Source organism: Delphinus delphis, chromosome 3, assembly GCF_949987515.2.
Source record: "Delphinus delphis chromosome 3, mDelDel1.2, whole genome shotgun sequence".
In the NCBI taxonomy this organism is placed as follows: Eukaryota; Metazoa; Chordata; class Mammalia; order Artiodactyla; family Delphinidae; genus Delphinus; species Delphinus delphis.
In genome coordinates, this window is record NC_082685.1 from 79,018,995 (window position 1) to 79,163,173 (window position 144,179).

Here is a 144,179-nt window from a genome sequence, read left to right on the forward strand (position 1 = left end):
CAATCTCAAAATATATGATATTACATACTATATGACTCCATTTGTGTAACGTTCTTGAAATAACAAAATTAGAATGATGGAGAACAGATTACTGGTTGCCAGGGGTTAAGGAGGGAGGGCATAGCTATAAAAGAGTAGCATGAGGCAGCCTTGTGTTGATGCAACTGTTCTGTGTCTTGATTGTGGTGGTGGTTACATTCATCTACACGTATGATAAAATTGCATAGAGCTGTGCACACACACATACACACACACACACATAAGGGCATGTGAAGCTGGTGAAACTGAATAAGCTCTGTGTATTCTACCAATGTCGGTCTCCTGGCTTTGGTATTGAACTATAGCTGTGCAGATGATACAGTTGTAGTAAACTGGGTAAAGGGTATTTAAGACCTCCCCATGTATCTAACTCCAGATATGTCTATTAATCTCTTAAAAATCCAGGTGCGTTCCCCAGCACGGCTGTTAAAGAGCACACATACTTACCCATATTTTTAGAGAAATAAAATGAAGCATAAAATGTCTCACTGGGTGTATAGTTTATGCTACCAAATTTCTGTTATCCCAGAAATTCTTTATTCTCCACAGCTCTCTATATTTCTTTCCCTTTTATTTGATCTTCACAATAATCACATGAAATATGTAGGGGAAAAAACAGAAGTACAAAAATCTTAGGCTGGTAATATTACAGTTCTTCTGTGAACTGCCAAGATGATCACACATATCCAGGCACAGGTGTCCTCAGTAACCCAGAGACCCCTGGTATCCCTCAAATATTACATCAGAAGGACAAGGACACAGAAATGTGGAGTGACTTGACCACTCCTCCGAAGCACTGTGCTGATGCAAGCATTGTACTGTTTGGTTCATTCCGCCCCCCAGCCTTTTGTTCTTTCACAGTCCTATGAGGTAGGCATTTTATAAAGAATCCAGGTAACTCGTAAACTTCGATGAAGTCTGTAGACGACTGAGCGCAGGGCTAGTCCTGGCCGTGGCACACTTGAGGTGCCTCTGTGCTCAGTGCCTGGAGTCACTCTGTGTGGGTGTGAACTTCAGCTCTGCAAGGGATGAGCTGTGCCGTCCAAGCCAGTTACATGGCCCCTCTGTGCCACGGTTCATTTGTAAATTAAAGGCTATAGAGTGTTTTGAAGATCAAATAAGTTAGTACATGTAAGTCACTTAGACCACGGGTCATCAGTAAGTCATTTAGATCAGGAGCCGTCAAGCTGTGTCCTGTGGGCCACATCTGGCCCCACCCCTGTTCAGGAAAATTAAGTTTCGCTGGAACACAGCCAGACTCGTTCCTTCCGTATTACGTGTAGCTGCCGTCTTACTACAGCAGCAAAGTTGAGCTCCGCTAGCAACAAGACCAGATGGCCCACAAACTGAAAACACTTTCTGTCTGGTCCTTTACAAAAGTTTGCCAACACCTGAGTTGGATGAATGCTTGGCGAAAACTAAGTGCTCAGGTAGTGGTGACTATTGTCACTGTTACTGTTAAAGTTGACCCTGAAGTCTTGGAGAACAGGCTTGCGCCATCCATTGAGGGCTGGCACAGTTCATACTTCAAGTAGTTTATCCTTCAGTCATAATTCTGAAGTCTCTCACTTAGAAAACCTATACAGCTAGCCATGTTTTAGGCCTGTGTCCTGAGGGCAGTAACCTGGTAGAACTGGTTTATACTTTCAGGGAAAACTACAGTCACTCTAATTAATCTAGTATAGCTGACCTGTCAAAAATTCCTGGTTTTTGGCAGAGTTGCAGCATAGCTTTTCCAGGTCAGACAAACAAATGTGTTTGCTAGGAAAGCATGAGGCAATGGACTGATTTTCTCCTATACTAGGTCATGATGGTCATGTTCTCTGGCGCTAGGAAAGGTCATCAAATGAGACATGGCCCTAGAAGGCCCTGCTGTTTCTGGAGGTCAAGTCTAAAGATAATAAGGAGAAACAGCAGAAGCTAATCTGGATTTGCAAAAAATAGAAAATAAAAGTAACACTGACCCCAGTAGAACTCCTGGATGAATTGGGATCAGCCCAAATTATAAAGCTAAAATAGATCCACTTGTCACATAACATGTAGCTCCATCTTTGACAACACAGAGCAGGTTACATCCCTCCCTTGACTAAAATCTTCCACCAACTTCTCCTTTTAGCATAAAGTCAGAATTCTACGATCTTACACTGCTACTTCTCTGACCTCGATCTGCCACCAGTCTCCCCCTTGCTCACTTGGACGCATCACATAAGCTTTCTTTCCTTCCCAGCACGTCCAGAGGCTCCTGCCTGAGCTGTTTGTACTTGCTTTCCTCTCTCTTCTCTCTGCCTGGAACCCTGTGTCCCACGTCTCCACAGGGCTGGTTCCTGCTTACGTTGCGGGTCTCAGCTCAAATGGCACTTCCCCAACCAATTTTCTCTCAAGATCACCCACTCACATTCTCCATTACATCCTCCTGTTCCATTCTTTTTGTAGCCCTCCTCACTAACTGAAATGATCTTAGGTATTTGCTTACTTGATAACTGTCCTTCACCATTAGTATCCAGGCTCTGTGATAGCCTGGAATTTCCCTTGTACATAATCGGTGCTTAACGAATAGTTGTTCAATGAAGAATGAATGAGCCAGCAAGGTTTTTACCTCACAACTTACCAAAAAAGTCTGAGGTAAAAAAATAACTCTCTAGGGAAAATTAATTTAGGTCAAAGAGTAGGGTGTAGTTGGAGTGTAGTAAAGTAGCAGAGACTGTGTCAAGCAGAACTCTTTGGGATGTGCTTTTGAAATGTGATCTACTGATACATGCATCCTGTCTCCTCCCATTTAGGCAGGACTTTCCTGCTTACAAAGTCTATGGAAGTGTGCTTTACCTAGCAATTCCATTCCTCCTTGTTAATCTTCATCAAGCTGCCTTTAAAGCCAGCAGACAAATGGAATGTCCTTGAGTGTGGAGTTCATCTAAATGCCTGCAGGTAATTTTTCCTTTCAAGTAGTTTTTCCTCTGGCATCGTGGTCAAAAGGTCATGTCCCTCTTTCAGTAGAGAACAAAAATCACTTATAAACACTTTTTGTTAATCGTTCCATTTCCAGTTTTTAAAAAAATATGAAAAGTTATTAACACATAAAAGCCCATTCAGGAAAACAATTTTGTATCTGAGAGTAGTTCTCTAATATTTTCACAAAAAGTAAAACCAGATTGTCATATGGAAGAAATGATGTCATTAACCCTTGGAAAGACCTCTAACAGAAGTTCTTTTGTACTACTACCAAAATTAGACAAACATTCCACCCAGAATGAGAGATCTAAACAGCCCCTTAAATTATCTATACTGGCAAAATAAGGCTGCTGTGAGAGCAGGCATCCGTTCTTCAGGAATCTCTCTTAGGACCAAACATGTCTAGTTCGTTTGTCAATAGCACATGGGTGTTATCATTGAAAATGTATTTAAATTTTCATACAAGGTAAAATGTACACAGTTCATACATGTGAAAGGTTCTAGATTAACTTTAGAAATGAAAGAGAGGAGAGTTAAAAATAATTAAAACTACTTGTAAAACTCAGTGCATTTAGATGAAAAAAGCTTAGCCTAGTACAGATCTTATTTTCTAGCCCAGGTATTATTTTTTTAGTTGTGTGGTAAAAAGCTTACTGGTTCATTCACCATTCATGCATTCATTCATTCAACAGTGAGCTATTAAGTTTCTATTATGTACCAGGTGAAATTCTAGATTCTCACGGGACTTATATACTAGTGAAGGCAGACAATTAACAAGAAAGACATTTAATTTCAGATTTAAAACTGGAAGTTTTAAATGTCAAGCAAACTGTCTGAAAGAGTTATATTCTTGACCAAGCTTTAATATTCTTCATGTAAATTATTGGACATCGATCTGGGCAGACTTAGGGAACATTAATTCTAGCAAGAATTCAGAATTTCACATAGACACAGATTTGAGTGAGAATTTCAAAGTGGGACAGATGAGAAGTGTGTCTTGCAGTAGGATTTTATTTTTATTGAATTGAAAGAGGATTGGGCCCAGATTTTACTGAAACAAATTAAATATTGGGCATTTGCTCTAATTATGTAACTAAATGCATTTTGTAAATGGAGGTTATAAAATAAAAAAAAGCTTTTCATCTGTTTGGTGGATTAGAAAGACCAGTCTTTCATGGAGCGATACGTTTTGCTGTTCTCCACGGAGCGCTCCTCTGAGATGGGTGTCTGAGGGGGAGCACACGTGTGTAGGAAAACTCAGGGCCTTACTTGCTGACTGCTGGGTCTCTGCCACGTGCAGAGGGCTTTATAGCCATCACCTCATTTAAACCTCACAGACAGCCCACCAAGACAGGTAAAGGAAATGGACAGAAACAGAGAAGTAATTTGCCCAAGGTTTGCACAGCTAGTAGGTTAGTGGGAGAATCTAGATTCAAATTTAGGTCGGACTCAAGAGTCCGTAAGCCCTCAACCACTTCACTGGGACCTCTCTCAGTTGAGAAATGTGTGGTGAACTTGAATTTGAATCGAGAAAGCGTTATGGGCTGTTTGACTGTTCCCCTAAAGGGAACTGCACAGATCCCCTGGACAAACTCCAGGCATTTGACAGGCTTATTTGGACAATGCCTGACAAAGATATTTGGTCCCAGTACATAGTTTTCACTATGGATCTTCACTGTGGGTTTTGCCTTAAATTTTTGTTTTTCCTACAAATTTATTAATAAACCATATCAAAAGGAAATTCATGACATATTTAAATGCTAAGAGACCAGGGGACAAACTTAGCACTGGAAATAGTGACCTGATTTCACTAGATATTACAGGAAAATTACTGATTTATAGGTCACTGTTTTTTTTCTACCAGAAGTTTTTGACTAAATTAGGTTACAGCCTGCAGGCCCTTCACCTGTCTCTCACATAAATAAAATGTCCCAAGAGTGCCCTCTCAGCCCTACTCACTGCATGGCTGACACAGACATTTCAGCTAGCATAAACTACCTTTTGTTTGTTTGTTTATTTCAGGAGAAACTCCGTTCCCTCAAATGGGTGTGGGAGTGATATGAAGATTTGCTCAAAGCCAAAGGTGAGTGATAAAACATAATAGTCTCTAAAAGGATCTTTCTATGATTCTAGAATTCTTTGATTATAGGATATGGAATAGAAATTAATGAGACATGTTTCACATAAATGAGCAAATCTAGGATTAGAAGTATGTCATAATTTAAAGACAACCCCAAATTTATTCTTAGGCTGCATGAATCCTTCAGGGTCCTTGATTTAGAAAACAAAAACAAAAAACAAAACACATTCTAGTTTAAGGGAAAAATAGTTTTTTTATTAAAGGTTTTAAGTAGTTGTCAGAATCCTGGTGAGGGCCAGAGAATCAACTATGATGCTCTGAGACCAGGAGCTACATGCAGCTTACATAGGAGGATGGTCCTAGGGGATACCTCACTGTCCCTAGGCCTAGACAGCTCATCTCTTGCCCCCAGTGGCGGACCCTAGAGGCTACTGCTAGGACCTCTGGTCATGGTCTCTCAGAGGTGCTGCTTCTCCCTCCACCTGCCATGATGGATTGCGTGAGGTACCTTGCTCACTTCCCCATGGAGTTCTCAGTCAAGTGGGTCTGATTGACAGAACCTGGACCCTATATTTGGACATTCTCCAAATATAACATAAGCCCAAAGATAATGAGTAGCCAAAAAACATGACAAATGCCCACTTCAGTAAAGCAGTATAACCTCAGCTTCCCCTTGGGGCCTGGAGACACTGAGTCATGCCTTTCCAGGGTAGTTAATGCCCCACAGGCCCCACTGTTGACCAATGGCAAGTGAGGAGTGGGAAAGAGCTGAGAGATAAATTCCTTTCCCTTCCCTTCTCCTGATGGGCTGCTTTGAGATGCAATAGCTTATCTGGTCTTACTGAACACATCGCATGAGATGGAGCATTAACTATACTCGTTACCAACCAGGCTGACTGAAGCCTCCCTCACGTTGCCTCTGCCTCACTCCTTTTCCCCTCACTCTTGTTTCCCTGAGATTATACCTCCCTAGAAAGTGGCAGCTCATCAGCTTTTCCCCTAGGCTCTGGTTTCTTGCAACCCAGGCTACAAGAGCATCTCTTGCAGTTGCAGTGTATTCTCACTAGAGTCTTTGCCTGGTCTCTAAGACCAGCTTCAATTATTTTCTCTAGAAAACTAGTAATAGTAGCTCGTGCTGATTTGAAAACCTGCGTTTGCCATAACTGTCACTCATGTTGAAAACTTTTCTACTGTCTCTATTTTTCCTCATGCGCAAACAAAAAAGAAAGAAAGAAAGGAAGAAAAATTCACCGGGAGGTTGGATTGTGAGAGTGGGAGTGGAGGAATTAACTTGTCATTGAGAGTCTCCTAGCTTCTAGTTAACTCTCTTCTAATTCCCTAAACAAGCCATAGTGTCTCATTTCTCTGCGCCCTCCCTCAGGTTATTTTCTCTTCTAAAAAGCTATTTGGGGCTTCCTGGTGGCACGGTGGTTAAGAATCCGCCTGCCAATGCAGGGGACATGGATTCGAGCCCTGGTCCGGGAAGATCCCACATGCCGTGGAGCAACTAAGCCCGTGCACCACAACTACTGAGCCTGAGCTCTAGAGCTCACGTGCCACAACTACTGAGCCCATGTGCCTAGAGCCCGTGCTCTGCAACGAAGAGTAATCCCCGCTCACTGCAGCTAGAGAAAGCCCGCGTGCAGCAACGAAGACCCAACGCAGCCAAAAATAAATAAAATAAATTTATTAAAAAAAAAAACTGTTTGCCTTTTCTTTATTTTTACAGTTAAATGTTTCTTGTCCTTGAAGACTAATCTTGGGTGTCTCCTCTTTAAGGAAACTGTCTTGACCCCTGACCCAAATCTAATTTACATTGAGCTGTGTATTCCTATGGTACCCTGTACATCGCATTTATGTGGGCCATGCTGGACTTCAGCTATTGGTCTTCCCTAAAAGCCTGTCTTTCCTAAAAGATAGTAAGCTTCTTGGGGACAAGGACCATGTCTCATTTGGCTTTGCAGCCCTGGCTTAAATCAATATAACTGGCACATAATGATTACTCAATTTAAAAATAGCTGTTGAATATGTGATTAATATATGTGGAATAACTGGTTGAATAATTCCATTCAGGATCCCTGTGCCATGTTGTGGCAGTGCCTGGAAAAATCCCCCATCTAAGCCCTTGGCTGGGTGGAGGAGTTGTTTCACCCTTGCACCCACCTAAGAGATAGTCAATAATTGCACTGCACTGTTCTACTTGACAAATCCCAGTAATTTCTCCAGGAAAGAAGAAAACCCTATGAAAGGATTTAGTGTTGTATTTTTTCTTGGTTCCTAAGTGAGTGAGTGAGGGTGATAAGAAACAAAATTTCTACTAAAAAAAATAAGTGAAGTGTAATTTCACCTAGAACTTGCCTCATAGGTGACCAGTGTTTTTTGTCATCCACATACCACTTGGCCAGTGGACAAAAATAGCTGTTAAAAAAGGCATTTAATTGTTCCCGTGTTTGGCAGCCCTGTCTAAAGTTAATCCTCGTTTCATATATGTGTCCAAATGTGTTCTAATTTTTTGTGTAGAAGATATCTACTCACTCATTTATTCATGGATCCATTTAACAAATGTTTATTGATGCCTGCAATGGGCTTGTGTTGGGCTAAGGATGCAACAGTGAGCAGAACAAAGCTTATTCCTCATGGAACTTGCATTCTAATAGGGGAGATGTACAAACATTGTAATCCATATTCAGTAATTCTTTCTTTAAATAAATTTTAAACATTATTTATTTACAAATAAATAAGTAAATATAAATTTATTTATATTAAGCACTACTGATGACTAGATGGTAAATATATGGGTGCCCCATGGAGGCTACTCTCTAGATCAAATCAAATGCTGACAACTGTTAATGAAGGAAGGGATCCAAATTTCGGTAGGGGTGGAGGTGGCCAAAGAAGGCTTCCTTGGGAACTGACATTCAAACCGTGTGCAGAAGGATCATGACTAATAAGATAAAGGGAGGGTTAGAGGTTCACTCTAGATTGCACTGCTAACATAGGCAAAGGGATACTTGGCACATTTGGGGATCTGAATGAGGCCCAGGGTAGCTGGAGAACCAGGAGAGAAAGAGTGGGAAACAAGAATGGTGGTCAGGGCCAGATCACACAGGGTTTGTAGATCATTTAAGGAGTCTCATCACACACACCAGGGGATAATAGATTATTGAAGTCTGAATGAGACTGTTGGTAAAAATGAGTTTGTGAACTTCAGAGTTAGTAGTATCTATTCTTTTGGCTTACATTCTAGTATGAGTAGTTGAGTTTTTTAACTGTTTACATCATGTAGAAATTAGTATTAAAAGCTGTTCTAACAATTTTCACTAAAAAGAACTCTTATATTTAGTATAAAATTTGGGAAACTCAATCTATTTAAAAGACTTGAATGTCAGTTGACTATATTTGAGAATCTGAATATGAGAGTAAATGTTTTTACTTTTCTGTCTGGGTTTTAACTGGTATGTGCCTTCATATCCCTACTGCTGGTATATCCTAGCAAGAACATTCTAATTTTTATGCATAAAAGATGAAAATGTTATTCTTTTGCAAAGAATCAAATATAGACTCCCCACTGTTGTTTATTGTTTCTCAGGTGACATCTGGTGGATAAAAACTGAAATGCAGTTCTCTGTAGTTTAGGAAAGGTGAGGTTCTCAAATGTCTTTGGGAGGAAATCATTAAAGAATATGAGCTGAATTGGTTGAAGATTAATTTTGCTTACAATTTTGGCATTATATTTTCTGCATTAAGTAGGCATTATGGTATCAGATGTAATGCAGAGAACACTCCAGTGCTCTGCTGGATTTGGCAGGCTTTGAGTTCTGCTCAAACCTCTGACAGTAAATAGCAAAGTGATTTGCTATTGTTTTTGCTTTTTTAAAGAGCTTCAAAATTAAAGCAAGAGATTAGCTACAGATGGACAAGAATCAGATTGCTATTGGACTTCTCAGTGGCTATACTGGATAAAAGAGACAAGAGAACAATATCTTCAACATTCTGAGGGAAAATTTCTTTCTATCTAGAGTCCACTACCAAATCAGGCTCTCCTTCAGGTATGAGCAAAATAAAAGCATTTTCAGACATGCATGGGTATGAAAGTTATCCTTTTGTGTAAGTCCTCTCTGAAAGAGTTACTAATTTAAAATGTTGTCTTTGTTAAGCACTATGTTTCAGTTTATTTTTAGATATTTTCTTTTTTGCTGTTGCAATTTTGGTCTTTATTTCCATTATGTTTTCTTTTTTAACTTTGAGATGTAATTGACATATCCATGATGTTTTCTAACTGGTTGCTTGTATAGATGAAAGCAATTAAATTTTGCACACTAATTTGATACCCATCCATCTCATAAGTCCTCATACTGTTTGCAACAGATTTTTAATTGAGTTTATTGGGGTTTCCAGGTATACAATTATCTATAAATAGTAATAAATGTACCTCTCTTCCAATGTTTATACCTCTTATATCTTTCTCTTGTCTTATTGCATTGGTTAAACCTCTAGAGTTATGCTAAATAATAGTGGTGACTGTAGACATAATTGTATTAGTGTTAATTTTAATGGGAATACTTCTAATGTTTCCTCATTAAACATAATGCTGGCTTTTAAGAAATATGGATCTTTCCTATTTTATGAAGATTTTTAAAAATTAATTATGGATACTGAAATTTATCAACTGCCTTTCCCGCATATTTGAAGAAAATTGTACATTTTTTCTTTCTTTTAATCTGTTTTATCATTCAGAGTTCACTTGCAGAAAACAGAAAGGGATTTAATACACGGGGTGAACTGCTTATAAATCAGTGGAGAGCTAGAGGTTCAAGCGCTCTAGAAATAACTCCGAAATCCACACTGTAGAACTGGCACACCAAGAGACCTGCTCCCTCTGCCACAGTAGAAAGTCATGCCGCCACCGTTAGCTCCAGGAACACACCATCTTAATGTGATCTGGGAACGAGACGTTGCCACCAGAATTCTTAGCTGCCAGAACACACCTTCTTATCTGTCACCTCTGAATCAGAAAACTAATGCTAGAACTGTCAGCTGCAGAGTTTCACTATGTCTGCTATAATATGTCCCAGCAAAATGTGTGCCTTGCTACTATGTCTTCCCCTATTTAAATGAGTTCTGAAATCGAATTTCACACAAGTGTACCTGATTAGTAAAACATAATTTACATTGAGGAACCTAGCTGCAAAGGAGCCTGGGAAATGAGGGTTCTGAGCTTTCCAGCCTCTGCAGTATACATGGCACACTAAAAAGAGGCTGAAATAGATGCTGAGTGAGCCAACCAACTGTACCCAACCACTTCCTAACATAGGAAATGAAACTGAATCATTCTTATGTTACTGGGAGTGGGGGGAACTAGTTTTCTTTTAATTCTTCTAAGATGCTGCTGGATTCAGTTTGCTGAAACTTGGTAAACATTTTCTGCATCAATATTCATAACTGATTTTTGTCAGTAGCTTGCTTTTCGTGTTATTGCTGTCAGTTTTTGGTAACAAACGTATGCTACTGTTATTAGAATTCGGAAGTTTTCCTCTTTTTGTCTCTGCTCTGGAACAGTTTAAAAAGCATTAGAGTCTGTTTATTCTGTAAAATTTCGTAAAATCAGCCTATGAAGCCCTCAGGGCCTGGTGCTCTTTGGGAGCCTACCATTTTAACAATTTTTTCCTTTTTCTTAGGTTTTTAATGTTTAGATTTTTAATTTGCCAACTTTAGTAAACAGTGTTTTCTTAGAAAAATGATTCATTTCATCTGGATCTTCACATTTACTTGCAGATAATCGAAAAAAATAGTCTCCTGTGATTCTTTTCTTTGTATTTTTATTATGTATATTTGTGCTTTCTTAATTTTAATTCTTGATCAGGTTAGCTAGTGGTTAATCTGTCTTAACTGGTTACATTTATTCATTAGGATTATCATTCCTCTGGTTTTTATTTTATTATTTTTTTCTTTCATATTAATTCATTTCTCCTTTTTTCCATTTTTGATTATTGATTATTTTTTCCCCTATCTTCTTCAGCTAGGTGGTTAGTTCATTTATTTTTATTCTTTCTTATTTATTAAGGTAACTACTGAAACTGCTAATTTTCTGCTGAGGATGGCTTTAGCTGTATTGCTTGGCTATTGGTTTGTAATGTTACCAGTGTTTTCTAATTAAATTGCAATTTTAGTTTTGATATCCTCTTTGACTCAGGATTTAAAAAATTTTATGTGATAGGGTCTTTCTGTCTTCTCAGTTGATTTCTTTCATGACCAGAGAATTATATCTGCATTATTTCTGCTTTTTGACATTTACTGGGGTTTTTGTGGCCTAAATGTATGGTCATCTTTGTGAATATTTCATGAGTGTTATAAAATATAGTCCCTGTTTTCAGTGAATAGAGTTCAGGATATGTCAAGTAGAATTACCTTATAAATCTGTCATCTAGTCTACTCTTTATTGAAAGCCCCTTGTCTGTGACCTTCTCCAGGTAGTCTCCCTGTGGCTTGGCAGCCTTAAAGAAGGAGAGCAATTCTGATATAGGTGTCTGACAGCTACAGTCCCAAGCTCTGCCAAGAAAGTGAACATCCCTGCCTCCCCAGCTAAGAACTAGTCCTTGCAGAAATATTGATAGGCAGGGGAAAGAAATCTGCAAGAACTAGTCATTATGTCTTATTCATTTACACTGACCAATAGCCAAGTCAGGCACACGCTTGGCTTTACATATTTGTACAAAACCAAAACCTTTCCTTTTTTCTTTCTTTCTTTCTCTTTTGATTCCACTGAGGTTTCCACCAAGTACTTCCTGCAGACAGTTGTGTAACACCCTCTGAGCAGTCTTTCAGTGCTGCCTACTTCCATGCCCAAGTCAGAATGGCACTTCCTTGTATTTGCCTGTCCTTGGAAACCTGGTTTGGTGTCTACAGTTTTTCCCTGATAATGGCCTAACGCTTGTTGATTTTCCTTCCAACAATGAGCAAGCCATACAGTGTCTCTGTGCTCCAGATTATGCCAATCACTAGACATTTACTGGTGTTATAAGCACCAGCTAGTGTTAAAATGTTAAGTTTATCTCAGTCTATGTGTAACAAAAATTCAAAAAGCACTGGTTTTAAAAATAGTTCTTTTTCTCACATAAAAGGAAGCCTGGAGGCAGCCAGTACAGCTGCTCAAATTAATACATGATAATTGTAAAAAATCTCAAACATTACAGAAGTCCCAACCATTCAGTAATATTTTCTTTATCATTTTCATTATGTACAATTCCTTAACTTCCACATTTATATACAGAGATCTGTTTTTGATTTAAAATTCTCAAGCAAGAGTATAAATACTTAATTGAAAAGTTATTTTGTTCCTGTGAGCTAGGAGTTCCTGAAAATTTTCCCATAAATCCAAGGGAATATATAGATGATATATGAGTTTAATTTTCTATCTAACTGTAGAAGAATGACCCTGTGATAACTTCTGAAATTAATTTTTTAATGATAGGTTCATGTTCATCAAATGGGTTTGAATTTTCAGGGAAAAGTGCTCTATTGGGACTAAATGGTATAGTCATAAAACTGTCAACCATACTGAAGATTTTTCATTTCCCTGAGTCTGATCTGAAGGATGTAAACCTGGGACTACCTGCAAAAGAATAATCAACATCCATTCAAACACAAGTGATTATCTTCTTTATTTCCTACTGGCCTCCAGGAAAAAAATTATTTTTCAAAAGAAGAAAAATAGACTTGGAGTTTTTTTTTGCTTTAGGAAAATAAGTTTTAACTATTAAGTCAGATCCAGGCTTGATGCTTGGCTCTGCCACATTCTAGCTGTATTATCTTAGAAAGTTTATTGACTAAGATTCTCAAACTTTATTTATTTACAGCAAAGAGTAGCTGTGTGTGTTGTTAAGAGTGTTTGGCACATGATAGGCCATCAAAAGTAAGGATTATTATTTTTAAAGTAAATATTCACATTTTTTCCTTTTATCTAGACCTACCTTTAAATTGTCTTAACAGCTACATTTGGTGTAAAGATTCACTGTTGTTGCTTTGGCTGTTGTTGTTGTTATTGTTCAACAATAAATATTTTTGCCCCATCAGGGAACTGACAATCTGTTGGAGAGTATCTGATTAGGGAACTCTGATATTACCGAGGAACTATAAAAAAAGAGCTGAAAGACTGGGAAGTCTTTACACGACTTTCTCTTTTCAGTTTCTATAAATATAGTTAAGTTTAAACAATTGAACATTTTGTATGGGGATAGTCATTTAAAGGTCAGTGGAAGGAGTTCAATTGTTTTTATTTGAGAATAAAAATTGTGGAGGAAGTTATCACCCCTTACATAAGTAATATTGATTAGCTTTTTTTTTTTCCATTAGGGATATCAAGAGGTATCCTTTTTTTTTTTTAACATCTTTGTTGGAGTATAATTGCTTTACAATGGTGTGTTAGTTTCTGCTTTATAACAAAGTGAATCAGCTATACATATACATATATCCCCATATCTCTTCCCTCTTGCATCTCCCTCCCTCCCACCCTCCCTATCCCACCTTCCCTATCACACCCTTCTAGGTGGTCACAAAGCACCAAGCTGATCTCCTCGTGCTATGTGGCTGCTTCCCACTAGCTATTGATTTTATAGTTGGTAGTGTATATATGTCCATGCCACTCTCTCACTTTGTCCCAGCTTACCCTTCCCCCCATCCATGTCCTCAAGTCCATTCTCTAGTAGGTCTGCATCTTTATTCCCATCCTGCCCCTAGGTTCTTCATAACCATTTTTTTTTTTTAGATTCCATATATATGTGTTAGCATACAGTATTTGCTTTTCTCTTTCTGACTTACTTCACTCTGTATGACAGACTTTAGGTCCATCTACCTCATTACAAATAACTCAGTTTCGTTTCTTTTTATGGCTGAGTAATATTGCATTGTATATATGTGCCACATCTTCTTTATCCGTTCATCTGTCGATGGACACTTAGGTTGTTTCCATGTCCTGGCTATTGTAAATAGAGCTGCAATGAACATTGGGGTACATGACTCTTTTTGAATTATGGTTTTCTCAGGGTATATGCCCGGTAGTGGGATTGCTGGGTCATATGGTAGTTCTATTTTTGGTTTTTTAAGGAACCTCCATACTGTTCTCCATAGTGGCTGTATCAATTTACATTCCCACCAACAGTGCAAGAGGGTTCCCTTATTGATTGGTTTTATTCTGATTTCAGAAGTCAATATGAAGCAACCTTATTCCAGACCTGTCAGTTTGTACTGGTGAATTCTATAGCTCACCATAAAATTATCCATTTGTTAGTGTATTTAAGACAGTAATACAAATATTTTGTTAATAATTAAGCCTATATAAAAGAATAAATCTGGTGCCCAGGCATAAGAGTCTATTTGATTTTGCCTAACTGTCTGGAGCAATTCCACACATTTTCAGCATATTATTATGTAGCTTTGGGATGGATCATAACTGCTCCACCATTGTTCAGTTTGCAATAGTGATCTCTACATAATTATTAAAACAAAATATTTGCCTCTTCTAAGTCCTAGTTTCATGATCTGACTTCAGGGGAACCCAAATTGAAAGCCTTTCTTTTTAAGTTAATTTTTATTGGAGTATAGTTGCTTTACAACGTCGTGTTAGTTTCTACTGTACAGCAAAGTGAATCAGCTATACGTATACATATATCCCCTCTTTTTTGGATTTCCTTCCCATTTAGGTCACCACAGAGCACTGAGTAGAGTTCCCTGTGCTATACAGTAGGTTCTTATTAGTTATCTATTTTATACATAGTATCAATAGTGTATATATATCAATCTCAATCTTCCAATTCCTCCCACCCCCCCTTCCCCCTTGGTATGAATACATTTGTTCTCTACGTCTGTGTCTCTATTTCTGCTTTGCAAATAAGATCATCTATACCATTTCTCTAGATTCCACAGATATGCGTTAATATACGATATTTGTTTTTCTCTTTCTGACTTACTTCACTCTGTATGACAGTCTCTGGGTCCATCCACATCTCTACAAATGACCCAATTTCAATCCTTTTTATGGCTGAGTAATATTCTGTTGTATATGTGTACCACATCTTCGTTATCCATTCCTCTGTTGATGGACATTTAGGTTTGACAGCCTTCTTCCATCTTCCTGTATGGAAGAAGTGTGAGAATTGGAAAGAAAGCGATAACATGATCTCTGTTTGCAGGTAATGTAATAGAATAAAAGGAAACCCTAAGATAATCATTCTAAAAATAAAACCAAAATTAAGAGAATTGATTAAAGTAGCAGCATAAAAAACTAATAAAGAAAAATCAATAGTTTCATATATCCGAAGAATAACTAGCTAGATGATGTCAAGGGAGCGGAAATCGCACTTGTAGTTGCAAGAGAATATTTTCTTTAAACTTAGGAATAAGCTTAAAATGTTTACTCTTCAAAGATGCAAACGTAGACTGGAACAAATGTAAAGGCATCCCTTGTTTATGGGTAGGGCAACTCTACATCATACTTATGTTAATTCTTCCCAAGTTAATAAAGAAATTTAATGTGATTCCATTAAAAATATTGAGATTTTTCTCTTAAAGTAGACTGTTGAGTCTAAAGTTCTTTTGGGAAATGAGTAAGCAGGAAAAGGAAGGGAAACCCAAAAATAAGAACAATGAGAGGAACTAGCCCTGTAAGATATTAAAACACTGTATAATTTCCCTATAAATAAGAAAAGCATGTTCACTGATACATAACTAGATATACAGAACGATAGAATAGGCAAAAAATTCAAAATAGAACAATTATATGTGAAAAGTTAAGTGACACCTCAATCACTGGGGAAATATACTGTTTTAAATAAATATTTTTGGCATAACTAGATAGCCTTTTGGGAAAAAGTAAAATTGAATCCATATCTCATCCTGGATATCAGAATGAAATCCAAATTATCCAGATATCTAAATGTAAAAAGTAAAACTGTACAAGAACACAAGGATTCATTTCTTTATAAACTGGGAGTGAGAAAAGCCTTTCCAACTATGATTACAAATCCAGAAGCATCAAAGAAAATACTAAAACATTGACAAACTTGACTACATAAAAATAGAAAGAACTTTTTCAAAGCAAAAAAAAAAAAAAAGAAAAAGGCACTAAACAAATTAAAAACCTAGAAGAAAATATTTTCAATTTATATGAAAAAATTCTATAACAATCACCTAATTGATAAAGAGCTCTTAAAAACTGGGAAGACCATACACAAATATAAACTCCAAATGGCTTAAAGACTCAAATGTAAGACCAGACATTATAAAACTCTTAGAGGAAAACATAGGAAAAACACTTTTTGACATAAACTACAGCAAGATCTTTTTTGACCCACCTCCTAGAGTAATGGAAATAAAAACAAAAATAAACAAATGGGACTTAATTAAACTTAAAAGCTTTTGCACAGCAAAGGAAACCAAAAACAAGACAAAAAGACAACCCTCAGAATGGGAGAAAATATTTGCAAATGAAACAGACAAAGGATTGATCTCCAAAATATACAAACAGGTCATGGAGCTCAATATCAGAAAAACAAACAATCCAGTTAAAAAATGGGCAGAAGTCCTAAATAGACATTTCACCAAGGAAGACATACAGATGGCCAAGAGGCACATGAAAAGATGCTCAACATCACTAATTATTAGAGAAATGCAAATAAAAACTACAATGAGGTATCACCTCACGCCAGTCAGAATGGCCATTATGAAAAAATCTAGAAACAACAAATGCTGGAAAGGGTGTGGTGAAAAGGGAACCCTCCTGCACTGTTGGTGGGAATGTAAATTGATACAACCACTATGGAAAAAGTATGGAGGTTCCTTAAAAAACTAAAAATAGAACTACCATATGACCCAGCAATCGCACTACTGGGCATATACCCTGAGAAAACCATAATGCAAAAAGAGACATGTACCCCAATGTTCATTGCAGCACTATTTACAATAGCCAGGACAGGGAATCAACCTAAATGTCCATTGACAGATGAATGGATAAAGAAGATGTGGCACATATATACAGTGGAGTGTTACTCAGCCATAAACAGAAACAAAATTGAATTATTTGTAGTGAGGTGGATGGACCTAGAGTCTGTCATACAGAGTGAAGTAAGTCAGAAAGAGAAAAGCAAATACCATATGCTAATGCATATATATGGAATCTAAAAAACAAAAAATGTGGGATGGGGAGGGTGGGAGGGAGGGAGACGCAAGAGGGAAGACATATGGGAACATATGTTTATGTATGACTGATTCACTTTGTTATAAAGCAGAGACTAACACACCATTGTAAAGCAATTATACCCCAATAAAGATGTTAAAAACAAACAAACAAACAAAAAAAACCCAAAAAATGGCACTGATGAGCCTAGTTGCAGGGCAGGAATAAAGAGGTAGACATAGAAAATGGACTTGAGGACATGGGATGGGAGGGCAAAGTGAGAGTAGCATCGACATATATACACTACCGAATGTAAAATAGTTGGCTGGTGGGAAGCAGCAGCATAGCACAGGGAGATCAGCTCAGTGCTTTGAGATGACCTAGAGGGGTGGGATAGGGAGGATGGGAGGGAGGCTCAAGAGGGAGGGGGTATGGGGATATGTGTATGCATAAGGCTGATTCACTTCGTTGTGCAACAGAAACTAGCACAATATTGTGAAGCAATTATACTCCAATAAAGATCTATTAAAAAAAAAAGAAACTGGGAAGAGGAAGACTAAATACCATTGGGGAAAGATGTGAACAGTTTAAAGAAAAAACTGACATTCTTTAACTTACGAAAAAAGGCTTCATTCATAACAAGAGAAAGGTATATTAAAATTACTGAGAGTACCATTTTTCATCTATTCAGATTGCCCAAAATACAAAAACTTGAAGAAATACTGTGATGGCAAATAATAAGGAAACAGGCACCCTCAGGCATTGCTAGTTGGAGTACAAAATGGTACAACTTCTATGGAAAGGAATTTAACAATATCTAACTACATTTCCTTTGCATTTATCACTTGACTCAGCAATTCCACTGAAGATACACTTCCCCAAATATGAAATACTTATCATTACTTGTGATGGGGTTCAGGGCAGGCCACCCCAAAATACGCTACTTTGGCATATTGATTGCTTTGAGTTCAAGTTACTTGAGAAACAGCCAGTGCAAGATGGACTCCCTGACCCTGCCCTCTTTCTGCCTGAAAGCAGGAAATGAATTTCCCATCTGAAAGGCAACCTCTGAGCACCAAGACTTAGGGACATTTTTACCTCCAGGGATAGAAAATTCAGGGTGGAAAAGGCTATGTAAACTAATTCTGCTTAGTTTCTTCACTAGTTAATACCCAAGCCTAAGTGTCTTTGTCAGTTCTTCACAAATTAATTGTTTCTTTGTCTAAAAAGTATAAAAGCTGCCTGCTTTGGTCATTTCTTTGAGTCTCCTATTTCTGTGAACTCCCATATGTATGAAATTAAAATTTGTCTCCTGTTAATCTGTGTCATGTCAATTTAATTATTAGACTCTCAGAAGAACCTAGAAAGGTAGAGGAATATTTTTTCTTCCCCAATACTTGTCACAGCAAAAGATTGGAAATAACCCAAACATCTGTCAATAGATGCCTGGTTGAGTAAAACAGAGTATTATGCATCCATTAAAAAAATGAGGAGGATTTCTGTGAACTTACATCAAGCGAGTTGTAAGATATATTGTTAAGTGAAAAATGTAAGGTGTAGAGTATTATATGTGTGTTATGAGTTGAATTGTGTCCTCTAAAGAGATATGCTGAAGTCCTAATGCCCAGTACCTGTGAATGTGACCTTATGTGGAAACAGGGTCTTTACAGATGTAATAAAGTAAAGATAAGGTCATACGGGATTAGGGAGAGCCCTAATCCAATGACAGGTGTCCTCATAAGAAGAGGGAAATTTCGACACAGAGACACAGACACATAGGAGAGAAGGCCATCCAACCATACAGGCAATGACTAGAGTAATGCTTCCACCAGCCAAGGAATACTACAGGGTGCTAGTGACCACAGGTGCTGGGAGAGAGGCATGGAACAGATAACTCACTCTCAGGAGAGGAAGGAACTCAGGAACCAACTGTGCTGCCACCTTGATTTTGGACTTCTGGCCTCCTGAACTGTGAGAGAATACATTTCTATTGTTTTAAACCACCCAGCTTGTGATACTTTGTTATGGCAGCGCTAGCAAAATAATACAATATGCTACATGTTTTTGTAAGAGAAAAGGAAAAATAAGAACACATATATATATATATACTCATTTTTGCAAAAAGAAATGTAAAAGAGCAAGCCAGAAATTAATAAAAAATGGTCACATATAGAGGATCAGTTGACAAGGCCATGGAGAGGGTGTGTTTGGGGGCAAGATTTCCTTAAATATGTCATATCATTTTGACTTTACATACATTACATATGTTTTACATAGTTTTTAAAAAGGATACCATAAAGAAAAAAAATAGAGGAAACAGTAAAAGTGAAGACAAAAACAATCAAAAGAATCTGACTACCTAAAAATAGATTCTATTACCACCCAGAAAAGAGAAATTTCAGTAAACTCTTGAACACAACACTCTGACTGAATATCCTGTGCGGGACATATTCTAAGGGCAGAAAGAACTACAAAATGATCTTAAACTTCTTTCAGTAGGTTTACTGTTAGTGGTAATTTCAGAATTGTAATTTGAAACTACATAATTGTTGCAAGAAAAAGCAAATAAGTAAATATGTTGATATTCTAAGGAACCAAGATTTTTAGTGTTTAAGAGAAAAGAAATACAAATATAAAAGAAATTAAGGAATGACAAACCTCTGATGTAATGTTAGAATTGGTACAAAATGTAAGAAATGAAACTATACAATGAGAATATATTCTGTAGCTCTGGCCACTGAAAGGGCCCCAAAGTGAGGGCCCAGGCAGCTGCCTAATCTTCATGTTGCAAAGGCCTGCTCTGGTTTTCTGTTTATGAGATTCTTAATCATTTTTTGGAATTTTTCATCCTAATAAAACAGTAAAAATCTTAAAGTGGCCATCTTGCGTGTTGTTACTATTAATATATTCCCTTATAGTATCCAATCCAGTGTTGTCCCTGGCAGAGACCACTCAATTCAAGTAATTGGTTGACTGTTTTCCCTTGAGGCTACCAGATTATTCTAGACTAACAGTTACAGGAACTCAGACAGTGCTGTGACAACAGACCTCATTTTGGGTGAAAGGTAAGTACATAAATTAAAGAGGTCTTACCTTCTCAATACCCGGAAGCTTCCCTCTTCCTTCTAGTGCATGGGGAAAGGAGAGCAGCCCATCTTTTGTCTCCAAATCTACCAACCACCTTGTGCTGCAACCCTCCAGTAAGGAAGAGCAGGTGCCCCTCTCAGACATCAAACTTTCCATCTGTGACCTAGACTCCAAGGTACAGATGCCCTCCACTAGTCCCCAGCTTGAAACATACACACACACACACACCACATGTATCTTCTTTGATCACACATCTTCAAGCTACCACCTCATTTCACTGATCACCTGCATCACAGAATCATCAAAATAGTTGTCTAAAGACATTATTTCCACCCCTCACCTTCATCATCTCCTCAGCTGTCTCAGCCAGGCTCACCACCCCACTGACAGTGCTCTTGTCAGGGTGGCCAGTGGCCTCCTCATTGTCAAATCCAACCATCAGCTGTCTGTTTTCATGTCACTCAACCTTTGGGCAGCAGACCACACAGTTGATCATTCTTGAAACACTTTCTTCCATAGGATTCCGGCTTTCCTCCCTTCTCACAGACCTCTCCTGTCAACTCCTCCTGTCTGTGTCATCTGTGTTGGAGGGCTCTAGGCCTCAGTTCCCAGACTTCAATTTATACTCTCCCTGAGTAATCTCATTCACTTTTTAAGATGTTTTCTACTTGGAGATGAAGACCAAATTCATATATTTAACTCTAGTCTCTTTCCTGGGCTCCATCTGCCTGTTTTAACATCTCTACCAGGATGGTCTCTGGAGTTAGACCAGTTAGGCTTATATCCCAGTTCCTACTTGTATATGGTCTTGTGTTACTTAACATTATCCGTGAAATGAAAATGATAATAGTACCTACTTCACTAGATTGTTTAGAACAGTACTGGCACAAAGTAAGTGCTCGATAAACACCCTGTTTGTTTACTTGTTTGAATTCCCTGATAGAAGTTTGGAGAGAAGGAACTTCGTGTGTGTGTCTAATTCAACAGTTAATTCTCAAGGTCTGGCATATAGTAGTAGCTGGATATTGATTGAATTAATGAATCGATGAATGGGTGAATACGTTCCTTTAAAGGAGGAAAACGCAGTGCATCCACAAATCAGCTGAATTGCCACTGGTTGCCAATGCCTTGACTGCAGGAGTCATCTCTGGCTTTTCCCCACCTTCCCAACACTGTATCTTTGGAGTCTCTCTTCTAAATGGCCAAGTCCTAGGAGTGTGACATCCCTGCGTCTGATATCTGATAGTGTAGGGCATGCTGTGTTTTGTTTGAAAATGTGAAATATATTGTTCAGGCTCATCAATAATGTTTTTTAATTTAGACTCAGTTTCACCAGAACTTAGTAGAAACCTAGAAAGAAGTTCTATTATGTAAAGTATCTCTCTCTATGGATATATAGATATCTATGTATATCATATATCTATATATAACACGAATAAATTTAAGTAGGACAGTGAAAAACAATGAATTTTCCCGGTGGTTAGGGGACAGGGGCCGGGGAGAAAGACTTTTTGCCAAATAAAGAGTAGATAACGTGCAGTGTAATAAAACTGCGCCGCAGAGCACAGCGAAGCCGAGCCCGCCACCCGTCCGCGCTCCGGCCCGCGCTCGGGCCCCGCCCTGATCCCGACCCCGCCCCGCCTTGCACCGCGGCCCACCTCCGCCCCGCACTCCCGCCCCGCCCTGCGCTCCGGCCCCGCCCCACATCTCGGCAGCGTTCTCCCTGCCGGGGGAGCCCTGCCGCCCCGGCAGAGCCAGAATCTCCCCACGCCCGAACCCCTCCACCCCAGGCCTGGGGGGCCGCAGCGCACCGAGCGGCTCGGCGCGGAAAGATGGCCGCCCTGACGACGGTCGTGGTGGCGGCGGCGGCCACAGCTGTAGCGGGGGCTGTGGCCGGGGCGGGCGCGGCCACCGGGACCCGCGTGGGAGCAACGCCTGTGCCGCAACAGGTAAATGGAGGAGGCAGACGTGGGCTGGGAGGCTGCAGGCGCCAGAGGCTGGACGGGGCCCCAGGCTGAACAGGTGTGCTCTGCAGCGCGGCCCCGGGAGGCGGGAGGCGCGGTGTTAGCCTCCCTTTGCTCGGGGCCTGGCGCACGCCAGCGTTTCGCTTTGTTCGCTTGTGCGTTTAACTGCTTTTACGGAGCCGCCTCTCTTGAGGTTTTGGAGTGGAGGAAGATCTGGGTGGAAACGCTGGCTCTGCCTCTTCCTAGCGTGTGATAGGAACATATTTAACCTCTCGGTGACTCAGTTTCTAATCTAAACGTTGGGACTGATAATATGCAGCTTCTCGAGCCGTGCACATTGTCTGGGAAGCCCCTGGTACAATGCTTGGTTGGAGAGAGATTCGGTGCCCAGTGACTGGTGGCTGCTGTATTATTGTATCAGCGCTGGGAACACAAGGAGGAGTCAAACATGGGATGGTCTGAGGCTGATGTGTTTCCAGAGATCTTCTCAGGACCCGTTTCTCTGCAGTGAGGACCAGAGGATCCCCCAAGGAGAATTGTTGGATCCAGTTGCTCAGGTCAAAGAGCACCTCTCCTTCTCTCACAGCCCACACCCCAGAGCATGGGCAGTTCCTGTCTGTTATACCTTCGGAATAAGTCCAGAATCCCACTCTTCTCACCACCTCACATGGTGGTCCACACCATCATTTCTCCCCCAGCAGAAATACTTTCCTAGTTGGTTTCTATTCTTCCACTCTTGCCTTCCTCAAGTTTTATCAACAGTCAGGTGATTGAGTCCAGTAATGACACTTGTCTGCTCAGATCCCTCAGAGTAAAAACAAACGTTTTTACCGTGGTCCACAGGGCCTCTGAGCTGCCCCTACCACCTCCCTGTCGCCTCATCCCCAGTCCCCTGCTCTGAGTCGGCTGCAGCCATACTGGCTTCCTGGTGGTCCTTCAGACAGGTGGAGCACACTCCTCTCTCAGGATTTTTGCAGTTGCTGTTCCCTCTGCTTGGAATCTCTTTCCTCATGGTCTCATGGCCAGCACCATCACCGCCTTCAGATATCTTTGTTCAAATGACATCAGCTCAGTGATTCTTTCCTTGACCTCCCCTTACTGAGTCCCCCTACCCAGCACACCCTGTTGTCTTTTCTGGTTTTGTTTTTCTCCATAGCACTTATTACCATATAATATATTACATATTTTATGCTTACTCTTAAATTTTTCTCCACCCTGCCTGGGAATGTAAACCCTGCCCTCTATGAGGGAAGAAACTTTTGGAAGTTTATTCACTATTGTATTCCCAGTACCAAAAGCTGTGCCTCTTTAGTCCAGGAACATAGTAGATGCTCATTAAATATTTGTGGATTAGTCCAAACCTGAAAGAAGGCTGTTATGAGCTGAGGACAGCTTCTATCATTTTCTTCCTCTAAGGAAATACAGTGTCTTTACCTGTTTCAAGAAATTCAAGAAATTCCACCTCAGACAAATTTTCTCACATCCTCTGTATTTCTTTTTATTATTCTAACTCTGGCCCAGATGTCTCAGGAATAAAATATAAAATACAGAAAAATACATAATAGATATATAATTTTTTCAGATATATTTAAAATACTTTTAAAATCTTTTTTAAAATGTATGGCCCTAGTGTTTTAGTCCTCTTGGTGGCTCTCTCTGGCTTACTTTAGTTGAAAATGATTTGTTCTCCAAATTCTTATAACCATTTTAACCTCCTGGTTTGCATTTCTCACAAGTTGGCTAATACTGTTATTGATGCACACTCTTGCCGACTACAGTGATTCTCAGAGGTTTGCCTTCCTTGGTGTTGGACCAGAATCACCTGTGGAGCTGTTTCAACTGTGACATCGGTTTCTCACATTCAGCAATGTCTGGAGACAGTTTTGGTTGTCACAGCTGCAGGGGGACTGTGGGGTGTTTGTGTGTGCTCCTAGCATCTAGTGGGTACAGGCCAAAGGACAACTCCCCCAAAACAAAAAATTACCTGGTCAAAAATATCAGTAGTGCTGAGGTTGAGACACCCTGCTTTATACCCTCTCACCAGTTTAGGGAAGGCAGAGCCTCATGACTGACAGTCACAGCGGTAGTGAGGTAGAATTTCTCAAGGGTGTTTGGGTTTAAAAAAAAAAAACAATTAGAATCTCTACTGTACCATACTGTGCTTTTTGAGGAGTTTAACTATGTGTTATCCCTCTGTGTATTCCCCCCAACATACCACATACACATACACACAGACACACACACATACACACTATACACTCAAATTCTACATCCTAGCACTGAACTTGGATATTTGTCATAGGATTTCATGAATGAGTATTCCTATTGACTCTAACGGTGAAACCAACTAATGTTTTCCTGAGAAGAGATAATTTTCCTCATGATATTAGAGATGTCTGCCAAAATATCTAAAGTTCCTATAGTAGCCTGCTAGGGCTTCCATAACAAAATACCACAGACTGAATGGCTTAAATGACAGAAGTTTACTTTTTTACCATTTTGCAGGCTGGGAAGTCCAAGATCAAGGTGCTGTCAGGGTTAGTTTCTGGCTTGTAGACAGTCACCATCGTGCTGTGTCCTCACATGTGCATATGCAGAGAGAGAGAGTTTTCTGGTGTCTCTTCCTCTTTTTTTTTTTTTTTTTTTTTGTGGTACGCGGGCCCCTCACTGTTGTGGCCTCTCCCGTGTGGAGCACAGGCTTCGGACGCGCAGGCTCAGCGGCCATGGCTCACAGGCCCAGTCACTCCGCAGCATGTGGGATCCTCCCGGACTGGGGCACGAACCCGCGTCCCCTGCATCGGCAGGCAGACTCTCAACCACTACGCCACCAGGGAAGCCCTCTTCCTGTTTCTATAAGGACACCAGTCCTAATGGATTAGGACTCTATCCTTATGATCCCATTTAACCTTAATTACTTCCTCCAAATCTAGGGCTTCAACCGTGAATTTGGGGGGTGATAATTCAGTCCGTAACTGTTTCCTTAAATTATTTTGGAAAAATTATCTTTGAAGTTTTAGAACTATTTTATATTGTGTTTTATTTTACAACCTCCATAGAGTGTGGAATCCCATAAATTTCTCATTCATTTTGGAAAGAAATAATGTACCCTATCTATGTACTTTAATACTTGTATATTATTTGTTCATAATTCTCCTCAGCCATTGCCTTTCAAGGCCGAAGACCATGAATCTCTTGATTGTCCTCTCAGATGCCCTTTCCCTCTTGATCTTTCCAGCAGCTGAATTATAACTTTTTTGAAGTATCTCTAGCAGTATCACCTAGTGTACATTCTGGTTTTGTACCAAGATAGAACTGTGTCTTCTGTTTGATTTGTTTCTAATGACCTTCCTGTGATGACTTGTATTTTATGGCATTTGGCTGCCTGGAGTGGTCCTTCAGTAATAAGCACATTACTTTTCTGACTTTAAATTATTACTCAAAATGGATTTCCTCTAGAAGATCACACACATGAATAGGGCTGTGTGTGTGTGGTTAGAGTGCAGAATCCCCCTCCCCCCTCAAGGATAGTCACATCCTAATCCCCAGCACCTGTGAATATGTGACCTTACATGATTAAAGGAACTTTGCAGATATGATTAAATTGAGGATCTTTAGATGGGGAGTTTAACTGGGTGGGCCGATATATTCACAAAGGTCCTTGTAAGAGGGAAGCAGGAGGATCAGAACCAGTAGGAGAGGTAACAGTGGAAGCAAGAGGGTGAAGTTATGTGAGGAAGGGGCCATGAGCCAAGGAATAAAAGTGGCCTCTAAAAGCTGAAAAAAAGGTAAGGAAGTAATAGATTCTCCTCTGAATCTCCAGAAAGAACACAGTCCTGCCAACACCTTAATTTTAGACTTGACCTCCAGAATTGTAAGAGAATAAATTTGTGTTGTTAAGTTTGTGGTAAACAAATCTTTGGTAAATTTGTTATAGTAGTGATAGGAAATGAATGCAACCAGAGAAGGCCTAAGAAGGCCTGAGCTCTCACCTTTGGCTGGTCTTGAAACTCTGTGCAACAGGAAGTGAAGGCTAAAGTAGAGTTTTAGACTGCTTGCCCGAGTACTGATGGCATGCTCCAGCATGTACTTAGACCACCTCAGCAAAGACTGGGGACTTAATTTGTTCAAGACATCTAAGAAAATCTTTGACCAACCAATTGTTGACGGACAACTAAGCTAACAAAACAGGGATTTCAGTGCCACACAAACAAAGAATACAGACTTTACCGAATTGGTTCAGAAAAATGACTAAACAAACAGTGACAACAACAAACCTTGGAGAGGGGAAAGAATCTCATTTTCAGAGTTGCCACATTATATTATTTAAAGTGTTGAGTATTTGACAGACAAATTATGAGATGTGCAAAGAAACAAGAAAGTATGGTCCACACACAGAAGAATTAAAAAAAAATAGAACAGTAAAAAGAAACTGTCCCTTAAGATGACCAAATGTTGGACATAATAGACAAAGACTTTAAATCATCTACTTTAAATATGTTCAAAAATCTAAAGGAAACCATTTCTAAAGAAATAAAACAAACTATGAGAATGGTGTCTCACCAAATAGAAAATATCTATAAAGAGAAAAATTATAATAAAAGAATCAAATAGAAATTTTGGAGTTAAAAAATACAAGAACTCAATTCACTAGAGGGGCTCAACACTAGATTTGAGCTGGCAGAAGATAGGTCAGTTCAGATTATCCAGACTGAGGAACAGAAAGAAAAAAAGAATGAAGAAAAATGAACAGAGCCTTAGAGACCTGTGAGATACCATCAAGTGTCACAGCTAATGAGAGTCCCAGAAGGAGAGGAAAGAGAAAACGGGGGAAAAGAATATTTGAAGAAATGATGGGTGAAATATGAATCTGCACATTGTTGGAACTCAGTGAACTCCAAGTAGAATAAACTCAAAGAGATCCATACCTAGACATGTCATAATCAAACTGTAGAAAAGACAAAGACAAAAAGAAAATCTTGAAAGCACCAACAGAGAAGCAACTCAACACATACAAGCGATCCTCAGTAAAAACTGGTTTCTCAACAGAAACCTTGGACTCCAAAGGCATGGAGTGATAGACATAGTCAAAATGCTGAAAGAAAAGGACTCTCAACCAAGAATTCTGTGTCCAGAAAAGTAATTGTCTAAAAATGAAGGAGACTACATCAAACTAAAAAGATTCTGCACAGCAAAGGGAACATCAACAAAATGAAAAGCCAACCTACTGACGAGAGAAAACATTTGCAAGTCATATGAGGAGTTAATATCCAAAGTATATACTTGTACAACTCAATAGCAAAAAAAAAAAAAAAAATCAGATTGGAAAATGGGCAAAGGAACTGAATAGGCATTTTCCTCAAGAAGACATACAGATGACCAACAGGTACATGAAAAGATGCTCAGCATCATTAATCATCAGGGAAATGCAAATCAAAACTGCACATTTTAGAATAGCTGTTATCAAAGGGACAAGAAATAACAAGTATTGGTGAGGATGTGGAGAAAAGTGAACCCTTGTGCACTGTTGGTAGGGATATAAATTGGTTTAGCCTCTCTGGAAAACAGTATGGGGGTTCCTCAAATAATTAAAAATAGAACTACGATATGATCCAGCAATTCCGATTCTGGGTATTTATCTGAAGGAAATGAAAACACTAACTTGAAAAGATACATGCACCCCAGTGTTCACTGTAGCATTATTTACAATAGCCAAGAAATGGAAGCAACCTATGACCACTAATGATGAATGGATAAAGAAAATATGATACACACACACACCACTGGAATACTATTCAACCATAAAAAGAAGGAAATCTTGCCATTTACAAAAATGTGGATGGACCTTGAGGACATTATGTCAAGTGAAATAAGTCAGACAGAGAAAGACAAATACCATATGATCTCACTTAAATGTGGAATCTAAAAAAAAAAAATTAAACTCATAGGTACAAAGAACAGGTTGGTGGTTGTCAGAGGCAGGGGATAGGGGCTGGGCAAAATGGATAAAGGTAGTCAAAAGGTACAAACTTAGTTATAAAATAAATAAGTCCTGGGGATGTAATGTACATCATGGTGACTAGTTAACAGTAGTTGTTAAGAGAGTAGATATAAAAAGTTCTCATCACAAGAAAAACAATTTGTAACTCTGGTAATGGATGCTAACTAGACTTGTGGTGAGCATTTTGCAATATATACAAATATTGAATCATATTGTACATCTGAAACTAATATAATGTTATATGTCAATTATATCTCAATTTAAATATCAAAGGAGATTGGAATTCAAAGGGAGCTTGGAGTTTATCCAATAAAATATTTTCATAAAAATAACTTTAAAAATAAAGTTGAGACTTAAAGATATTAAATAATTTGCCTCGATTTCTGTTATTAGATATACATCTCAGTAGGGGCTCTGTTTCCAGCATAGTGTTTCTGCCAATGAAACATGCTAACTCAAGCTCTAAGTGAGTTGATTTGTTAAAAATATAGATAGTTTTATCCCTTACAGCCTAGTAAAACCCAAAGACTTTATTGTTTGCCAAGTTATTTTTCATAAAAAACATATAAAATGGAAACCTAGGTTACAAAATTTGCTGCCACTAATTATAAGGACATCTTCACTCTATTGTCCCCAAAATATAATGGCAGTAAAATATAATGGATAATGGTAGACTATGGAAAATTGAAAACATATGCACAGGTCCTCTATTGGCTCCCATGTAAATTCTGCTAGAAGTCCGCATCCCTGGAATTCACATAACTAGAACAAGTAAGTGCACTTGACCCTTAAACAGCACGAGGGTTAGAGGCACCAACCCCTGCATAGTCAGAAATCTGTGTATAGCTTTTGACGCCTCAAAAACCTAACTACTAATAGCCTACTGTTGATCTTTTGGTCAGTTAACACATATTTTGTTATACTGTATTGTATACAGTCATATAATTTGACTGTATTATATACAGTCATATAATGACTGTATATAGTTATTATACTGTTGTTACAGTATACATACTGTTGTATACTGTTGTATACATTGTTACAATTAAATAGGCTAGAAAAAGTAAAATGTTACTAAGAGAATCATAAGGAGGCAAAAACACATGAACAGTACTGTACTGTACTTATCGATACTGTAAGTTTACATGATTTGTTTATAAGATGAATTGCCAGTCAGTATCTACATCAGTATTGTCTTATACAAAACACTATAGATGTTGTATGTATTACTAACACTAGACATCAAAAATGAAAACACAATGTGAAGAAGAAATTCATATTTATTTACAAATATAATGGTCCATGCACTGATAATGAAGAGCAGCAATATGATTGCTTTATGGTAGCCTAATATAGTCGATACGTTTGCTTCACAATAGCCTAGCCTATACACCAGTGAATGAATCATTATAAAATTTTTATGGCATACAATATTATCATCATATTCATAATGTAACATGGGGAACATTGTTCCATTTTTTTCAAAAACCACTTACCTGTGATGTTAGGCTGCTAGGCACTTTCTCCAATTAAGAGAGAGAAAAGCATACTGTACGGTAATGTAATTCTTTGAAAGCAAAGTTATAAAACAGTAAGAAAACTAACGCATTATTAATTTTATATGACTGTCACTCACCTTATGCCTATGTCAGGATAGACTAGTATCTACATATATTTCATGCATTCATGACATACCTTTTTCTTAATTTTTTTGATATTTCTAGGCTGTGTGATTCGTCTGTTTTTTTCAAATTGTCACAAATCTCCAAAATTTTTTCCAGTATATTTATTGGAAAAAATCTGTGTATAAGTGCACCTGCTTCAAATCTGTATTTTTCAAGGGTCAACTGTATAGTACTTCTCAGAATTGGAGCATATTTTCCTCAGCTAAACATAATTTCCCCATATGATCAAGATTATATTATACTTGTAAGCTAATGAACAAATTTTTAAAAATTGTATTCTCTACACACATTTCTCAAGTACAATGTAAAAATCTTTAGTGAAAAAAATGGAGAAATTTAGACAATCCCAGATTTTAAAAAACTGAGAGGATTCATTGCCAGCATATCTGCCCTACAAGGAATACTAAAGGAAGTCCTTCGAGCAAAAGTAAAAAGATACTAGGTAATAATTCAAATCCAAGTGAAGAATAATATCGATAAAGAGTACTGGTAAAGGTAAATATAGAGGTAAATATAAAAGTCAGTATAATGTAAAGGTATATAATAATAAAGGTAATGTATGATAATATATTATTATAATAAAGGTACATATAAATATATTTGTAATATATAATAATAAAGACAAATGTAGAGGTAAATATAAATGTCAGGGTTTTTTTTGTTGATAACAAATTTCTTTCATAAAATAGAGAAGGGAACACTTCTCAACTCATTCTATAAGGCCATTGTTACCTTGATACCAAAATTAGACATCACAAGAAAGAAAATAACAGATCAGTATCTCTTATGCATACAAATGCAAAGATTCTCAACAAAACCCTATCAAGCCAAACCTAACAACATAGGGGAGGATTTTACACCATGATTAGTTGGGATTTATTCCAGGTATATGAAAATCAATCAACATAATAGAACATACTAATAGAATAAAGGACAAAAACCATATAATCATCTCAATAGATGCAGAAACAGCAACTGAAAAAATCCAGCACTCTTTCATGATAAAAATATTCGACAAGTTAGCAATAGAAGGAAACTCCTCTGCCTGTTAAAGGCATCTATGAAACACCAACCTCTAACATAATACTTAATGACAAAAGATTGAAGACTTCCCATAAGATCAGGAATAAGACAAGAATATCCACTCTCACCACTTTATTCACTGGAGATTCTAGGCAGGCAACTAGGCAAGAAAAACAAAAAGCATTCAGATTGGAAAAGAAGAAATAAAACTATCCTTATTTGCAGATGACATGATCTTGTATATAAAAAGTCCTAACTAATCCTCCAAAAAAACTATTAGAGCTAATAAACAAGTTCAGCTGTTTGCAGGAACTTGCAGGAAACAAGAGCAATGTACAAAAATCAGTTGTACTTCTATACAGTAGTAATGGACCATTCAAAAATGAAATTAAGAAAATAGTGCCATTTTGGAGTATTACTCAGCAATAAAAAAGAATGAAATATTGCCATTTGCAGCAACACAGATGGACCTAGAGATTATCATACTGAGTGAAGTAAGTCAGACAGAGAAAGACAAATAGTATATGATATCGCTTATATGCGGAATCTAAAAAATAATACAGATCAAGTTTTACAAGACAGAAACAGACTCACAGAAAAAACAAAAACAACAAAAAAAGTATGGTTACCAAAGGGGAAAGAGGGGGAGCAGGGATAAATTAGGAGTATGGGGTTAATGGATACATACCACTATATATAAAATAGATAAAGAACAGAGATTTACTATATAGCACAGGGAACTATATTCAATATCTTGTAATAACCTATAATTGAAAAGAATCTGAAAAAAATGTAAGAATCATTTTGCTGTACATCTAAACTAACACAATACTGTAAATCAACTATACTTCAATTAAAAAATTTAATATTCCATAGTATAACGAAGAATAAAATACATAGGAATGAATTTAGCAAAAGAAGTGCAACACGTTTAAGTTTTTGAAACATATGTTTCGAAAACTCAGAAACATCATTGAGAGAAATTAAAGAAAACCTACCTAAACGAACATTTTGTGTTCATGAATATGAAGACTTAATATTCGTGAGATGGCAGTACTCCCTAAATTGATTTAAAGATTCAATGCAATCCCTATCGGAATCTCAGCTGTCTTTTTTTGTTTTTTTTTTTGCAGAAACTGTCAATCTGATCCTAAAATTCATATGGTAAATTCAAGGGACCCAAAATAGTCAAAACAATCTTGAAAAAGAACAAAGTTGGAGAACTCCCACTTCTTAATTTCAGAATTTACTGTGAAGCTACAGTAATCAAACAGTATGGTACTGGCACAAGGATAGACATACCAGTGAGAGTTAAGAGTAAACCCTTACATTTGTGGGCAATTGATTTTCAACAAGGGTGCTAATATAGTTCAATAAGGAAAGAATAGTCTTTTCAACAGATGGTGTATTCACATAAAAAAGAGTGAAGTTGGACTTCTCTCACACACCACATATAAAAATTAACTCAAAATGGATTAGAAACCTAAATCTGAGAGATAAAACTGTAAAACTCTTAGAAGAAAACTTAGATGTAAGTCCTTATAACCTTTAATTAGGTAATGGTGTCTTCTATATGACATCTAATGCACAAGCAGCTGAAGATAAAATAAATTGGACCCGCAAAATTTAAAACTCTGTGCTTCAAATGACATTATCAAGAAGGTGAAAAGACAGCTCAGAGAATGGGAGAAAATATTTACAAATCATATTTTGATAAGGACATATCTAAAATATATAAATAACTCTTACAACTCAAAAATAAAAACACAACCCAATTTTAAATATAGGGAAGGAGATAAATAGATACTTCTCCAAAGAAATAGCCAATAAGTACATGGGAAGATGCTCAGTATCATTAGTCATTATGGACTAACGAAAAACCACTGTGAGATACCATTTCACATCTATTAGGATGACTGTAATAAAAAAAGATAGACAATAACAAGTATCGGTGAGGATGTGAAGAAACTGGAACCCCCATTGGTGGCTGGTGGAAGTGTAAAATGGTGCAGCCAGTGTGGAAAACAGTTTGGCACTTTTTCGAAACCTTTGTGCTTCAAAAGACATTATCAGGGAAGTGAAAAGGCAACTCAGAATTGGTGAAAATATTTGCAGATCATTTATCTGATAAGGGACTTATAAGAAGGCTCACAGCTTAAAAAAAAAAAACACGAAATTTTTAAATGGGAAAGTAAAAACGAGTTACCTATGATTCAGAAATTCCACTGCTAGGTATATACCCAAGAAAATTGAAAACATATGTTCATACTTAAACTTGTACACAAGTGTTCTTAGTAGCATTATTCATATTGACCAAATAGTGAAAGTAATCCCATTGTCCATTAACTGATGAGTAGATAAACAAAATATGCTGGATCTGTATGGAATATGACTTAGCCATAAAAAGGAATGAAGTACAGATTCATGGTACAGCGTGGATGAATCTTAAAAAACATTATACTAGGGACTTCCCTGGTGGCTCAGTGGTTGAGAGTCTGCCTGCCAACGCAGGGGACACGGGTTCAATCCCTGGTCCAGGAAGATCGCACATGCCATGGAGCAGCTAAGCCTGTGCGTTGCAACTACTGAGCCTGCGCTCTAGAGCCTGCGAGCCACAACTACTGAAGCCCACGTGCCTAGAGCCCGTGCTCCGCAACAAGAGAAGCCACCGCGATGAGAAACCCGTGCACCGCAACAAAGAGTAGCCCCTGCTCACCACAACTAGAGAAAGGCCGAGCAGCAACAACAACCCAACGCAGCCAAAAAAAAAAAAAAATACATTAAATAAATTAAAAAAAAATTTACTAAGTGAAAGAAACCAGACAGAACAGGTTGCGTGTTGTATGATCCTGTTTATATTAATTGTCTAGAATAGGCAAATCCAGAGTTGGAAAATAGATTAATGGCTGCCTAGGGGTATGGGGAGTGACTGCTTAATAAGTACAGGGTTTCTTTTTGGTTATGATGGAAATATTCTGGTACTAGATACTGTTGATAGTTGCACGCCTTTGTGAATATACTAAAAACCACTGAATTGTAAACTTTATGTATACATTTTATGGTATGTGGATTATATCCCAATTTTAGAAGTATTTCCTAAATTCATTACTTTATTCTTGCTTGCTTCTCAAAATTTAAAGGCTTGTTTCCTTTTTTCTTTTTCTCCCACATCCAGGCTGTCAGCAATTCCTCTTGGTTATACCTCCCAGATATATTTAGTCTTCTTACTTTTAATCTTCACCGTCACCCTGGTAGCCCTGAACACCATCTTTCCTTGTCTGTGTTGCTGTGTCACCTGCCTCATAGATTCTCCTGCTTCCAGTCTTTCCTCACCTCCTCCTCCACCTTCCATCAATTTATTCTCCAAAAAATTAGCCAGAAGGATTTCCTTTAAAAATTAAGTGTATATGGGCTTCCCTGGTGGCGCAGTGGTTGAGAGTCCGCCTGCCGATGCAGGGGACACGGGTTCGTGCCCCGGTCCAGGAGGATCCCACATGCCACGGAGCGGCTAGGCCCGTGAGCCTGCGCGTCCGGAGCCTGTGCTCCGCAACGGGAGAGGCCACAACAGTGAGAGGCCTGCGTACCGCAAAAAAAAAAAAAAAAAAAAATTAAGTGTATCGTGGCATTCTCCTACTCTAAACCCTTCAGTAAAATCGAGACTCCCCTAGTGACTTAAAATGCTGGAGTGATGTGCCACTTGCCTACCTCTGTATCCTCATCTCCTACTTTACTCTGCACTTTACTAATCTCGTGTCACAGTTGCCTTTTCTCTGCTTTGACTAGCCAAGGTTTTTCCTGCTCTAGGGCTTTTGCACGTGCTAGTCCCTCTGCCTGGCACACCTTTCCCTATAGTTTTTGGCATGGCTGGCTCCATTCTTCCTTAAACATCATCCCCTCAAATAGACCTTCTGTGGCCATTCTAACTGAAAAAAAATAAAATAAAAAAAAATAGTGCTTTGCCCCATTATTTTCATCTCAACATTTTTTATTTCCTTAATAGCACTTACCATGTTTTTGTTTTTAATTTATTGCTTTTTTACTCTTTTCTTTTTAAGTCTGTTCCCCTCACTAGACTTTAAGTCAAGCGCCATATTATCATGGGCTATCATTGTTTCCCTAGTGTCTAGTGCAGCACCTGTCACATCATAAGTGTTCAATACATATTGGTAAATGACTGATTGAATGAAAGAATTAGATCTTTTTCTGAAAATCCCTGAAGACTTTACATATCTTACTTACTAATTTAGCATTTTAAGATAGATATTCCTTCTTCCACAAAATGTATTTTTAAAAATTAAATAAGATTGGCCCCCAAATTATCCCCTGAGAAACTCCATCATTGATGTTTTTTCTCTGAAAAAAATTCCACCTTCATCTCCTACCATTTTTATTATTGAGGATAAATTTATTTTTGTTTTCTATTCAGAGTGATGGCTGTTTTGGTACTTCAGGTGCAATTCGTCCTTTTCAGCTTCAAAACTGGAAGCAGAAAGTTAGTCGGACTAAGAAAGCAGAATTCATACGTACAGCAGAAAAATTTAAAAATCAGTAAGTATAAAAACATTATCTTCAAATAATATTACTAGCCATTTTATGGTGAACAGCATAAAAATTCTACTCCACCCTATCCAGTCCCACACTAAGTTATGAAATTCTAGTCACTAGTCTTTCAGATGTAAAACAAGAGAAAGGTGAGAAGTGTGAAATAGACAAATGATAATAAGCTATTTAGTATAAAGTTAATTTTAAGTATAGTTATTTAAATTTTATTTATTTATTTTTACCATTTTGAGACAGTGTATATCAACAAAAACAAAAGTTATTTCTTTAGATCACATATATCAAGTAACAGATTACATACATTTTTACGTACCTAGGTGAGCACTCAGTAAATCTTTTTGAGTGAATGAATAATTTTAATGAAACGTCTGTGCTGTACCCTTGAGGTTTTTTTATTGGCCTTTTCATTGGTTTCCCTTCCTTGGTCTCTGCCCTTTCAGATCCATCCTGCACATTATGACTAGAATGATTGAGAAGTTGGCATTTATTTTGAGTTTTAGTGTATATGTATTTTTAAAATAACCAGTGATATTTACTCAGTGTTTAACATTATCAGTAGCACCATATGATATGATGAATATCATGAGTAAAGATAAAAGAATTAGTATTCAGAACACCCAACCCTATCCTATAGTTGGAGGCTTTGTACAAACACTGCTCTGAATTTATACAATATCAGTTTGCTAAGGAACCAAGAGAAAAGGAGTCATTTGTAAGAAATAGTCTCTGGACCAGAATTAGTGGCAGTTGGGTCTGTTTAGAAATTCTACCAATAAAAAGTGTACTGTTCGAATTTTGAAAAGTTAGACCGTACTGTAATCTTGTGAGATTGAATTCTCACTGTATTTGTATAATTCTTATATTTTTAATACTCAGAATTTGATAAAATACAATTTTTTTAAAATTTCCAAAATGCATTACCTTGGATAGAATTGGACTCTAGGTTAAGAATTCTGGTCATGTTTCTCTCTAGATAGGGTAATCCACCAGGCGGTTAATGTCCATATATATAGCAAACCAGTAGATTATGCCAGTATAGATAGATACCTTGTCTATCAGTATGTGTAGGTTTTGTAACTCTGATTAATCTTCCTTCATCTGTTGTAAGGTTTTAGAAAAACTCATTGAAAGAGTATTAGAAAAATCCATTGAAATTGAATCCAACAATTCTCATTGGATGCAAAGGAAAGAACACCATTTGTAATATAATTGTTTTATTTTCAGAATAGGTTATACATTCACATAATTCAAAAATCAGTTCATATCAAAGGGTCTACAGTGGAAGGTCTTTGTTTCAAACACTTCCGTTCCCCTCAGCTAGTAGTTTTAGTTTCTTATGTATCCTTCCAGAGATATTTTATGTACTTATAAGGAAATAAAAAGACATATTCAGATGGTTCCTTTTTTATATAAATGGTAGCATACTGTATACACTGTTCTGCATCTTGTTTTGTTTTTTTAACTTAAGAATATATCCTAGATACCAAGGAGTTATTGATTTTGTCAGGCATGATAATGGCATTATAATTATATATGTCAAGTATCCATAATCTGTAGAAATGCACACTGAAGTATGTTGGGGTGAAACTATATAATGTAGTAGATTTACTTTAGAATACTTAAGCAAAAAAGGAAGAGAAAAGATAAGAAAAGGTAGCTGAACCAAGAAGGAAAAAGGTAAAATTGTTGAGTGAATCAGAGTGATATGAGGTATATATTGTATGAAGCTATCTGAGGGGAGTCAGTTTACCATTCTCTACTTTTGGGTATATCTAACATCTTTGTATAAAACCTTTGTTAAAAAAGAGTGTATCTTGGAGATCTTTTCTTATCAGTACATAGAACACGGTACTACTGCATTGTATTCCACTGTAGGAGTGTACCATCATTTAGTTAACCTGCCCCTTAGTGATAGACATTTAGGTTATAGTAAATCTTATGTTATAACAAATAATGCTGAATTAATTGCAGTTTCCACATAGGTTCACATTATTTTGCACATGTGTGAGTGTATCTTTAGGAACAATTCCTAGAAGTAGAAATGCTGGGTCAAAGGTATATGAATTTGCAAATGTGATGAATATTGCTAAATTGTCCTCCATAGGCAATTTACGATTTCACCAACAATATATGAGAGGACCCATTTCATCACAGTTTTATCATCAGAATATATTATTTAAAGTTGTGATTTTTTTCTCTAGTCTGATAGGTATACAGTGTTACCATGGTATAGTTTTAATATTCATTTCTCATATTATGAGTGAGGTTGAACGCCTTTTCACATGTTTGGCAATTTGTCTCCATTATTACATTTTGAATGTCTTTATAGGTTAATATTTCTTTTTTTTTTTTTTTTTTTTTTAAAAATTTTTATTGGAGTATAGTTGATTTACAATGTTGTGTTAGTTTCAGGTGTACAGCAAAGTGAATCAGTTATACATATGCATATATCCACTCTTTTTTAGATCCTTTTCCCATATATATGATTACAGAGTACTGAGTAGATTTCCCTGTGCTGTACAGTAGGTCCTTATTAATTATCTATTTTATATATAGTAGTATGTGTATGTCAACCCCAATCTCCCAATTTATCCCTCCCCTTACCCCCTGGTAACCATAAGTTTGTTTTCTACATCTGTGACTCTATTTCTGTCTTGTAGATAAGTTCATTTGTATCCTTTTTTTTTTTTATTTCTTTTTTTTTTTTTTTTAACATCTTTATTGGGGTATAATTACTTTACAATGGTGTGTTAGTTTCTGCTTTATAACAAAGTGAATCAGTTATACATATACATATGTTCCCATATCTCTTCCCTCTTGCGTCTCCCTCCCTCCCATATAGGTTAATATTTCTAATCCAGGAATATCAAAACATACTTACTGTCGTCGCATATCCTGTGTCCATGACAAACATTTCTATTTGATCATAGTAACTTCCCCCACTCCAACCAGAGACTAGATGGGCTGGAGTCCTCAGTGCAGGACTCCAGTAGCTACCCTCAATCTGTTAGAGTTGACCTGCAGACTGACATCTATTTGACGTCTCTGTTCTACCCCTTCCTTCCTTTCCCAACATACGTGCAAGTTATGACCTCTTCAGCCTTTGGGGCAGCCAGGTAGGGCCTGTGACATTCTCATCTGTTTACCCCAGTATGCCTTATGGATATTAAATTTTTCTCTATGTGTGGCAAGTGAAAAAAATTGGGAAACTCTACCTTAGATAGTTGCCCCTCGGGTTATATGAAATTAAGTCAGTGGCCAGAGATACTCCACCACTCATTAAATTCAGGATTAGTGGAGAAGTCATGTTAATTTCCACCTTGTGGGAGAAAGAAAACAGGCCTTGAGAAAGTAAATTTCTGTGTCCAACTAAAAAAAGTTTCTTGATGGTAATTGTCTTGTTTTACCCCGGGGTTCAAGCTAACATTAAAAGTCCTACCTACCAATAGGTAGATGGACTAAAGCCAAGGAGCAAGGATGAGACGAAGGAAGCTTTGAAGTAAATGTAGACAGTATCCCTTAAATATACGAAAATTCCTAGATTGTTTGCCTTTTGAAGTTTTAGTTTTACTAATATTAATAACTTGCGTTTCCATAGTGCATTTTACTGTATAAAGATTCCTCACATATATTATCTCATACAATATTAATCACAGCCCTGTTGGGTAGTGGTGAGTTGTTATTATTCACTTTTTATTGATGAGGATGTTCATGCCTGGAGAGGTTAAATGTCTTGGCTCATGCTACAAAGTTAACAGTATCTCCTAGTGAAAGCAGCCATCAGCAGTGGTGACAATTTTCAGCCCACGGTGAGATTGAGTTGGAATCAATAGCCAAAAGTTTATGTGTTTTCAAAGCAAGTCTATGATTAAATTTTCTTAAATTAACCTTTTGTAACTTAAGTAACAATTCAAATTACTGTTGATTTTAGTTGAACTTAACAGTTTTCTAGCTACTATTTTGACTCCTTAGCCTTATTGATCCAAGTAATTATATTTTGAATCCTTAGATGAATTAATCCAAATATAAAGTACAGATTGTAAGTATCTTCATATTTTAAACAATTAAAAATATACTTAAATCATATTTACACTATTTGTTTCTTTCCCTAAAGAGTTATTAACATAGAAAAAGATAAACACAATCATTTCTACAACCAAAAAAGTGACTTCAGAATTGAACATAGTATGCTGGAAGAATTGGAAAATAAATTGATTAACAGCCGGAAAACAGACAGTAAGTTGAGTTCATGATGAACAAAACCTGAGATACAAACTTATAGTTTTGCCCTGTGCTTTGTCTTTGTTCATTGACTGTGTTATTTTCTCTATCAAGGTACTTTCTAGCTGGTAATGAGTTTATCTTTTAGGGGTATGTATTTATTTTTTGGGGTCACTAGTTATTCTGACTGGATTGTTTTCTGTGTATATTTCTTTAATTTTAATAGGAAAAAGAGGGTTTTGTTTTCTGGTTGTCAAATCAATTAATGCTATTAAATTTTTTTAAAGTAAAGGGAAATTGATTCCTGGGCTGTCTGATCTTAGCTCATCACCACGATCTTACTGACTGAGCCCCGGACTAAGTAAGCATCAACAGATTCAGAGCCTGTACTTAGTGGTATGAAGTGGTCAAGTCACATAATTGCTTAAACTGGAGTTTACTTGTCTGTGATATAAAACCTACCATTTCTACCATAGTAGAGCTGTCTGTGCATCTGATGAAATCATATATAAGAAAGTGCCTTAGAGGTTGTACAATGAATATGTTCTGTTGTTTGTTATGAATATTAATCATCGTTAACAGTGTACTAAATGTTGGCCTTAAAAAAGAATTCTACAAGAATACTTTGTTTCCTTGTAGAGTAGATTTTATATGCTGCAAAGTCCTTATGTTATAATAATAAAAACATCTTAGCTTTGATTAAAGGAAAAATAATGGTTATCAACCCACTAAGCTTTATAAAATATTAAGACTTATTATATAGAGATTATACTGCTCATGGGACTCCCTTATAGTCAATTAAAAGAATATTTTAATAAGTTTTTCCTTTCAGAATGTAAGATTGCGCTATTTTAAAAAGTCATCTTTTGTGAGATAGTGGCAAGAATCATTCTCCCTCTTGTGTTGGAATGATAAGACCTAACATAAATGCCAAATTGCCAGTTCTCCTCTTTGATTCATAAAGGAATCTAAGCATCCCTTGTTTAATATTTCTTAATGTCCCTCAGTTCTTTTACAGACAACAGCAAGGCTGATCTTTCTGTCTCTCAGTCATGCCATTAAGTAGAGTGTCTCCATTCTGTGCATTTTAAATTATTTGATTTTCCCCCTTTTAAGGCAACTTTATTTATTTATTTTTTTTTTTTTTGCGGTACGTGGGCCTCTCACTCTTGTGGCCTCTCCCGCTGCGGAGCACAGGCTCCGGACACGCAGGCTCAGTGGCCATGGCTCACGGGCCCAGCCGCTCCACGGCATGTGGGATCTTTCCAGACCGGGGCACGAACCCGTGTGCCCTGGATCGGCAGGTGGACTCTCAACCACTGCGCCACCAGGGAAGCCCGGCAACTTTATTTTTATCATTTTATTTCTCTTCTACAATTTTGCCTCTCTTTATTCACACTTTGTGTTTATTTTATCTAGGAGAAAAAGGAATGCACTGTGTTAGTATAAGGATATAGAAATTTCCCCTTCACATATTACAGCTCAGGAGTACTAAATACATATTCCTTACATCAAGTATCATGCCACAATTTTAGCCTGAATTTATGTAATATTGTATTTGAATGGTTTGCCTGCAGTGCAGAATGTCAGTTCCAAATGAATTAATAAAAGATCATTTGCCCGGACTTCCCTGGTGGCGCAGTGGTTAAGAATCCGCCTGCCAATTCAGGGGACATGGGTTCGAGCCCTGGTCTGGGAAGATCCCACATGCCGCGGAGCAACTGAGCCCGTGTGCCACAACTACTGAGCCTGTGCTCTAGAGCCCACAAGCCACAACTACCGAAACCCACGCACAGCAAAGAAGACCCAACACAGCCAAAAAATAAATAAATTAATTAATTAATTAAAAAAATAAAAAGATCATTTGCCCTATAGCAGTATCACTGTAGCTGATCAAACTGTGGCAAAAATAAAACAACAAAAAACACTTTCCTGATTACTTTACTAGGGAAGTTTCTTGACCTAAAGTTTCAACAGTAAGACTCTGTAAAATACATTGGATAAAGTTTCTACTTTTATGGAACACTTGAATTTTAATAAAAAATAGAACAAGCCAAAGTCACACACACATATTTGAGGTTTGTTTTGAATATTAGCACTGGCTTCAGGCCTAAAGGTAAACTTTTTAAAAAATAATTGCTTTTAAGGACTTTTGAACAGAGCCTTTTGGTGCCTCATGTTCATTTGTGGAAAAGTTGCAAAAAAATAAGGGGGGTGCATAAGTAAAATACCCAAAGATGATAAAATATTACTATATATGAATATGTGTATGAATGTGAATATTTGACTTTAGCCTAATAATTTAAGTAAATATTAAACTTCAGAAAGAAAATATGAAAGAAGAACCTAGTCTTCCTGTTGCTGACACGGAACATCTGAAAATGGCTTTGAGACCCTCTTCTGTTCTTCAGGCTTTTATTGTGGGCCTAACACTTTACTTCAGACTGGTCCTTTGGCTGAGCTTGGCAACCTGTAGCATACATACCAGTAAATGGCACCTGAGACATCTCCTCAAGGCCATGACTGTGACACCAGTGGGTATCACCAGCCCCATCTTAGAGAATGTGGTTAGATGAAGTTAATTCTCACTAGGAAGTTTGTCAGTATTCATAGAATTAATATTGGTTAGACAGTTTTAATATTCCAACAGTAGTTGAGGTCAAAATCTATGTCCATAAATTATAATAAATTAAAAGAGAAAGAAAAAAACTGTTAAAGAACAAAACATGACTAAACCTATGCTACTGATCCATGTATTTGAGTGTCCAATAACTCAGTCTCTAGAGTTTAAAAAAATATTTTCAAGGACATTTCCTTGGCACAGGTTATAGTAAGAGTTAGCCTATTGTGCTTTAAAACATTAGAGGAAATTGAGAGATGGTTTAGTTAGAGGAAGAGTTTGTTCAGGCTGTTTTGACACTTATAAATAACCATCTTTTGTTCATTATTTAATTGCTCTTCACTGTCATTTATTAAATAGTGGTGATCAGTCTTGTGTGAAGAATCCTGAACCACATTTGTCATAGAGTTATTTTAAAGTACATACTTCTCCCTTACAGGAGTAAAAATCCAGCAACAATTGGCCAAAATACACAACAATGTAAAGAAACTTCAGCATCAGTTAAAAGATGTGAAGCCTACACCTGATTGTAAGTAAATTTAGATTTTATATTTTTTCTCATGTATTAGTTTTTTCTTTTGTTCATTAGAAAAGTTTATACTTTTCTAGTAAGAATTTTTCTATTTGGCATTAATGGAGGAGCTAAGCCCTACTTTTTGGTTAGGGATTAATAAGGATACATCAGAAAACTGTAATATCTGGTGTTTATGTATTTTTTTTATCTTTAAAATGCTATCAAACCCTTACAAATTATGAAGTAGACAGAACAGATAATAGTGTCACATACAGGATGAAGAATCTGTGGTATGCAAAGATTCAGATTCAGCTGATGAAGAGGAAAAAAAGACTGATTTCTTGATTCTTAGCCTAGTGTTTTCCCATCATTTGCTTTTTGAAATTATTGCCTTTCAGAGGCATTTCAAATACCTAAGGGAATGGCTAAGTAGTATTGGGGCAAATTCTAGTCATTTGTGAAAAACAAAATTGTATCCTTACCTCCTTGCTTAAGCCAGCATTCATTTCTGAGAGTCAAAGCAATGCAGTAAAGTGCTCAAGATGTATGGACTTAAGAATCAGACACATGTTGGGTCAGATCCTTGAACTATCAGTTAAGTGATTTTAGGCAAGTTACCTGATCTCTTTGAGCTTTCATTTACTTAGCTCTAAAATGGAGATAATCATACAACCTAACTCATAGAGTTGTTGCAGGAATGAAGTGAGACAATGCACAGAAAGCATTTATGCACTGCTTATAACATAGTAAGCAATAAAAAATAGTAAATATAATTATTATTTATTAAATTAATACATGAAACCATTAAAATATTAGAAAGGGACATGGGTTAATATTTTTATAATTGTATTATAATTTATAAGAATGACAAAGATCAGAAACCATAAAGAAAAAAGTGGACATAATTGATTATTAAAAAATACCTCAAAACCATAAGCAAAGTTGAAATACAAATTAGGAAAATATTAGCAGTATATATGTAACTTAAAAAGCTAATATCCATAATGTGTAAAGAGTACCTACAAATTAGAGCAACAGAAAAATGGGCAAAGATTGTAAGTTGCATATTATAGCAAAAGAAACACAAAACACATGTGAAAAGGTGCTCAGGCTTATTAATTATTATAAAAATGTCAAATCAATGACAATAAATTTTTGGTTATTTTGGAACTGGCTAGAATTACATGGGAAGGAGCACTCTCAAGAACTGTAAAGAGATAGAGCCTCTTTGAAGGACAGTGTGACAGTATTTAGCATACTGTAAAGTGGGCATACTTTTTTGATTTAGCATTTAAGGTTATCAATTATCCTCTAAAAGTATTTATTTGAGGTGGCAGGGATAGACTGAGAGTTTGGGATTGACATGTACACACTGCTATGTTTAAAATAGATAGCCAACAAGGACCTACTGTATAGCACAGGGAACGCTGCTCGATATTCTGTAATAACCTAAATGGGAAAAGAATTGAGAAAGAATAGATACATGTGTATGTATAACTGAATCACCTTGCTGTACACCTGAAACTAGCACAACATTGTTAATCAACTATACTCTGATATAAAATAAAAATTAAAAATATTTATTTGAGCATGCAAAAATATGTATGCAAAGATATTTACTACAGCATTGCATCTATTTAAAGGTTCATCAGTTGGAGAATTAATTAAATGAATTAGGGTAGCATTAGACGATGAAATACCATGTAGCCATAAAAAGAATGAAGTAGCCATATGTATATTGATATGGAAAGTTAACTACAACATTTTGTTAAAGAAAAAGTGCATGTCACAAAAAATATATGTGGTATAAAATATTTTTTTTGGGAAAAATATTTAAGATATGTGCATAGGAAAAAATCTGTAATCAAAAAACTGCAATCGGGGCTTCCCTGGTGGCTCAGTGGTTGAGAGTCCGCCTGCCGATGCGGGGGACACAGGTTCGTACCCCCGTCCGGGAAGATCCCACATGCCGCGGAGCGGCTAGGCCCGTGAGCCATGGCTGCTGAGCCTGCGCATCCGGAGCCTGTGCTCCGCAACGGGAGAGGCCACAGCGGTGAGAAGCCCGCGTATCGCAAAAAAGAAGAAAACAAAAACAAAAAACTGCAATCATAAAAATTCACTTTTTAAAAGCACATTTTTTTCTTATCCTTTAGGCTAAGAAATGTGTTTTATATATATATATAATTTTTGCGGTACGCGGACCTCTCACCTCTGCGGCCTCCCCCGCCGCGGAGCACAGGCTCCGGACGCGCAGGCCCAACGGCCATGGCGCACGGGCCCAGCTGCACCGCGGCATGTGGGATCCCCCCAGACCGGGACACGAACCTGCGTCCCCCACACCGGCAGGCAGACCCCCAACCACTGCGCCACCAGGGAAGCCCCCTAAGAAATGTTTTTAAATTAAGGGAACATTCTAATTTTCTTCCTAATTTTTAATCCTTAGTCATAATAAAATATGACATAACATAATTTTTCCTTTTTTTCTTTTTACAGTTGTTGAAAAGCTCAGAGAAATGATGGAAGAAATTGAAAATGCAATTAACACTTTTAAGGAAGAGCAGAGGTTGATGTATGTTTTAAATACATTTTAATATACAATTATTTACCTTTTTTTCAATAACTCTTTACTAGATTGTTGTATGTAAACTATTTTGTTATGTATTTAATAGTAGTCTTACACAAAGGCAATATAAAACCTCTTTTCTTTTACTTTAGGTTTTAGACTGCTTTTCATGTTTGAAGTGAATTTTCATTTATATTTGGACACTATAAAATCTCAAATAAGAATTTGAAAGATTGTTTTTTCTCTGAGGAAACTCTTTTAAGGCTTAGATTTATAAATGTTAATAATGTAAAGTGGAGAAGATGACATCAAAAGAGTTGGGAATAATAAAATTTGAAGAAAAATGAAGGGTTAATATGGATTGGTTTGTATCTTATTTTTCAAACTTTATTTTTAAAATTTTAGCTATGAAGAGCTTATTAAAGAAGAGAAGACAACTAATAATGAGTTGTGTGCCATATCAAGAAAAATTGACACATGGGCTTTGGATAATTCAGAAACAGAGAAAGCTTTCAGAGCAATGTCGAGCAAAGTTCCTGTAGACAAAGTAACACCAAGTACTCTTCCAGAAGAAGTGGTAGAGTTTGAAAAATTCCTTCAGCAAGCAGGAGGGCGACAAGGGGGCTGGGATGATTATGATCACCAGAACTTTGTAAAGGTGAGAAACAAGCATAAAGGGAAGCCAGCATTTATGGGAGAAGTTCTTGAACACCTTCCTGGAAGAACACAGGATGAAGTTCAACAGCATGAGAAATGGTATCAAAAATTTCTGGCCCTAGAAGAAAGGAAAAAAGAGGTAATAACAATTATAATAGCTATTATTTGTTGTATATTTTTGTGTTCTAGGACTGTGCTAAACTCTTTAAAACGTATTATTAACTTTACAACAACCCCGTGAGGTATGTTACAGTTTTTCCCCCCATCTTATAGAGGGTGAAACTGAGGCATTGAGAAGTGAAGTCATTTTAGTGGAACTATAGTTGGACATCCTCAACATCCAGCATATCTACTCCAATAAATAATACAGTGGGTCAGAAAATGTCTGACAGTGGGCAACACCCTCTGTGTCCACTAGAAGTGTGGGAAATGCAGATTTACCCAGGCTTTTGATAAAAGTCATCTTACGAGCAAAGGCCACATTATTTTCAACAGAAAATAAAGAGGCAGTAGAAAGAAAGCTCTTTGACTCAAAAGTTTCTTTTAGTTTTGGCACTTCAGCCTCATTGTTTATTTTAAAAGACTCAAAATTTTGGCAACTCCAGAGTCAAGGGGTAACTCTTAATTGCAGCAAATACCTAAAAAGTTCCATTTTCACAAAAATATTATTCTGGCTCTGGTTTAGATCAGGATTTCTCAACATTAGCATTGTTGACCATTTGGGCTGGATAATTCTTCGCTCTGGGGGCTCTCCTGTGCATTGTAGGATGGTTAGCAGCATCCTTGACCTCCACCCATTAGATGCTGGTAGCAGCCCCTGAATTGTGATTATCAAAAATATTTCCAGACATTACCAGATGTCCCCTGGAGGGTAAAAATTGCCCCTGGTCAAGAACCATGGGTTTAGATAGTCTAAGTTTGAGTCACTTTTTTGTAGACTTCAGCTAGATAAACTTTAACTCGGTTGGTTTAACAAGAAAGGTATGACAGTTCAACAAACAGCATACCTAAGGAGCATTAAAGAAATATTTGATTGCACGTGTAGTCTAAAGTTTTAGAAGAAATAGCTGGCATTTGTTGTTGCAGTTGTTTCTGCCCAAAATAAGTTGAATGTTCGTAAGGTTGAGACTTGAAACTTTAAGAAAAACTTTGAAACATAAGTCATTTTTAAAAACTCAAAATAACAAGCAATTAAGAATTATTTGGGATTTTTTTCTCCACGATACTGAAAACTTGAGGTCCACAGGCCAGCAAAGTGGTCCGTGGACCAGCAAAGTCAGCATCACCTGGGAACTTGTTAGAATTTAGCAGGCCCCAACCCCAGACCTAATCTCAACTCTGGGGGCGGGGCCCCAAAATCTGTGTTGAAACAAGTACTCTAGGTTATTATGTTAACAAGCTAAAGTTTGAGAACCACCTCTCTAGGGAAAAGGAACAGACACAGTGCTTCTTGTAATGAAGGTAAACCACCTGGATTCCGGCTTTCTCTTCTTATTCCCAGCCACTCTGTTTCCTGATATCTGATGATTGATTGGATGTAGGGGTGAGGTAAGAGGGGGTGTGAAAGTGGAGGTGTCATTTACTGAAGTAGGACATGGTGGAAGAGAAGAGGGAAGTTTGGGGGTACAGCATCAGGAATGCAGTTTCAAATCTGTTGAGTTTAAAATGTTGAGTAGGAAATTTACCATTTTTATCTCCCATTTCCTTTAATATATCCTGTGTTTTGCCTAAATGAACATACTTATTTTCAGACATTCCATGAACTTTCTGGCCCAACTACCCTTGCTTATCTTGTTCTCACTTTTTGGAACCTCCTTCTTTCTTCCCCCTTCCACTATCAACCTGCCCAAATCTGCCCAGATCAGATGCTGCTTCCTTTCTGCTCACTCAAACATAAATAGTCTGCTCAGAATTTCACTAGTACTTGTTTATATGTCTTGTGTGATGTGCGATGGCACATTCTGTATTCTAGTATTTATGTACATATCTCACCTCAAGCAATGCTGCTCAAACTTGGTGCATGGACTGGATGTTAGTTTGCAAACTATTCTGGTCTTCAGTGAGTTATCATGATTGCATGAGAATCAGCTACCCAGTAAGTACACTATTTAGTTCAGGTGGCTGTTTTTTCATAGAAAACTTTCTCATTGAGGAAGCAGTACACTGATGTACATCCTGGCATGAATTCCTGATATTGTTGTGGACCAGTACTTTGAGTAGCACTATACTAGATGGCATTTGGTATTGTTTTAATCTTCTATGGTTCCCGTCACATTGTCTTGCGTATAGTACACATAGCATAAGGATTTATTTAATGAAAATGAATGATATACCATAAGGAAAGATGAGGAAATGATTTCCCAACTTGAGGGGAAAGTAATTCAGTGGATGTTTCCTTTATGTCAGAGAAGGCTGCTAGAATTTTAAATAATCTTTACATACCCATATATAAAGATCTGAAGCTATTTTACTTTTTACTTTTTTTTACACTTACGAAGCACTATGTGCCAGGCATTTACTCATTTAAACTTCACAACAACCCTGTTTGAGAAGTGCTGCCTACCACTTACAGATGAGCAAAATGAGGACAGAGACATTTAGTGACTCGTCCAAGGTTACACCTAGTAAATGGCAAAACCAGGATTTGGTCCCAAATACCTGGCTTCAGAGCACATACTCTCAACTACCCCACTTTTAATTCCTCTTCTGATATTTTGACCAGAGATAGGTCACTCAGAAAGGATTCTAAGCCTAGAAAGAGGATTTGGAAGCAGAAGTGAAATGATCAGAGGAAAGGGATGTTTCCCCTGAACACAAATGAAGGAGGTAAAGGGGAGGAAGATACTTAATGAGGTGTTGTCCTTGTGTACCTGGGGATTAAAAGAGGAAGAGAAAGGCTGATGGAATAGCCATTATTCAGTGTTTTAAAAGATACATTAAATTTTTTACAAACAGAAATAGAAAAAACCTGCATTGGTTTAAAAAAACACTTTTAAAAACTAAGCAACTAGCATCCTGCATCACTATTCTAGAAAGAAAGATGGATTTGAGGTTGTATTTTAAAATGGTTTTGGTGGGAATTTTCTGGCAGTCCAGTGGTTAGGACTCAGCTCTTTCACTGCCGGGGCCCAGGTTCGATCACTGGTTGGGGAAGTAAGATCCTGCATGCTGCACAGTGTGGCCAAATTAAAAAATAAAATGCTTTTGGCTATTAAAAATATTTTTTCTTGCTATGTTTTAACCATTTAGTCTATTCAGAATTGGAAAACCAAAAAGCAGCAAAAAAAGGAGGAAATTTTCAAGTTAAAGGAAAAAGCGGAGAACATACCAATGCTTTTTCATAATAAACAGGAAGATAATCAAAAGCAAAAAGAAGAACAAAGAAAGAAGCAGAAATTGGCAGTTGAAGCTTGGAAAAAACAGAAAAGTATAGAAATGTCAATGAAATATGCTTCCCAGTTAAAAGAAGAGCAAGAGAAGGAGAAAAAGCAGCAGAAAGAACGTCAACGCCAATGTAAACTAAAATTGCTGCTAGAAACTTATACCCAGCAGAAGAAAGAACAGGAAGAATTTTTGAGACTTGAAAAGGAGATTAGGGAAAAGACAGAAAAGGCAGAAAAAAGAAAAACCGCTGCTGATGAAATTTCCAGGTTTCAAGAAAGAGTGAGTAAATACATTTCCTAAATAATTTTTCAGTGATACACATGGAGGTATTACTTCCAGGTTCAGTTCAGCAAAAATTAATTGAATCCTTCTTATATATCTGGCCTGGACCTAGCATTAGTACACCAAAATAAGTGGGCCATGCTCCCTGCTTTCTAGTAGATTATAGTCTACTGGGAAAGACTGGTGTGCAAATAGAGGACTTCAGTATAATATGGTAAACAGTGTGGTGATTGAGGTGTGGACAGAGAACTTTCGGAGGTGGATGTGCAAGAAGGAAAGCTTACCATAACTGTGAGTGTGAGACAGAAGGTGATACTTGAGTTGAGTCTTGGAAGAGAAGAAAGGGGAAGGAAAGGGGCGATCTTTCTTAGTAGAGTGAACATGAATGGGCAGCTTGGAGGAGTGTAACAGAGTAGTTTGTGGGGGAAACTGTAAACACTTCAGTATTTTTAGGGCATCAACTGGGAGATGGGAACCAGCAGGAGACAAGGCTGGAAAGGTAGCCACAGGCCAGGCCATGAATGTCTTGTTTCCTTTGCCGAACTGGCTGGCTTTTCCCTATAGGTGATTTGCTTACTAGTTCACTGTCCATCTCCCTACCATAATGTAAGCTCCATGAAGGCAGAGGTTTTGCCCTTTTTGTTCATCCTTTACCCTAGGGTCTAGCACATTATAGATACTCAACATATACTTAAAGGAATCAAGGTTATTGCTGAGAGGATTATAGGTGATTTTAAACAAATGTATATAAGAAAAATCCTAATCAAAGAAAGAAGTTGCAATCTTATTATCAGACAGGGTGGAATTCAGTCCAAATGTATTAAAAAGACAAGGAAGGGTACTTTAAAATGAAAAAGAGTACAAATGAGAGGTAAGTGCTATGAATTGTTATATGCATCAGAATACATAGGAACAACACTCATAAAGCAAAAATAAGGGAAATACAAAGAAAAATAATAGGAAAAAAACACATTACTAGTGGGATTTCTTTTGGTTCATATATAAAAATCTCCCTAAATAACAAAAGATCCACTCCCCAAAAAGGCAAGCAGGTCACATAATTAAAGGCTTAGGAAAAAAAAGAAAACCTGTTATACAGAAAATATATGAGAGGTCTAAAACCAGACATATCTGTATTGATAAGTGAAAATAGGCTAACTCACCCATTAAAAGGACGTTTTAGACTGAGCCATAAAATAAAACAAGAAACGCCTAAAAGAAGGTGATTCAGAAAGCATGTGCACGTATTACATTTATATTCAGAAAATAAAGCTCTTCCTTTTTTGGAAAAGGTTGATATTAAAGGAATATTGCTACTTAAGGTAATTCAATTTTACTTTAAACTTTATTAAAGTTTACTTTAATAAACTTTGAAACAGATTCTAGCTGATTTTAATTTCTTAATGTTATCTTTTTTGTTGGTATATGTCTTTTAGGATTTACATAAACTTGAATTGAAAATTCTAGATAGACAATCAAAGGAAGATGAAAAGGCAGAAAAACAAAGAAAACTGGCAAAATTAAAAGAAAAGGTACTCAGTCCTGAGATTAATTTATTTTCATTGTTATTATCCTAATTCATTGATTTGTAAGGATACAAACATAAAATCCATTTTCTTTTTATCCATCTCCTTTATTTCACACTTATTTATTTACATATTACAAAAAATAACTTGGTACAACTTAAGCAGCTGTTGTTTGAATTCTACCATTTCACATTATAAGCACCTCATTTTCTTTTACCCTAAATTCCTTCTCTCTTCCTACTCTTCATTCTTTTCTTCATTCTTCCTATATGAGCCTATATTTTAGACCTATAGCAGCTATGAGCATTGTTTAATTTCATTGGTGATAAAGATACTGGTGACTCTCATGGATAAAACAAAGGACTTACTGGTGTTTATTTATCTTAAATTTATTGTCTGGCTATATCACTATCATACTTTGCTGTATTACATTTCCCTCATGATAGAAATAGAAAAAAATACAACAGTGGAAGTAGAATAAAATAATTGAACTTGGGCTTCCCACCGCCTGCCGATGCAGGGGACACAGGTTTGTGCCCCGGTCCGGGAAGATCCCACATGCCGCGGAGCGGCTGGGCCCGTGAGCCATGGCCGCTGAGCCTGCGCCTCCGGAGCCTGTGCTCCGCAACGGGAGAGGCCACAACAGTGAGAGGCCTGCGTACCGCAAAAAAAAAAATAATTGAACTAGAAAAACCCCTAAATTAACACTTTATTAATAGATTGATATAATCCAAATTTTATTTTAGCTATATGAGCACAATTATAAGTTTACTGAAACGGTTTTATTTCTGTCTAGCGAATATCAAGTATTTTCCTTAAAACTTCTGTCTGTTACTAAGGATCTTACAAGTACAAACTTAATAGTTCATATAAATTAACTGGCACTCATTTTACTTCTGATTACAGGTTGAAAACAACATTAGTAGAGATCCCTCTAGAGTTTACAAACCTACCAAAGGTTGGGAAGAACGCACCAAAAAGATAGGACCAACAGGCTCTGGGCCACTTCTACATATCCCACATAGGTAAAAAGGAGTTAGATTGGGTGTTCACTCTATAATAATTTAATAAACTGCATATAAATTGTATATATTTTATGCAGTTTATGTATGTATATTGTGTTTTATAATAAAAAGTTGATAAAACAAATCTATATACTTTTTTTAAAGTTAACATTTAATCAGAACTTTTAAAAAAATATCCTATATATTTGTAATTGCTCTTTTCTTCTTCTCCTTAGGGCTATTCCAACCTGGAGACAAGGAGTTTAGAAAAGAATATGGGATAATGAAATTGGCATTCAGTTGATGGGAATGTTAGCATATTCCGTTATAGGAGAGAGTGACTGTGTTCTTGAAGTATTACTAGCCTAGTCAGATTGATTATTGTGTTGCATGTGAATTGGCAGGTATTAAGTTCCATGAGGCATTGTCATTAGTGTTTCCTGTTTATACTAAGAGGGTAATTAATGTACAAGTTGGCCTATTATTGATGTAAAAGTTCCTTGAATAAGTCTATGTTAGAAACAGTATTTCATTTAAATACTTAGAACATTTGAAAGATACTTTGTTTTTGTCACTGCATAGCAAAATAAATTGAGACAATCATACAGTAACATTTTTAAACCAAAATTGTAAGATTTATAACTTGGAGCTAAATTAGCCTGAGTAACAAAAATGTAAAGTTTTTTTTTTTTGAGTTATGAAATAAGTTGGTACTTTTTCTAAGTTTAACAAATTGGTAATTTGTCAGTTACTACATTTTTGTGTACCAAATATTTTGTATTTGTTTGAAGCATGCTTTGTTTTATATAGAGAATATTTATTTTAAAAATATGCCTCTCATCTCATATATACCCTATTATTTGTATTATTGATATTTAATCTTTTTGGTTTCCTTTAGCTATTCCAAATCTCCTTTCAGCCTTTTTGGACTCCACACATTTATAAAATCTTGTGTCTTTCACATCTTCTTGGCTGATGCAGTTTTCTTTTCTGCTTTGTTTGCCTCAAAATATGAAAATCTTCTGTTTTGAAACATTATCTGAAATAAGCTGGCTTTAGAATACTATGATTTCTCTTAGTGGTATTTAAAATGTTTTAAAATTGCTAGACTAATATATTTGGTCAAAAGAGTTAATTTTAAAATCTCCAAACTTTTGTAAATGAAAACACAATTTAACTTAATTTGACTCAACTTTTCATATTAAAAAAATCTTAGTCCCTAACTTCAATGAGTTCCCATCTTATAGGAAAGGCATCATATACATAATAAATATAGAAACTCATTTCTTATAACTTTTATATTAGAGTATCTTTAATTGTAATTTGATACATTTAGGTCAAATGACTCAGAAATTTATTATGAGTAGTAGTCAAAACCTTTTCATATTTCAAAGTTAATATTCAAAGTAGATGGCCTCCAAATTATGGAAACTGAATTCTGATTATACAATTATTGGTGCAAAATGAGAGAATTAATATAAAACATCCTTAATCAGGAATGCCCATTTCATTTACTGTACTTGTTCTCCTTAACTTTTTAAAATGATTTGAGGCCGTTTAGAAATAAAACAAAGAACAGGACAAGGAAATTTAAAAACAGAATTGAACAGCGACAAGATACAGAAAAGTAAAGGTTTCTTATACATTACTTTCTAACATGTTGCTTTTTGTTGTACACAAATACAGCTTTTAGTTTCCTGCATCTAAGGTAAGCTTACTGGGTGATATGGTTCTTATAGCTTTTTGTTTTATTTATTTATTTATTTTTTAAATAAAAGTAAGTATGGAAGTATTTTGAAGAAACTAGTCCTTCTAACTGAATCTATTGATAAAATAAATGAGGAATTTATCATATGGATCCTTTGTATAAAGGACGTACAATAAACATAATAATGTCTACAGTTACAGGCTCATAGAAGAGATGTCAAATAAACATTTCTTATACCAGATTAAAAAGTATATTAATAAGAAATTTAGAAAAAAACACTAAAGGAAAAATGTTATAAAGCACCCATAATTCCACTACCCTAAGGTAATTTCTTCCAGAAATACACCTACATATTTTAAATAGGTAGTCTTAGAATACATTTTAGATATTACACTGTAATCGCTTAACATTACATCACATATTTTTCTGTTTCTGTATAGTTCAAACATTATCATTTAATGGATAAATAGTATTCAATTTTATAGATACTCTATCATTCCTATACTTTGAAGACTTGTGCTATTTATACTTCTTAACTAATAATGTAGAGTGACATTTTATGTAGGGGGTTAGATTCTGTCACATGTATGTCAAAAATCTTGTATGGTCAGAATCACCCATGAAAAGGTGGGTGATTACTTACCTAGGAGGTATATTATCTCTCAGTGAGTCCACCATAGAAGTATTTCCTCCAGATTTGGATCAGATTAGTGGTTCTTGGGCTGAGAATCAGATGAAATATTTACCTAGGAGGTATATTATCTCTCAGTGAGTCCACCATAGAAGTATTTCCTCCAGATTTGGATCAGATTAGTGGTTCTTGGGCTGAGAATCAGATGAAATATTGGCTCCCCTTTAAGGGCCAGGTTGAATAGGATTGTCTTTCTGAGCTTATATAGAATGTGCATAATTGATTCTAGTAAGTTATATGTGTGTGATGTAATTTCACTTTGAACATCTTCAGACATTTTGTGGTGTATATGTGTAAGTGAGAGAGAAAGATCTTCATTGTAATAATGGAGTGAAAACTCCTCTAAACTGGGCATACCTAAAGGGCAAGGACCGTTGGCCTCTGTATTTGTAGGGAAGCACCAAGGACAGCCCTCTGCCCCTACCTGGCAGTTGTTAATGCAATATTTGTTAAAGACATGCAGGAGTACCTGTGAATAATTAGTTACTAGTACCTAACATTATGCAAGGTGCTTTGGATTGGTGAATTAGGATAACTCCAGCCCACATGGTATGTTTTTTAAGAAATACATTTTCTAAGAAAGCTAACAATTGAAATTATGACCAAACTTCTATTAGTTGATTATAAAAACCAAGTTCAGGCCTGATCCTTGCGTGGATTTTTTTCCCCCAAGACTGAATCGTAAACTTAAAGGGAAGACTATATGGTTGAAGCAACTTAAATCCCTCTTTTTGAAGAAGAAAAAAAAAAGCTAGAAGCCTATGTTATTTCATTTTTTTAGCATATGCGTAGAGAACACGTTGCGCATATTTTCCGTTGCAAATTGATCCAACATTGATGCTGGGTGACACATTGACTCAAGGAGTAAAATCTTTGTCCCGTAAAAGCAAATGATACAAATCCTCGCATGCTAGTGAACAGGGAGTGTGTGTGTGTGTGTCTGTGTGTCGATAATTATTTAATAAGCATTTGGTTACCCCCATAACCAAATAATTTGATTTGTAGATTTTCTCCATCCATTCAGCTTAAAACTGTGGCCTTCGAAAAATGAGTCTGTTGGCAAATTTATACTGGCCCATCTCTATTTTCATATGTACCATCTTCATGTTCTTTAGGGCCTTACTTTTCTCAAAGCGAACTTGAAGCTACTGACCTTGCACTTCCTCCCAAATATCCAAGATAAAAGTTCTGGAAGGATGTGTGGATTTGTGGGCTGAATTTTACAAGGCTTGCGAGGTGTTTCCAAACCTTTGGAGCTTAGCGTAGAAAAGGCGGGGTCGTGCGCTACCTACGGAGAAATGGGAGGGAGAAAGCGCCGCGTAATGCCTTCCGTTGACAGCGTGTAGCTTCAATCACCGATGTGGGAAGCGGAGGGCGCACTTGCCCTCCCCACCCGACCCCCAGGTGTTGCCCCTTGGGTTTCCTTCGCGCCACGAGGCAACTGCTTCCGGGTCGCGGCGGACGTCGTTTCCGTAGCAGCATGGCGGCCACGGAGGAAGAGCGGCCGGCTGGGAGTGGAGAGGGAGAGCGGCTGGATTTTCTACGGGACCGGCACGTGCGGTTCTTCCAGCGCTGCCTCCAGGTCTTGCCGGAGCGCTACTCTTCGCTCGAGACCAGCAGGTAACTGGTGGCCACAGCCAGCGAGGCCGACACAGGGCCCGGCCCCCCGGAAAGGCGCTGCGGAGCCTGATGGCTAAGTGGGCGCCCCATGAGGGCTGCGCCACCGACCACCCGGCACTGCTTACCCTCCCGGGCCGGGCTGCAGTCACCCTCGCTCCCGCGAGCTACGGCGAGAGGGCTGGGGCGAGCTGTAAGTCGAGGGCTTTTGGAATCTACAGGTTTCGCCCTTTTCACTTCTCAACCATGTTTTCGTCTCAACTTTGAGCTTCCTTTTTACCCTGCTCCGAACCTGTGAGTCCCTTGGCCTCGCTTCCGAGTATAAACAGAAAAAGACAAAGGGTTTGTCATCGTATTTTACCTAAATAGCCTCTCCAGTGCTTCCCTTTCGTCCATAAAGTCGTTAATTCTTAATTGAATGCCTGTATGGTGTTCAGTGTATAGGAGCGGTAGGGAGCCTCTAAGGTTTGCGTAGATAAGAACTTTCCAGGAATCGTAAATCTAATGATAGGATTGGCGAAAGAGGTGCAGTGTTGCTGGAAGCAGCCTGTTAAAGTTTATTTGCAATGGCATTGTGAGTTGGGGTGGTCTGAGGACTGTGATCTGGCAGAGGCTAAGAAACTGTGAGTTAGTCATTAAGAGTAAACGTCTGGGGATGAGAATAACGAAAGGAGGCGGCGATCTTTGCTTTGCACTGTTGTGTTTTGAAGTGAGACTCCAAAGCTTCATGGGACTGGCTTGGAAGAGAGAGCCAATTGGTTTTGCTCTGATCTTTTCCGTATTTTCGTAACTGAGCCTGTGGTGTATTTTGAACACTTCAGTTTTGGAAGTTTTATAGATTACTTTCGCATACATGGTCAAGAAATATTTATTATGGTAGGTGCTGGAGGACAGCTGAACAAGACGTACAGGCAGTTTCAATAGGGCAGGTTCCTAACCCGGATTTCCTTAGAGAGACCTTCCCTAATCACCCTTTCCAAAGGAGACTACTTCCAGTCACCACCTGAAATTATATATTGATGATACCCTTCTTTCACACAGGATTGTAGACTTCATGAAGGCAGGATTTTTGTCTTTCTTGTTTACCTCTGTAATACCAGGGCTGCCCTGTCCAATTTGGTAGCCACATTTCGATATTTAAATTTGAATTAATTAAAATGAAATAAGATTAAAAATTCACTTCCTTTGTTTCCAGTAGATACCACTTTTCAAGTGCTCGGTCACCACATTGGCCTGTGGCTTTTGTTTCTATCTCAACATTTACGTCATCTCAAAAAGTCCTACTGGACAGCATTGCACTAGAACCTTGACTAATATCTGGCATAAGAGAAGGCAATAAGGACATATTTGTTGAATAACTATTCCGAGCTGAGCCCTGAAGGATGAACAGATTTTTGCTAAAGAAAGAGTGAAGCATCGTTTATATTCCTTTCTCCATCTATGTATATTGATTGACTAGCAGAGCCCATACCTCGATCTAAGTTAACATTTCCAAGACTCAGTCATTGATTGTAATGATATGGGATGTTTAGAAATACATTGATAAATCACATATTTTATGAGGATTAATTTTATATTAATTTAAAGCATTTGAATAAAGAAAAACATCCATCCTATTTTGACTGTTAAACAGTTGAACTTTGCTTGTAGCTATCACAGGTCTGTGGTTGCATTTTCAAAATGCTAGTGTGTTTGGTCTATAAAATTCAGCAAGGACAAAATCATACAGACTAACGCATGTTGGCAGTAAACTGTAATCCTGCTCGCAGCATAAATTGTCTGATTAAACAACTAACTTAACAATAGATTTAATAACTTAGTATGATCTTAGGATTTACACCAGGCATTGTATATTAGATAATAGATATGTAATATCACAGTGCACTAGTTTAAGAGATATTAATTATATCCTTTTTATGCCTCATGTTTGTCACTTAAGTATGTTTTATCATTTTGGTTTTTTTAATGGCTCAATTCATAACCACATTTAAGATAATATGCACATACTGGGTTTTGTGGTGACTTTTTTTAAGTTTTTCAATTTTTCTCTTTCCTGATTCACATTCTTTACTTTCGTTAGTTCAGCATTAAGTCCTTTTGTGGTGTATGTGACTCATAATTGACTTTAAGATGCTTGTGGAGAAGCTCCAACTTTTTAAGCAAAGGTGAATGGGTCACGAAATTTTTACTAATAGAGTTTTAAGATAAAACAATGTATTAACTGAGTCATAATTCTTAGCTAGTATTATAGTTCAATTCCACAAGCATTTATTGAGGGGCTACCATGTATCTGGGTATGGGGATAGGTATAAAGCAATGATTCAGGTTTTCCTGTGTTCATTTCTTTTTACTGATAGATGTGAAACAGCTGACTCCTAGGAAGGCTAATATTGAACTAGACATTTAGACCCTTATTTTCTGACCCACCATTTTGACAAAATTATTCTATTTCCCTGTTTCTTTTAGCCCGATCAATAGAATAATTTTAATTTTTCTAATAGCAGTGGCTTTATGAAAATTGTAAGGTATACTGTTTGTTGATTCACTCGAGGTTTTTCTTTTATATTAACTTCTGAAAAGTGATGGTTACTAGTTAACTCAAGTGAATATAGACCTTGGATTGTGAGCTTTGTCAGTTAACAGGTTTCTTTTCATGAGTGGCTTAGAGAGCTTTTTAGTTATGTGATATTGTTGTCATTTGTGTTTGGGCAGTGGGCATTAGAGTAGGCCTTTTTAAGTTGGGGAGCAAAATATTGACCATTTTCTTTTATGTTATTTTTACAGACCCAGCTCTTCTAGAGGAAAGGTTTAGATGATTTTCCCCCACCCCAAGACATTCACAATCTTTCTATTCTGGTTTCCTCCATATCCCCTTTGTATCCTGTGTTGTAACCATTGAGCTGCCTACCAGCCAGCAACTTCTCTGTCCTTTTGTTCTCTCCATTATCTGAAGTATATCACAGTCTGGCAGTGTGTCTCTCAAAGTGTGTTGGTGAGGGAGGCTTTTAATCAGTGATAACAGAGTACTTATAAAAATACACATACCTGAGCCCCTCCCCAGATCTACTGCATTCGACTTTCTGTATGGGCCTGGGAGTCCAGGTTCATAATAAGCATCCCAGGTAGTTCTGATGCACACTAAAGTTTGAGACGGTTTGCCTAATAGGAGAAACAAAAGTACAAACAGATTATTTAATACAACAGTGCTTCCCAGCTCTAATGTGCATATGAATCACCTGGGGATCTTGTTAAAATGCAGGTTCTCATTACGTAGGTCTGGGTAGGGTCTGAGATGCTGCAGTTGTGACAGGCTCCCAGGTGAGGCTGATGCTGCTGATCCCCTGGCCCACGTTGATTTTGTTTGCACGGTGATTGTGATATTCACAGGGCATTCCGGAAGCACCTACGTAATCAACCTGAAGAGAGACTCTGAGGAAGAGTCTGAGGCTTCCTGGAAGAAGTAACCCTGGAGCTAAATATTAAAGAATGTGTTGAGTTTTTGTGTGGGTAAGTGGATTATAGGCAAAAGGACAATAAGTAAAGACAATAAAGATAGATAAGTGAGCATTGAGCAGGGAAACACCAGTCAGTTCTCCGACAGTGGTTCAAAATGTAAGGCAGGTGTGGTAGGAATTTAGTATGGAGAGGTAGACATAGGTTTTCTTTGCCATGTCAAGAACCTGGGAATTTGATATCATGTAAGTGACAGGCAGTTGCCAAGCAGTGGATCTTTCTGGTTAGACATGCATTTTAGAGTGATCATTGGATTTGAGATTGGTTGTTGTATCAAGTGGGACAAAACCAGAACCAGGGGCACCAATTAGGAAGCTGTTGCAATAGTCCAGGAGTCAAGTGCTGGGACAGCAAAATTAGGGACAGAAAGGAGGGGATGAAGAAAGAAGGAGGAGTCCCAGAATTCTAGGGTTGGAACTAGCAACTGGTCTAGAGAACAAGAGGCAAAAGGAGCAGATTTAGAAAGGAAGAGGATGTTATCTGTAGTAGCGCTTAGAAACATCATTTAGTTTACCTGCAAATTGATCTATTGGTGAAGCAACTTGATTGTGGGGGTGGGGGGGTGGGGCGGTTGGGGGGATGTTACTTGTTCGTCCAAGTAAGATAAACTTTTTATATGTACTGTCCAGAGGAGGAGAAGGGGCAGGAAGACATGGCTTAGTTCAGTTTTTCAGAGTTCAATTCTAGGGAAAAGAAGAAAGGAAGAAAACAGACAGATGCTCTCCAAAGAAGTAATAAAGTAAAAATCACTTCACTGGCCTGATTTTAGGTGCATGCATTGGCAAGATTACCCCTCTAGATGCCTGAACCAAGGCAGGTTGCCTAGCAGTCTCTGCCCCAAGCAGCAGTCAACTGGGCACCACAAAACCCTACATTATTTCTCCCAGAGGCCCACAGCCCAGAATTCCTTTTTATTCCATGTGACTTATTTAATTCTCTCCCTCTCAGTGTTTTAGGACTACTTGAGAACTCTAGTGTGGTCAGAAAAGGAATACTTTCTTATTATCCTTAGAGGAAGTCTGGATGTTTGCTCCAAACTGACTTCTTGGTTCTGTCTGCCAGCCACTGCTGGGTGCTTAACTTGATAAACAGGCTTTTCACTGTAGTGTTGTTAATCCTATAAACCTTAGTCTAAACTGCTATGAGTTGAAAATGCTGGACCTCGAGAAGCTTTTAATAGTTAAGTATGCAGGACTTCAAAATAGTTTGCCATCGGATGACTGAATTCTGGTGTTTGCATCCATACCGTGGAGCAAGTAAAACAAAAAAACAGATCATTCAGGTATCTCTTATATACAGATAACAGTGTGACTTTAGAGGAGAGTTTCTAGACCTCAGCACTGTTGACATTTTGGGCCAGACACTTCTTTGTTGACTGGGGCTGTCTTGTGCATCATAGTACATTTAGCAGCATCCCTGGCTTTCACCAACTAGATGCCAAATAGCACCCTTCCCTAGTGGTGAAAACCAAAATTGTCTTCAGAATGTCCGCTGGGGAACAGTATTGCCCTAGTGGAGAATCGCTGTGCTTCTAAAGCCTGGCTGCCCTTTAGAATCATCTGGGAAGCTCCCCATCCTCCACCCCGTCCCCACTTACCCAAACACCAGGTCCCAGACCCTACCTTCCATCTAGAATTTATGATACCTTTGTCGTGGAGTAAGGCCTAGGCCTCTCCTGGTTTTGTTGGTGGTGTATTAAGTTGTTTGTTTTTAAGCTGATTCTAATTGCGCCACATTTGAGAAACACCCCTTGGACTCAGAATTCCTTGAGTAGTTTTCATTGGTTATCTAGCATTGAAATCTCAAGTTACTTGAATTCTTTGGACTTTCTTATCTTGAACTAGAAAATTAAAGAGATGGACTAGATAATTTCTGCTTTTAACTTAGGAAATAATACCTACTTATTTTTATAGCCCTTTGGATATGTTTTCTTACAACATTTTTTAGTAACAGGAAGATGATTGTTTTATCAATACCTCATGTTGTTCCTCACTTTTATTTCTCTTCCTTTTGCTTTTCTCTGTAATAATGATTTAATAAACTCAAATATTAGATGCCTAATTTTACCAGACTGTCATCATTCACTTTATAGATTACAGCCAAACTGAACCCTATGATAGCTCTCCAGGAGGGCTAGATGTAGTATTGCAGGTCTTTTATTTGTTAGGTAATTCAATAAATCGAGTGCATATCATGCACAAGGCAGACCTTATCTCATGAAACATAATTAGCACCAAGAGCAGTGATTTTCACATGTGAGTACTGTTAGGTAGAAATGTTCCCCATGTCTAAAATATTTTGTTTTGGAGAAGAGCAGTTGGGGGGATGGTGGAAGTTGCCAACTAATGAAAAGGCCTGTATAGTGTTAAGTTAGTCCTGTCCCGTCAAATCAGGGAAATACCAATAATAATAGCTTCCACTTATTTAGTGCTTGCTTTTGAGCAGGTAAGCACAATAACTGTGTGAAGTTTAATGAGTTACAGATAAGGGAGCTGACTTAGAAAAGACTTAGAAAAGGTTTGGTAACTTAACCAGATTACATATGGCTAGAAATTGACCAACCTAGGATTTGAGGCTAGCTCATTTTATTGCAGATCTGGGCTCTGAACTACTGCTCCCCACATAAAGGTGTTCCACTGCCCTTAATTTATTCCTGATCTTATCCAGATAAATCACCACCCTAATTCAAGTGGATTTCAGTGAGTTGTTAGAATTAAATTGAGATAATATATGAGAAATTTCCTAGCCCAGTGCCTAATACATAGTAATACTCTCTCGATAATGTGAGTTTCCTAAAATGTATTGTTCTTTTTTTCTTAATTTTTTTTTTTTGCTGTTGTTGTACGCGGGCCTCTCACTGTTGTGGCCTCTCCCATTGCGGAGCACAGGCTCCGGACGCGCAGGCTCAGTGGCCATGGCTCACGGGCCCAGCCGCTCCGTGGCATGTGGGATCTTCCCGGACTGGGGCACGAACCTGTGTCCCCTGCATCGGCAGGCGGACTCTCAACCACTGCGCCACCAGGGAAGCCCTAAAATGTATTGTTCTTGAGTGTACCAGTATCTCAGTTTTAGTTTTTGCCTTTAAGCTTTGGTTGGAATTAAATTGCTCTCTGATTTCTCCTCCTGTTATCTAATGGATGCCAGCCTTTTCAACCAGGGATCAGAGAGAGAATTATACCCTTTAAAAAAATGAGTGACTGTTTTCTCATTTCTCCTAAAGTTGGTAATACCGTTCTAGATGCAGAGAAGTTAATTATATACAATGGTTGCCTTAGGGCATTAAGGCTTAATTTTCTCTTGGAATCTCTGTTTAGAAGGTTATAGAATGCATCAAGTGGCTCTGCTAGAAGATTTTAGACCAGATAATTTGAAGTATTAGTTTATCAGTATTAGTCATAGGAATTATTAGAATATGGAAACGAGATAACCATGCTCAATCAAACAACATTGTAGAATGCATCTCAACAGGAAAGGAAATATATGAAACAAACTCTTTAAGTAAAAAGCTACCACTAAGGGGACTAGTTTTTATATGAAAGCACAAGGCGTAGATTTCTGATTTAGTGCACAATCTTGGAGGGAAAAGATATTGCTTTATAGTGTTCCATTTCATCAAAAATGTTCGTCTCGGGCTTCCCTGGTGGCGCAGTGGTTGAGAGTCCGCCTGCTGATGCAGGGGACACGGGTTCGTGCCCCGGTCCAGGAAGATCCCACATGCCACGGAGCGGCTGGGCCCGTGAGCCATGGCTGCTGAGCCTGCGCGTCCGGAGCCTGTGTTCTGCAACGGGAGAGGCCACAATGGTGAGAGGCCCGAGTACAGCAAAAAGAAAAAAAAAAAAGAATGAAGAAAAATGTTCGTCTCTAGGAAAATGGAAACTGAAATGCATTTGCATTTTTAAAAGTGTTCCTTATTCCCCAAAATTCATTATAAATTTTTTCCCAGGGGTCACATTATTCATAAACAAATTTGAATAATGATAGATTTATTCTAACATCCTTAAGAATTAAGCACCAGCTACAAGCATAATTGCTCTTGGCAAATCAGTGAAAATTGAGATTTTTATATATTTTCCACCTTTTTGGCCTTATATATACTGATTAAGTGCAGGGAATTCTCTTTTTCAAATCTACTTTTAGCCTTCAGGTTGCTCATAAACTGGTTTCAGTGAATTCATGTATACTTCAGATGAGTAGGGTTGATTTCTTAACCCTTAAATGTTCCTTTATTAAAAATTAAAACAAAGATTTGATTGATACTATTAACTTATAAGAATAAATTGGTTTTTTCGGCTTTTGCAAGTTGGGAATATTGTTTAAATTATCGTAAAGTTGGAATGAGTTTATTATTTTTCTGAACCAGAAAGACTTCATTGGTTTGATACTTAAGATGGAATTTTATATTTTTCTCTTTTAGATTGACTATTGCATTTTTTGCGCTCTCCGGGCTGGATATGTTGGACTCCTTAGATGTGGTGAACAAGGATGATATAATCGAGTGGATTTACTCCCTGCAGGTCCTTCCCACAGAAGACAGTGAGTGAGTTTTTAGCATTTTGTTTTTAGTGTGACTAGTTGTACCTGGCATAACATGTGTTGCACTCGGAAATCTTAGTATTTGTTCCTAAACTATTAACATATTTTATTCATCTGTGTTTTCCTTGTAACACTCCCTTTCTGTTCAAACACAGTGCTGACCAAGTCTAGTCAGTCATTAATCTCTGGAGAGAACAATTTAGCGATGTCTAAGGTTGGATGGAGATTCACAGTTGTACACCATGCTGTGTTGCATATTTCCATGCTCACTACTGCTTGTTGAGCAGTATTGTAGTCCATATTTATGTTTGATTAGTTTTGTAGCATTCACTCTATTTTTCATTCCCAACCATTCTTTTTGTCTCTTCAGTGAAAAACTCATTGCTGTCAAAAAGTTTCATTCCAATCTCTTGGCCATTTTCCCTCTAAAGTTCCATTAGTATTTCTTTAATGGTTTCTTAGAGCTCTTATTTATACTTCAATCATTTTTATGCTTCTTAAAACTTTATACATTTTGATCAATTAAATAAATTCTCAAAATTCATAAATTATTGATCAGCTAAATACACACGTTTTATAAACTCTGTTGTTCACTCCATTAAGTGTAAAATACCTAATATCTATTTAACTTATAAATGTTAGAAATTCTAACATTGAATTGAATTAGAGCAAGCAGATAAACTCACAGAAAATCATGCAATTTTTGTCTATGGTCACTACTTACCTTTCTTTTAAGAGTCAGCATTTATAAATTAACTGTGTGGTTCATTGGTTGGAGTAATCATGTATAAATCTCACCCAGGTGAACTTTGGGGAAATAATAAGCTAAAGCTTTATTTAGAAATAAAGTGCTTTGATCTGTTAGCAGATGCTGTTGGACATGGTTTGTGGCTTTCTACTTTATTGTTCTTGAAGTTTGTAGTATTTTTTTTTTTTTTTTTTGCGGTATGCAGGCCTCTCACTGCTGTGGCCTCTCCCGTTGCGGAGCACAGGCTCCGGATGCGCAGGCTCAGCGGCCATGGCTCATGGCCCAGCCACTCTGCGGCATGTGGGATCTTCCTGGACCGGGGCATGAACCTGTGTCCCCTGCATCGGCAGGCAGACTCTCAACCACTGCACCAGCGGGGAAGCCCTGTAGTATTTTTTAATACATAATTTAAAAAATCTGTGCCTGTTGATGAATTCTTGTTAAAAAATGATTAAGCATTTTTAGATCTATCAGAATTTTATTACATAAATATCTAATCATTTTTCACCAACTACATGAAGCAGCATATATGATATATTTCTGAGTAGTTATAGATTCTAACATGTTGGTGAGTAGGATTTATTGAATGTTTTGCTAAGAGTACTCTGCTAAACCTGTGGAGAGGGGCTGTGATAAATTATAAGATATGGTTCTCATTCCCTGAGAGCTTGTGGCTGCGGTGAGGTCACAGTTCTAGTCACCTACAAAATGGGAATAACTTGTGTTTTCCTTTTTTAATCAGGATTTTTTTTTCACTAGTTTAAGTGAAAGTCTGGAACTTTTTAAAAACTTAGATATTAGACAGATGTAAGGTAGTTTTGTTATAGATTATGTATAATTTTTATTTACTAAAAATACATGTCCTAATCAAATTATACTTTGTATTTTCTTAAGTGTATTTCACTGATACAGATATGAAATTATACACTGTGTTACATAGGAAAACTATTGTATAAGTTTTTGTTAAAATATATATTATTTTTAAAATTATTTATGATATTCATTTCCTTGGAATAAAATAGCTATTGTCTCTCTAGAAATGTAGGGACCATAGCATTTTAGTGAGAGACTCACGCTATAGGTTACAGTTACCAGAACACTAGTCACTTATTCACTATGCTTCCTACTTTCTGTCTTTTCTTATATTTTTATCTACCTTTAAGGACTGTTTGCCAGCTCCAGCTAATTAATATCCATATTCTTTTTGAAGCCTTCTTACTTTTCTCATTATTTGATCTTTTGTTGTGAGAGCTTTGCTGTTATCTGGACTTTCATATTATCCCTAATAATTGTGTTTGCTACATACTCACTAGAACGGCCAAAATGGAAAATATCAAATGTTGATGAGAATGTTGCACAACTGTAACTACTATTTTACAACTACTATTTAGCAATATTTACTAAAACTGAACATATGTACATTCTATGAACCAGCAGTTCTACTCCCTAGTAGGTATCCAACAGAAATGAAAAAATGTATTCACCAAAAGATATGTACTAGAATGTTGATAGCAGTATTTTTCACAGGAGTCCAGAGTAGGAATATACAAACTACCCATCATTGGTATAATAGATAAATGATATATTATAATTCACACAATGGAATAGTATACAGTAATGGGAAAGAACAATTTAGACCTACATGCAGAAATTTGGATGAATGTCACAAACATGTTTTGAGATAAAGAAGTATATATAGTGTATTATTCTATTAATACAAAGTGAAAATGTAGGTAAAACGAATCTGAGCTTTTGGGGAGTGACAAGAAGGAAGTAGGATGGGACTTCTAGGTTGCTGGTTATGCACTTTTTCTTGAGCTGAGTGCTAGTTATACAGGTGAGTTTACTTTGCAGAAGTTCATTACTTGATGAAAGTTAACTTTGATGAAAGTTAAAAATTTTTTTGAATTAGGGTGTACTCACCATCTTGTAAGATCCATCAGAATTCTCTTTCCCATTGTACTTTCAACTACATGGACTTCATTGGATTGAAGCCCATTGCTAATTTTTTAATTTTTTTAGTCATTGTTGCTTAACTGTTGCTTAAAATATTTTTGCTTACATCTGAATTGTAAACTTCTGGAGGGCAGTGAATGCGTCAGTCTTACATTTCTTTTCCCTTTTGGTGCCTAGAGCATTTTTGTGTTATCAGCAGTTGTTGGACTGCTAAATTACCTACACCTTTTCCTACTTTTCTTCTTTTCTCTATTTTCACGTTTAGCCTAGAGCGTCCTCTGGCTCCTCAAATATTTTCTCATTCATAAGACATTTGCAGGCTGCATAGAACATGCTTTCTGTAACTCTTAGCTCTGTATTTGTCCTACTTTGTGATATCACATAAAATCGTAGGGAATTTAAAAATCTTAAAAGTGTTAAACAAAACCCAGAGACCATAAAGGAAAAATTTGGTAGATTTGACTAAATAAATATTTTTAAATGTTATGTAGGGAAAGAATAAGTTGGATAACTGACGGACTTGGAGGAAATTGTGCCAATATATATACCAGACAAAATATTAATATCCAAACTATAAGGAATTGTTAACAATAAAAAAAATGACACATTGCCATTTAGAAAATGACAAAATTTATGAATAGGTAGTTTGCAAAAGAAGTACAGATAGTCATTAAATACATGAAAAGAGGATTAATGGATACTAGAAATAAGGGAGATGCAATAGAAACAAGGATGTTAACATTATTTTTTATCTAACAAATCAATTTAGCAAAAAGTTTTTAAAAGTTTGTAGGAATGTGGGGAAAAGAGCACTTTAATATTCTTTTGGTGGAAGTAAAAATTATTGCAGCCTTTGGAAGAGCATTTTAGCAGTGTAACTTTTTATCCTCACATATTCTCTTGTGTGTTGTAATTAGTTAAATAATGGCCCCCAAATATATGCCCATCCAGAACCTCAGGATATGACCATATTTGGAATAAGGGTCTTTGCAGGTATAATTAAGGTAAGGATCTCAAGATCAGTGACTGGTGTCCTTCCAAGAGAAAGGAGAGGGAGATTTGAGACACAGAGGGGAAGGCCATATGAAGACAGAGGCAGAGATTAGAGTGATGGGTCCACATGGTAAGGAACATCAGGACTCCCCACAGCCACCAGAAACTAAGAGGGGGCATAAAATGGATTTTCCCTTAGAGCCTCCAGAAGGAACCAACCCTGCTAACAACTTGATTTTGGACTTCTGGGCTCCAGAACTATGAGAGAACAAATTTCTGTTGTTTAAAGCCACCAGATTTATGGTAAGTTGTTACTAACCTCAGGAAACTAATACATGTGCACAAAAATCTGTATAGAAGAATGTTTTGGCATTGTTTGTTACAGTAAGAAATTAGAAACAAATATCCACCAAAAGTGAAACAGTAAATAAACTATGGTTCAGTAAAGAGTACAGCCCAGTAGTAAAGTGAGTGAGGTAGATCTATATATGTACCGACATGAAACTGTTCATCAAATATAGTTAAATGATAAATGCCAACATGTACAGGGGTGTTTTGTTTTACTGATCTATTAACATCAATGTATAGGAAAAACTCTGAAAGCGTGCATAGACAGTCTTTGTGGAGGGGGAAGTAGATGAAAACAGAGGTAGGGGATGGCAGGATAAGGTACTTTAGTTTTATTCTATATATCTGCATTATTTGAATGCTTAGAATAAATATGTTTCTGTATTAAAATTCAACTTTAAAAACTTTAGCTTAACCGCTCTTCAAAACACAACAAAAATAAACAAAAACTAAACCCATTTATATGATTATACACAAATATCCATATTTTGCTACTGGCAGAAGCAATGCTGTACATTATTTAATATTTTGTAATTTTCAAAGACATCATCAAATTTGTTCTTCCCCTAATCTGCCTTCCCCAGAAGTGGAGAAGAAAATGAGAGGCAGAGTGATTAAGAGACCTGCCCGAGGCCATATACAGATGGAAAGTAATAGAGTCAGACTGAAATCCCTGGCTTCTGACTCCAGGCCCCAGTGCTGCTCTACTGGTGAAGTATATAGGGCCCTAGTGGAGACTATCATGAATGGAACTTAAGTACATTGTGAATATTTAATCACAATTAACCCTGGCCTTCCACTTAATTCCAGGGTTGTAAAGACCCTGTGGTATCCTAGTAATAAGTGTGTGGTCAGACCATTGGAGAGTTGGGGCCCTTCTCATCAATATCAGGAAGTATTTAGGAAACACAAGGGATCAGGCTGGGAATTTTGTGTTACCCTCTCTGATCAGGGACACAACCAGAGAATTTTGGAACTAGAACCAAACAAGGAATATTATAGTCCATCATTTTACAAATGAGGATATTAAGATCCAGAGAGAGTAATGATTTGTCCACAGTCATACAGCTAGTTAATGCTAGGGGCAAAATTAGAATACAGTTTTCCGTTTCTAATTTTCAGTTTTTCTAATACTAGTCCCATGCAATAGATGCTCTGTTTATCATGTATGTTTTTCTGTAAGATACGGATTTTTTCATGAGAACTCTGAGGCTGTCTTATGGTGATAAAGGAAAATAAATCTGGTATCTCTTCCATAACAGAGCTCATAAAACATTAGAATTAAGTGTTTGGAATTGTAGATAAGGTGGTTTAATATTAAAAGGTAAAATGTTGAATGATTTCAGTTTTTTAGTAGATTTTTCAGTCAGCTTGTGCCTTTTTTTTTTTTTAACAACATGCTGAAAATGTAAGTATAGTTTCATGTGGCTAAATTGAGCATGTTGCAGATTTTGGAAATTATAGAGCACCTGTTTGGGAAGCATTGTAGATCAAGAACTTTTTGCAAAGATAGTCTCACAGTGGTTGGTCGGTTGATGTCCCCAATTGCCCCTAGTCACATGTCTGGTAGGCTGTACTACAGGTTTTTTCACAGTCCACCTGCAATTCCAAATAATCAGTTTACCATTTGGTTGGATGAAACACTATTAAATTTCTAATCTCTATGAGAGAAAATCTCCCACCTGCCTTCTGTTTGATTGCCCTGTTCTAAAACTAATCTGTGAAATTTAGAAAATAGATTTTAAAAAAACCACTTTTTAAATTATATAATATTTTATGTACCTTGTCTGGGTCTCTCTTGACATCCTGAAACAGTTATGTAAGGTGTGTCCTTTTACTAGGAAACCTTGTGTTTCTTGAGACCTGTGAGGAATTACTTCTATAGCCATAAAATATAAACGTCTAGTTTTACATTAAATCACCACATTCCTCTCTTGAATTCTCTTTGCTTATTGCAAAAACCTAACATTCAAAATGAGAATTAGAAAATTAAGAAGATGACCAAAACAAGTTTTGAACTATATTTAAGCAGCATGACCACCATTAGTAATATGATATTTTAGCCCGAGTTGTCCTTTATTAGAAGCACCTAAATATAATTTTTTAATGTATTTTTATTTTATCATTCACAATAAAATTTTCTCCTAAAAGAGGGGAAACACATTTTCTTATGAAAAGCAAAATAACTGCTGATTAAAATAAGTCTTTTTAAACTCATTAAACTTTTACATTCTATGGGTTTATAATCATTTGCTTTTTAGAGAATATCTAAATGCATTGTCTTTGTGATGCTTGACATATAATTGGTGTTTATATGAGCTTAGTAGTAAAATCCTAGGTTGTAAATGAGATATGACGCAGTCATCAAGCAGGAGTCAGCCTTGTAGCTTAATAATTGACTTCCATGTGCAAGCATGCAGATAAAGGGATTGTTTTCCTTATGGTTGATAGCTAAACATGTTATATTCTCTAATAACACATCCCTCTACGTGCTCACACATAAATACACATATATGTATTATATCCATCTGCATATGCCCATTTTTGCTATTTTCCTTTTCTTTCCATAGACCCAGTTTCATTTTTTTAAAGTAATCTGGGTTTTTTTGATACATAGCTATCTAGACTGCTTCCATAAAACAAGGAAACTAGTTTGACTTTATGTATGCATTCACCAAATCAGTGGTTCTCAATTCTGACTGTGTATCAGACAGGGATTATTTTTCTTTCTTATATGTGATTGTTCAGGCCCTACTGTGAGAGTTTTGATGTGGGCCGAGGTTAGGACCCAAGAGTATCTATATTTTTCCAAACTGTACTTGATTCTGTTGGTCAGCCGGATCACACTTTGTTCGCTTCGTTACTACTGAATAGGAACACTAGATGGTGCTATCTAAAAACCTCCAAAGAGGTTTAAACTGTATCCTGAATTTGCATGCAGTTGTAAATTTGGAATAAATTGCATGTTTATATTTTAATAATTATCATGAATAGGTAAGCTTACTAGAATTATAAAAGAACGCACAATAGCAGACAAATCTTGACAGGAACCAGAAAGAATGGCCTAATGAATTTTTTAAGATGATGATATGTACTCCATTTTGAAAATGGAAGAAAAGGTATTTTTATTTTAAAGAAAACGTTCCTTGATAAATTGTAACAGAAGCTGTTAATTTCCTCCTATTTCACTTTTGATAACATCTAATTAGCTGATGTTAAATGGTTACTATTTATTGAGCCTTAGTCACTGTGCTGAACACCATCTAAACATGCCCTTGAACCTTTAGAAGAACCCTGCTAAATATTGATTGTAGTATATTATTGTTCCTAGTTCAAAAATGGAGGGAACCAGCTCAGAGAGGTTGTTACTTGCCTATAGAACACAGTGCTAGCAAGAATAGGATATTGAGTTTGATTCCAAGTGTCCATGCCACAGCTCCTAACCTTATGTGGTATTTTTCAGCATCAATATTTCTGCTAGTTTTCAGAAAAGTTAACAATTTAAGTGACATAAAAACACAGAAATGAGCGAATAGAAATTCCATTCATTTATTTCTAAGGGAATAATTTCATTGAGAAACAGATATTTATTAAACCCCTACTGTATGTCAGCCTCTGTAAGGCTGACAGAGGCTAACTAAGTTACTTAGTTAGCCTAACTAACTTAGTGGGGGCTCCAGAAAGGCTTCCTAAGGGAAGTATAAACTCAGACCTGAAACGTGGAATCAGAGCTTTCTTCCATCAAAAGTAGAAATAGGATTTGATTTTCATAGAAAACTATCAGCAAATCAGTAGCTTGAAAGGATAACTTTTAAAAAGGCAGTCTGAAGGAAATAAAACTGATTGCAAAAGTTTTAAGTCATAATAGGAAAACATTTTAGGCATCAGATCAAATATAGAGCCTAGGAAAATATACCTTTTGACGCTACCCCTCGCCCAATTAAAGATGGATTAAAACAAGTGACGATAAAAGGATAAAGGCACCCATGGCTTGGTAAGGAAAGGATAATTTAATTTTAGATTTTAAAAGTACAGTGTTAACATCCAATTTGGAGTATTGGAAGGAGTATTAGGCAGAATTCTAAAGATGTTGCCCCCTCTCCCACCAAAATTCCTGTTCCCTGGTTATTTAATCAAACACTGAGTTCTACAGAATTTGTAGGTGAAGTTAAGGTTACTAATTAGCTGACCTTAAAATGTGGAGATGGTCGATGAGTGTTATACATACAGGCACAGTATAATCACATAAGCCCTTAGTAAAGAAGGCAGAAGAGTCAGTCAGAGAACTGCAGATTAAAGAGGGCAAAAGAGAGATGCTGCAGAAGGGGAAGCCAGAGAGAGTCTAAGCATGAGGCGGATTTGAGCACCATTGCTGATTCTGAGATACAGGGGCCCAGATGCAAGAAATGGCAAGAGTGTCCTTTAGGAGCTAAGGGGGTCCCCCAGCTGACAGCTAGCAAAGGAATGGAGACCTTAGTCTTAAAACCATAAGGAACTTGATTCTGCCAAATAACTTGAATGAGCTTGAAGGCAGATTGTTCCCCAGAGTCTCTAATAAGGAATGTAGCCCTACCAGCACGTTGATTTTTAGCCTGGTGAGACCTGCCTTGGACTTCTGACCTTACAGAACTGTGAGATGATAAATGGGTGTTGTTTTAAGTGCTAAGTTTGTAGTAATTTGTGATGACAACAATGACTAATAAAGAGAACAAAATTCACCTTTATTCGTATCCTCCTACACAGTATTATTTTATTTATTCTCTTCCAGGCTTTGATGATAAGCCCACTTCGCCTAATTATAAACATAATACACATATATTTTTGTATCCTGCTTTTTCTCTTAACTTGAGCATATATATTTCTCTATGTTACTATGTAGTTTCCCCTAATCATTACTTTTCATAGCAGTATAATGTTCTTTTGAGTATAGTATGTTATATTTAACCTGTTGGATTTTTGTGTCACTTCAAAATTTTTACCATCACAATACTATAGTGAGTGTTTCTGTGCATATGACCATCTCATATTTGAAGTTACTGGAGTGGATTTTCAGGTGCATCATTACCAGTCAGAAGGTATGAGCCTTTGTATAACTCATTATATATTGGCAAGTCTTAAATGGCTTACCAATTTAAAATTCTTAAGCAAAGATAAGAGAACCATGTTCATCAAAATCGTTATCACCATTAGATAACATTCTTTTTTAAATAATTTTTTTGTTAATGGGGGAAGATGCTTGGTGGAGAGTTTTAAATTTAGGGATAGTTTCCTAAATTACTCAAAGAATTAATGTATAAGCTACTATTCTAAGTATTTCAGGTGTATAAAGCTGAATAGTTTATAGTACCTGAAAACCAGTTATTATGATTAGTCATGTACCAGTCATAAGAGATATGAAGCTAGTTCCTCACCTCGGAACCTGTTTTTAAGTCAACTTGGTTTTTTTTGTTTTTTTTTTTTGCGGTACGTGGGCCTCTCACTGTTGTGGCCTCTCCCGTTGCGGAGCACAGGCTCCGGACGCACAGGCTTAGCGGCCATGGCTCACGGGCCCAGCCGCTCCGCGGCATGTGGGATCCTCCCGGACCGGGGCACGAACCCGTGTCCCCTGCATCGGCAGGCGGACTTTCAACCGCTGCGCCACCAGGGAAGCCCAACTTGGTTTTTTTTTAATTAGCAATGCATGTACAGTCTGTTGGTACTATGTTCCTACCTTCTATTTTTATCATGCTGATTTTATAATAGTTCTCAAAACCATAATTATTTTCTTATTGTGGGTATGACCATTTTTTTCATTTATATTTTTAAATTTTTTTTCCAGCTTTCTGGAGATAATATTGACATATATATAAATTTAAGGTGTACAGCATGATTATTTGATACACATATATACTGTGAAATGATTACCACAATAAAGTTAGTTAACACCTCCATTCCCTTTACATAATTTCCTTTTTGTGTGTGTGGTGATAAAATTTAAGATTTACTATTTAAGGTCTTAACTTCCAAGTATACAATACTGTATTGTTAACTATAATCACCATGCTGTACATAACATTAAATCCCCAGAACTTATTCATCTTATAGTTAAAAGTTTGTACCCTTTGGCCAACATCTCCGCTGCCAGCCCTGACAACTACTATTCTACTCTCTATTTCTGTGAGTTCAGCTTTTTTAGATTACACATATAAGTAAGAACATACACTATATGTCTTTCTCTGTCTGGTTTATTTCACTTAGCATAATGCCCTCAAGCCTCATTCATGTTGTTGTAAAAGGCAGGATTTCCGTCTTTTTGATGGCTGAATAATATTCCAGTGTGTGTGTGTGTGTGTCTGTTTGTGTCTGTGTATGTGTAACACATATGACATTTTATCTGTATATAGCTCACATTTTCTCTATCCATTCATCCATCTTTGGACACTTAGGTCGTTTTCACGTCTTGGCTGTTGTGAATAATGCTGCAATGAACGTGGGAGTACAGATATCTCTTTGAGATAATGATGTCATTTTGGGGGGGATATATATACCCAGAAGTGAAATTGCTGGATCATGGTGGTTCTATTTTTAATATTTTGAGGAACCTCCATACTGTTTTCCATAGTGGCTGCAACGATTTACATTCCCAGCAGTAGTCACAAGAGTTCCCTTTTCATGGATGTAGATATTTTCTTTGTTAAGTTCCCAGTTATATTCCATTGACATCTTGAAAAATTTTAGGTAGGAAAAATATCAGTGTGAGTAAACATAGTTTGAATAACTAGAGACTAAGTGCTAACTTACAGTGTTCTTTTGTACTTCAAAGCAAAGTATTGGACTTAGAATGAAGGTCTAATACTAAAATACAAAGTACATATATTTTCTGTGACTGTAGAGCAGTTTATACCTTTACCTTGCTCCCCTGTAAAGAAGCCATGAGTTAAAGTAAAAAGGCACTAGATGGGACATTAGGTTTCTAGATCCTTTTATGTTGCTAACCAGCTATTACCTTGAACATGTCACTTAACATCCTGGGCTTCTGCTTTCTGTTCTGTAACATGAGGGATTGAATATGTTGATGACATGAAAATGGTCATTTAGGAAAAGTATGAAAGCATTTTGTACTCAGTGAGTTAGGCTTAAATTAAAGGTACCTGGTAGGAGGTCATTGTTTTGGTTTGGACTGGTTTGGAAATTAAATGAAGAAATTCCCATAAAGCTCCTAGAGCAGACATTCAGTGTTGCCTAGCATGAAAATGGAGACAGTGACAAAACTTTGGTACTAAAATACTCTGTTTCTGAGAGACTGTATAACCGAACTGCTTTAGAATCTGTACAAAAATATAAAATAAGTACCTATTTTTATTTTCCAGGATCAAATCTAAATCGCTGTGGTTTCCGAGGCTCTTCATACCTGGGTATTCCATTCAATCCATCAAAGGTTAGTTCTCTTTGCATTAGGAGGAAGGAGGAGAGGGAGTGGAGAGATTTTAGTAAGAAAGAAAACTAAGAAAGTAACAGAAAGAACCAGGCCTCCAAGTTTCAGTGTAGCTAAATACTGTCTAATACTGTGTGTTGTGAACTGGAACTTTTTAAGGGAAAGCTATACCCACCTTACTTCTGGAAGAATGCACAATATATAAATGAACAGAAATTCCTGTTGTTAAAAAATTGTCTTTCTTACTATCGTGTGTGTGTGTGTGTTTGTGTAAAAATTACTGGTGATTTCTTGGAGAAAATGGAAATAAAGCACTCAAGAACATGATACTTGTTCTCTAAGAAACCAATGAACCGTGTGTTACAGAAGGACTTTATATTTGGTTCACATTTCTTAGGAATGAAAGAGAAAGCTCTTGCTAAGCAGTGATTGGAGACCCAAGTAGTGATGAATTATGATGACATTCCTGACGGTAGGCAGACTGTCTTCAGACTTACAGGCAGAGGCTTTGGTACCAGCACATGCAGGTATAGAAAGCAGTGAATCCTAACATATGAGAAGCTTTTTTTCTTCTTCAAAGAAGCAGACCCCAAACAAACTTTTGTAGGTGTTTCATCTGTACGTAAAATATTTTTCTACAATAGAAAGCAGAGCAAAACTTCATCATTTTGTGGAAAGAGACCTCACAAAATAGAAACTTTTTCCTTGATGGGGGTCAGTCTGCTTATATAATGGTTACAAGCCAATATCTGGCTACACTGAGTACATCAAGATTTATATCCCTTTCCAAGCTGAAGGTAAATGACATGTTGCCAATTTTTCCATACTCTGCTTCAAAATTTTGGAATAAATAGCAGTGAGTTTGGAAAAGGTGACATGATTTGATAGAGGCACTGCTTCAACTTTCTTCCTCTGCCCTAAGCTGTAGACCAGCATGCCTGTGTCAAAGTCATATGACTTTGCTAAGGTGTCTCCAATCATGTATGGCAATTGCTTTTAACAGAGAATCTAGAAACTAAGGATCCATAAAAATTGTCCTTTTTCCCCATACATATAATACTTTCCAACTTAAGCCAGTTCTGAATAGAGGTAGCTCTCCATTTAGTCATAATGGACAGGATATCTAAAAGTCATGACACTGATAATAATGACCATTATACAGCACCATACCCTATACAGATGTATACTTAAACTTGTTGGGGTAAAACAGTTCTTTGATAACATTACTTTTAAGAGACAGCCCCCTTACTCCCCTCACCCCCTTCCAAGGCATTTTTGAAACAAAAGGATAAAATGTAAGGAGAGAACATTTTTTGCCTTTGATTCACAGAGTCTCCTGAAACCCATTTTGGGCCCTTAATTCATCGAGACCCTGGCATTTTCTGGGGAAGCTAGGTCTCACTCCATTCTGTGTTGCATTAATCTGAATCTTGAGTGTTAGAGGGAGCTAGAGACTCTAGCTGGAATCATATAGGGCCACAAGGAGTTGTCACTTAGGGTGGTGGCTGAGAATCCAGGAGACAGATGAAGCCAAGAGAATCTGAGGAGGCACATATGATTTTTCAATACAGTATGTAAATAGTATCTTCGCTTTTTCGTCTGAAACCACCTATGGGCCATTCACTTACCTGAAAAATGTCCAGGACCTTTAGTGGCCATAGAACACTTTTTGAGAAACACTAATGGATCTTCTCAACCCCCTTTTCTCACTGTTTTCCTTCAACAAATCCCATATTCTCTATTAAATTATGTACTGTCCTTAACACATACTACATAGCCTGGAATCTTCCTTCTCTGCTTTCCTTTTACTTTTTCTTCTACCTGTAACGCCGCCTCTTCATCTGTACCTAACCAAACTCCTCTTCTGCTGCAGAAAACAATCCTTTATCCAGGTATTATTGTATCTCCATCATGACACATACAGCATTCTACTTTGTACTGTACTTATTCAAGTAGCCCTCTTCTCCCTTCAAGGTTAAGGTCCACATTTGATTTCTGTTCGGATTCCGCACAGTGTTTTTAACATAGCAGATATTTAGTGTGAGTACCAAAAAATGAAACGTTACAGGATTTCTAAGAAGGCAGTTATAAATGTGGAATAGGATATCCAGGAGTATTAAAGCTTGAGTTCTAAGGAGGAGCTCAGAATGAAAGAAATACCACGGTGAAAATTTGCTTGTCATATTTGTGAGACCATATAAGGGATTGTATATGTAAGGCTGGGTAGGTGGGGTGAGTTCAGATTATAGAGGATATTGAACACCTTTGCAAACTTATTCTATGAAGAACTACAGAAGGTCAGTGAGCAGCAAAGTATTCTGATTAAGTCACTAGTGGTTTCAAGACCCTTGAGTCGTGACTCCAAAGAAGTAGTGGCCCTTTTGATATTTGCCTTGCACTTGCATCATCATCAGTAAGATAACTAGCATCTGTATAGACAGTAATTTTATTTAATCCTCAGAGTAACCCTGTGAAGTAGGTACTAATGTCTCCATTTTCCAGAATGAGAAAATGCAGCAGTGAGTACTAGAGCCAGGATTTGATGCCTTACAGTAGTGTAGAAGCTAACATTTATTGTAGAAAGCAGAGGAGTCTGTTTTAACCAGAATCTTGGTACAAGCTTCATTTTAACTTTCTAATGTTATGGGCAGTTATTCTAGTATTTGAAGCAATTATTGATGAGCCCAAACTAAAACAGAAGGAAATCCTGTGAGAAAGATGAATTTAAAATACACTCTTATTCTATCAAAATTAAAACTTTCTTAAACTGAGAAATAGTACAATGTGAAATTTTACATTTTTTAAGTGAAATCATCTTTTTAAAATAACCAAACAGGATTGGCTATTTGAAAATAATTATAAAACTTTAAATGCTTTGTGTATTGCAGAATGTAAAGTTACTTGGTTGTACATTTTTACTTTTACTTTAATAAGTTTTTTAATTAATTTTATCTATGCCAGTGCCGGCTAGAGTCTACAGGATTTCCTACAAGGCGTCACATATTTTATAAACCTTAAGAGACTTTGATAACTGTTGATAGTTTTGTTGAAACAGTCAAATCAGTGAAACTAATCTAATAAATATTCTGGTTATATGAGTTTCCTAGTTTGACTCCCCAGCTCTGCCTGGGCAATTACTAGTCTAACAGTCTTCACAAAAGACTTTTTGCAATCAATGCTCATTTGGTAATTTAAACTTTAAAAATTAGATTGTTTTATTTCTAGAGAATTTTTCAATATTAGTATCTTGAGCTCTTCTTTGCATTTTTTTGTCATTCTAAGTGTTAATATTATTAGAGACTCAAATAATTAAACCATATGAGAATAGAATAATGTTTTTCAACTGTATTGTTTTGTAGGATTTTTAAATGGTGATCACTACTGTGGTATTTAATTTGAATTTGTACAGCATAAAAAATAATTATTTCTACATGCTTTTCTAACTTTATAAGACTTAAATTATAAGTGATATGGTTGGTCAAATAGGAAGTTGAAATAATTTGGCTTATTTGAATATCAGATCTACTTCCATAAACTTGAGGATAAAATTGAAAATTATGTAGCCTGGAAAGTATGCAATAATACTTATGTTGAGACATACACGAAATTGAGTTTTGTTTGTCTCTATCAGATGTCTATGCAAATCAGTATAAACAACATTTAATTTTACTGTTTACTAAAACCTCTTGTCAAATTGCATAATGAAATAAGATCTCATTTCAGTTTTCTAATTAACATTATATTAATTTTGAATCTAGAATCCTGGAACAGCTCATCCTTATGATAGTGGCCACATAGCAATGACCTACACTGGCCTTTCATGCTTAGTTATTCTTGGAGATGACCTAAGCCGAGTAAATAAAGAAGCTTGCTTAGCAGGCTTGAGAGCCCTTCAGCTAGAAGATGGAAGGTATGGGTCATTCTTCGTTACTTGTCTTTTTTTTTTTTTTTAAGAAAAATCATTTGGAATTAAAAATAGATATAATCCTATACTAGAATTGTAGAGTTTATCATAAACTCTTATTAGAACCACCTAGAGTTCACTGTATACATACGGTTTAAGTGCCTAATCAGTGAAATATTTCTTATGTGAATGAAAATAAAAGTAATCACAATAACAGTTCCATTTTTTCTTAGTTCATTTTTCTTTTTTTTAAAGGCAATAATAGATCCATAAATAAATGATTTAATAGTTTCAGGATTAGGATCTACTTTAATTTACATTCTGGGTAAAAAAAATGGACATTTTGAAGCAGACATACATTTAATCTAAACTTTTATGCCTTAAGACATAGTGATGGAGAAAAAGGGATGAACATTGAATATTATTATATTCTAGTGTAGGTAGTTTCTGTGAGATTATTAAAGGATAGAAAAAGTATTGAGTTCATTAATATTTGATGGTTTGAGTGGTGTGTCTAACAAAAAAAAGTTTTAAGGTGAAACTTTTTTTTTAAGTTTAGGAAGTGATAAAGCAGTAGTGATGCTATCTAAAGAAAAGACTTTGCAAACAAATCCTGCCACGTTGTTATAGCTGTAGTCCATCTACTGCTGTGTCTATTTTCCTGTCAGTATTTTAAAAACACTGCTGTTGATGAGGGGAAAATTAGTGGAAACATATAAGATAAATTGACATTAATTGGAAATACTATAAAACTAAATATTTACCTCAGCAAGTACATGTGACTAATTTCTCAATAATTCATTATAGTCTTTGGTCACTGCTATCTTATCCTTATTTATAAATAAAAGAATAGATATGAAATACAAACTATTATGTACTTCTCTAAAACTAATTAAATATGTGAAAATTAAATTAAGACAATATGATCGGGGCTTCCCTGGTGGCGCAGTGGTTGAGAGTCCACCTGCCGATGCAGGGGACGCTGGTTCATACCCTGGTCTGGGAGGATCCCACGTGCTGCAGAGCGGCTGGGCCCGTGAGCCATGGCTGCTGGGCCTGCACATCCAGAGCCTGTGCTCCGCAATGGAAGAGGCCACGATGAGAGGGCTTCGTACCACAAAAACAAAAACAAAAACCAATATGATCAGTTAATTAATGGTTATCTCTATATACATTGAGAAGAAATTTCGCATAAGCAGAACTTGGGCTTGAGAATTTCTTACTACCCAATAGGTCCCTGCTACTTTTTCTGCTATTAATTCTCAAGCCACTGTGCCATAGCTTTCCATGGCTGAGAGCAAAGAAACTTACTCTGAGTGGTGGCATCTGGGAAAGAGTAACTGTGGTAGTATGTTAAGCTACCCAGAAATTGAACTTGGGAGTACAGTGTTGATTTAGAGGTAGTTTTATATTATTCAAATTAATAGTCCTTTATTGAATAATACAAGTAGTATATGGTTTTTAAATCTGTATTTAGTGATAGCTTTTTCTGTGAGTGAAGACATGAAGTAGGTGTTTCTAACTAACCCCCCTACAAAAAAATAAATTATAGTACAGTAAATCATATGGTTATTATTTTCAGTTTTTGTGCAGTACCTGAAGGCAGTGAAAATGACATGCGATTTGTATACTGTGCTTCCTGTATTTGCTATATGCTCAACAACTGGTCTGGCATGGATATGAAAAAAGCCATCAACTATATTAGAAGAAGTATGGTGAGTTGTGTTGATAAATTGACTCTTTGTTTTAAGTTATTACTGCTGATATATGGGGGCTGGGGCATGCCTCATCTCTTCTAGCAATAATTTGGAAATAAGGATAATAAGATTGCTTTCTGGGTACATCATATATCAGAATAGCCATTTAAGAATAATATTCAAGGAAAGTTTGACTTTTTAGCCATTAAATTTTAAATGTAATCTGATTGTGTCCAAAGAAACTGTCTTTAGCAGAAAGACATTAGTCAGCCTTAGAAGCAAAAAATAGTAAAATCTCAAAGGTAAATGTTGAACCTATCTTAATAGGGATCATTGGGAAGTCGCAGCCAAGCATAAAGGAGAATTACAGTGCCCTTGGTGAGATTATTCCTATATTGGGTGTGAGGTGTGAGTTCCTTAAGCTATTTTGACTAGCAAGATTGACTAGGCTGACAGTAGATTTTTGGATCACTTTTGGTTTCTTAATACTTTTATGTGGGTTTTTTTTTTTAATCTAAGGTTTATTTTGAGGAGAATATCAAGTAGAAATTTTATTCTTTCACACAATACAATTTAGTCTTTTTATCAACAATAGTAAGGAAAACTTAGTTTAGTCTCAGCCAGAACTATCCTTTGCTCTACTTTTTAGTCTCTCATATACAACCAGAGAAATAGAAGTGCTGCTTCCCAGGTCTATTTTACTTCCTAAATATGAAATTTTTATAGATTAGAATATTTTAGGCTGTTAATTCAACTTTTACTAGTCCATATTTCAGAACAAAAATGTAAGTTCTTAGAGGAATGGAGTTATTTTTAATTGAATGTGTGAATGTGAATCAGATTTTATAGAATCTATAATAGCACAGGTTTTTAAAAGCCTGTGGAGGCAGAAAGACGAAACCTTTAAAGGAGTTTTAACATCTTTATTGGAGTATAATTGCTTTACAAAGATGTGCTTTATAAAAGGAGTTTTAAGAGGAAAGGAGGTTTATGTTATAGACAAAGGTGGGAGATATACATTTTGGCATGAATATTGCAGAAATAACACCATGTTCTTCTCAGTGCATTGTATTTGGAGGTACAACATGTTAATTTGCTCTATTATTGGTGATGTTAACTTTAATCACTTGGTTAAGGTGGTGTATGCCAGATTTTCCTCTGTAAAGTTAGCATTTTTCCCTTTGTAATTATTTAGTATCTCATGGTGAGATACTTGGAGACTGTATAAATATCCTGTCCCTCATCAAACTTATCCACTAGTATTGGTATGCATTGATATTTTCCAGCTCTATCATTCATTCTGTAATTATCAGTTAAAATTCTACAGTTATGGAAAGCTTTCCCTTCACCTTTATCTACTTATTTATTTAATTTAAACAGGCACTCTAGATTCTTGTTTTACTCAATGGGTTATTATCTGTAACTATTATGATTTATTTTGATGCTGTCCCAGATTCAGCCAGCAAAAACCCCTTCACCCCTTCAGCCAGCAAAAACCCCTTGTGCCCTTTTGGTGTGTCCCCTTCATTCTTTGAGCACCTCCTTGTCTTCTGGTACAAGATATTCCAGGTTCATAGTTTAATTTCCCAGCCTCAGTTCTGAAATTGGTCATTTCTTCAAGGAGTTCTAGTTCTTATTGGAGGATGATGTTTAGAAACCACGATTTGGGCACAAAATGTGCTTATTGGTACTGGGATATCACTGCTTCTGGCCCCTCTCTCAGAGGTAGGAAATGTATATATATATACACAGACATCCCCCTTACACACTTATACACATCTATATCTTTTTATCTATCTATCTATCAATCAAAAACCGTGAGTTCACACTAATACCTCAAATTTTAATCCAATACCACTAGGTTCATTTTAACCTTCCTTTTTTCATTTGTAACTCCCTTCTCAGAGAGTGACAAACCTGTCTCCTATTATCCAGAATGCATTGGTTCTTTTTGTTTAGAGCCTGAAGGTATATAGTCAAAATGTTATATTTAAGAAACACTTGAGTTACTTCTTTTATTCCCTCCACCCCCAACCTTTAGTTTGTTTATGTTAATTTATTTGAAATAAAGTTGTTTATTTGTTTCTGTTTGGATTCTATTTTAGGATTCCCCCCAACTTTGTTGATTTTATTTCTTTAATATGTGAAATATTAACTCGGTTTTGAAAGTCATAACTATACAAAAAGTTATATTCAGAGATGTGTAACTCACAGGGCTTCCTGTTCCTTCTATCTCCACCCCCTTCCTAACTCCCATGTTTGCCACCTTGTTCCCATTCACTCTGTAGGTAAACGTTCTCATTGGTTTTTGGTTAGGCCTCCCTGTACTTCTTTTTGATGAACAGATATGTACATTTTTATTTCTGCTTTCTTACTCAAAAGAGTACTTTTTTCAGTTTGCTTTTTACATTTAACAATATAGCTTGAAAACCACTCTATATCAGGTCATAGAAATTTTCCTCATTTCTTTTTTAACAGTTTTGTAGTACTCCATCACGTGCACATGTCATAGCTTTTTCCAGCTCTTCTATATATAGGCTACATATTTTCCAAATGCGAACAGTGTTGAAATTCATACCTTCTACATGTGTGCTTATGTATTGTTGGGGATATAACTTCAGAATAAATTCCAAGCGGTGGAATTGCTTAATCAAAAAGTAAATGCATACGGGGGGATTGGTTCAAGGTGATGGAGTAGAAGGACATGCACTCACTCCCTCTTGCGAGAGCACCAGAATCACAACTAACTGCTGAACAGTCATCGACAGGAAGACACTGGAACTCACCAAAAAAGATACCCCACGTCCAAAGACAAAGGAGAAACTGCAACGAGATGGTAGGAGGGGCGCAATCACAGTAAAATCAAATCCCATAACCGCTGGGTGGGTGACTCACAAACTGGAAAACAGTTACACCACAGAAGTCCACCCACTGGAGTGAAGGTTCTGAGCCCCATGTCAGACTTCCCAACGTACGGGTCCAGCAATTGGAGGAGGAATTCACAGAGAATCAGACTTTGAAGGCTAGCGGGATTTGATGCCAGGACTTTGACAGGACTGGGGGTAACAGAGACTCCACTCTTGGAGGGCACACATAAAGTAGTGTGCACATCAGGACCCAGGGGGAAGGGGCAGTGACCCATAGGAGACGGAACCAGACCTACCTGCTAGTGTTGGAGGGTCTCCTGCAGAGGTGAGGGGAGGCTGTGGCTCACCATGGGGACAAGGACACTGGCAGCAGAAGTTCTGGGAAGTACTCCTTGGCATGAGCCCTCCCAGAGTCCACCATTAGCCCCACCAAAGAGCCTGTAGGCTACAGTGCTGGGTCACCTCAGGCTGAACAACCAACAGGGAGTGAACTCAGCCTCACCCATCAGCAGACAAGTGGATTGAAGTTTGAACTGAGCTCTGCTCATCAGAGCAAAACCCACCTCTACCCACCACCAATCCCTCCCATCAGGAAGCCTGCACAAGTCTCTTAGATAGCCTCATCCACCACAGGGCAGACAGCAGAAGCAAGAACTACAGTCCTGCATCCTGCAGAATGAAAAACCACATACACAGAAAGATGGACAAAATGAAAAGGCAGAGGACTGTGTGCCAGATGAAGGAACAAGATAAAACCCCAGAAAAACAATTAAATGAAGTGGAGATAGGCAACCTTCCAGAAAAAGAATTCAGAATAATGAGAGTGAAGATGATCCAGGACCTCAGAAAAAGAATGGAGGCAAAGATCGAGAAGATGCAAGAAATGTTTAACAACAACCTAGAAGAATTAAAGAACAAACAAACAGAGATGAGCAATACAATAACTGAAATGAAAAATACACTAGAAGGAATCAATAGCAGAATAACTGAGGCAGAAGAATGGATAAGTGACCTGGAAGACAGAACGGTGGAATTCATTGCCACAGAACAGAATAAAGAAAAAGGAATGAAAATAAATGAAGACAGCCTAAGAGACCTCTGGAACAACATTAAATGCACCAATATTTGCATTATAGGGGTCCCAGAAGGAGAAGAGAGAGAGAAAGGACCCGCAAAAATATTTGAAGAGATTATAGTCTAGAACTTCCCTAACATGGGAAAGGAAATAGCCACCCAAGTCCCAGAAGCGCGGAGAGTCCCAGGCAGGGTAAACCCAAGGAGAAACATGCCGAGACACATAGTAATCAAATTGCCATAAATTAAAGGCAAACAAAAACTATTAAAAGCAGCAAGGGAGAAATGACAAATAACATACAAGGGAACTCCCATAAGGTTATTAACAGCTTATTTCTCAGCAGAAACTCTACAAGCCAGAAGGGAGTGGCATGGATATTTTAAAGTGATGAAAGGGAACAACCAACAATCAAGATTACTCTACCTGACAAGGATCTCATTCAGATTCGACAGAGAAATCAAAAGCTTTACAGACAAGCAAAAGCTAAGAGAATTCAGCACCACCAATCCAGCTCTACAACAAATGCTAAAGGAACTTCTGTAAGTGGGAAACACAAGAGAAAAAAAGGACATACAAAAACAAACCCAAAACAATAAAGAAAATAGGAATATACATATTGATAATTACCTTAAATGTGAATGGATTAAATACTCCAACCAAAAGACACAGGCTCACTGAATGGATAGAAAAACAAGATCCATATATATGCTGTCTACAAAAGACTCACATCAGACCTAGGGACACATTCAGACTGAAAGTGAGGGAATGGAAAAAGATATTGCATGCAGTGGAAATCAATAGAAAGCTGGAGTAGCAATATTTATATCAGATAAAATAGACTTTAAATTAATGAATGTTACAAAAGACAAGAAAGGACACTACCTAATGATGAAGGGACCAAAATCCAAGAAGAAGACAATAACAATTATAAACATATATGCACCCAATATAGGAGAACCTCAATACATAAGGCAGATGCTAAAAGCTATAAAAGAGGAAATTGACAGTAACACAATAATAGTGGGGGACTTTAACACCTCAGTTACACTAATGGACAGATCATCCAGACAGAAAATTAATAGGGAAATGCAAGCTTTAAATGACAAAATATACCAGATAGATTTCATTGATATCTATAGGACATTCCATCTGAAAACAGCAGGTTACACTTTCTTCTCAAGTGCACATGGAACATTCTCAAGGATAGATCACATCTTGGGTCACAAATAAAGCCTCGGTAAATTTAAGAAAATTGAAATCATATCAAGCATCTTTTCCAACCACAACGCTGAGATTAGAAATAACTTACAGGGAAAAAAAACCTTAAAAAACAAACACATGGAGGCTAAACAATATGTACTAAATAACCAAGAGATCACTGAAGAAATCAAAGAAGAAATCAGAAAATACTTAGACACAAATGACAACAAAAACACGATGATCCAAAACCTATAAACAATCTAACCTTACACCTAAAGTAACTAGAGAAAGAAGAAGAAACAAAACCCAAAGTTAGTAGAAGGAAAGAAATCATAAACATCAGAGCAGAAATACATGAAATTGAAACAAAGAAAACGGTAGCAAAGATCAATAAATCTGAAAGCTGGTTCTTTGAGAAGGTAAACAAAATTAATAAAACTTTAGCCAGACTCATCAAGAAAAAAAGGGAGAAGACTCAAATCAATAGAATTAGAAATGAAAAAGAAGTTACAACGGACACTGCAGAAATAGAAAGCATCATAAAAGGCTGCTACAACCAACTCTGTGCCGATAAAATGGACAACCTGGAAGAAATGGACAAATTCTTCAAAAGGTATAACCTTCCAAGACTGAACCAGGAAGAAATAGAAAATATGAACAGACCAATCACAAGTAATGAATTTGAAACTGTGATTAAAAATCTTCCAACAAACAAAAGTCCAGGACCAGATGGCTTCACAGGTGAATTCTATCAAACCTTTAGAGAAGAGCTAACACCCATCCTTCTCAAACTCTTCCAAAAAATTGCAGAGGAAGGAACACTCCCAAACTCATTCTATGAGGCCACCATCACCCTGATACCAAAGCCAGACAGAGATCTACCAAAAAAAAATTACAGACCAATATCACTGAGGAATATAGATGCAAAACTCCTCAACAAAATACTAGGAAACAGAATCCAACAACACATTAAAAGGATCATACACCATGATACAGTGGGATTTATCCCAGGGATGCAAGGATTCTTCAGCATATGCAAATCAATCAATATGATACACCATATTAACAGATTGAAGAATAAAAGCCATATGATCATCTCAATAGATACAGAAAAAGTTTTTGACAAAACTCAACACCATTTAGGGTAAAAACTCTTCAGAAAGTGGTTATAGAGGGAACGTACCTCAACATAATAAAGGCCATATACGACAAACCCACAGCAAATATTATTCTCAATGGTGAAAAACTGAAAGCATTTCCTCTAACATCAGGAACAAGACAAGGATGTCCACTCTCGCCACTATTATTCAACATAGTTTTGGAAGTCCTAGCCATGGCAATCAGAGAAGAAAAAGAAATAAAAGGAATCCAAATTGGAAAAGCAGAAGTAAAACTGTCACTGTTTGCAGATGACATGATACTATACACAGAAAATCCTAAAGATGCCAGCAGAAAACTGCTAGAGCTAATCAATGAATTTGGTGGAGTTGCAAGATACAAAATTAATGCACAGAAATCTCTTGCATTCCTAGACACTAAAACGAAAGATCAGAAAGAGAAATTAAGGAAGCGATCCCATTCACCATTGCCACAAAAAAAATTAAATACCTAGGAATAAACCTACCTAAGGAGGTAAAAGTCCTGTACTCAGAAAACAATAAGACAGTGATGAAAGGAATCAAAGATGACACAGACAGATGGAGAGATATACCATGTTCTTGGATTGGAAGAATCAATATTGTGAAAATGACTATACTACCCAAAGCAATCTACAGATTCAATGCAATCCCTATCAAACTACCAATGGCATTTTTTGCGGAACTAGAACAAAAAATCTTAAAATTTGTATGGAGACAAAAAAGACCCCGAACAGCCAAAGCAATCTCGAGGGAAATAAACGAAGCTGGAGGAATCAGACTCCCTGACTTCAGACTATACCACAGAGGTACAGTAATGAAGACAATATGGTACTGGCACAAAAACAGAAATATAGATCAATGGAACAGGATAGAAAGCCCAGAGATTAACCCACGCACCTATGGTCAACTAATCTGTGACAAAGGAAGCAAGGCTATACAATGGAGAAGAGACAATTCCTTCAGTAAGTGGTGCTGGGGAAACTGGACAGCTACATGTAAAAAAATGAAATTAGAACAACACTCTCTAACACCATACACAAAAATAAAATCAAAATAGATTAAAGACCTAAATGTAAGGCCAGACACTATCAAACTCTTAGAGGAAAACATAGGAAGAACACTTCGACATAAATCACAGCAAGATCTTTTATCACCCACCTCCTAGAGTAATGGAAATAAAAACAAAAATAAACAAATGGGACCTAATGAAACTTAAAAGCTTTTGCACAGCAAAGGAAACTATAAACAAGGCGAAAAGACAACCCTCAGAATGGGAGAACATATTTGCAAATGAAGCAATGGACAAACGATTAATCTGCAAAATATATAAACAGCTCATGCAGCTCAATATTAAAAAAACAAACACCCCAATCAAAAAATGGGCATAAGACCTAAATAGACATTTCTCCATAGAAGACATACAGATGGCCAAGAGGCACATGAAAAGCTGCTCAACATCACTAATCATTAGAGAAATGCAAATCAAAACTACAATGAGGTATCACCTCACACCGGTCAGAATGGCCATCATGAAAAAGTCTACAAACAATAAGTGCACTGCAAGACCCTTGCACTGTTGGTGGGAATGTAAATTGATATAGCCGCTATGGAGAACAGTATGGAGGTTCCTTAGAGAACTAAAAATAGAACTACCATATGATCCAGCAGTCCCACTACTGGGCATATACGCTGAGAAAACCATAATTCAAAAAGAGACATGTACCCCAATGTTCATTGCAGCACTATTTACAATAGCCAGGACATGGAAGCAACCTAAGTGTCCATCGGCCGATGAATGGATGAAGCAGATGTGGCACATATATACAATGGAATATTACTCAGCCATAAAAGGAAATGAAATTGAGTTATTTGTAGTGAGGTAGATGGACCTAGAGTCTGTCATAGAGTGAAGTAAGTCAGAAAGAGAAAAACAACTACCGTATGCTAACACATATATATGGAATCTAAAAAAAAAAATGTTTCTTATGAACCTAGGGGCAGGACAGGAATAAAGATGCAGATATAGAGAATGGAGCTGAGGACACGGGTAGGGGGAAGGGAAAGCTGGGGCAACGTGAGAGAGTAGCATTGACATATATACGCTACCAAATGTAAAATAGCTAGTGGGAAGCAGCTGCATAGCACAGCGAGAGCAGGTCAGTGCTTTGTGACCACCTAGAGGGGTGGGATAGGGAGGGTGGGAGGGAGACTCTAGAGGGAGGGGATATGGTGATATATGTATACGTATAGCTGATTCACTTTGTTATACAGCGGAAACTAACACAACATTGTAAAGCAGTTATACTCCAATAAAGATGTTAAAAAAAAGTTCAAGAAGATTTCTCAGAAGGGAAAGATCTGAGTTTCCAGATATCCTGAAAGGACCACTGAGGGCCCATTATAATGGATGAAAATAGGCTCAAACCCAGGAACATTACTGTGAAATTTCATAACACTGGAACAAAGGAAAGATCCTTCTTTGCCTTGACTCTTAGAGGATGTTCTCCACCAAAACAAAAGAGTAAACCAAGAAAGAGGAAGAGATAAGAAATCCAACTCAGGTGAAAAACATAGGAAGTTCCAAGGTTGATAGTGAAGGGAAGTCCCCAGATGACAGCTCTGCAACAGTGTGGAGAGCACTCAACCCAGATAGGACAAGGATGGAGGAGTGGGGGGGCTCTGTTCAAGACAAAGACAGACATTGGTAGGTGTCTAATGGTGGTTGACTGTGTCTATCAGAAGCTGTGTCTATTAGACGGTCAGTACAAAGTAAAACACACAAATGGGGGAAAAAGTAACAGTTAATTTCAGGAAAAATAAGAAAATAAACAACCATAGTCCACAATGCTCAACTGTGAATTGTATTTTCGTAGACAGGTTACATAATCACAGAAGTTGATTTAAGCAAAGTGTAGTATCCTCGGAGCATGGGGCACAGGAACAGAGGGGAATGGGGTGTAAGAGAGTTGGATGCTTATCTACCATAATAAATGATAGAATATGTCTAAAAGTCACAATTTAAAACAGTATGATCTAGGCATATTATTTGGAAGCACCAAGATGTATACTCCAGAAGAAATGGCCAAATACTGAAAAGTGGTTGCCTCTGGAAAAGGGTACTGGAGGAGTGTGAGGAATGATGCAGGGAATCACTGTTTTGTTATAAATTTTTGTTATAAAGTTTTCAGTACCATTTAACTTTCTAAATGATGAATGTATATACCTTTGATAAAATAAATTTTAAAAAATGTTATGCTTTTCTAGGGTTTTATTTTAATAATTTTTAAAAAGCATATGTTATGCTTTTCTCAAAATGAAAAAATAAAACAAACATAAAGGAAAAAAAAAGAATTACCATATGATGCAGCAATCCCACTGCTGGGCATATACCCAGAGATAGCTATAATTCAAAAAGACACATGCATCCCAGTGTTCATTGCAGCACTGTTTACAATAGCCAGGTTATGGAAGCAGCCTAAATGCCCATCGACAGACGAATGGATAAAGAAGATGTGGTACATGCATACAATGGAATATTACTCAGCCATAAAAAAGGAACGAAATTGGGTCATTTGCAGAGACATGGATGGACCTAGAGACTGTCATGCAGAGTGAAGTCAGAAAGAGAAAAACAAATAGTGTATATTAACACGTATATGTGGAATCTAGAAAAATGGTACAGATGAACCAGTTTGCAAGGCAGAAATAAGGACACAGATGTAGAGAACAAAAGTATGGACACCAATGGGGGAAAGCAGGGGGTATGGTGAATTGGGAGATTGGAAATGACATATATACACCAATGTGTATAAAATAGATAACTAATAAGAACCTGCTGTATAAAAAAAGTAAATGCATACATAAAGTTTATCAGATATTGCCCATTTTCTCTACAAAAGGTATGAACCAATTTATATTCCCACCAGTGTATGAGAGTGCCTGTGTCCGCACAGTGTCACCAATAGAATGTGTTTTCACACGGTTTTTATTTTTACCAATATGATGGGTGAAAAATGGTATCTCAGTGTTTTTAATTTGCATTTATTTTATTAGGAATGAGTTTGACCATTTTCTTAACTTTAGGACTGTACAAAACCAGGCCACAGGCCAAATTTAACCTGTAGTCCCCAGTTTGCTGACCCCTACTTGTAGTCCATTATTTTTCCTTTTTCTTTAGGTATTCCAATTTAGTGTGTTTTCTTTCTTTGCTTATCTTTCATTTCAACCACTTTCTCTCTGACCCTTTTTACTTCTTTATCTCATTTTTATTCTCTTTGCTGTTTTCAGCCTTTCTTAAATGTCCCTTACTGTGTTTTCCTGAAATCATTTAATTTTTATTTCTTCCTACTGTTTATCCTTTTCATTTTTTAACGTTAAATCTCTTTTCATATTCCCGAATGCTTATTTGAGGATATGCAGTTGAGTTTGGGGTGCTGTATTACAGTTTTCCTTTGCTTTATCACCATTTTTTGGAGGTGAAGGCAGATTTTCCTATACTGGGATGTTTTCATTCTGATTGTTGTGTTTTCATCTCAGAGTTACTTTGTGTAGATTTGTCTTTTTCTGTTTAGTCATTAGTGGATTTTTTTTTTTCTTACAAGAATTCCTAGTTTAAGAGTGCCCTCTTTTCAGTGCAGAGAAACAAAGTATGATTTCTTTAATTTAGAGTGTCTTTTTGTTTGTTTGTTCAGTGATTGGGGAAGGTTTGTGAGTTCTGTGATTTTCTGGTAGGAGAAAGGTTCTCTTTTGTTTCCCGGGTTTTTGCATTTTGTTCTTTGGAGTTTTCATTTATTTGGTCTTCAGTGGGCCCTTCTCCCTTCCTTTTTTAACTGTCTTCACCAGACTTATGCCCATTGAATGCTGCCACCTTGACTTGCACACTCTCCTCGGTCTTTTCTCTGTAGTCACTGTTCAGTGTTACCAGAGCTCCTACAGTACAGCATCCTCACTTTGCCTGGTAGTGCCAGACTGTAATGATGGTCTTGCAGGCTGAAATGATGCACAGTGATTTTAATCATCAGTGGGAAAAATGACACTTGTTTTGTGACCTTTATAATTTTTTGCCAAAACATTAAAAACTATTACCGTTATAAATGTACACAGAATTTTTAAATGGTAAAACCAATGTTTATTTATTAGTACATCATAATTTAAAACATTAGCAATATTGAAAATTAAAGTGTTTTCTGTGTAAAAACATTCATCAGTAGTAGCTTGAACAGCACTGTTTGTCTTCTCATTATATAATTTATAATATGGAGCAGGCATCTTTTCTGTCTTGGTAAATGATCATACTCCTTTCTAAGTTTGTATCAGCTTCCAACATTCTGTCCTTTGCATTTTCATTGTGAAATATCTGAGAGTTCCTTTTATGTGAAGTTTTTGCCAGCATCTCTTCTCTAGAACATCTCCATCTTTTTCATCAGAGCCACTTTCCTCATTTATGTAGATATTTCTTTCGCCTTCACTTGATTTTTCTGACTGCATATCTAGTCTCAATCAGCCAGCACTGTCATGATAACTGTTTCTTATATTACTCTGTTTGATCTCAATTTCACTTTCAGTGTTAACTGCTTTTCATTTCTTTACTGCACTTTCATCTTTGGTAGCCAATCTCCTTTTTTGATTGTTTTTAAAACATCATGTGGGTTTATCACTAAAAGACAAAGAGACAGCACAGCCACATACATTGCTGTCTGTGTGAACTGAAAAACATGTGCAGTGACCAATTACCACAGACTTTGAAAAAGGTGACGTGATTGGTCACTGATTGTGATACACATCTATTATGTATGTAATGGTTTGTGGACTGAGGAGCTAGCAGCAAGTTTGTACTTTATGCAGTTGCTAACTGTTAATATATTGTTATTACTGAAATTTGAACCATACTGTGTTACTTAACTAAGCGGGGGTACCTGGAATTTGTGTATATTGGAACTGTGCAAAGCAAGGATTGCCTGTATTTCACACTGAGGCTTTTCCTAGTGATTTAAGCTAGTGATTTTAGGTAATCTCAGACCTGCCATTAGCGCCTCTCCTCTCTCTTCCTCACAAGTTTTCATAGATTGCCCTTGCTCTCTGCAAAAGTATGTCAGGAGTGTGGGATTTGATGTTTCTTCTTCTGTAGAAAGGAAATTTGAAGCTTGAGCATGTCTTCTAGCTTTGACAAGGTTTCAGTTTTATGTAGTTGTATTGTTCTTATCCTGTTTTGATTTTGTGGGATATGTGGGGAGATTCAAATTTAGGCAGGCACCATTATCATTGGCTACCTAAGAGCCTCAAAATAGATTTGTGTTTATAATGTTATAGGAGTATAAAATCCTTACATTTTCCTTAAATTCATATATTCTTGAAAGTGAGAGAGGAATAAAGGTTGGGGCTTCTTATTGGGTAGAAATTAAATATGTAGGTGCCATCTTTGGACAGTATTCTCAGAATATGCCTACTGCATACATTTACTGATTTGGCTTGGTGAATAAGACAAGAGCAGGTACTTGAAAATGCCTAGATGTATTTCATTGTGGGAAAGAGTGCATATTTTGAAAAATATAAAGGAGAACTAAAATTAGATCAAGAGACAAAAAATGAGCATAATGACAACTTATTTATTTATTATTATTTCCCTGTTAAACTGAACATATTTTTCTTTTTCAGTCCTATGACAATGGGTTGGCACAGGGAGCTGGACTTGAATCTCATGGTAAGGCATCTTAAAATAAATGGACATGTAGTTTCTTTTGTTCCTTCAAATAACATCATGGTATCTTCAACATGTAGGACCTCAGAAGTCTGTCTCAACTCTTGGTGCAGCCTGACTGTCTTCTTTCCTACTTCTCTCTGTTGACACTGCTGTGCCAACTCGAGCCTCTCCTAGGTCAGTAACCATTCAGAGATTATTCAGACCAGAATGTTCAAACAGTACTTTCTGGTGATCATTTCAGCTGTTAGTTGCATGAAAACATCTTGGGATGATTTAACATATTGTTAGAAAACAGCACGTTTTCTTCTTTGGTGTAATACTAAAAAGCTAGATACAGAATATTAAACATGAATCAATGAATTTGTGAAGAAAAATTTTTTTTTACCTCCTTAATATAATTGTCCTAAGTCATAGTGATAAAACATTTTGCCACATAGCATATGTTCACTGCGTACATTAATACAGTTTCTCCTTTCACACTTTTCCTCAATTTTGGCAGAACCAGAGTGAGCGATAGTCACTTAGTTTGTCAAAACATCAATAGCCTGAACTCTTTCAAGTGGAATATATCGTGTAGAAGTAAATGCACTTCCTTGCTCCTTTTTTTTTTTTTTAAAAAAAACGAGCCCAGATCAGGGAGGCTCTCTGAGTGAAATCCTTGTTTCCTCTTCATCACAGCAGTGTTTTTGTGCTCACCTGTGTGTCCATCCCTCTGCTAGCACGATAGAGTAGAAAGAACACATCAATATTCAGGTCTCAGCCCTAACACTAGCTATGTGGCTTAGGCCCCTTACTTAATCTCTCTGAGGATTTCCTCATCAACAGAGTAGAAATAATTATATCTTTCTTTAAAATTATTTTTAGAGATACGAGGGAAACTGGTTTGTAAACTGTAAACCATGTATAAACATTTTTTTAAAACACATTCCTTGTGCTTTCCCTAGGACCTGTCCTATCAGGTATCTCTTCCCTCTCTGACATTTTCACTCCCTCCTTCGGTGGTATTTGTAGAGCATACGTGTCACTAAGGGGCGTATAGAAAACTGTCTTGGATTTTCCTCTGAAGCCATACTGTAATTAGGACATCATAATTCTTGTGTATGTCTATATGAGATTGGGGGTGGCAGTAGCAATTATGTCACTGGTCATCACTACTTGGTAAGGAGGGATATACTTGTAGTTGCACAAAGAGGAAATCTGGCATCTGTAAGAATTTCTGAGAAGACGAGGTCTGGGCTCACTATTGTAAAGGATGTTAATGGGCACTCAGGCGGAGGAGATACTTTGCAGTGCAGGAGACCTGTGGAACAAACACTGTTGTTCCCCAGAAAATGGGATTACGTTCTCTGGGATATGAAACAGAGAGGGCCGCTCAAACATGATACTCTCTGATGGAAAAAAAGTCTTGCTGAGTCACACAAGTAGTGATTTGGAGTCAGTATGACTCGAGTAGGATCACACCCAACAAGATCATCATTGATGGGCTGTGGTTCATGCCAAAAAGCTTACATCTTCCTTTTACACTCCTTTTGTCTTGGTAGATTTAAGGTCTAAAGCCCGAGAGGAGGGCTTCCTACGCAGGGTGCCACAGTACAGGGTGTGCTGCAAATGGGCTATAGGCATGCCAAGCTATTGCTGCCTGAGCCTTTGGAGCAGCCAAGACCTAGGCGTCTAGGGCTCCCGTTTAGGTACCAGGAGCTCGCTCCTCAGGTCACCGCTGTGTGTTCTGCAAATGTCAGACGTTTTAATGTTCTTGTGTGCTGTGAGGTTAGATAGGCTGAGAAGTACTACTCTAGAAGGCTTTGGTATAGCCTCCCTTCCCTATCTTATCACTGTCTACACTGGCAAGAGAAACCTCTTTCTAAAAAGTAGTCTTGCAGATTGGGCACTCTGAAGTCATGGTGTTCTCCCTTTTTCTCCTTTTATTAATCTTTTTAGAATAGTGGTCCAGGTATACTATTTGCCCTTCTACACAAATGGCTTGTTCTTTAATTTTTCTGTGTAAGATTCAGCAACTTAAATGAAATATTTCTTTTAAAGTCATGAATGGTCTACATTTCAAATCCAGTGTCTTTTTCTCATTCCTCATCTTCTATTTATTGAAGCAAATGAAGCTGTTAGCCTCTTCCCCTTCTTTCTTGAAGTATCAATTCCTCTTGTCCTTCTTCCTGACAAGTTGTTTCTGGCTCCTTCACAATTTTTGTTTCTTCCTCTCACCTCTTTATCTTAGTCCAACTTCCTTCTTTTCATTGGATCATTCATCTTTCTAAATATCAGGACTCTTATACTTGCTATTCCTTCTATATAGAATCCTCCACTCCCATCCCTAGCAAACACCTGGCTTCACTTCACATCCTTCAGGTATTGGCTCAAATGATATTTTTGGAAAAGCCCCCTTTTTAAAATTGCAAACCACCCACAAACACACCTCCTGTTTAGAATTGCAAACCAACCACAGATACATACCCCATTCTCTGTCCCCCTTTCTGGCTTTATTTTTCTCCATATCACTTTTATTTTATTTATTTGTTTATTGTCTGTCTCCACATAATATATGCCTCATGAGATCAGAGGTTTTGGCCTATTTTATTCACTGTTTTATCTCCCACACTTGTAACACGTGGCACATAGTTAAATGAACTAACAGATGGTTCCCTGTCAATCATCCCTGGGGTGATGGCACCCACACTTTGTTTCCAAATCTATACTGTTGCTTCTGAGCTGCATACTGCCTTTCTGTGTGCCTGCCAGGCAGAGCTAGCTACCTTTATATCTCTCAAGCTGCACATTTTTAAAAACCATCATTCTGCTCTTTCCTTCCTTCCAAGTCTGTTTTTGCTATTCAGGAATGTGGAACTATTCTGATCTACTGATTTTTCAGAGAGCCAGAAATCCAGAATTTGGGGTGTTTAATCTCCTGTTCTGTTTTTTGTTGTTGTTGTTCTTAACTTGCCAGTCACACCAGTCCTCCATTAGTCACCAGTTTATAACCTTTTACGGACTTAAAAGGAAAAGAATTTATTTATTAAGCAGCTGCTCTGTGCCAGCTAACAGTTTTCTCACTTAATCCTCACACTAGCCCTCCGAGAGTGGACATCTTGGTATTAGTTAGATTCAATCAGAAGCAAAATCACTATGAATATTAAAGACTAGGAATTTATTATAGGAGTAAGATTTTACATGGTTGTGGAAGAAGATGGAGAAGTAAGGCCCTGAAAGGGGTAGCAGGTGGATCAGGAAAGAGTCACTGACAAGCTCTCCTGAGGCACTGGCACAGGTGGACAAGTGAGACCTTGCAGGGGAATCTGGAGAGCCAGGTGCATGCAGCTGCCAGAATGTAACTGGAAGGCTGTTGTTCGTACATCCATTCGTGGGCCTGGTGTCACTAGAGCAAGAAGTAGAAAGAACTTGGATTCCAAGTATATGGGAGAATAAGGGCAAGCTAGACTCTCACAGCACCTCTACCCTTGTCTCTTACCTTCTGTGCCCACAACCAGGGCAATGGCTACTGCTTCACTTCCACCTTAGAGATCTCACACAGATTTCTCTAGCTTCAGACCATATAAAGAAGGGGATTCTGAGAAACAGTTCTCGCTTAGCCAAGTTAACACAGTATAAAACCACCACAGTGATTATTGTCGTTTTACCCAGAGAAGGTAAGTAACTTAACTCCTAGGCTCACATATCAGGTAAGTGTCTTGAAACCCTATGCTTGTTCAGCAGTACCATTCTGCCCATATTTAAATCTCTTAGTGTAGTTCTCCGTGGTCCAGTGCCAGCCTAGCTTTGTAATGTGAGAGATCCCTTCCATGTGCTCTAGGTTGCAGAGAAAATGTATTCTCCAAATGTTCTTACATGCCTTCTCACCCCTGGACTTTACTAATGTTCTTTTTCCTATACTTGAAATGCTTCCCCTTTACTTCTCTTCATTTCCCTTTCCTTAAACTTCAAATTTTACCCATCTTTCTATGCTTAGTTTCACTGTCACATTCTTTGTAAAATCTTTCATTGTTTCTTGTCCCCCCTAGCCCTAAGCAATTTCTCCCTTTTCTATATTCCCGTAATACTTGGTTCGTACCATTTACTTCTGTTTACCTTCTCTGCTAGGTTGTAAACTGATCGTGTCTTATTTATGTCATACTCCATATGCCCTTGAATATTGTAGTTGTCCAGTACATATTCGATGAGTTAGTTATGCTGTATTCCACTCTGCATCCGAAAGCTGGGAAGGCTGAATTTAGAATGTGTACTTCTGCTACAGTTTGATGTTAATCAAGTTTTTTCATGTGTTCTTTGTCCTAATTCCGCAGTCTAAATGCTGCTTAATACACTGTTTTCTTTTTCTTTTTAACTCAACTGCTGTTCTCCAACACCTGCTTAGCCTGGAGTCCATTTGTCACGAGAACTAAATAGGCACATTGTACCCTTCTAGGCCATGATTATCAAATGTTATGATTCTGTTTATCCTAGTGATTCTTTTATGATAGTACAGTTTTAAGGGAAAATGTTCATGTGTTTTGGAAGAATTAGATTTTCCTACTTCGCTAGGATTGAAACTACTTTTCCTCTTGAGATTCATAATGTAAAAGTTCACATATCTTCATTTGATTCCATGATTCTTTTAGAATATCTCTACTCCTTAATCCAGAAGAGAAGTATTAAACTTTACTTGGCCTGATTTCGTCTAAGCATTCAACTCCCTTGAATCTCCCTCACTTTACCTTTTTCATGTGGTGTTTAAGAGTAAAATGATGTACTTATTTGTGTACCTGTTTACTTAGCTTTCTACTTTAGCTGTATGTTTGTTGACCATCTTAAATTACACATTTCAGAGCACATAGATTCTTTCAAATTATTTGGTATATACAAATAGACACTAAGAGAATGCTTAAAAACGAGCTTTAAAACCTTACGGGAACAATAAGTTAAAACATAAGTAAAGCATAGCAAACAGAACCAGAGTCAGTAACATCTCCTTTACCCTGCAACTGGAAGAACTGGGGTAGGTTGTAAAGAGAGAACCAGTCCCTCCCAGCTGTGATTTTTTTATGACAGTGGTATTCTGTGTACATTAATTATCCACATAACTGAAGCATTCCACTTTAGGTGGCAAACTTTCAGCAGTTTCAGGTGGAAATCTTTCTCTTATTTGTATGTGCCTTAATATTCTCGTACTCTTACATGCCTTCGATACAGAAGGTTATTTTCATAACCTTCTTCAACCAGGGCATAATGAACAGAATTTAATCTTTTCTTGATGAATTCAGATCATTATTATGAGAAGGAATTCTTAAATTATACTTTAATATATATAGTGATGTAACATTCTCGAAGATTTTTGAAGCTTGTAGGAATCATTGACCTAATCCTATTTAGCCCCAAAAGGATATTCTAGTTGAGGTCTTGTGCCTGCTTTTTCTTACTGTACTTATTGTCATAATGTTACCTGTCTTTTCTTGCTGTTTTTGTCTGCCTCTAACACTCTTCTAACATCCTACTTTTAATCCAGGTTTTTAGAACTGGTGTTCTAAAATTGTTTACACAGGAACCTCTCAGGGGTAAATGTTGATAAGTGAATTTTAGCTTAAAGAATAGACTTTGTAATGACTGTGTTTGGCTACTCAGAGACCAGGCTTACTTCAGAAATTGTCATTTTCAAAATCTGGTCATTTGGGCAAAGTAAAGAGTATTTTTATTTTGAATTGTGCCAGTTTGCTTTAAAAAATCCGAACAATTATTTTGGAGAGTAACAATTAACTGTGTCTTTATTTCTTGGTAGATAGTTTTAAAGATTATGTACTTTCTCTTAGAGGCTTTATATTTAATGATGTAATAATACCTGAAGTCATGGCCAGCTTCTCATGAAAGAGAAATTGAAACTAGTAGGTCATTGAAGGGGAAATAAGATTGATAGTTGCTGAATAGAAATTATTCTAAAAGGTTATGATAAATTTGTTTTACTTTTGTTTTAATTCACTCATGACTAACATAGATCTCCCTTTTTTTTTCCATTGGGAAAAATTCTGAAGACTAAATAGTTCTTACAGTGTGACCCTTTTATTTATTTATTTTTATTTTTTGACAGTGACCCTTTTAATGTGATAGCTGCCTTGCATTTTCTAGAGAGAATGCTCACTTTTCCTTTGCCAGAGAATACAGCCAAGATTTGTAACACCAAAAGGAAAGTTACAGGATGAGGCATATTAGGAACAATCTATTTAAAGAGATGGAATTAATAAAAATCACTAGGTCAAGTTGTAATAAGTTGGAAATATAAGTATTTTCAAATTGTTTGGAGTTGACAGCAGATAACGCCAGTGGAAAGTGGTGGGGTTTTTTTGTTGTTGTTTTTTCCTTTATGGAAAAATACTGACTTTTCATTTCCCGAGGAAAGTAATTACCTTTGTGACTATATTGGTTCTATTGAAGCTGTAACATTTTAATAAACTTAGGGGTATAAAACAACACAAATTTATTCTCTTACAGTTCCAGAGGCCAGAAGTCTGAACTGCATCTTACAGGGCTTCAAATCAAGATGTCAGCAGAGCAGGTTTTTTCTGGAGGCTCCAGGGGAAAGTCTGTTCCTTTGTCTCTTTCAGCTTCTGGTGGCTGCTGACATTCTTTGACTTCTTGTCTCATCACTTTAGTTTCTGCTTCCATAGTCACAATGCCTCCTCTTTGACTGTGGTTTAATCTCCCTCTGCCCCCCTTTTATAGGGACACTTGTGGTTACACTTAGGGTACACCCCATCCAGGATAATCTCCCCGTCTCAAGATCCTTAACTTCCATCACATTTGCAGAGTCCTTTTTGCCATATAAGGTAGCATGCCCATGTTCAGGGATTAGGACCTGGATATCACTGGGGGGCATTAGTCAGTCTACCATAGTGAGCATGGACCTGTATTGTGCATCTACTTCCAGATACAGTTTTCTTCTCCACACTACCCCCATCCCCAACACACACACACACACACACACACACACACACACACACACACTTGCCCTTTGCTAAAACTTTTCTTCCTTAAATTTCTTAAGCTGACATATAAACTTCTAGTTTATGTTATATGTGAAAATCAGTCTGTAGCTTTAGGCAGATGGAACCTCAATTCATAATCAATACACTGTCTTTAAGGGAATTAAAATCAGACTCAGGTGATAGAGTAGTAGACAGGGAGTAGGAGTTCTAGATTTTAGTTTCAACTCTCCCATTAACCATATAATTTTGAACTACTTTCTAAATCTTTTTTCATTTAAAAAATTGTTCTTACGGCCTTAAGTTATTTTAATTTTTTTCTATTTCATCAAGTTCATATTGAAGACTCCAGTGCTTAGTGGTTATTTTAAATAGTGAAATTAAGGTAAATAAAATAGTGAAATAAAAGTAAAATTAATTGTCTTTTAATTTTATTTCACTATTTTCTAGAGTTATTTAACCCTTTTTTTCTTCAATCATTTCATATTATTTTCCTAGACATCTAATAAGTTTAAAGTATTGTGTGGTTTTAATTAACAGGAGGATCAACTTTTTGTGGCATTGCATCACTGTGCCTGATGGGTAAACTAGAAGAAGTTTTTTCAGAAAAAGAATTGAACAGGATAAAGAGGTGGTGTATAATGAGACAACAAAACGGTTATCATGGAAGACCTAATAAGCCTGTCGACACCTGTTATTCTTTTTGGGTGGGAGCAACTCTAAAGGTAAGAGAAATAATAAAAATGAGAAACCTTTACTCTTTGTTAATAAAAAAACTGTGCGTAAAGGGTTTGGTCTTTGTAATGTTCATTAAATATTGTTAGGTTTAGGGCAAAAGGTTTTTCCTGTTGCTCTGGCAAAGCTAGTCTCTGTATGGTTTTTCCACAGAATTCAATTATCTGTTGTACTACTTAGAAATTTCTATTCTTATAAAGCTCTAGTGTCCCAGAACCTATGTAAGAAAGTAGGTGTAATGTCATGAAAAACTTTTACCTGAAACTGATCGGTGGTCTGTCTAGTGGGGAGATCTGTCTGAACATACCAGTAAAGGGTTTATGGGAAAATTTAATCTTAAAAGATAAACCATGGGTCATTCCTTTAGAAACCATCTAAGGTTTTCTATTTTGTATTAATTTATTTGTGTCAGCCTTCTGAAATGTATTGATTAATATGTTCATACATTTTCCCCATCTCTACTACCTTTTGATGTACCTAAATACATAAGCTTGTTAGCCATTGCATACCCACAAGTTTTCAATACCTTAAAATCGCCTTTTTTGCCTTTAAAACATATCACCTAGGCCTGATATTCAGGAATCTAACAAAAGTCTATGTTCATCATCTATACACAGTAAGTCCCCTGCATATGAACAAGTTGCATTCCGAGAGTGCATTTGTAAGTCCAGTTTGTTTGTAAGTCTAACAGAGTTAGCCTAGGTACCCAACTAACACAATCGGCTGTATAGTACTGTACTGTAGTAGGTTTATAATACTTTTCACACAAATAATATGTAAAAAACAAACACAAACAGTAAAACATTTTTAATCCTACAGTATAGTACTTTGAAAAGTACTATAGTGCAGTACCACAGCTGGCATACAGGGGCTGGCATCGAGTGAACAGGCAAGAAGAGTTACTGACTGGAGGAGGGAGAGGAGGTGGGAGATGGTAGAGCCAAAGGATCGTCAGCAACAGGAGACGGAGTGCAAGCTGCAATTTCACTCACGCCTGACGTGGATGGCACAGGTTCTGGTTCCTTGCTGGATTCAGTTCTATCTACCCTCTTGAAAAAACGATCCAGAGATGTCTGGTTAGTAGCTCTTTTTTTCTCGTCATAGATGACACGCTAGCACTGGATTGCATTCTGAATGGCTGCTGCAACCTTCGTGTACCGTTCTACATTCGGGTCCTGTGCCTCAAAAACTAACAGTGTCTCCTCAAATAAAGAAAATCCCCTTGCCATTTCCTGCATCATGAATCTCTTCGGTTCTTCAGTTACTTCTTCCTCTTGTCTCTCTTCATCCTTTCTCTGGGCCTCCAGTTCCATCAGGTCTTCATTAGTAAACTTCTCCTGTTGCACACCAAGGAATGCAATGAAGTCGTCCTCTTGCAGATCTAGCTTGAAATAAAGATACTGTACTACTGTACTCTATACAGTACTGTACAGTAGAGTACACAAAAAGCACAACCACTTGTAGAGGATGCACGCATGTGACAGTGTACGCCAGACATGTGAACTGACTTACGCGATTGGACATGTGAATGCACGTTTGCATCTTTGAATGTTCACAACTTAAAGGTTCGTATGTGGGGACTTACTATAATATCCTAATTTTTTTCTCTTAAACAAAATTCATACATGTGGTTGAAATGAATTGGGAAAATAGAACAATTTAAAATGAAGGCAGTAGCCTCTGTCTCCTCACTTTTAGTGCCATTCCTCAGGTGCACCATATTAATTTTTATAATTATGAAAAATTTCAAACATACCCAAAAGAAGAGAGAATAGTGTATAATGAACCCTTAATATGTTCATCAACCAATCTCAACAGTTGTCATCCCAAAGCCAGCCTTCATTCATCCATATACCGATCCACTTCCCTCACCCTCACTGACTAATATTTTAAAGCAAATCCCAGATACCATTTTTTATATTATCTGGAAAATTTTCAGTATAATCGCTAAACAAAAAGAGCTTTTTAAAAAATGGAACCGTAGTATCACTTGTAAGAAATCAGCCATAGTTCCTTATCATTAAATATCAAGTCAGGATGATATATATTTCCTATTGCATCACATCAAGAGGCATATAATATAATCTCTGGCTGTCTCTCCTTTTGATCAAAGGGCTCCAGAGTTGTCAAAACTGATTCATCCATTATAAAGTTCCCCATGAGCCTTCTTTGTTCACTTTTTTTTATGGTGTTAAAATATATGTAATGTAATAAAGTTTAACTATTTATAAGTGTACAAATCACAGTGTTGTGTAACCAATACCACTGTCTATACCCCAAACATTTTCATCATCCTAAACATAAACTGTGCTCATTAAACAGTAACTCCCCATTCTCCCATCCCTCCAGCCCCTGCTAACCTCTATTCTACTTTTTGTCTCTGTGAATTTACTTATACTAGGTACATCATATAAGTAGAATCATATAATCTACTGTGTCCTGTGTCTGGCTTATATTTCTCAAGCTCCATCCATTTTGTCACATACATCAAAATTTCGTTCCTTCTTATGGTTGAGTAAATATACCTGTTTTATGTATATACCACATTTTGTTTTTCTGTTCATCTGTTGATGGACACTTGGATTGTTTTCACCTTTTGGCTATTGTAAATATGGTGGCAGTGAGCACTGGTGTAAAATAAATATCTGTTTCTGGATAATTACCTAGGAGTGGAATCGGTGTATTACATGGTAATTATATGTTCAACTTTTTGAGAAACCACCAAACTATTTTCCACAGTGGCTGCACCATTTTACATTCCCACTAGCAATGTATAAGCATTCCAATTTCTCTACATTCTCACCAATACTTGTTTTTTCTGTTTTTTTTTTTTTTTATAATAGCATCCTAATGGCTATGTGGTGACATCTCATTGTGGTTTTGATTTGCATTTCCCTAATGATTAGTGATATCGAGCACCTTTTGATGTGCTTATTGGCCATCCTGTGTATCTCCTTTGGAGAAATGTCCAATTTATCTATTTTTTCTTTTGTTGCCCGTGCTTTTGGTTGTTATTCCATGAAATCATTGCCAAATCCAATGTTATGAAGATTTTCCCCGATGTTTTATTCCAACGGTTTTATAGTTTTAGTTCTTGAACTTAGGTCTTTGATCCACTTTGAGTTGATTTTTGTATATGGTATAAAGCAAGAGCTTCAGCTTCATCCTTTTACATGTGGGCATCCAGCTTTCCCAATGCCATTTGTTGTAAAGACAGTTCTTTACCCATTAAATTGTCTTGGCACCTTTGTCGAAAATCATCTGTTTATTTCTGGGCTCTCCATTCTATTGCATTGGTCCTTACTGTTTTAATTACTGTAGCTTTATAATAAATTTCAACGTCAGGAAGTATGAGTTCTTGACATTTTTCTTTTTAAAGATTGTTTTGGCTCTTCAGGGCCCCTTGCAATTTCATGTGAATTTAAGGATTGGCTTTACCATTTCTTAGGGAAAAGGCTGTTGAAATTTTGATAGAGTTTACATTGAATCTGTAGATTGCTTTGAGTATTGTTGACATCTTAACAATGTCAGGTCTTCCTATCCATGATGATGGAATGTTTATCCATTTATTTAGATCTTTAATCTTTCACCAGTGTTTGGTAGTTTTTTGCATACAGATCTTTCACCTGCTTAGATAGGTTTATTCCTAAGTATTTAAATTCTTTTGGAAGCTGTTATGAGTGGAATTGCTTTCCTAGTTTTCTTTTGGATTGTTTGTTGCCGATGTATAAAAAGCTTCATCATCTTCTTACGGAATGGTTTTAGCAGCCGTTGAGGATCATTACTTAGGTCCATTATGTCATTGGGGGTTGCTATATGGTGATATTCTATCATTCCCTCTAAATTTATTAACTAGGATTCTTTTATAAAGAAGAATTTCACTTTAACTTAAGGTATGGTTATACAGAGAAAGGCAGATGATTCTTTCTCTTAATTTTAATAATGTTCATTCAGTCAGTGAGTTGGTTCCCTAGCATCCTCTAAAGTTTTCCAATAAAATAATTGGGTTTTAGGGTTTTTTTTTTTTAACCTTTGAGTATCACTGTGAACTCATAGATTTTAATATATTTTATCCATTTTAGTCCATTACATTGTTCTTTTTAATGCTCAAATTGTCCCATCTTTAGCCAGTAGGAGCCCCTTCAAGTTGTTTCTTGAGTCTTTTTGATATGACCTTGGTGGTCTTTGACAACTTTCTAAAGGCAACTACTTTTAAACCTTTTTAAAATTTTTAATTCTTATGGATAACTTTAAATAATAACTTTAAATATGCTGATTTCTTGACTTAACACCTTTAGGCATTACCCCAGCTATGAAAACATATTCCCAACTATAAAAAATGAAGATTTGGCCTCCCCTTTTTCCAGCAGATTGTTACTGGTATATATTTTTTTTAGTTCTGAACCATTTCTCTTCCTCTCCCTTCTAAAACTTTCAGTTTACCTTTACTTTTACAACATCAGCTTAGGTGACATTCATATTTTGTTCAGTAACAATGATCAAATATTTTATGCTTTGCCTTTAGGTTGATTTTAAAATTTGAAAACCAGTAATCACATATTAGGGCTGTATAAATACTTTTTATTGCTAAACCAAGTACAGTGTTAAGATTATTGTTCCTTCTTTCTATGTAATGACTTACGTGCCACTTGATGAAAAATGTTTCTAGCATCAGGAGTCTAAAGAGTCTCTGCTTATATTCTATTAATTAAACCAAATGAATGAATAAGTTGGTTTCTTATTTGTACCATAACCTTATTATTGGGTTTGTTTCTCTTTTTGAGAAATAATGCTTCTTTATTAATCATTAATACCTTTCGTGGCTCTCTGATTTATTGACACACTTTCAGCTGCTTTGTGACACTTCTTGAATTTTCTTATCTACTGCTCACCACTCCCCAACCCCGTTCTCTTCACAGTTTGACAATCCTTTATTTTTTTCTATTGAATGGGATCTTCAGAGAAAGGACAAATACATGTCCTAAATCTTTAAGCTACATAATTTTTTATGCTAAAATTGTATTTGTCTCACCTTGTATCTTTCCTAATTAAAGAGCTTTAATTTTTTACTATTCTCAAACAAAACTGTCTCTAGCACGTGGTTAATAATTTTTGTTGCTCTTTTTTGAAATATTTTTAGTTTTCATTACCAGCAATTTGTAACTAATAGTTCAAAAGCCTGTCATGGGCTTCCCTGGTGGCGCAGTGGTTGAGAGTCTGCCTGCCGATGCAGGGGACACGGGTTCGTGCCCTGGTCCGGGAGGATCCCACATGCCGCGGAGCAGCTGGGCCCGTGAGCCATGGCCGCTGAGCCTGCGCGTCCGGAACCTGTGCTCCGCAACGGGAGAGGCCACAACAGTGAGAGGCCCACGTACCGCCAAAAAAAAAAAAAAAAAAAAAGCCTCATAAGAGTTAGAATATAGGTTAATTAAATTGCCCTTTTAAAAATAACTGATGAAGTTGAGCATACTGGGAAGTTGTGTTTTGAATGTAGCTAAATGTGATGCAGAGAAGTCAGTTGGGTATGGTTCAAAAGAAGGAAATAGTGAGTGGGTCAAGAAAAAGAGAGTATATTTGATAAGATGATAAAAAAAAGTTAATGTGGTTGAGAATTTTAAATGCTCAAGCCCCCTAGGCTTGTTCTGAGAGCCTTACTTAATTAGAGAAAAGCATATTTAAATTACATATATCTGAAAATTGAGCCAAAGGTCAATATGAAAGTTTTATGTCAATAAATTTATATTTGTCATGTCATTTCAGCTTCTGAAAATTTTCCAGTATACTAACTTCGAGAAAAATAGAAATTATATCTTATCAACTCAAGATCGCCTCGTAGGGGGATTTGCCAAGTGGCCAGATAGTCATCCAGGTAATTTATTTTTTGTATAAATCCAGAGCAACTTTTGTTTATTTTTTGAGTAGATCTTCAAGCATCTTTGTCAGAAAGGGCATATGATAGAAAATATAGGCACAGTTGTAAACTTACTTTAAATAATGTTTTTAAAAAGGTAAATTGTTTAAGTTTATGGTAGATTTAGGGTCTTTGGGGTATAAAGGAAGGATTTGATTATCAAGATGTATTGGTATAGTTTGCCCTTTTTTCCATATATTTCACTTAGCAGTGTTTCATCTTGTTGCGGGCAGTAAGGCAGATGGTCTGAATGGTCCCTGTCCAAAATAGAATTGGTTCATCCAAGATCTTTAGGATTACTAGCTATCACTTGAGCTCTGCAGAATAAATTACTCTTAAATCCAAAAGGGAGCTAGTTCTTACTCTTTTCATAAGTCATTAAATCAGAAATCTCAAATCCTGAATACAGGTGCCCCTCACTGTCCATACTCTTATTCTCTGAATTTTGGCAGATTCAGGTTATTTTTTTTAGATGAATACTTTTGCTATATGAACTCTCAAACCATTCACTCTCTAAAACTCAGGAACCAAATAGATTCAGACAATACAATATTCCATGCTTTCCCAGCTCAGGAAAGGCATAGATGTGAAGAACAAAAGATTCTTGTATTTCATAAGTACTTTTAAAAGGGTTCTTCAGAAATAATGACATTTCTTCAAAATATGTGGATAATTCTGCTATTTTCCAAACCTAGACAGGCCATAGTCTAAGCTGCATGCTCTAATATAATAAAGTCAGTAACTACATGGATGCCATCTACAGACCCCTCAGGCCTAGCCTGCCAACACAGCTCATCATCTCTGTGCTCTGCCCTGCCCCAAAACTTTGGTGGCACTAGGCCCAAGTTCAGGCCTAGGATTCTGAAAATGTCTTACCAGTCTTCCTCTAGTCCAGTGCCCCTCCTAGTGACACTGTGTGTGTGTATGTACATTTGCTTAAATGAGAGGAAAGGGACCAAAGCTCTTTTCAGACTCCCAAAGGGATCTCTGATGCAAAAGAGAACCTCTAATCTAAACTCTTCTGTTAAGTCTGTTACAATTGTTGAAAAACTTTCTTAGCACTCAGAGTCAGCTGGCACTGCACACAAGGCCCTCCCAGGATTTGGCTCCTCTCCCACCACTAGCATCGTTCTCCAAGCTGCTTGCCCTTCCCCCTTAGGTTTCACCTCCAACAAAATGAATCTATTTATAGCTTCCAAAAAACTCAATTCAAGACTTTGTTAAAAATAAGTCAGAACACTGACACTTTTGATAAGCAAATTGACCAAGTATTAGCTATAAATATATGACACTAGATTTAAGGAATGATTGTTTTTGCAGCATTGCAGTAGTGTCATGGTTTTTATTATTAGTCTAGAACCTCTTCACGTCCTCTCTTGTCATAGAACAGTTACGGTCAGAATATGTACCTGAATTGAAGTACAAATAAGGGGCTCATGGAATCATGTCAGGAATATTTCCTGACATCCATATTTACGTGTATTTTCATGCAAACTATGCTTCTTTTTAAAAAATGTACAATGCTTTTAATTTCTAAAGCAAAATAATATTTTTAAATTTTGATATCTATAACACATAGCTGTAAATATGTTTGAAAAGTGCCTCAAGAAAACAGTTCTTTTGGTATTGATTCCATTGTTTCCAATCAGTACATGGTACTATTTTAAAAAATAATGTACTGTTTTAACAAATAATGGGAATAAGGAAATGACAGTCTCTTGAAAAGCATTTGTTATATAAACATATTGAGATACATTTTGATTTTTTACAGTAGCTTTTTTAAAAGAAAATTATTGGAGCTTTTTTCTAGAGAGATCAGTTGTTTAACATTTGAGTAAATACTTGGATGTAATATTTTTTATAGATATGTTACAATGTCTTCAGATCCTGTACATTACAGAGCATAGGAAGTGTTTGTATGATAAATTGAATTTATGTGGAAAAGATCTGTTCCCAGAGCTGTTATAAAAATCATTTTAGTAAGAGTTTTTAAAATTAGCTTATTCTTGGTTCTAATAAATCAATCTAGTAGCAGATTTGACACACAGAGATTTTATGTACATTTATAGGAAAAACTTATGAAAAATGAAGTTTTATTATGAGGAAAATATATATTTCAACTCTAAAGTGCTTGAATACGTCATCACCTACAGACAAAGAGGGTTTTTTTTGGTTTTTTTTTTGTTTTTGAGGATTGAAACGTTACCTTCTATTTCATTAGCTTTTACAAAACATCCTTTTGAGAAAAAAAAATTCTTACATTACTGGAAAGTGTAAGATCCTATTTTATTTATTCTAAGTGTATTTTCTGTTGCATTCTTTTCCTAGAAAAGTTTCCTTATTTCTGTACAATAAAATTTAATGTTGCTTTTTAATTTTAGAAAAACTGCAAGAAAACTATAATAGTTTAGGAAAAATCAAGTTTATTTTTTGTGGTCTGAAAATTAGAGGAAAATGAGCTAGAAGAAACCTAAGTATTCTCTGAAAAAGACATAAAAGGGGATTAACATGGACCTTCATTGGTGAAATAACTTTTTCACAAATAACATTGAGTAAGCACAACTATCTGTCATTCCTTTTTTGAAAAGTAAATGATACTTTTGTGAGTAAAACTTTCTCTTTAATTCTTGTGACACAAAAGATGTTTTGAACTTTAATAGCTCATGAGACCATAAATGATGACGAACTCAAAAACAGAAAAAAATTTTGACTGCTACAAAATCTGCATTTTGTAGCGTTCCCATAACTGCAGAGCTCTGAGCCCTTTCAGAAGTCATATAAGGCTCTCAGGCAAGCAACAGCCTTGTGATTTCAGTGGCCATTTAATGGAAGAAAGTTGCTGCCCCCTGAAAGATGGGAAACAGTAGTGAGGCCACTGTAGAAGAATTGTTATGGTATGAACACTCACATTATTATGACCAAATAGAATGTGTGAGTTTGTTTTTATTGTCAGGTCATACATTTTTAGAATGACTGACATTACCTGAAATAGGGAAATTAAATATGGTACAGCATTCCAGAATGGATTATTTTGCCTAAGCTTCTTTCATTTAACCTAGTATTGTCGTCATATATGGTTTAGGAACTGTCAGAGGTAAAACTTAGGGGGGAGGGCTAATGCTACTTAGATTCTGAGGTTTATTTTCACTTTTAAGAAAAAATTTCTGTTTATGATATAAAGCTCCTTGTTTCCATATATTATAGTAAGCAAAAGGGAAAACCCATTAGAGTGAGAAGTCTTTTATATCACTGGTACTCTTCCTTTTTGTTCTTTAATCACAGAGGATGTTGGTAGTGTCACTTCTTCAGCTAGGAACTGTTCTCCTTTGTTAGTGATGTTTTCTTGAATAATGTATCATCTGATTTTGATCACCTGGTTTTTAAAAATTTGGGGTTTGAGACAGCAAATATTTCAAAAACTGTATTTAGTATTTTTCTAAATTTATTTTTAATGTAGTGATGAGCTGATAAGTAGCTAAAATATTTTGTACAAATAAGAATGCCTGTTATGATAAAACTGCCTTATTTTCAGATGCTTTGCATGCATACTTTGGAATTTGTGGCCTGTCACTAATGGAGGAAAGTGGCATTTGTAAAGTTCATCCTGCCCTGAACGTAAGCACACGGACTTCTGAGCGCCTTCGAGATCTCCATCAGAGCTGGAAAACCAAGGACTCTAAACAGTGCTCAGAGAATGTACACATCTCCACATGACTAACTTTAGATTGGGAGGGTGGGGGGATTTGTAGCCTAACTGTAGCTCAAGGTTAAAAGCCATGTATAACCAAGTGTGCTCTTTTTTTTAAGAGGTAGAGTCTTACAATCGAATCTTGTGCTGATGTCACTTTGGTATATGGTCTTGAGCCAGTAACCTTCGTACTAGGTTTCAAGGAAATCTTTGTTGAAGTTTGAACCACAGTGGACTCTGTTGTGGTTCTTAAATGTTTATATACTGTATTTCTAAGTTCTCTGAGGCAAACTAACTGTATGTATGAAGGTTATCTTTTTAAAAAGCTCTTCAGTACAAAATTGTATCATAAATACAAATCTTCAAAAGAAGTTTACAGTTCACATAGCGTTGATAATCTTGAGGTGAACACTTAGTGATCATTTAAAAAGCTTGACTGCTGATGGTAGAACATTGCTTTAATGAATTAAGTATCTGGGATTATTCTTTGAAAACAGATGATCCCATAATTTTTAAAAAGAAGACTTATTTTGACTTAAGTAAAATGTGCCAATTAAACTTTTGTGGCCTATACAAATGAAATTAACTTCATAGCAAGAATGAATAGGCTTAACTAATACAATAATTTTCTAAAGGGAGATTGTTTTAAGAAGACTATTATGTAACTGAGGGACAAGTAATATAACTGTATGTGATTGTGAATGGGGAAGTTTTGTGCTGTGCGGGTCATTTATTTTAGATGTTGCTGGCGTAAATAACAGTTATGTTTGATGTTAATCTCAAATCATTAGCTCCTTTTTTTTCCTTTCTGCAGAGAAAACAGTCTTATCTAGAAGGAAAGCCATTTAATGGTTTTGTTTCTTTTTCTGAGATATGTGATACTGTAAATTATACTTGTACTTTTATAACTGAGTTATTTTTAGCCATTTGGATTCTTATTTTTAGTTTGTTGCCCCAGTGTGTTAGCTGCTCAAATTTCAAACTGATGATTTTCTAATTTTTTCAAATGAAATGAGTAAACATTTAAGTAAAAAAAATAGCACCACTCAAGTAAAGTTAATGGTGTAGCTCCATACACGGTCATTCATATTTTTGTATTTTCAGGTAAGTGGGAAGGAAGTGTACCATTTAGGGGTTAAGGACTGGGGTTTTGCTTTTCTTTGTTTTGTTTTCTTCATTCTGTGACCTAGCTAATTGTAAAGGAATTAGTATAAAAACTCATTTTTATTAGTAATCAATTTATCAATAAATACATCTGTCACTGTTGCTCTATGACGTTCAAAGTTATGAGAGTAGTGCTGAAATGGAGAAGGAAGTCTCTTCACCAGAGGGACTGGGTTTCATTTAAAGTCTTGGTGATAATAAATGTTGGATTGTTAGTTTTACAAGTATCAGTATAAAAACTAAGTTACTAATATCACTGTTCAGGTATTGTAATATTTAAAGTTTAATTTCTTTCCTAGAGTGGAGAAAAAATACCCTTAAACAATGGTCCTTCCCAAAGGAAGCCTAGTATATACTTGGAGAAATGATTCATTTATTATTGGCATGCTTAGTTTTAAACCTCAATTTGCCAAAGTCAAAAAAAAATTTTTTTTTAATTAGAAATAAAATCAGTTTTCTGATGGTGGGGATAAAATAAGCCTAACAACAGATGTCATCCTTCCATGAGTTATTCCAGTTTGTACCAGTTTAAATTCTGACAAATTAAGACATCTACATCTCAAACTAACTCATTTCGTAGACATGAGGAGTTAAAATGGCATATATGTAATGGCTTTAGAACTATTCAAAAAGCCCCCATTTTTTTTTTTCCTGAATTGCCATTAGTGGTTGGAAGCTTAAAAAGTTAGTAATAGTAACCGTATTCGTATGAAGGAGAATTCCAAGGTCAAAGTATTTCAAAAAACTACTAAATATTTTCTAACTCCTTGTGTAATTTAATAGCATAAGATTATATATTACAATATGATTCTAATTGATATACTCGTGAGAGACCTCCTTGTGAAACTTTATGGGCCAGTGAATGTTCACATTCCACAGCAGCATATTGACCAAAAAAATACCAGCCCATTGTGAATTGTGGAGAAACTATTCCCAACTTTTTCTAAATAGTTACCTACAAGAAAAGTATTAATAAAATAAATTATAAGCACTATTTCATATATATACTTGGTTCTTTAGCAGTGGTGATAGAATAAGAAGGGGAATATGAAGTCTCAGTAATTCTGCTCCCTTTGCTCTACAGCCAACTCCAGTATGGTATTTTTTAGACTATGGTAGGAGAGGCCTTGTTTTGAGCATATGCATGAAAACAAGGTTCATCAGGTCATATAACACAATTCAACCTATTTATCATCTACAGTGCTTTTAGATTTGACCTATAATATGTGTACATTTTAATTAGATCTTTAAATAATTATTTATAAATATTCAAATTCAAATAGAAGTTTTGCCGACAGTGGTACATAGTTTGAAACTGTTGGGCCTGATAATATTTGAGAGTCAGTATAGTAAGGAGGTGCTCTGGAGTCAGATGACTTGGGTTTAAATCCTAGATCTGCCAGTTCACCAGTGTAATCTTGGACCCTAACTTCCCCTTTGATAAAATGAGGGGGGAAAAATCTAACTCACAAGATTGTTTGAAGATCAAATGAGGTAATACATATAAAGTACTTAGCGTAGTACTAAGTAAATAAAGTAAATTCCTAATTATAATTTGTCATAACCATCATAAAATTGTTTTTAAAACCTCTCTTTTCTGTAATAGAGATCCCACAGAGTTTAAACTCGAGGAAGATGATGGCAGCACTGTAGTTTCTGAATCTCCCCATTCGAATCCAGAGTAACTAGGATAGCTATTCTACAAAACTAGATGACAGGGTGTCCCCATGAACTTTAGAATACAGTTTTATAAGGACAAACCACTGACCAACATAGTTTCAGCATCTCTGTGGGAGGAAGTGAAAGGCAGGCAGCTGGTTTCTGACAGCCTTGAGAATAGAACTATAGCATTGCCCCCAGTTTCTCACTAGAAAGTACAGTGGGCCAGTCTGAGAACAAAAGCTGAAACTGCGAGGGGTTCTACAGGTCCCCATTTGCAGGTAGTGTTAGAGCAATATGATATGGTCTGATGATTGTGCTAGAGCAGTCTGGGCCCGTCCTGTATACATCTTAAGACTAATGAGCTAAAGCCTAGCTAGAATTAGAATCCACATTGGACCGGATAGGTACAATAGGACAAAGAGAAGAGAGAGTCCAGATAAATGTTGGGAAGGAAAGTCAATATACCTAGACATTATATGTGGACATAGATAATCTTTTAAATCACTTTGTGAAAATGAAAGAGGAACTTGAGGGCCATAGAGCAAAGAAAAGTCGTCCTAGGGCACCCCTTCCTCCTAAAAGTACAGGAAAACTCATTTCACCCAAAAACAAAAACAAAACCTGAAGATTACAGTCAAAGCCCATTCAAAGTTGTTTTAAGGAATAAAAGACTAAGCAGCCCAATATCCCCACAGACATTGGAAGCACACCAGCAGGACATGACCACAAGACTGATGAAAACTTAGTATTTATTGATTAAAAAAAAGCCATTATGACAGGAAATTTATAATTTTAGAGCAATATCAATAAAAATGAGAAAAGCTAAGAATTACACAATCGAGTCTTAAAAACTGGAGGAAAAAGCAAACCAAAAGGAAGTAGAAGGAAGGGATTAATTAAAAGGGGGAAGGAGGGAAGACAAGATAGACAAACTGCCAGACAATCTTTTCAAGAAAAAAAGGGAGGAAGCAAAAACACAAAAGTTTAAATGACAAGAGAGAGAACATAAAACAGGAAATTTTTCAAAATTATAACACTACCTTGAGTAATTTTATATAATAAATTAGAAAATAATAACCTTTCTTAGAAAAATGCCAGTTGCCAAGATTACCAAAGTAGATACAGAAATTCAAAACAAATGGACTCTTTACAAAAAAAAAATCAGGCCCAGATTGTTTCAAGGGTATTTCTACCAAACTGTCATGATTAAATAATCCTAATGTTGTTTAAACATTTCCAGGGGCTATAAAGAGACTCTTGAGGGCAAAAAACACAAAAAAGGCTTCTAAATTCATTTTGTAAAGTGAACATGATAAACATTGTTTCTAAAACCTGACAAAGTTTGTACCAAAGAGAAAATTATAGACCGCTCTCACTTATGAATATATCAGTACATAAATGTTAACAGTACATTAGCAAACAATTCAGCACTTTCAAAAAATATTAAGTCATGAGTAAGTTGGATTTATTATAGGAATGCAAGAATATTATTAGACAATCCATTAATATTCATCATATTAAAAGAGTTAAGGAGAAAAATCATATGATTATCTCCATCTTTGCAGAAAAGACACTTGACAAAACTTAACATTTATGTTAAATACACTTAATAAGTAGAAATTAATGAGTAATTCATTGACAGTGTACCTGTGCCCAAAAGCCAGCATCTTAATGTCGATACTAAAGTCAGGAACAAGACCCACTATCTCCTCTACTATTTAACTTTGTATTGGGGGATTTAGACAATGAGATTAGACAAAAGAAAACAAAGAGGTGAATTGAAAAGGAAGAGGAAAACTTTTAAAATATGATTTTATATCTGGAAAGCACAAAGGAATTTGTTGAAAAGCTATAAGAGAACTTAGTAAAGTAGCAATTGCATACAACTAACATACAACTATCAGTAGCCTTCACCAGACACAAAAGAGTGCATACTCTGATTCCATTTAGATGAAGTTCAAAATGGGCAAAATTGTCTATGGTGTCAGAAATCAGTGCCCTCATTCAATCACTACCTCCCTCCTCAAAGGTAAGCACTATCAAGGCTTAAATCACCATCAGTTATGTCTGGTTTTGAACTTTCTTTAAGTGGAATCATAATCAACGCATTAGTTTTCAACTGGTTTCTTTTGCTCCACAGGGACTGGAAGAGTACAAGGCAGAGTCTGTGGTGCTGGCGATGTTCTGTTTCATAATTTAGGTGCTGGTTACATAGGTGCATTCACTTTATGAATATTTATCAAGCTGTACACTTATGATTTGTGCACTTTTCTGTACGTATAATTACAGTTCAATAAAAATGTTTACTAAAAAGAATAAAAGAGTATATATGTATATAAACCTAAACTAGTTAGAAGATGTTCTTGAAGAGAAGATCCCTTTTATGATTGCAAAAAACGAAAAAAAAACAAGAAACGTATATGTAAACTTGAGGTCCAAAACCTGTATGAGAAAATCTTAAAACTCTTGAAAGCCCTCACTTGGCTCTGATGCACACTGAAATTTGAGAACCAATCACTGATTTAGAAAAAGCAGCTTGGGCAGGAGAAGCAAGTAAGAACCCCATAATTATTTGCAAATGTAAATTTTAAAAAGTTTTAGTTAACAGTAAGCTGAGTGCGATTCAACAATGTGCTCTTTGCTCCCACCCCAAAAAAGCTAATGTGATCTTAGTTTGTGGTAATAGCGTTGAAATGTAATGAATGCTCAGCTATGCAAAGAAAATATGACATTTATTTTCTCAAATGGACCCAATCTTCATTTGCCTGTATCTTCATCTATCAAGAGGTAGCGGAGGCTAAGGAGCGGGGCCATTTAAATTTGTCAGCTAACAATCTCAGTCTCTTCTGATATCAGTTTTTTTTTTTTCTCTCTTGCTCCTTGTTGGCTGAGTATATGTGCCTCCTGGCAGTTCGTGGGGGCCTCTGTTGCAGGTTGCTGCTCTGATCTGGTGTCTACTAAGGTGTCTGCCGCCGGTCTAGTGTGGCCTTTGCAGGTGGGTTGCTGCCACTTGCCGCTAATTGCACAGTCCCAGCGCTATGGCCGTTTTGCTCTAATCCCCTTCCACTTAATGGTACTGAGCCACCCTGGGTGTAAAGGTAAGCTAAAACTACTTCTCCTAGGACTGCAGCCTCTTCTAGGAAGCCTGGAGAAGCAGGTCAGAAGGCCACCTCATGTACCACATGTCTAAATATTTAAGAGTTACAAATCACACCAGAAAATTATGTTCTATCATCCTAGACTGACAAATGTAATAACAGATTTGGTGGGGGGGAAAGCAAGTCATACCAAATAATTGTGAATAGCATAAATGCACAATTAACTTCATTTTCCACCCCAGGCCATGATTTGGCAGTCGGTGCTGCTGGGCTGGAGCAGAGCAGGCAAAGGGGAAAGATTTCTCCCTGATTTGCTAGCCTGCCAGCCCTGGCTCCCTGCAGTCATTAGAGAGATCCACAGATTCCACATCCACTTCTTCTTGGAGGGAGTGTAGGGGGTGGCTCTTTCACACCCACTTGATCTCTCTCCACCCCCCTGCACCTCCTCCATCTGAGCACAAGCTTCTCTTTACCCCACACAGTCTGAGTCAGGTGATCTTTGCCCACATACGTGTCCAGCCTCCTACCCTACCAACATCACCCTATCAAGCATCTCAAAGGAAACTCAGGCTCAGATCTAGAAATCTTGGCCTCCTCAGGGTTCCCAGCCCATGGCCAGCCCTCTTTCCCCACCCTAGGCCCCCTCCCACACCTTGACAAGCTCTATGTCATCTCCACCTCCCCCAGGCAGCTGCTCCATCATCACACCTTGGACCCAAGTGTGAACACACCCTGGCAGCACAGTCCAAAAGGGACCCAAGAGAGAACCCCATGGAGGCCCTGGAAGTGGGCTCACATGGGAATTCCATGATCTCTGGTAGCTGGGGGCATGCTCTAGAAAGGGGACCCACCAGTCTTATGGGGAGCATTGGAATGGGGTGCTCTTGCCTGGATCTAAGGGCTGTACTGACACTACCAGGCCCTATGTCCTTAGTTTCCTTCACACCTGTCTAGACCTTGCAACTAGGCATTCCACGCACCTCCTCTCCTCTGCCCATCTCTTTCATCCTTTCCACACTTTCCCAGGGCTGGGAGTAAATAAGATTTCTCCCCTTCGTTTGTGGCAGGGACTTTCTTCATTTTCTGAGTTCTCTCTACCATTGCCTTGACATGTTAACTGGAGGGGTTTTTTTTGGTTTTGTTTTTAATTTATTTATTTTTGGCTGCATTGGGTCTTCGTTGCTGTGTGTGGGCTTCTCATTGTGGTGGCTTCTCTTGTTGCGGAGCACGGGCTTTAGGCGCATGGGCTTCAGTAGCTGTGGCACACAGGCTCAGTAGTTGTGGCTCGCGGCCTCTAGAGTGCAGGCTTAGTAGTTGTGGCACACGGGCTTAGTTGCTCATCGGCATGTGGGATCCTCCCAGAGCAGGGCTGGAACCTGTGTCCCCTGCATTGGCAGGCAGATTCTTAACCACTGCCCCACAAGGGAAGTCCTTAAACTGCAGTTTAATTTATAAAATCCTTTCTCAAATGACAAAGGCTAGCTTTATGATTCTTATTTTGCTACAAACTCTAAAGCTGCCTATTCCCTCCCTTCCTCATTGCTGTAATATGCTAAACCTCTCAAGGTAAATGAGTGCCTCTGGTGGAACAAGAAATGCAAAGGCAAAAAAAATCAACAGTTTTTCAAAGTTACTATCCCTGCCTATTAAAGTATCATTTTAATAGAAGTAGGGCAGCTAAAATGAAGGAGGTGATGACACCACTGTGTACTGTTGGTTTCAAGGTACCACATATTAAAAAGGTCAGAAGTGGGAAGATCAGGCTTTCTAGGGGGGCAAGGAGAAATGGGCCATATTTATCATATTCAAATAGCTGAAGAGCCGTTCTGCGGAATAAGGTTTAGATTCAGTGCCAACTCTAGAATTTCTGTTTAGTGGGGGCTTAGGGGGTGGCCATCTTAAGAAGGTGAGGCCTAGGGGACTTGCCTTGAAGTTGATTTGCATATCACCGAACTCTGTTTATTGTGTGATCATTTGAGCTGGCTTTAGAGCATGTGAAGATTAGGGGTTAATCTTAACATATACCCCTCCTTAGTCACATTCTGGCTCCACCAGTAACTGGACTGCTCAAAACTTTAAACATGCACAACAAATAATATTTTTCAAATAGTGGAATTGATAAATGAATCCGTATGTGAGAAAGATAAAGGACTGCAACGTCAGAGCTGTGTGAAGCTGGAATGGAACCAGTAAGCTCCCTGCCCTGGAGAAGGTAAGCTCAGCTGGGAGCCAGGGAGGAAGCAGAGGACTGCAGGCTGGCAGTGCATAGCTAGACTCACTTTCAGATGACAGTTTGGACAGGGAAGTGTCAAACAGGAAAACAGACACCATTATTTTAGAGCATTACATCATTTCTCTAAAAGTCAGCATTCCTATTGCCTGTTCTTGAACAATCTGCATTTTCAGAGTAAACAAATCATCCTAGTTGATGAGGGAAAGTTCCAGTTTTCAGAAAAATTCTCAGTTTAAATGTAAAAGGAATGATGGCAGAAAAGAATTATTTTGCAAATGCTCATAGATTCTAGGCTAAAACCATCAGTGGATACTGAAACCATTAGGAGAAAAGGTGATGGAGAATGTTAAAATGGAAGGCTCGGGCTTCCCTGGTGGCACAGTGGTTGAGAGTCCGCCTGCCGATGCAGGGGACACGGGTTCGTGCCCCGGTCCGGGAAGATCCCACATGCCGCGGAGCGGCTGGGCCCGTGAGCCATGGCCGCTGAGCCTGCACGTCGGGAGCCTGTACTCCGCAACGGGAGAGGCCACAACAGTGAGAGGCCCGCGTACCGCAAAAAAAAAAAAAAAAAAAAGGAAGGCTCATGCTGCCAGCACCTGAATCCACTAATCAACGCTGCTGTCTCTAAAAGGAGAACAATCAGTAAGAGCCTCCTGATTAATGCAGAGTGAGGTACACAGTACTAGCTACAAAGCATCCTTGCCAAAAACAGCAGAGACTGAAGCTAATCAATCTGCTAGAGCTAATGTCTAGATCTCACCAGTGAAATGGGAAAAGTAAAATGGCACCACGAGGAAGCATCCAACTGTGTCAGAGGTAGCACATCCTAAAGATAAATCTGGTTTCTTCAACAAGCCAATGGCATAAGGAAGTGGAAGGAGAGGGATAAGGTAGACTGTTCTAGATTAAAAGAAATGTAAGAGACATAGGAACACATGGACCTGACTTGGGCTTGGGTCCTAATTTAAGCAAACTAACTTTCAAAAGACATTTTTGAGAGGACTAGGGAAATTTGATATGAACTAGATATTTAGTGATATTAAATAATTATTTTAAATTTTGTTAGTTGTGATAATGGTTTGTGTTATACAAAATTTTTTTCTCATAGTATAGAGATACATTCAGAATTTGGATTGACAAATTCAGAACTGCACTTTAAAAAGGTGAGACTCACCTCCAAAGCTTTTCATTCAGAAGGTTATGGTAGAGACAGGAATCTTTTTAAGTTCCACAGGTAATTCTGATGAGAAGTCAGGTTTAAGAATCACTGTATTAAATAACTCAAAAGGTCCATTCTAACATGGAGAGTAGATGAGCTTAAGGTGACTTCAGGTTGACAAATGTATGTCTCTTAAATGGTAGTTGGGAGTAGGGTCTTTAGGAGGCAAAGTATATGTATGTACCTCCCCACGCGGCCCCGCCCCACGCGGCCCCGCCCCACCCTGCCCAACACCAGAAGTTCCTCAGTACTAAGAAGCCTGAAGATTTGGAAGAGAACAAAAGAGGTAAGGATCCCAGCAGCTCTTGGATTTTCTCTGTCAGACCTAGCTCGATGCGGTTATGTCCAGCACTGGAGAAGGAAGATGTTTACATTGAAAACATTGAGGAAGTGGGGACTGGCTCAATGTTAATTACTACGTTGAAATATTTAGATTTTATCTCTAAATCCCTCCTAGATGAAACCTAAAAATGCAGGGAGAATTTCTAAGTGGAAGGCCTATTAATATGTAAGTAGACAAATGAGTTTCAGGAAGCGCTACTTCTAAGTTTTTTTCAAACATTGTACTACCTTCTATGAGGAGAGGAAATACAGATTACAGAACATAGAGCTCCAAACAAATTATTTCAGCTTTCATTTCTACAACAGGCATGTACCAGTATTACCTTAGTGTCTAAATGACTTCAGAGAGCTCACTCCAGTTCACTAAAATGAGATTTTAAGTCAGAGCAGGTTGCAAACTGGATTATAACTTGTATATTTAATACTCATAGTGTTTATGGAAGACACGATGCTTCTTCTCTGCTTATAAATATATAATACCATAATGAAAGTTATCCATTAAATGTTAATAGTCAGTATGGCATCTATCTGGAATATGCTTTTCCCCAGAGATCTGTCATAGTGTGTTTGGGGAAGAGAAGGTGGTAGGAAGGGCATCAATGAAGATGTTTCCCTGTGTTAAAAAGATATGTCTTTCCTTCCAGTTCATTTTTATTTTGTAATCTTACATCTCATTTCTATTATGTTTCACCGTTTTCTGAAGAGAGGGCAGAAACTGTCAACTGAGGACACAATTGAAAAAAATTCTGACTTACGGGGAATTTATTTCAAAGGTTTAGTTCCTTAATAAATTACTCAGGCTCTGGGTAATTTAGCTTCAGGAGACCTGATGACTTTCATCTTTTCCCCTTAAACACACAGAACAAAAAGAGCTTCAAGACGAGGTGGCCCAGGAGGAAAGTGTTACTGCCCAAACCAGCAGACTAAAGGGTGCTGCAAGTGTCATCATGCTTTTCAACCACTGAGACATCTGTCTTCTCTTTTTTTAAAAAGGTAAGCAGTTATATCAGAAAAACTTTAAACAGGACAAAAAGGGTACTGTTGATGAGGAACTCTCCTCCCACACCAACCCCCATTCTGCAGCCCTCTGCAGAGGCAACATGTGTGACCAGCTTCTATAAAAGGACCTGCACATGCAACCACATACGTGTGAATGTGTTTATATTCACACACTTACGTATGATGGTGACCTCAAGACCAATCAACTCAGCAGAAATTCAAGTTTTCATTTATTTTACGCAGCCTGGCATTTTCCTTTTCCAGATTTCTGTTACCGGTTATTAGGAAAAATGGCCAATTTAATCATCTCTGTTATAATTTGAGAAAGGACTAAGGAATGACTTAAAATAACTTATAAAAAATAAACGATTATATCTGGAAAGTCATAGAACAAGATTCTCATTTCTCATTTCCACCACTCCTTTGTTGCCCCTGCGTAGTGGAAACGTTGAACTTGGTAGTGCTGGGCTGCCGCAGACACCACCACAGCCTGGATGAATTGAGTCCCCTGCAGAGGTGAACTAGAACCAAGATTTCATCCTCCTAATGCTTAATGCTTGAGGAGGGAAGGCTCTGGGCCACGCCTACAACCAATATCAGCTGCTTTGGGTAACGGGCTATTTGTTGCAGCACTGTGTTTTCTCCGTAGAAAACCAGATTGTGGTTCTTACAGTGCAGAGCTGCTTGTTTGGACTGGCTTGCCTTCTCCACCCTCCTCACATCATAGAACACATAGAAAGGATGGTAGGGCACCCACAGTAAGCCCAGGAGGCAGCTTATGGGCACAATCCTAGAGGCTCTGTTGGCCCAGGTCCCACCCCAAACCCTTCGTCTCAAAGGATTAAAGGTGGCATATCTTAGCACACAGGTGATCCATTTCAGCTATTGGAATTGGCGAATATCTGCTACCTCAGGGAGGCCTGAAAACCACTTCATTGCAGCAGCAGCATCACCTGGCACTTGTTAGAAAAGGTAACACTCGGACTCATAGAATCAGCATCTATTTTAATGAGCTCCCCAGTGAGTCTTGTGAACGTTAAAGTTAGAGAAGTGCTGTCCACGGGGTAACATGTATCTCCTTAGCATAATGCTGTGTCCGGCCCTGGAGACCTAAGCCCTGCCTCCCTTTCCAGCCTCACCTTTGGTCATTCCTCTCTGCCCAACCCGTGATACCTGAAGGCACTCTGCTCTCTCTGTTCTTGACTTTGCTCAGACCGCCTCTCAGCCTAGAATGTCCTCTACCTGCCCTTCTGAACTCTTATCCTTCAACTGTCAACTTAAAAGTCCAGTTTCACCTGCCCAGCTGAATTAGACAAAGCAAGACACTGGCCCATTATAGTCTTTCTCCCACCCTGTTGCTCCCTGGTTCTGCTTATGTGCTTCTGATAGAGAACTTCGCACGCTGGGCAGTAATTACCTGTTTACTGTCCCTTGTCTCAGGCAGACCGTGAGCGCTTGCTGTCAGCAGCTTTGGTTTATTCTTTTTTTTTTTTGAATTTCTAAGTTGTGACACAGCACATGGTAGGTGTGAAAGTCATGCTTATTGGAAAAATCAATCAGCGAATCTTGGCCATTTTTACTGGAAAGTAATTTTCCTAAAACAGTAGTGCATATTGTATGTATAAATCATTTCAAAATATTTCTGTTTTTATTCCTCTGATTTGTGGCCAGTTTCATGAAATGCAGGATAGCATGTAAACCCATTTCTTATCCCTCAGGCCAGATGTAAAATTATGTTCTATCTTTGCACAATTTAATATACTTTAAATGCAACGAAGTTATTGAAAAGAGAAATTAAATCATATCAAATAAGTTATAGATAAAAAACATCTTCTGATATGACTACTGTCTACTAAATCACTGTTCATTGCTTATTTTCCAAAAATGTAACACTAAAGACTGATCACTTTTTCCTTAAAAACACTAAAAAAAAAATCCTGACTCCTAGTTGGTCTGCATCCACTTTAAAAATCACATTCTTGTATTGTATCCTTTTTCTTCCCCAAGTATGGTGAACTTATGTCCACACACATCCTCAGCCAGCCTTTTCTACACACCATCTTAAATTTATTTATTTATTTATTTATTTTTTGCGGTACGCGAGCCTCTCACTGTTGTGGCCTCTCCCGTTGTGGAGCACAGGCTCCGGATGCGCAGGCTCAGCGGCCATGGCTCACGGGCCCAGCCGCTCCGCGGCACGTACACACCATTTTTAAAATCCTCTTCTGGGTGTTAAGGTCATTTCACGGTGTTAGGAAGACTCATTAAAGGAAGATGTTATAAAAGACGAATTTCCCCCTGATGGCTGAAGAATCATTGGGGTAATTTACCAAGGAATTGCAGCCTGTGAGACCACACCAGCCGCTGAACAAAGCCAAGCATATAGAGTTTCTTTTCTCTTCTCTTCTGAGTTTAGGAAAATGAGTGTGAGGGGAAGGATGTTAACTCTCTCAGGATATGATGTGGGCATCGTCTTTGAGAGCAGGAACTTCTAGGACACCAGAGAGGACCTGGTGGTGACAGAGAAGACTCCAAGCAATGACAGAAGAGGACCCAACAGCTGGCTGCTCGCCATCTTCAGAAAACATGGAAAGGGAGCAAATAATTTCAAAAATATACAGAATAAAACTAGCAGAAACAACTGATTTGGAACCTCCCGTTTAGGAAATTGCTTCTTTAATTCAGACACTCACTGTTAAAAAGAAAGAAAAAAATCTCTTTCATTTGCCAAATGGGCTTTGTACAGTGCCTCAGATCATGGCCTAGGGGACTGACGAGTTACCATGGCTCCTCACATCTCCCACAGGGAGGAAGTCGGCCCAGGAAGTGGTTCACAACCTACAGAAGAAATGCCTATGCCCCACTATCAAAGGGTATAAGAAAATAGCATTAATTTACGTTGTCCCGACTAGCTAATCAGTCACTAAAAGCACAAACAGAAAATTCAGGCTGTCACACTCTCTTAGGAATGCCAACATACCTCACAGTCCAGAAAATCCTGCACGGATCTCCCTTCATTTATACCTCACAGACCCAGGAGGAAGCTGAGTAAATTGGACTGTAACTTTTTTTGCCTTTTTTCTTCTTTTTGCTATTTTGCTATTCATGTATATCAAAGCCCTTTCATGTTCTCACAAGATCTGGGCCACTGAATGTAAGATTTATGCCCTGCTAGAAAATGGGCTTCAGTGTTGCAGTCCCACTCCTGCCACCAAGTGAACTTTCAGAAGAGCCTTTGGGACTGTAAGAAATCGGATGCAGCAGGGGCCCTAAGGAACCAAGAAACACATTTTCCCTAATCAGGGCTCACCTGCACTTCAGGCTGAGATTTTTCCTAGGGCTAAATAGCCACCTCATGTCTGGGGGAGACTTTCCTCCCAGCTCCCTCAACACTCTCCACATGTCTGCTTGGCACTTAGCTTCTTGTATTGAAAATAACTCTTGATGTATTTGTCTCTCCCCACTGCACCACAACATGGCCCTTGAGCAGGGAGCTGAATTTCATTCAGTTTAAAATTCCCAGTGCTCACAATACTAGTACGTGTTAGCTAACGTCGGTTGAATTAAATAGAATTGAATTCATCTAAGCCGGTTTCCCTGCCCAGCCTGCGGTGATACCAGGAAAGGTAAACAGGGCTCCACGCCCAGCTCTGCCCCCATCCTGGTGACCTTGAGCAAGCCATTGCATGTGCCGGATCTCATTACTCTATAACACGGGGATCATAAAATGTGCCATGTAGATTGGTACAAAAACAAAAACTAAGGTGTCTCTCTCTATAAACTGCCCAAAGCTCTTCAGAGGAGAGGAGGGGTGTTGGGTTCAGGGTTTCCATAAATGTGAGGACAGTATGTCAGCCAGCCCAGTAGAATTTTACATATACAATAGGACTTGACAACACTGCCCATGTTTGTTTTTTTAATAAACTTTATTTTAGAAGTTTTAGATTTACAGAAAAATTGCAAAGATAAATACAGAGAGTTCCCAAACACTCTGCACCCAGTTCCCCATATTATTAACATCTTACATTAGCAGGGTATATTTGCTACAATTAATTAACCAATATTAATGCATTCTTATCATTATTAACTCTATTCAGATTTCCTTAGGTTTTGCCTGGTGTCGTTTTTCTGTTCCAGGATCCTATCCAGGATACCACATTACATTTAGTTATCATGTCACCTCTTGGCTGTGACAGTTTTTCAGACTTTTCTTCATAACATTGACAGTTTTGAGGAGTACTGGTCAGGTATTTTGTAGAATGTTCTTCCTTTGGGATTTGTTTGATGTTTTTCTCATTATTAGACTGGGGTTATGGGTTTTGGGAGGAATATCACAGAAGTAAAGTACATTTTTATACTTTTCTGATTTTTAAAAATTCTGTGTCACTTCCTCCTTATCGCCCCCTGACTCTGCCCAAACACTGTTATTACATTGATAGTGCCAATTAGGATCAAGGAAATAGGCTCTGTTCTTGCGTGTGTTACAGGAAATACTTTTCCCCAACTGGGTATCACTAGCAGGAATGGACTCTTCAGAAAAAAATCTCCCTGGAGAAGTTGACTTGGAGCTGCAGACCAGAGGTTCTCATGGGCTTTTCATAGTGAGCTCAGATGAAGGGTCAACCAAAGGCAGTAAGCGCCCCCAGCACAGAAAACAGTACAATCCTGGTATTTGATCTGGTAGAAGCACTGCCTGAGAGAGTTTACCATCCTTTGTGAGTAAAGAGAGAGTGGAATACGGAATGACAAGTGATAAATTATGGCCACAATCAAAGGCACTTGGTCAAAGAATCACACCTCTGCCCTCCTTCCGCAGGGACTGAAGCTTGGAGTGTAAAGACAGAAAGTGGAGAGTTTATGACTCCAAGACAGATACAAGGTGCTGGCTAAGAGCATGGGCTCTCTCCTGGCTCTGCCACTGCCTCTCCCGGTGATGCTGGGCAAGTCACTCCACTGTTTGTGGCTTAGGATGACCTTCTCTGAAGGGCGGATATAATACTACCTACCTTGTAGAGTTTCATGAGAATCAAATGGGATGGTAGGAGTAAGCGCTTACAATAGTGCTGACTCAGAGTGAATGCCTTAGTACATATCAGCTGTTATCATTATTATATTAAGATTAGAGTGGAGCTAATCTGAGAGGCATTCTCAAGTTAAAACCCTAAGGCTCGGGCTTCCCTGGTGGTGCAGTGGTTAAGAATCCGCCTGCCAATGCAGGGGACATGGGTTCGAGCCCTGGTCTGGGAAGATCCCACATGCCACAGAGCAACTAAGCCCGTGCACCACAACTACTGAGCCCACATGCCACAACTACTGAAGCCCGCGTGCCCAGAGCCTGTGCTCTGCAACAAGAGAATCCACCGCGATGAGAAGCCCGTGCACTGCAACGAAGAGTAGCTCCCGCTCGCCGCCACTAGAGAAAGCCCGCGCGTAGCAATGAAGACCCAACACAGCCAAAAATAATAAATAAATAAATAAATAAATTCTTTAAAAAAAAAAAAAACCCTAAGGCTCAGAAGCTTTCTAAATTGTGGTATTGTGGTTTAATTCTCAGTTTGTTACTGATTGTAATTACCTTCTGACACTGGCCACACCAGTCAAACTATGGAATTCCCCGTTTTCTTTTGCCAGAGTACATGGGCAGCAGTGTCTGTGGGGGAACCTTGGAGCTCCTGGGAGCTTCGGGACGTAGTTGAAGATACGTGGGCATTAGGAAAGGGGCCACAAAAGTGGTTTGAGCCCTTAAAAGAGAGTATATCTGTTTCACATCACAAAAGACTCAGATCCCTCCATTTCAATTATGGATTCAAATAAGAAGCAGATTGAAGTAAAGCCGAGTCGTTGAGGAGAACTGAGCAAGAAGAGCCAGACTCTGAAGGAGATGTTCTGTGGGAAGGGAGTACATATCGTAGTTACAGAAAAGCAGCAGACAGGTTAATAAATACAATTCTCAGTGTGTTTTCCCGTTGTGCCATTAATCTTATTCAGAAAAAGGTGCTGTTTTAAAACTTTTAAGCATACACCATAGCTTCCCTCTGCCTTGGCTGGCCAGTTTGTAGGTGAAAATGTGGCTGCTTCTTGGCCAAAAGCTTGTCCTTCCTACTGCTCAAAGTCGACAATATTTTTATAGTACGATGCTTATAGAATCCCTTTCTTAGCATTTTCTTCTACTTTGCAAATTCCTTCCCAGATATTTCTCCCCTCTGTAATAGAACAGCGGTGCTCAAAGCCCTAGCAAATACTTAGATTAAGCAATAAGTCAGTGGCCAATATTGATGTTGTTAACATTTTTAACTTCAAATTAATGGAGATATGAGCTGTGTTCTTTGTTGAGGACCAGTGACACAAGAAGGAGATTTTAAAAATATGTCTTTGTGGCAAAATAAAACAAAGACACACTTTATCACTTTTGCCAGAGCCAATAAACTCTGCTATATGATAATCTTACACTAATTTCTTCCTCAGAATACACCCCCATCTCCTCACTCACTGCCGCCAAAACCAATACCAGATCTGAATATGAGGTCCTGAAAATGATCCCTTCTCCTTCCTCCTATATCGTTACTCCCCTAACTCTCACAAAACAAACAACCCTCTAAAATAAACAAGGAATTAGAGGAAGATGGTCGTGAGAACCAGCCCATTTATCTTATTCCCAACACTAATAAGTAACTTCCTTTATCCCTGGCTTATAACATCTCAAAGCAACAATGCACTCAGGATCCTTCAGGATGGTTAAAAACCATCGATGCTGAGCTATGAGGCAGGAGGAATAATACAAAGTGGACCTTTGCCCCAGGAGGATGACTGAGGTCCTGCAAGGAGATTCTTTAGCCTCGCAAAGAGCAAACTTCTGTGGCAGTAACACAACCAGGCATCATGATAGAAGCAGATCAAAGAAACTAAAAACGGAGTATGTGGTTAAATTATTTATGATGATGATGCAGCTGTATTGATCAGAGGCAGTTTTCTCTCTTAACCCTCCCTTCCCCGTACCTATAGAAGGTGTCATCCGCCAAAGAATTATGCCCCAATGTGAGCAGGTTGGGGGATAGGGGTGGGGTTAGTGGTTAGGACCTTAGTTAAGAGAAACCTGGTTATCCAATATAGTTCTAGCATATCTAATGACAAACAAACCAATGATCTCTTTGCATATCTCATTTCCTAGGAAAGAAATGGTATATCATTTCACAGTGTACCTTGCAGGAAAAAAAGGTTCTGCCCTCCCTACCAAGATCATATTACCTCAGCATCAAAAAATCTAATACAAAATTGAAGCTTTCAAAACACAGCATGGTATTAAAAGGACATTTATATTTTAAGAATCTTGTTTATCTTGTTCACTGCTGAATCTGCACTGCCAGAACACTGCCAGGCACACAGTAGGCGGTCAGTCATATTTAATGAATGAATGAATGTTGTTGGTATACATATCAAGACTCAGTGAATGGACGTGGGATGCAGGCAGTGCAGTCTCTGCTCAGCAGCATGTCTTGTACGACCGCAGTCTCCTAAGATAGCCTGAGTTGGCCATCCTAGGCTTCCTCCTGGGCCAAGTCTTGCTTGCTAGAGAAATAACAGTGTCCTCTGAGGACGAATTTAGGATATGTGCACGCAGTTCCAACTTTGCAATTTGGGAAACTCTGAGACAAGAATTGATCCTCTGTCCTTAAACAAACCACCCCAAAGCAGTTTGCCCCCCTGTTTGGGCCAAAGATTGTGATAAACTTCTGAAGAAAAGAAACTGCTAGAAAGTACAATATCCTTTTCACCTCAAGGGAAAGGGGACTTAAAAAGAAAACTCTTCTTAATGTTGCTGAGGTAACCAGCATTTCATTTGGAGAAAAAAAAAATCCTTATTCTGATGCAGAGGAGAAAACAAATGTTGGTAGCTGACCAAGTTGGTTCATTCTAAGAAGAAATTTAAAGAATTTATCCCCAAAAATAAAAAAAATAAAATCTCAGGTAGCTGTGACTTAAAAAAAAAATGGAGATCTATTGCCCCACATTCTCAGGGTTAATACAGATCTATACTGAAAATAAACCATAGCATTTGTATGGTAAAAAAAAAAAAAATTATCTCAAATGGGTGTTGAAAAGTCACATAGGAAAGGTATATTGTGACATATCTCCGTAACAGACAACTCTGGCTAATGTATTACTGCCTTTCTTCCTAACAGTTAACATTTTATGGAATTAAACCAAAAAGCATATTATGGAAAGGGAAGAAAATGTTAGGTAGATGTGCTTAGTTTTCTGGTGATATTTAAACTGACTGGAAAGTACTAGAAATAATCAGGTTCCAGCAAGAATCTAAATATGGCATCAGGGCTTCCCTGGTGGCGCAGTGGTTGAGAGTCTGCCTGCCGATGCAGGGGACACGGGTTCGTGCCCTGGTCTGGGAAGATCCCACATGCCGCGGAGCGGCTGGGCCCGTGAGCCATGGCCCACGGCCTGCACGTCCGGAGCCGGTGCTCCGCAACTGGAGAGGCCACAACAGTGAGAGGCCCGCGTACCGCAAAAAAATAATAATAATAAAAAATAAAAATGGCATCAATTTTGAATTTTGAACAAGATAGAAGATAGAGCCATGCAAAGGCTTCTGTCCCTCCCATTCCAAATTCGTGGAAATGACAGATCTTTTTTGTTTTTTAAAAAAATTCATAATAGTACTAGAAAACAGAAATGAATACACTGGGCGGGCCAGAAATTATCATAAGGAATCCTGAAATATGCAAAGCAGATGGAATAATGTTAACAGAGAAAAGCTACTACCTAAAAACAGAAACGACTTCAAATGTGCTACTGGCTCAGGGCAGATAAAGGGAACAGGAAGAATCCTAGGCCACCAGAAAGTGACCAGTTGGGACAAATGTGGACATTAAAGCAAAAATGTTGAAGAACATGTTGGTACATCAGATTGAGTAATGTATTAATAGATTTATGTATCATAACCAAGCAGGATTTATCCCAGAAGAGGTTCAACACTGGAAAAAAATTAATATAATTCACTCTATTCCTAGATTAAAAATGAAAATCATACAGTCATATAAATAGATAAAAGAATTTGATAAATTTCAACATGTATATCTAATAAAAAATTCTTTTTAGCATAGTAGGAATAGAAAAAACCTTCTTAACCCAATAAAGGGTGTTATTAACCCCAAATCCTCAACCCCCAAGATCCTCAGCTACAAAGGTGAATTATTTGAATGGTTTCCATTAAAGTCAGAAATAAATCTAGAATGATTGTTTTCATTTCTGCTATCCAACATTATAATGAAAGTTATAACAAAATAAGAAAAAAAATCTCTAAATATTGGCAACAAATAAGAAAAATGACCTATGTGTATTCAGATAATTTTTTTTTAATTCCAGGAGAATCAACTAACAAACTATTAGAAATAGTAACAGAGCCCAACAATGTGACCAGAAACAAGATCAATAGACAAAATCTTCAGCCTTAGACTGAATGTATGTGTCCCCTCAAAACTTCTTATATGGAAATCCTAAACCCCAGTGTGATGGTATTAGAAGATAGGACCTTTGGTGACCTTTGGTATTAGAAGATAGGACCTCAAGAATGAGATTAGTGGCATCTATGAAAGAGATATTTTTCTTTCACGAAAAATGTCATGGGTATTTTGATAGGGATTACATTAAGTCTGTAGATTGGTTTGGGTAGAATGGACATTTTAACAACATTAATCTTCCAATCCAAGAACATGGGATATCTTTCCATTTCTCTGTGTCATCTTCAATTTCCTTCATCAGTGTTTTATAGTTTTCAGAGTTTAGGTCTTTCATCTCCTTGGTTAAGTTTATTCCTAGGTATTTTATTCTTTTTGATGCTATTTTAAATGGGATTTTTTTCTTGCTTTCTCTTTCTGATAGTTCATTTTTAGTGTATAGAATAGCAATAGATTTCTGTATATCAGTTTTGTATCCCGCAGCTTTACTGAATTCCTTGATAAACTCTAGAGTTTTTTGGTGGGATCATGGTGTATGATCCTTTTTATATATTGCTGAATTTGGTTTGCTAATATTTTGTTGAGAATTATTGCATCTCTATTCATCGGAGATATTGGTTTGTAAATTTTCTTTTGGTAGCATTTTTGTCTGGTTTTGGTATTGAGTAATGGTGACCTTGTAGAATGAATTTAGGAGTGTTCCATCCTCTTTAATTTTTTGGAATAGTTTGAGAAGGATGGGCATTAGCTCTTCTTTATATGTTTGATAGAATTCCCCTATGAAGTTGTCGGGTCCTGGCTTTTGTTTGCTGGGATTTTTTTTCTTAATTACAAATTCATTTTCACTACTAATGATCTGTCTGTTCAGATTGTCTATTTCTTTTTCTTTCTGATTCAGTCTCGGAACTGAATGTTTCTAGAAATGTGTTCATTTCATGTGTTTCTTCTAGGTTTTCCAGTTTTTGGACATACAGCTGTTTGTAGTATTCTCTCATAGTTCTTTGTATCTCTGTGATATCTGTTGTTATTTCTCCTCTTTCATTTCTTATTTTGTTTATTTGGATCCTCTCTTTTTCTTAATGAGCCTGGCTAAAGGTTTATTAATTTTGTTTATCCTTTCACAAAACCAGTTCTTGATTTCATTGGTCTTTTCAGTTGTTTTTTTTTTGTTGTTGTTGTTCTCTATTTTATTTATTTCCTCTCATCTTTATTATTTCCTCCCTTCTGCTGACTTTGGACTTTGTTCTTCTTTTTGTAATTAGGTTAGGCTGTTTATTTGAGACTTTTGGTATTTCTTGAGGTAGGCCTGTGTCACTATAAACTTCCCTCTTAGAAGTGCTTTTACTGTATCCCATAGATTTTAGAAAATTGTGTTTCCATTTTCATTTGTCTTGGGGCATTTTCGGATTTCCTCTTTGATTTCTTCATTGTTCCATTGGTTTTTTTAGTAGCATGTTGTTTGGTCTCCAGGTGTGTGTGCTTTCCCCATTTTTCTCCCTGTAATTGATTTCTAGTTTAAGACTGTTGTGGTCTGAAAAAAATGCTTGATATAATTTCTCTCACCTTAAATTTGTTGAGACTTGTTTTGTGGCCTAGCATGTGATCCATCCTGGAGAATGTTCCATATGCACTTTGAAAGAATGTGTATTCTGCCGTTTGGGGATGGGATGTCTGATAGATATCTCTTAAGCCCAACTGTTCTATTGTATCAAGACCACTGTTTCCGTCTGGATGATCTGACCATTGATATAAGTGGGGTGTTAATAGTCCACTGTTATTGGATTATTGTCACTTTCTCCCTTTATGTCTGTTAATATTTGCTTTACATATTTAGGTGCTCCTGTACTAGGTGCATATATGTTAACAAGTGTAATATCCTCTTTTTGTATTGATCCCTAATGCCCTTCCTTTTCTTTTGTTATAAACTTTGTTTTAAAGTCTGATATGAGTATTGCTACCCCTGCTTTCTTGTCATTTCCATTTGCATGAAATATCTTTTTCCATCCCCTCACTTTCAGTCTGTGTATGTATTTAGCTCTGAAGTAAGTCTCTTGCAAGCAGCATATAAATGGGTCTTGTTTTTTTATCCAATCAGCCACCTAATATCTTTTGATTGGAGCATTTAGTCCATTGATATTTAAAGTAATTATTGATAGCTACATACTTATTGCTGTTTTGTTACTTGCTTTCTGGTTGTTTCTGTATTTCTTCTCTTTTTCTTCTTTTAGTTTCTTCTTTTGTGTTTCGATGATTTTCTTCAGTGGTGTGCTGGTGTTCCTTTCTCTCTGTTTTTGTGTATCTGTTGTAGGTTTTTGATTTGTGGTTACCATGAGGTTCATATATGTTGACCTATAACTATGTCTACTTGTTTCAAACAAGTAGTCCTTCATGTTCAAACATTCTAAAAGATCTACATTTTTTTACTCCCCTCCCCAACATTTTGTGTTTTTGATGTCATATTTAACAATTTCATGTTTATCTTTTTAATAATTATTATAGTTATAGTTGATTTTATAATTTTTTTGGCTTTTAATTTTCATACTAGCTTATTTAAGTGGTTGATCTTCAGCCTTTACTATGTATTTGCCTTTCCTATAGAAGACCCTTTAAAACTTCTTTTAGAGTAGGTTTAGCATTGATGAACTCTTTTAGTTTTTGCTTGTCTGAGAAGTTCTTCATCTTTCCTTCAATTCTAAATAATAATCTTGCTGGGTAAGGTATCCTAGGTTGCAGATTTTTCCCTTTCAGTTCTTTGAATACATCATGCCACTCCCTTCTGGTCTGCAACGTTTCTGCCGAAAAATCAGCTGATAGCCTTTTGGAGTTTCCCTTGTATGTGATTCTTTGTTTTTCTCTTGCTGCCTTTAGAATTCTCTCTTTTCTTTTACTTTTGCCATTTTAATTATGATATGTCTTGGTGTGGGTCTGTTGAGTTCATCTAGTTTGGGACACTGTTTCCTATACCTGGATATTTTTTTCCTTCTTCAGGTTTGGGAAGTTTTCAACCATAGTTTCGTCAAATACATTTTCAATTCCCTCCCTTTCTCTTCTCCTTCTGGGACCCATATAATGCAATTGTTGGTACACTTGATGTTGTCCCAGGGACCTCTTAAACTGTTCTCATTTTTTTAATTTGTTTTTCCTTTTGGTGGTTGATTGGGTGATTTCCATTATTCTGTCTTCCAGATCACTTATGAGTTCTTCTGTATCACCTAGTCTGCTGTTAATTCCTTTTAGTATGTTTTTCATTTCAGTTATTGTATTCTTCAGCTCTGACCGATACTTCTTTATGTTTTCTAGTTCCTAGTTAAAATTCTCATTGTGTTCATCTATCCTTTTCCATACTTCAGTTAACATTTTTATTCCTAATTCTTTGAATTCTTTGTCTGGTAAATTGTTTATTTCTGTTTCATTTTTTGTTTTTTCCCAGGGGTTTTCTCTTGCTCTTTCAATTGGGACAAACTCCTTTGTCTTCTCATTTTGTTTGACTTTGTCACTCTGAAATTGGGTGAGACAGTTACCTATTGTGGTCTTGAAGGAGTGTCCTAATGTGGGAGCATCCTCACTCAGTCTGTGTGTGCCCAGTGGCTTTGGTGGGGGGAGCTGAATCTCATGTGATCATGAGTCACATCTTTCCCCAGGGTGTGCTGGTAGCTATCACCATGGTAGGAGGTGAGGCTTGAGATGGAGCGGCTAGGGCTGGAGCCAGGTGTGAGCTAGGTCTTCCCGTCTTTTCTGTGACCATCATCACCCTATCAGGGGCGGGGTTTGTCCCAAGTTACTGGAACAGAAATCTTGAGAGTTGGGTCTGAGCTGGTTCTGTTCCCTTTAAGTGTGTGCTCTCGCCCCTCCCAGCACCAGTACCCTCACCCCAGAGGGAAGCAGTGCTGGAGCAAGAGGGGCTAGTGTGGGCACTTGGCATGAGTCAGGGTATGGCCTGTGGCAGTCTGGCTGGGGTCAGAGACCCAGACTGCTTCTGATATGCTGCCTATGTAAGCACCAGTAATGGCTGCCCCCACCCTGCTCAGACGTCACATCAGCCACATTTTTGTCTCACTGCAGAGCTCTCTCCTTGGGCCTTGGCAGACCTTGCCCTAGTGTAGAGCTGTGTCATGATGCAAGTGGCTGGAGCTATCACTCATCTCAGGCTGGGGTACATGCAGGGGCAGTGGTATGCCATCTCAATCCACTGTCTCTGCCCTGCTTCAAGAGCAAGCAAGTGTTCGTGCACTCTTCACAAGTGGAGTCCAGGCTTCCCACAGCCCTCCTGTTAGTGCCACCAGCCCTCCAACCAGGCAACGGGGCTTGTCTTTCCTGTGTTGGACCGCAGGGCCAAGGCGCCCAATATGTGGCTTGAAGCACTCACTCCCAGGGCAAGTCTCCACCTGTGTAATCTCCTTTTTCCTCTGAGACCTCTCCCAGGAGTGCAGGTCCCAACCTGATTCTTTCTCTTCCCTTTCTACCTGATTCTGTGTGTAGCTTTCTTACAGGCTTGGTTGTACAGCAGTCCTTCTGCCAGTCTCCAGTTAGTTTTCAGTGAGAATTGTTCCACATGTAGTTGTATTTTTGATGTGTTCGTGGGGGAAGGTGAGTTCCACATCCTCCTACTCTGCCATCTCGACCTCCTCCCTTTCATCACTGATTTGAAATATCAGCTTTATTACTTAGTAAATCAACAGAAATCATGTAAAATCTAATCATAAGTTTTAACCTGGATTTTCTATTCTGTGTTATTGATCTACTCGTCTATTCTTATACCAGTTGTTCTAATTATTATGGCTTCATTTTTGTATTTGCTACATCATTGTACTTTTATAAATTGTCTTGGCCAATCTTGTGCATTTCTCTCTTTTTTAAAAAAAATTATTTATTTACTTATTTTGGCTGCACCGGGTCTTAGTTGTGGCACGTGGGATCTTTGCTGTGGCATGTTTAGTTGTGGCATGGGGACTTCTTTGTTGCTACATGCAAACTCTTAGTTGCAGCATGCATGTGGGATCTAGTTCCCTGACCACAGATCAAACCCGGGCCCCCTGCATTGGGAGTACAGAGTCGTACCCACTGGTCTTTTGAATTAATTTTAATTAATTAATTAAATTAATTAATTTAATTAATTAATTTTAGAAGTAACTTGACATGTTTCTAGAAAATCCTGAAAGTAATTTTATTGTGATTATTAATTAATTAATTAATTAAAAGACTGAAGAAACATTGCTAACACATTGTCTTACAAATATACTAAAGGAGGTCTTCAGAATGAAAGGAAATGACTACAGATAGCAGGAAATGATAGGTACCAGAAATGATAAACTGTGAATAAATAAATTGTGTACATATATTTTTTTCTCCTCTCAATTTCTTTAAAAACACAGCAATCTTGTCTTAGATTGTGTAAAGCAGTAATTATAAGAATGTATTCTTGGGTTTATAACATACATAGGTGTTATACGTACATAATATGTATGGCAGTGGAGGGAGGAGGATTGGAACTACATTGTTAAGTTGCTGTATTTTACTGGTATTAAGTCAGTATTAACCCAAAGTAGATTGTGCTCAGTTAATATTTATATCATAATTCCTAGAGTAACTATTAAGAAGTAGTAATTTTGTTAAAATCAACAGAAGAATGAAATAGGTTCACTAAAAAAAGTTTAACACAAAAGAATATAGTAGAGGAGGAACAGAAGAAGAACAAAGACCTAAGACATGGAAAACCAACTTTACCTAGCTGATTCCTGGAATGCGGCACCCAACAGAAGAATACACATGCCTTTTAAGCATACATGGAATATTACCCAAAACAGATAATATTTTAGGAAACAATCAGTAAACTACAACTCAAGAGCCAGACACTTAATTTTTTAAAACCATCTTTAAGTGTGCAGTTCAGTGGCATTATTTACATTTGTAATGTTGTGCAACCATCACCATTAACTATACCCCAAATTTTTCATCATCCACAACATAATCTCTGTACCCATTAAACAGTAGCTCCCCATTCCCCTCTCCCTCTGGTCTGTCTAATCTACTTTCTGTCCCTATGAATTTGCCTATCCTAGACATTTTATATAAGTAAAATTATATAGCATTTGTCCTTCTGTGTCTAGCTTATTTCACTTAGCCTAATATTTTCAAGGTCTATCCATATTGTACCATATATCAGAAGTTCATTCCATATTGTAGAAAAAAAAAATTCCATTATATGTATATACTACATTTTGTTTATCCAATCATGTGTTGATCAACACTTGGGTTGTTTATATCTTTTGTTTATTGTGAAAAATGCAGCAGTGAACACTTGTGTACAAACAAGTATCTCTTTGAGTCCCTGCTTCCAGTTCTTTTGAGTATCTACCTAGAAGTGGAATTGCTGGTAGTCTTATGTTTAACTTCTTCAGGTACCACTAAACTGTTTCGCACTGCATCATTTTATATTCCCATCAGCTATGTACAAGGCTTCCAATTTCTCCACATCATCACGAAGACTTATTTTCCATTTCTTTTAAATTATAAGCATCCCAGTAGGTATGAAGTGGTATTGGGTTGCATTTCCCTAATGACTAATGATGGTTGAGCACCTTTTCATGTGCTTATTCAGTTGCCTAGTTTTGGAAATAAATGTTTATTGGAACATAGCCTCACCCGCTTGTTTATCTATTGTTGACTGTGCTTTCATCAAAAAGACTGTATTGCTGCAAGTGTTAAATGTTTAACTAACATCTCACCCAGTAAGAGAAGGTTTGCTAACTCCCATGTTAGCCCATAAAAAAGCCTTGATATATTTTAAAAACATTGAAATAATTTTTAAAAATGGTATTTGTTTAAAACTGAATTAGATTAGAAATCAACAGGAAGAAATATGGGAAAACTAAATTATTTAGAAATTTGGAATAATTTGGAAATTATTTCTAGATAGCCTGTCACAAGGAAAAATTAGAAAATATTTCTAAATGAATAAAAACAAACCCACAATGTGTCAAAATTTATGGAATGTAGTTAAACCAATATTTAATGGTTAAAGATGGACTGTTTCTCTGCTACTATTGGAATGAGGCAAGGATGTCAACTCCTGTCACTTTTATTCAGTATTATAATGGAGGTTCTAACTAGAGTTATAAGGCAAGAAAAATAAAGGCATACAGACTGGAAAGGAAAAAGTAAAACTTTCTTTAATTAGGGATTAATGAATTTTACAACATTGCAAGATACAGTTTATTATGCAATTATTAGTTGTATTTCTCTGTACAAGCAATAAACAACCCAAAAATGAAATTAAGAAATCAAGTTCATTCACAATAATGATACTTAGCAATGCATTTAACAAAAGCAGTGCAATATATCTGAACACTATAGAGCACAACTAAAAGAAATTAGAGAAAATCTCAATAAATGGAGAGATATTCCAATGTTTTAGAACTGGATTATGAGGTGATTGCATAACTCCATAATTTAATAAAAATTACTAAACTGTACACTTACAATTGGTGAATTTTATGGTAAGTAAATCATACCTCAATAAAGCTGTTAAAAATTTTGGTTTTTTAAATGACTTTTCTAGGTATAGGTGCTAGGATGCATTTGTGTCAGAAAGCTACATTGTATGTTTCCACTTCTGAAATAAAGACTGTTGAAGTAAATATGAGGGTTTATTAAAACCAGGATATTTTTATATTACTAATTCTAGTCTCTAACTCTTAAACTGCTAAACATTCATCATCATAGATTTCAACTTCTAAATTTGTACAATTATTTATTTGTGTCCACAGCTAAGAAAAACTTGGAATGTGTATTTTTTGTGTTATTTTTTAAAACTATTGTGTTATGTTGTTTACTATAAGGAGGAGAAAATAGGGTGTCATGGATGAAAATGAAGCCAAAAGCTGTGGCTCTCTATAGGTTAGTCATTTCAGGAATCCGCATGGCAATTAAGCAGTTATATTGAAAAGTTTTCTCCATTAGATGGAAACTGACAATTAGATTTCCCACAGCGAGGGACTCTTTAATATTGCTAGACTTCTCAGTGTGAAAAATTCACACATCACGTAATCCCTCTATTAAATATCTTTCTTTTAGGTGGGGAAGTTCCCTGTGAAGCAGCATCTGTCATGCTACTTTTATTATTTTTGAGAAATGTGAATTAACTTTTTTCTTAATTTTGGTTTCTATGGGGAATGAAGTTAGATATTAATCTGTATGATATTAATCTTATTTTGTTCTTTGAAGTAAGAGAAATAATAAAGCAAATTTTGTTTGGCACCTACTGACTGATCCTGTGTCTTTGAAGTCTGTACAGAGAATTTCAAGGGAAATGTAAATGCAGTCTTCATTTTGTATGCCTGTCATCTTTGAAAGGTTCTTAATGTTCCATAGTGCTATTCACTCAGTGACTAAATAAAGAGTGGTAAATACCACCAGGCATCTGAGTAAATGTTCAGTGTCCAACTTGTGGGCACCAATCTGGACTCTCATGGGCAGTTCCACTTCTTGCCACTACAGCAGCTGATTCTAAGACCCTTGCCCCCAGCCCCATCTTGGCCTTGGGTGGGAATCCAGGCAACTGTTAAGCATATTTTGCCTGGAGTATTTCCTAATAGCAAGTGATCGGGTGGACAGACCTTTTATAATAGCAACTTATTCAGGGAAAAGAGGAGCAGCTAGTGCTGCCAGATGGTAAAGGGATCCTTAGATTGGAGACATCAGCATTAAGAGGAGGAAGAGGTTAGAGACCATTTAGTTCAAAACCAGTCATTTTACAGAAGAGAAAATTGAAACTCAGCAAACTGGGACTTCCCTGGCGGGTTCAGTCCCTGGTCGGGGAACTGAGATCCCACATGCCGCGTGGTGCTGGCAAAAAAGTGAAAATAAAGAAGAAAGAAACTCAGGAAACTGAATGGACTTACCCCAGGGGTAGCAGAAACCAACAGTTTCCTACTCAATATCTCTTTCCTCTTCTTCCTCACTAATAAATCCTTGATTTTGTTTAGAGTGGCAATGTTCCCAGAGTAAAATAATCACCTTCCCAGCCTTCCTTGTAATTATGGGTGGACATATGTCCTTGTTCTCATACAGGAGATGTAAGTGGAGGTCATTGGATGGGGTTTTGGGGGTAAGCTTTTTAAGGGGGAACATTTGGCTTTTTTTGTTCCTTTGTCTCTCCCTTCCTCCTTCCTGCTTGTCATGCCTGACTTAAGACTAGTTTGGCTCTAACATCGTGATTTTTATTATGTGCCCAAATACTTTCTGGGTGTGAAAAACTCTCTTTTAAAGCAATACCTCTTTCTGGCAATCTGTCAAGTATTGCTAATATTGGGGAGGAATGCATTCATGGATGCTACAGACCTTGCTTGAATTCTGTTTAGTTTTCCTTATGGAAGCAAAGGGCATACACAGGGTTCTGGAGAACTTGAGAAGGACAAGAAGCTTCTAAACAAGAAGCATTATGATTTTGTCTTATCTCCTACTGAGCCCAACTGTGAACATCCAACACATTAACTTTTGCTGCTTGCTCTAAGAGGCGATCGGCACCAACTTAGAGAGAAAAGTAACACACTGAAGAAGGAGCAAAGTTCTAGTGGAAGAAGAGTCAAGGAGCAACATTATTGGAGCTTTATGTGCAGGAAAAAGAAGAAAGAAATCATTATATACTTTTGGATTTCTGGACCAGAGAAGAGAAATCAGAAAATGACCCAAAGAAAAGGCAAACAAGAAAAACCCCTAAGGGAAATGGTTTCATTCTTGCAGTAAATCGTATAGTTGGGTCTAATCTAATCATAGCTGGCATTTCTTTTCTTTTCTTCTTTCTCTCTCTTTTTTTTATTTAAAGAAAAGGTCATGACCTTATCACTTTCCTCCTTTTCAATAAAGATAAGAGACTGCCTATAGTGGAGGAATAGAGTAGTCCTGACTTTGTTCCGCCAAGTTTTCTTCTCAAGAGAAGCAAAGATAGTATGAGCGAAGCAGGGAGAAGACTAAGAGGCCGTTTCAGCTGCAGCCTCCTAGGGGAGCTGCTATTTTTAAAAGAAGTATAAAATGTGAGAAACATGCACTGAATGTTTAACTCAATCAATGAAATAAATAATTGGAAAGTGAGTTAGTCGTAACTAGGAGTGAGAATGTCCAGGAATCTTGCTGGCAGGAATCTTTTTTTTTTTTTAAATTAAAGGAAAGTTGAGTATCAAGAGGATATAGAGATACAATCGACCTTACACACTTAGAGTGTTTAAAATACAATCCTGGTATTTGTTCTCATCTCAGAAGCGCTGGCTTGGTCTTTGTTACCTATTGGATTTCAGGAAGGCTGACTTGAGATGCGGCGTTGCCGTTTCCTGGGCCCTCACTTATTTTTTTTCCGGCGCTGTCAGCCAGATCCTTTGTTGTGCCTGCTTTGCATTCATTCTCTCTGCCCTCGCACCTCCAGACAGTGGGGTGAGGATTTTTCCTGGTCCTTGCGTTGAGAACTCCAGACAGCCACCGTCTCAGCCATCGCATAAAGGACGGCTTTAACTATCCCGTGGGTGTCCGGGCTGGGGCGGCGCCACGCCGGGAGCAGACAAGCTTTTGTGTAGGTGTTTGTCTCCGCAGCCTTCCGACCCCTGGCAGGAGGCGCGGGCCGCGATCCCCGAGGAGGCGGGGCCTCCGCGCCCTGCTCCGCCCGGTGAGGATTTCACGGTCGCCACCGCCGCCGACGCCCTCGTTTGTTGCGTTACGTCGCCCTGCCCGGAGCTAAGAACGCCAGACGTGGCTGCCCAGTAGCCCTCTATGGCCTTCATCCCACCCAACCCCGCTTTTTGCTTTTTCCCCCCGCTTTCTCATTTTTCCTCGTTAACAGCACACAGGCGGGGCGCTTGGCAAAACTCAGACTAAAAACAGAGCAAGAGAGAGAAAAAGAACATATTCGATGCACCTGCCTGGTTCCTCCCGAGTTTGCGAAGGGTCGTAACCATGTCTGAGTCGGGGGACATAAGTGAATTTGGCTACATCATGGAATTGCTAGCCAGAGGCAAGGTAAGTGCCGGGGCGCGCGGAGCCGCGGACTGGGCCCCCACTCCAGGCACTACTCAGCCTGTGGCCCCCACTCCAGGCACTGCTCGGCTTGTGGCTGTAGGCGTCCCGGGCCCTTGAAGCCGCCGGGGAGGGCGGGGCTGGAGTCCCAGGTCAGCGCTCTCAGCCAGGGCGCCCCAGCAGCTGCAGAATGCAAAGTAGACGCTTTCTTTCTTTTTTTTTTTTAATTGCGCGGCATTTCTGAAATGAGCCAAAAGGCACTTGGCCAGCTGGGCGACCGCGGGGGCTCTCGGGACGGCGAGGGTCAAGATCTCAGCCTGCGAAGATGGGGAGGAGGGTCGGGCATTGGCCAGGGGGCTCTCCTTGACGCACCCAGGGCTCCTAAGCGTGGTGACATCGAGTGGTTGACGTCGCCCGTCCAGGCGCGGAGCGCAGAGGGAGGGTCGGACCAGACGGTGGATAGGCGAGGAGGGTGGGATCGGGTTCAGCAAGCAGTCCGACCTTATGACGGATAAATAGGAAAAGAACCCCCGTTCGCCAAGCCTTGGCGTTATCAGCACTCCTTCCAGGTCCCTGGCCGTTGTCCCAGGTCGGGAACATTTCAAACATCCTTCCTTTGGTGGGGAGGAAGAGATGTTAAGGCACCGGATTTCAGCCAGGCACCTGTCCCGGAGCCCTTTAGAAACCCAGGCTTGCGCTGTCGGTGACGCGTGGTGACCGCGCCCTCGGCCGGGCCGGGTGGCGCCGCGCCTAAGCTGAAAGCCTTGCGGGGAGGCGGGCCTCCGCGCTGCCTCAGAGAAAGTGCCTGGAGAGGCACCTAATTGGTTTACAGGCGGGAAGTGTCGGGAAATGCGAAGGCTGCGCGGTGCGCGGCCTGCCGGGATTCGCCTGTGGCTAGAAGGCGAGAAACGGCGTCTGCGTTTGTCTTCTGCACCTGGAGTTTCGAGAAAAGGTTGTGGCCCTGCGCACGGTCATCAGAAAGGATAAGGATGATCTGCAGCTCTGGTGCGAGCACCTGAAACATCAGTCTCATACCTCACTAACCCCAACTTTGTGGATGCTTCAGGCCAGACAGTCCCGCGGCTCCCGGGGCTGGGGAGCCGCTTAACGCCCTCCCAGACGAAAGCGTCCCGGGCGAACTGTGAGCCTCCCTGAATTCTCTCTCCTGTTCTGCAAACACGGAACACTCTTCCGAAACAGAATACTTATTAACATTTCGAAGGTAGAGGCTGTGCTTCGGGCCACCCCTATC

The 144,179-nt window shown here is 37.5% G+C and overlaps 2 protein-coding genes across 3 annotated transcripts; both read left to right on the plus strand.

Annotated features, from left to right (window-relative positions):
- The first annotated feature begins 22,045 nt into the window (after positions 1–22,045).
- On the plus strand, positions 22,046–53,277 carry CCDC112 (coiled-coil domain containing 112). Its single transcript, XM_060006977.1, has 10 exons — positions 22,046–22,273; positions 35,421–35,542; positions 39,669–39,790; positions 42,835–42,924; positions 45,403–45,478; positions 45,878–46,268; positions 49,379–49,792; positions 51,232–51,327; positions 52,228–52,346; positions 52,562–53,277. The coding sequence occupies exons 1-10, from the start codon at positions 22,157–22,159 to the stop codon at positions 52,590–52,592; spliced, it is 1,578 nt and encodes a 525-aa protein (XP_059862960.1). The 5' UTR covers positions 22,046–22,156; the 3' UTR covers positions 52,593–53,277.
- Positions 53,278–56,204: 2,927 nt separating this feature from the next.
- Positions 56,205–116,905, plus strand: PGGT1B (protein geranylgeranyltransferase type I subunit beta). 2 transcript variants are annotated; one of them, XM_060009002.1, is made up of 9 exons: positions 56,205–56,344; positions 64,269–64,387; positions 75,782–75,849; positions 79,605–79,756; positions 81,333–81,465; positions 94,383–94,428; positions 101,946–102,130; positions 107,901–108,009; positions 111,584–116,905. In XM_060009002.1, exons 1-9 carry the CDS (start codon positions 56,205–56,207, stop codon positions 111,763–111,765), a joined length of 1,134 nt encoding a protein of 377 aa, XP_059864985.1. In that variant the 3' UTR covers positions 111,766–116,905. The 2 variants fall into 2 exon arrangements, with proteins under 2 accessions (XP_059864985.1, XP_059864986.1); XM_060009003.1 differs by lacking the exon at positions 56,205–56,344 and adding an exon at positions 56,377–56,534.
- Positions 116,906–144,179: the final 27,274 nt, after the last annotated feature.

Coding starts and splice junctions, on each gene's coding strand:
- CCDC112 (XM_060006977.1), top strand. CDS start 22,157: ATGGCCGCCCTGACGACGGTCGTGGTGGCGGCGGCGGCCACAGCTGTA. Junction 49,793..51,231: donor TTTCCAGGTTTCAAGAAAGA/GTGAGTAAATAC, acceptor TATGTCTTTTAG/GATTTACATAAACTTGAATT. Junction 52,347..52,561: donor CTTCTACATATCCCACATAG/GTAAAAAGGAGT, acceptor TCTTCTCCTTAG/GGCTATTCCAACCTGGAGAC.
- PGGT1B (XM_060009002.1), top strand. CDS start 56,205: ATGGCGGCCACGGAGGAAGAGCGGCCGGCTGGGAGTGGAGAGGGAGAG. Junction 64,388..75,781: donor GGTCCTTCCCACAGAAGACA/GTGAGTGAGTTT, acceptor TTTATTTTCCAG/GATCAAATCTAAATCGCTGT. Junction 81,466..94,382: donor ACTATATTAGAAGAAGTATG/GTGAGTTGTGTT, acceptor TTTCTTTTTCAG/TCCTATGACAATGGGTTGGC.